At 49.1% G+C, this 122471-nt stretch overlaps 6 protein-coding genes across 11 annotated transcripts; 3 read left to right on the forward strand and 3 right to left on the reverse strand.

The window, feature by feature from the left end:
• Positions 1-1545: 1545 nt before the first annotated feature.
• On the reverse strand, positions 1546-11517 carry DRG2 (developmentally regulated GTP binding protein 2). 2 transcript variants are annotated; one of them, XM_064520091.1, is made up of 13 exons: positions 11360-11517; positions 9837-9997; positions 9293-9382; positions 8026-8086; positions 6991-7081; positions 6465-6537; positions 6222-6312; positions 5874-5971; positions 5154-5230; positions 4603-4691; positions 3554-3612; positions 3061-3114; positions 1546-2973 (listed from the first exon to the last, which is right to left on the reverse strand). In XM_064520091.1, exons 1-13 carry the CDS (start codon positions 11421-11423, stop codon positions 2887-2889), a joined length of 1095 nt encoding a protein of 364 aa, XP_064376161.1. In that variant the 5' UTR covers positions 11424-11517; the 3' UTR covers positions 1546-2886. The 2 variants fall into 2 exon arrangements, with proteins under 2 accessions (XP_064376161.1, XP_064376162.1); XM_064520092.1 differs by having other exon boundaries at positions 4577-4691.
• Positions 11518-12363: 846 nt separating this feature from the next.
• On the reverse strand, positions 12364-22054 carry GID4 (GID complex subunit 4 homolog). Its single transcript, XM_064520095.1, has 6 exons — positions 21670-22054; positions 19329-19388; positions 18210-18317; positions 17331-17432; positions 16488-16618; positions 12364-15242 (listed from the first exon to the last, which is right to left on the reverse strand). Exons 1-6 carry the CDS (start codon positions 21880-21882, stop codon positions 15179-15181), a joined length of 678 nt encoding a protein of 225 aa, XP_064376165.1. The 5' UTR covers positions 21883-22054; the 3' UTR covers positions 12364-15178.
• A 92-nt stretch (positions 22055-22146) lies between these two features.
• ATPAF2 (ATP synthase mitochondrial F1 complex assembly factor 2) lies at positions 22147-30345 on the forward strand. 2 transcript variants are annotated; one of them, XM_064520093.1, is made up of 8 exons: positions 22147-22487; positions 24839-24883; positions 25175-25320; positions 26167-26264; positions 27305-27385; positions 27588-27700; positions 28933-29048; positions 29702-30345. In XM_064520093.1, the coding sequence occupies exons 1-8, from the start codon at positions 22358-22360 to the stop codon at positions 29837-29839; spliced, it is 867 nt and encodes a 288-aa protein (XP_064376163.1). In that variant the 5' UTR covers positions 22147-22357; the 3' UTR covers positions 29840-30345. The 2 variants fall into 2 exon arrangements, with proteins under 2 accessions (XP_064376163.1, XP_064376164.1); XM_064520094.1 differs by lacking the exon at positions 24839-24883 and having other exon boundaries at positions 22148-22487.
• Positions 30346-31252: 907 nt separating this feature from the next.
• DRC3 (dynein regulatory complex subunit 3) lies at positions 31253-47718 on the reverse strand. The gene is made up of 13 exons (XM_026095284.2): positions 47635-47718; positions 46099-46272; positions 44600-44716; positions 42863-43029; positions 42110-42256; positions 40829-40948; positions 39812-39924; positions 38349-38523; positions 35744-35875; positions 34383-34453; positions 33309-33432; positions 31723-31854; positions 31253-31550 (listed from the first exon to the last, which is right to left on the reverse strand). Exons 2-13 carry the CDS (start codon positions 46253-46255, stop codon positions 31437-31439), a joined length of 1569 nt encoding a protein of 522 aa, XP_025951069.1. The 5' UTR covers positions 46256-46272; positions 47635-47718; the 3' UTR covers positions 31253-31436.
• A 364-nt stretch (positions 47719-48082) lies between these two features.
• Positions 48083-106659, forward strand: TOM1L2 (target of myb1 like 2 membrane trafficking protein). Of its 3 annotated transcripts, XM_026095162.2 has the most exons (16): positions 48083-48193; positions 68739-68823; positions 69538-69616; positions 71268-71417; positions 75143-75277; positions 76276-76434; positions 77167-77283; positions 79923-80056; positions 82460-82508; positions 83759-83882; positions 84864-84981; positions 86987-87062; positions 90388-90453; positions 97731-97790; positions 100317-100353; positions 100885-106659. In XM_026095162.2, the coding sequence occupies exons 1-16, from the start codon at positions 48142-48144 to the stop codon at positions 101031-101033; spliced, it is 1590 nt and encodes a 529-aa protein (XP_025950947.2). In that variant the 5' UTR covers positions 48083-48141; the 3' UTR covers positions 101034-106659. The 3 variants fall into 3 exon arrangements, with proteins under 3 accessions (XP_025950947.2, XP_025950949.2, XP_025950950.2); XM_026095164.2 differs by lacking the exon at positions 90388-90453; XM_026095165.2 differs by lacking the exons at positions 90388-90453; positions 97731-97790.
• A 3240-nt stretch (positions 106660-109899) lies between these two features.
• Positions 109900-120887, forward strand: SREBF1 (sterol regulatory element binding transcription factor 1). Of its 2 annotated transcripts, none has more exons than XM_064520096.1 (18): positions 109900-110279; positions 113276-113644; positions 113800-113963; positions 114038-114166; positions 114249-114467; positions 114557-114671; positions 114773-115210; positions 115953-116137; positions 117088-117349; positions 117454-117620; positions 117711-117879; positions 117965-118073; positions 118156-118268; positions 118381-118513; positions 118664-118826; positions 119080-119265; positions 119339-119450; positions 119708-120887. In XM_064520096.1, the coding sequence occupies exons 1-18, from the start codon at positions 110174-110176 to the stop codon at positions 119929-119931; spliced, it is 3363 nt and encodes a 1120-aa protein (XP_064376166.1). In that variant the 5' UTR covers positions 109900-110173; the 3' UTR covers positions 119932-120887. The 2 variants fall into 2 exon arrangements, with proteins under 2 accessions (XP_064376166.1, XP_064376167.1); XM_064520097.1 differs by having other exon boundaries at positions 118159-118268.
• Positions 120888-122471: the final 1584 nt, after the last annotated feature.

The following is a 122471-nucleotide window of genomic DNA, read 5'->3' on the forward strand; positions in this document are numbered from 1 at the left end:
CCACTTCACACCTGGAGTGTCACTCTGCAGCGAGGCGCAGCCGCGCTCCGCAAACAAAGCAGCCCGGGGACAGGGCAGGAATCAGCGCAGCCCTCGGGGAGGTGGGCGCAGGGCTAAGGAAACCAGAGCCGGCTGAAAGAGCACAGAAATGGCAGGGGGCTGCACTGCAGAACAGCAGCCTGCAATCCAGCCAGGCTGCTGAGGGCGGATCTGCCTCCTAGGCAAGTCTGGTCCAGCCAAGCCTTCCCTCCTGTGTTGGGAAAGGCGGCATCCTGCTTCTTGGGGGGACAAAACCACAGCTCCTGCCTGCTAGAATCAGCTTCCCCTCCTTGATGGGAAGCAGCGCCTGCCTTTCCCCAGGAGCGCTCAGCAAAGGGTCTCTGACCACATCCCCTCTCACGGAGCTAGCAAGGGGTCTGACCAGCTCCCATCAGCCTCAGGAGGCAGCTCCAGGAGCTAAATCAGGCTCTGAAGCACAACTACTGCTGAAGCAGATTTTCCCCTGTCAGTACCTCGCTTGCTCAGGATTCGGAGAGATCTTCAGTCGAGCCTGCTCCTGCACTGAACTGCAGTGTTTGCAGCTTTTAATGTTAGTGTGTGCAGCACTTAGGGAAGCCGTCTGGAAGAATGAACACAGTGTGCAATTAAATGCATATATTTCCAGATACAGCTATAAACTTGCCTGCAAAAAAAAAGCTACTCTTGCTTAAAAAAAGAAGTTAGCTTCTTCTAATTTAACTGTTTTTGCTCCTTCCCCACACTAAGTTTAATCATGTATCAGTCCCTTCTGAACAGGATAAGAAAATGTCCAATTTCTCAAATGAACAATAAGGCTAATTAGACGGAGGTTTTAACAATGGCCCACCGGACTATTCAATTTGAAACCTGAGCAAACTGAGAGGTAGGTACTAACTGACCAAGAACATGTATTAGAACATAACACTTTGCATTTCAGATTCACACAGGCATCATCCATTTCCCCAGTTCCTCACACTACCCGGCTTAGGGATGAAGCACAGTTAGCGATTCTGGCCGTCTGTTACACTGGGCCGTTGCAGGCTCCTTGGTTTGGAGTTAAAAGTCAGACTCGGGGACAAACGGAAACCAAAAGACCTCTTTGTGTGGGAAGCTCTGCCTGTGCAACCTTCACAGGAAATTTAAAGGGCAAGTTAATGTGCTGGAACGGCATCCCAACCAATTCACACAGAGAAGCTCCTGCTTTCGAAAGCCAGCTCGGGCATAATGCAGCTAATTTGGAGCTCATTCTCTGCTAGTTTCCACCATGGCCGGGATTTGCTCTTAATTCCAGCTGTGAGCAAAGCCAGGAACAATGAAGGAAAACTACAAAGTCACCTTCTTAGCTTGGGTATTGTGTATATCATCTATTTAGCTCCCATCACATCTCATCTAGGTCCTTTCCAACCTCGGAGCACTCTCTCAGCCACTTCACAACCTATTCCACCCCACAGCCTTTTGCAACAGCATCCAGAAGGAGATTTGGAAAACACACTGAACTGTCTAACAACTGCAAGTAGACATGTACAATTCACATGAAATAGCAACTTTTATTTTCTCAAATAAAATATTCCTTCCATTTCTGCTTGATCAGTTTGGGAAGGGTGGGGAGGAACACAAAAGACAGGGAAGGGGCCCTGCTTGGACAAGTCTGCTATCAGATTTGTCCTCGCAGTTAAGAATCCACATCAGACTGAACCCTTTTTCAATGAAAGAAAATAAACGCTATTGGCAGCTCTTGATCCCAGAAGAAAAGAGCTGTTCTCTATCAGGCACTCCGAATTGGTAAGCATGGATATTCAATGAAAAAGCATGATTAGAAAAATCCCAGAATTCTGATGAAAAATATCCATACGAGCAACATTATTTAACAAGGCTGAGGTGAAACCTGTGGCATGGGATGGTACTTCAAGCTCCAAGAGCTATTACTGGAATTTAGGCGCATGACTGAGAAAGAAGCAGATCCCCAGCAATCCTCTTGGGGACTAATGGGCAGGACAAGAGCAAAGAAAGAAAATCCCAAGATAATTTCTTGGACCAGCGATATGCCAGAAGTAAATTCTCACTGCAGCCTATGGCTCTTTGATCGTACCCTGCTGCAGTTTGGCCAGGTCAATCATTCAACAGCAAGGTTTCATTTCTGATCTCTCTCGGTAGTACCAATTGGACTGGATGTCCTATAAACCTTACTGCAGAGCTAACACGAGGCACAGAGTGCCAGGTTTTAATAAAATTGAGGTGGGACCATTATAAATTAGCTGAGGGTTGTCTCAGATACAGAGACTAAAGTCGCCCATAGTGAAAGCTGTAGAAGCAACATGTCCAGTGAGCAGGGGAGCGAGAACTTTCTTTCCATTTCAGATATTTCCATTTCAAATGCTTAAATTAAATGAATGGACACGCAGCAAAGCATCAGTAACATTCCCCCAGTCCTGGTTTCCCTGTCCCAAAGCACTGGGACAGATTTGCTCACACAAACCCATAAACTTTCCCAGAACCAGTGGTTGAGCAAGCCACTGGTAGGTTAACAGATGGACACGTGCAAACCCTGCTAGGGGCAGGAGGTTGCTGGCTCTAGGAGCTATGTCCTAGAAGAATGGGCTCCTTTTTTATTTAAGAGATTACCTTACTTGAAATGCTGCAAGATGGAAACCCATCTCCCCCATCCCCACCTGCAAGTAGAGTAGCCTCATTCTCTGTCTTTCTCTAAGGGAACGAGCTTCACAGAAGCCTTCTTGCTTTCTTGGCTGTGGAACATCTCCCTTTTTTCTTTCTTTTTTTTCTTTTTTGTTTTGTTTTGCTTTTATGTGGTCAGTTCCAATTCTAGTGATAAAGACAAGGCCAGGCACCAGCGAAGAGCAGCAGAGAGGGTTACTTCTTGACGATCTGAATGACATCTTCATGCTCCATCATATGAGTCAAGCCCACTCTTTGAGGACTGTATTTTGTGCTTGTCCCCTTTAAAGCAAAAGGGGGAGAGGGGTTAGGAGCAGACCTGTCAGAGGGGCATGAGGACAGGCATTTCACTGGCTGTTACGCACTTACCCACACCAAGGCATATTTGAACTGGCTGGCTAATGATCTGTGAATTCGATGGCACTGCAAGACAGACAGACAGATTATTAAGACGGTTTAGTGACGCTACTTTGCAAACAACTTGCTTAATACCCAGGAACTAGAAGCAACTCAGATCCATGCCAGAAATTACAACAGTGACTTTAGGAGCCAGTTAACAACACTTTAAAGAATACAGAACAGAAATACAGGAATTACCAGTCACATAAATCCCCATTTACTACTTCCATGTGCTTTTTCACTGGCCTGCATTAAGTAACTTTTGTTATCTTTCATTTATTACAAACATTAGCAGCTAGGAAAGAAACCTGAGGCAGATGAAACCAGTCAAGATAACAAAAGGAGAAGCCCAGCAAAATATTGACATATCCCAACCTTTACAAAGCACAAACATATCACAGCAGGCTCCAAGAGGAACATGCCTTCTGCTGCCAAGTAAATGTAAAAGATACAGAGAAATTACCACATGCTCCACAGAGGCCCCTTTCCGTAGAATAATGGCATCTGTGAAGTCTGGTCTCTCTATGGAAAAGCAGAAGAGAGCGAAAAAACAGCATTGGCTTTCCATCAAATCTGTTCTAACATGCCAACACCATCTCACATTGCTTTGTGTTTACTGCTCCCAAATTCCTCCTCCTGTTACACTGCCAGCAGCCTCCCAGACAGAACAGCTACCCAGGTACTTGAAAGCATTGAACTGCTTCTGTAGGCACTCTAGTACCCACAAGTACAGTTACCCATGTCACACAGCTGACTGCTTCCTCACAGTTCACCTGCTCCAACTCCATTCCAAATACTTGTCTTAAATAACAAGCAAAAAAGCCAGTCAAAACACACAGGCCTAAATTAAACAGAACCACTCTGGAGTTTTCTGTAAAATCCCCAAGGCTTCACAGCTTAACAAGCTCACAGATAATTCCTTATTCTCCTCACATCCACTCAGTTCAGAGTCACAGCCATTCACAACCAAACAGGAGAAAGGTCTTTGAAAGGGAACAAGTTACAGATGTGCCTTCACTGCTGGGCAAAGCTACAAGTGAGCTGCAAAGCAAAAGGTGGTCAAAGGCACTGCTGAGCCTCAGGCGCCCAGCATGGGAATCACCAGACCTCCCACAGCAGGAACAAGAGACCTTTTCTGGGTAGCAGTCACCTGAACAGTTCATCATAGCGTGTACATAACAGCTATTATAAGAGGGAAACCAAAGAACTTGCAAACTTCATTTCCTTATGTTATTATCATGCAAAACCTTATGAAAATTCAGCTCTTCTACTGTTAAGAGAGCACAAGAGGGCTGTAATGGGATACATGCAAGGCTGGGTCAGATGGAACAAAAGCATTTCCCAAGAGCTAACACTGGAGACTGGTCAGGGAGAGTGTAATTGCAGCATCTCCAAGACAGAAGAGATCTTTGACAGCCAGGCACCCAAACACCTCTGGCAGCCTGCGTGTGGTTGGTGACCAGCAGCCCTTTTCTCCCTTTCAAACCTTCAGTTCAGCTAATGCTCGCTTACGTCCTCGTTTCTTGGTGTAGATGCAGGTAAGTGCAAGATATTCCCAGAGCTTCTCCAGCAAGTAATCCAAATTCAGTTTCATGCCACAGCTGCAAAACACCATGAATATCTCAGTGTTTACTGCTGCTGTGATTTAGCGATCCAGAAGAGCAAGGCGAAACATCTTATTAAAGCACTAGGAACAAGGGGAAAAGTGTCTAATGAGGTCAGTAGAGGAAAAACACAAGGTGAAATAAACAGAGCTTTCAGAGCAGAAAGCAGCTTTGAAGCAGCAAAGCCCCAGTCAGATATATCAGCACTTCTAAGAGAACAAGCTAGACTGGTTTATTCTGGCCTGCAGACAGTGCGAGGCAGCTAGGCAGCCTGCCCCTCCAGGGGAAGGCAGCCCTGAAAACACTGCATAGCAGCCCTCTGCTTCTCACCCCAGCAGTCAGAGGCGGCCCAGGAAGAAGCCCCTCCTTGGAGAAAAGGCTGGAAAAGGGGTGTGAAACGAAACACCAAACTATCCGGGCCAGTGCATAAAAAAGCCTGACAGCCCTAAGTGCTCCTACCTGATTACAACACTGTGGGGTCTCCGAGCAAGACGATCCACCTCCTCCATAGATATCTGGTCAATCTTGTTATAAACCTAAGTCAAAGGAAAAACAACACATCCTTTAGGAAATCAATTCAGCAACACCACAAGGAAGTAAAATCTGTACGTGCAAGTGTAACGAGGCAGTTCTGGCATTCGGTACAGAAACACAGATCATATCAAACAGAGGGCGGGACAAGATTTTTAGCACAATAAACTGCTAAGGTTCAGGAGCCTAAACATAAGCTTGGGCCGTCTAAGGTTCTCCCTTTGCGATGACTTGTGACATTCTCCAGCACCTTGGATTTCACTATAAACCCAGCCACTATCAACCAGCATTGTTAAGTGAGTTCTGGCACATGGGATCATTCATGAAAAATCAAATGCAGCACTTGCAGCAGCACCCATGCCATGCAAGCAAACCCCGTGCCACCAACGCACACAGCTCGCTGCTGCTACACGACAACCAGCCACAAGAGGGCACAGGGAACGCACATACACTACGGCTGCACACATAAAGCTAGTAAAAAGCTCCCTGTTGAGTAGTGTTTTCTACCTCTTTAACCCTCAAATGCTACTGCTTTAGGAACCAGGAAGGCCTAGAGTTTACTTCAGCAAAGAATGGTCTTGCTCAAGATCAGTCAGTGCCAGGAGATGCTTGGTGCTGTAGCAGACAGACTATTTCTGAGATACTCACATAGAGGCACGGCATATAGACCCTGTTGCCTACAATCACGTCGATGAACTCGTCAGGAGAACAATCCTCTCTAAAGAGAACCTCAGCATTGAAGATTTCTGAGGTGAACATTGTCAAGGCCCAAACCCCAGCACTTCTGAACACTGCTATGAGCCAACCAGCTGAGCTTGCTTGGTGCTGCTTGGAGGATGGGGAAATGGAACAAAGAAGGGAAAGGCCCAGTCAGGCTTATTCTTAACCCAGCAAGCACCAAAGAGTCACAGAAAGGTGTAGCCCCACAGCAGGTACCACTTGACTCATGAGCTGCTGATCTGGAGCTCGGGGGTCTCCCCTTTCAGGAAAGGATACTATATTCATGGAGGATGAGCTGCACCAACTTCTCAGAGCACTGAGTCAACGTTACAGTCGAGTTGAAAGAGATGCCTCCACCCTTCTTCGGCTGCAGAAAGGCAATAAACCAACTTAAGAGCGGTCTGCAAAATCCATAGCCCCCCTTCAGTCTGTCCAACACGAGGGACAGCACAAAGTGATCTTGCCTTTGATTAGGCAGCCAGCCATAAGCTGTGGCTGCAGCACCTCAGGAAATCTCACCTTGAAATAGATATTTGGCTTGCTTTTGTTCAGTCGGATTCCTACAGACTCCAGTTCTTTCTCCAGCAGGGCCCTACAGGGACAGTGCACATTAGTACCTGTTATACCGAGCTCAGTCAGATGAGAGCCAGATGTTTCTTTTTTGACTATCATCTTTAGCTGCATATTGACATAGTCTTTCCATAAACTTGCACTGCAACACACAACCACAGCTAATGCAGGATACTCTGTGGTGGAAATCTCGCATGACAGCCTCATCTCTGAACAACCATCCCGCAGGAAGGATCCTTCAGCTGAGAAGCCTGAGCCAAGATTCCTAGAAAGCACTGTAAATGCTGTTCCCAGTTAGCCAGCATCCTTCTAATGGTGCACAATCTCCATCTCACACTCAAGAACTTAAACACCTATTCCCAAACATGCACAGCTCACATCATTTCAGAGAGCTGGTGTGTTCTCTGGGCATATACAAACCTTCGACCCTGGCCCACCAACCCACAGTCCCATGTGCCCAGAAGCATATACTGACCTCTGTACTTCACCCTTTGTGGCATCCAGCATCATAATAACCACGTCTGCTGTCCTGGCCACAGCTATCACCTGCCGACCTCTGCCCTTCCCTGAGAAGAGAGGAGCTGGCTGTATATCAGGGTAGGAAAACAGCTATGAATTCTGCGACAGACAAGGGACTCCTACCCCACACAGCCGCTTGGAAACAAGAAAAAAGATCCTGCAGTCCTGTACTGGCTGTCATCAGCTGTTGGGGGTGTATGAGGGAGTGTATCTGGCCCATTCATGTTCTCTTACATGTAGCACAAGCCCAAAGAGCTGCTGCTGCTCCACCAATCGCCACCCAGACTAGTGAGCGTAAAGCTGTCTGTACGGCTGCACGAGCTGAGATGACACCTCTGCCTGCAGTGCAGACACCCCCAGACACGTGCAGTGGTAGAGTTCCGGGTGGCAGAGACAGGTTACCCAGAAGAGTGATGTGGGCCCAGGGCCCCCACGCAAAGAGGTTACACCTTCTGGTCAAAAAAGGAGAGAGCCCTTATTAACAAGGCCTCCATTAACAATTCCTCCACAACGAGACCATTAGGAGATTTTCCTAAGTTTCATAAGGCTTCTTTTGACAAGACCAGCCATGAGGTGATGAAGCAGAGGCACAAAGCTAACATCTCTTCCCAAAATCAGGAGTCATGGGAGGACTGGCAGGAACTCAGGAAATCAGTCAAGAGAAGTTACTGTTTAGCTGTAATTTCCCCCTCCGCCTCTCTAGCATCTTTCTTTAGATTTCCTCTGTACCAGAAAGCAGATGAGCAAAATAACACTCATATAGGAAGGTGAGAAGTGACTGGCTTGCTTTGGCTCCCACCTCCAGAAAAACATCTTTCTGCTACTTATAGAGCCTTACGTGGGCTCAGGGATAAGAATCGTGCCTCACTTTCAAGATCAAGAACTCTGAAGTTTGGAAAGCCAGTGCAGGAACTACTGGCCCAGCAAACCTGCCAACAGTATGCTATTGAGAGTAAATCCTCAAACTGCACCAACACAGAGATCGGCCAACCTTGTGCTGCTCCTTCGATGATCCCAGGCAGATCTAAGAGCTGAATATTGGCTCCTTTGTACTGAAAAGGAAACAGAAGAATGGAAAGTTGAAAGTCTTGTGCAGGACCTCTAAACTGCCTTGAAAGCTCTAAGCAAGCACGAAGGTCCAAAGCCTGCAGACAGTGGAACTGAATGAACCTGACGGAGCAGGGCAAGTTTGCACAAAACCCATGAATATATTTTGTTGAAACAATCTCCAGAGTATTTCCTATTAAACAGTTTTCAGCGACTCTGGGTCATACTGCAGTATGTTAGGTTCTGGCCTCCTACAGTGTCAAATGATTGGGGTTTGACAAAGCACTAGGGAACCAGCACAGCACAGAAGTAGCATTATCCTGAGCTGGTGATATGGAAAAGAAAGAAAATAAACAAACAAAAAAACATTCTTCTGGTCTAACACATAAAGCACTGTAACAAGCAATGTCACTGTCCCTTACTGGTTGGATCAGAACTATTCAGCTGTGTTGCAGGTCTTACAGCACCAGGAAATAATGGGACACTCTTCTTCATCAGAGTTGCAGGGTCATTTGCATTCAAGCTACTGTTGTGGTGAAGCCCTAAGTATCTGTTTTTGCAGCGACTGCAGTTAAAGACCACATCTGAATCTGTTCAAATATTTGTATTCATTTTAATACCAATAGGGTCACTTTCATTAGTTAATTCTGCTTTCAATTCTGACCAAAAATTTCTCATTACTCTTGGATGTTTTTCAGTTTGATGCCCTTTATCATTTGCTTTACTGATGGATGCTCAGAGCACCACTAATAAAACTCCTCAAGGACAGGAGTAGTTGTATTTTCCTTCCAAATTGATTACAGTACAGATTGCCTCTTTTAAAGCTTCATTAAAAACAAATCTGTCAAGGTTTCCAGCCATCTGGTCAATGGCGCCAATAGTGGTTATAAAAAATTCAGTTGAGAATTGTCTTATTGCTCTGGTCAGTCTAACTGCAGTATCCGAAATCCCAGTCAGGCAGTCAATCTTGAAGAGTTGTGTGGCCTATGGAAGTGCTAAATCAGCACTGCAGGCTGTAGAGGACCTGATACTGCAAACACGCAAGACCTCCTAAAGTTTAAAGCAGAAGGCAGCAGAGATCTTTGGATATCGCTGTGCTTCTTAACTTCTGCTTCCCAGTGGCAGCACAAGTGTAGCTGGTGCAGACACGTTTACAAATCTGGGTTTCTTGCATATTTACCTTCCGCTAAAGGGGGGAGAATCCTACTTACTTCTATGACTCCTGGGATACACGTCAGGGTTGTGAACTCGTAAGACGCAGCTTCACTGGCAGTTGAGGTCATTAAACTCAAAAACGTGGACTGAAATGCAAGATATCGCCATCACTAGAGATACTCAAACAATAGCACTGGTAAACATTCAGCAAAACATAACACAAAAGTGTTTATCAGCGGCACTGAGAAGACACTGGTGGGCTTTTAAAAGCTGTGTTGAGGCTATTCTGGGCACAGGGATAGAAGTGGTAACATGGGACTGCCAGGACTTTCATTGAATGAAAGACTTTTCATCCTTTTCTTAGCAGCGCTGTGGCTGGACAAGACCAAGTTTCAGGCTGTACCACAGTGCTCCACACACAAGACAGAGCCATTTTCCCTAGCTCCAACTTTCAGCTCTCAGCGCACAGTAAGTTCTGCTCACTCGTGGCAAGAAAGTGAAATACAAAAAGACAACCAATGTTCAGAAAAACACATTTGCAGTGATTGGTGACACCTGGAAAACACACGTGCTAGAGGATTAGCTCAGATACTCACTGACCTTACCCACAGAAGGAAAACCAATCAGTGCCACCCTGGCATCTCCAGATTTCATCACATCAAAGCCCTCTCCTTTAGCAGCAGAGGATTTGGAGGGTTCTAGTAACTGAGCTCTGTACTTTGCGAGCTTTGCCTTCAGCAGGCCGAGATGGTACTCAGTAGCTGGAATAACACAAATGCAACAATTGGTTAACAGAAAGTTGCTGCTAATTCACTTCTAGAAATAAGAGACTTCATAAAAAGAAACACTGTGGATCTTCGTCAGCGTTTTAGCTATTGCACACTAGCCTGCCCTCAGATATTCTGTAAACTTTTGAAATATCGGCCATGGAAAGCAAACCTTCCAATAACTTGCACAGAAAGATCAGGCTTGAGGGAAATTAGCAGCTAAAAGGATTGCTGGGTAGAGGAGTGAACGAGAGGGAGAGTTGGCCCAGGAGTGAACAGGAGTGAAAGGAGCCAGTCAGGGAGAAGACGACAACCACAGGGGAAAGGTCACTCTCACGCAAACGCTCCTTACACCAGAGCACTTCTGCAATACCTGTTGCTGCAGAAACGGAAGATTTTTTTTCCCTGCTCTTGTCAGTTTTTAAAGACAGCTTTAACTCAGAGCTGATATACATGAAAGTACATTATTGACTTATTCCTAGCAGAAGACTTGACTTTTGACTCTACACCTAATTCAGAAAAAAGGTAATTCAGGAAAAAAGGTAGCTTTCTTTATAACAGGGAGGCAAAAGAAACCCAGGGGATTATAGGATTCGCTATTTGTCCTGTTCCGTTATTCACGCTTTAAGCCTCCGAAAGCAGCAAAGCGCACGCCAGCAGCGCGTGGGGTCCTCGCCCCAGCTCCGAGGAGAGCGAGGGTGTTGGCAGGGCTCCTGCTCAGCATCTCCCCGTTCCCCACCCCACACCTCAGCCGCTCCCTTGGCACCTCGCACCCCCAGCCACCTCCTCCCCCCGTGCCCCATCCCAGTGCCCCCAAACCACTCCCCCCACCCATACCCCAGCCCTACACCCACCCTTGCAGTGCCTCACCTCCCCACAGCCAGCCCCACGGCCAGCCCTGCATCTCAGCGCCCTGTACCCCATCCCGGGCCCCCAGCCATTCCCCCTGCACCCCCAGGCTTTCCCCTGCGATACCTGCACACCCACCACCTCTTCCCCCCATAACCCCTCCACACGATAGCCCCTGACTGTCCCCTCAGCCCCCCACACCCCAGCCCAGCCCCCCATATCCCACCACATACCCCAGTCCCCAATCTCCCCCATTCGGCCCCCCATATCCCACCCCATACCCCGGCCCCAACCATCCTCCTCAGCCCCCCAAGTGCCTCCCCATACCCCAGCCCCCAACCTCCCCCATTCGGCCCCCCATGACCCAGCCCAGCCCCCCCACTCCCCCCCTCATACCCTCTCCCAACCACCCCCGTCAGCCCCCAGTCACCCCGTGCCCCACACCCCCGAGCCGCCCCCTCCACCCCCGCAGCCCCCGTCCCTCAGGCCGCCCGCGCCGGCCCGGACCTTTGTTCTTCTGCGTGCGGGCGATCTCCTTCTCGATCTCCGAGATCTTCTCCAGGATGCCCATGGCGGGCGGCGCGGCCCGGCCCCGCGCGGCTCCCCGGCCCCGCGCGGCTCCCCACCGGAAGCGCCGCCGGCCGGTCCGCCTGCCTCAAGCGTCCGGGCCGCCTCCCCCACGGGCGGGGCCGGCGCACCCGCCGCGCCGCTCCGGCCGCTCCGCGCCGCACCGCACCCCGCGTTCCGCCCGCTCCACAGGCAGGGGGCACCCGGCCCCGGCCTGCCCTGCCCCACAGCCCCCCTGCCCCACATCCGCCACCCCCCTCCACCCCCTGCCCTGCCCCACAGCCCCCTGCCAGGGTCCCCATTAGCACCCAAAGCAGCAGGGTGGAGCCCAGGCCTCCAGGACCCACCAGCTGCCTTCCCCCAGGAGGGACACAAGGGGCTGAACATGGGGGACGGAGCCCCCAGCCCGGGGATGCCCCACAACGCCGGGGGACTTCACTCCCGGGAGAGGCAGAGGAAGGTGCCTGACGCAAAGGGGGGGCCTGCCTATTTCCTTATTTATAGCCACCCACCACAGCTAGGCAGCCTCTCCCCAGGATGGGAAATGCACTGGGCCCAGCCAGCCCCACGCTGGGGCGGGAGCGGGGGCAGCAGGACCAGCACCCCCTCACACACCCCTTGTGCAGGTGTGGGCGCCATGGGCTCTGCAGACTAACAGGCCACCAGCGCTGCCTTGCTCCCCAGGGCAGAGGGAGTGGGATAACTGGAGATGTTTGCAGGGAAAGCGCTAGAGCTATAGCGGTTTCACAGCAAACCCTCCCCCTGCCGTAACACAACTGCGAGCCCCTTTGCTTCCTGCCCTCCTGCTCCAGTGAAGCCCGTGTAGGTCATTTAAGACCAAGAGTATCTTATTGAATTCCTGGACATATTAAGCAGCAAGAGGAAGCATACTTCTTCCCTCGAACCAAGAGCTTTAGTTTACAAACACACACTGACACAGACCCTGTAAATACATTTCATTTTTAATTTGGACGTTGATAGCTCTGCAAAATACTTCTTCCAGTCCCTTTTCCATATTCCATCCATAAATATACTAATTCTTCAGCCAACATAGTTTAAAAAAAAAAAATCACAACCTTATCAGAAGACTCAAATATCCAGTTTCTTACTTCCTCTCCCCAGAATCTCACCTGGTTAGTTATCTTTCACCACAATGCAACATACTTAACAGCTCTTTGTAGCTTATCAAACGCTTCAAAGAAAAAGAAAATCAAAATCAAGGCTTTAGAGAAGGAAAGTTCTGAACACAGGCATCCCCTTCAAACCTTTCAGCTGTTACAACTGGTGGTTTGGCTTCAAGACCTGCTACGAATCCACAACACATGTCTTACAAAGAGGCATCGATCTGGCAATTTTGGATATCAGCTGAAATACGCTTCAAGCTGGCTGGAATGAGACGGGCAGAGGGAGAGAGAAAGGACTCCTTCCCCACCCCTCTCTCAAAATATCAAGTCTCAGTGGCTCAGAGAAAAACTTCAGAATTTTTGGGACAGGTATATGTTTTAAATAACCCCAGGACCCTTCCTAACCCAGTTTCTACAAGTGACCACAGTAGTATTTCAACTAAACAACGCTAACAATCTGACTGTAACACTGGCATTGTGACAATCCTGGGGAGCAAAGGAGACTGGTGTCACCACCAATATTGCACACAGCTCCAGAGGCATGTAAACAATCCATGGAGTAAGAATATCTACATTTGCAAAGCGGTCTTCTGGAACTGTCTTGGAGAAGACTAGTCCCTTCACTTCTTTAAAGCAGAAGAGCACCATCAGTTTTAGTCTCAAAAACCAGGACATCTCCCAGTACCACTCGGTAAGAAGCACATTCCCTCACCTCCAAAGGGTTTGAGTTTCTCTAAGGGGAACAGACTAAAATGGGAAACTTTGTTTCTAAACTACTCTACTCCCAGCTGTTCTGCCCTCACATCACCCCTAGAGAAGGCCCCTCTTTCCCTCCACCTCCTCTTGAATCGCTCTCCTACTTGCCTTTGAGCTACTCTACAAACCTACCAGCAACAACCAACACAACGGCACACGCTTCCTTCATCACTAACACGGCAGGCGGCTTCCCAGCCTGCAGGAAGGCTGGGTCTCCCGCCTTCACGTTTAAGCAGGTCTCTCTCCATTTGTTCTGGGGAAAGGATTCATCTGCAAAGAACAGCACGCAAAAGGCGGGTGCTTTCAATACTGCATCCTCTGATGAGACCAGCCCGGCCACTTCTCCAACAACACAAGATCCCAATTTGGAATATATGAAACGGGCTCACTGAGACCTGAATACTTTCTTGTTAAGGCTTTAACTAGAAATTCAGCTGCTGCAATATACCAGACAGACACACTGCAAAAAGGAAGAAAGTTAGTTGAAAGAAAAACCAAACAACCTTAGCACTAGGTATGCAGAGGGCTTTGCTTTCCTCTCACAGGCAGCAAACCAATTCTCATAACCTGCCTGGCTGGTGCATGACACAAGCCTGCTTTAAGGGGATTGTTTTTAACAGCCAAAAAAAATGCAAACTAAACTCTCACAAAAGCCCTGCAGGTGTGACTGTCACATTAAATATACAACTGAGGCCAACTTTTAAAATGCCTTTTAAAAAACGCACGCGCATACACACACACACACACTTTGGCACACAAGCCTTAAGTTATATCACTTGAAACATTTCGAAGTCAGAGAGCTACTTTTTTTGTTGTTTTTTCTCTTTTCTGCCTTGTAAAAAGGTATCAAGCAGTGGTGTTGGTGTAGCATGAAGGGTAAGTACAAATGCTGAGCAGTTCTAGAACTGTCTGCAGTGCTGTTCAACACTTGTACTCCGTTTACTTTCCCAAAGCGCTAGCTGATTACATACACATATATAAAAACTAATGCAGACATTCCCTGTTTTCAATGTGAAAACAGGGAAATGTAATCGAGTAATTGTGCATTTGCCATAGGGTCCTTGGGAAAAGGAGCCATAAAAATATTTTTTTTTAATAAAAGTCTTTTTTTTTTCTTTTTTACCCTTAACTTAAGTAAAGAGCAAATATACACCTATAAGCAGAGTTCAGATCCACTTTACTGAGAGCCTGGAAGTCCATATATCAAATTAATTCCCAATGGCATATCAAGACACCGGAACAGCTCCCAGCTCCGAAGGGCCAGTGTTCCTGAAAGATCTGCAGCTCTGGCTAACCTCGTTAGCCAGTGTGAAGCGGAGATTCATTCAAGCCTCACCTGTCTCAGCCAACACTCCCCTGACAGACTCTGCAGCTGAGCAGTTCTCTGCTAAGCAGAGTCTCACCAGCACGGGATCACGCCTGGCTCTGGGAGCACCAGAGCTGGCAATCTGGGCAACAAACCTCAGTCCTGGCAATTTCAACCCATATCAGGCTGTAACAATGAAAATATAAGCACAAAACTTATATTTTCTCATTACTCAGAGGAAAGACCACTGATTCCAGCTACTGAGAAATAGCTTCCAGAGGAGGGCTGGGAAGAATTTCAGTGATAGAGAAACTAGCTGTGCAATAAGAAAGTGCATTTAAAGGTAGCTTAAAACCAGATTAAAGATCAAATCGCCACTCGACGGGAGGGAGAATCAAGCTCCAGCAGCCACGCTCCTTGGGCTGGATGGGTTAACATTCAGGCTCTCTCTTGCGAGTCCGAGGGGCAGGAGAGAAGCGTGCATTCCTGTGCTCCGACAGGGACACAGTTCTCCTGGCAGGCCATGCTCTCCTGCCCAGTTTGCTTCTGTGCGGTATCAGTTCTGGACAGCTGTCATCGGAATTCATAGATAGGAGCACTGTGCTCAGGAACATGAGTTAAATTCAATGACTGATACCTGGGAGAGAGGAAAAAGATGGAGGAGAGGATTACATGCAGCAGGCCATTCTCTGTGCAAGGCCTCCCCTACAACTAACAGCTCCTGTCTGGCAGGTCACAGACATCCAGATGCCTGGCTTTTCTGATACCCTTTAGGGCCAAAGTCTCAAAGGTGTTTAGGCACCTAACACCCACTTACCAGTGTTGCCAAAATGATAAGAGGACTCAGCATTGCTTCACGTTTCCATTCCCATGCCTCTGAGCTACCTGTAGCCAGACTGTATTTGAGGTAGGCTGACTACGGTTTTAGGACGTCTTTTGAAGTTTAACAACTTTCATGTTCAAAAGGTGTTTGGTACAGCTGAAAATTGTGCTCAGGTCTTTCAAAGCTTAGCTCAAGGGGCTTTGTCTGAGAGCCTCCCAGGTATCTTGCCTCCCTCTGAGAGCTTCCAGTCACCCTACAGACTCGCTTGCTGTGTGACAAATCCCATTATTATTTACCCAACACACAAGGAGGAGAGCTCTCCAGAGCCACTTGTCAGGTGGCTGCAAGAAGAAACCCACCAATTACCTGTGACTGTTCCCTGTGCCTTGCAGCAGCACCCTGAGGACCTTGGACTGCAAAGCACTGGCCTAACAAGATTCCTGCCTAAAGGGAGCAGTAGCAGAGCTGTTACATGCGAGACAGCACAGAGCTCCCCCTCGAAGGCCCCTCTGACATCCTGTGAAGGGATGCTGGCCAAGGCACGGAGAAGCTCAAAGCCTGAATCACTGAGCAAAGTGCAAACTGATGGAGTCCAACCCTGCACGTGAGAGCAGACTGCCTCACACTTGGCTGTCCCCATGGGAGAGCAGGAACAGGCAGGCTCTGCGAGTGTTTAGCTCAGAGACCAGGCTTCAGCATGCTTTTAGAGAACCACAGCTGGCATCTGCCTCCCAACGCGCCCCTCAGACACACCAGACCATTACTTTGACAGGCCACAGCACATGTCCAGACCTTGCATCTCCTCCGCACTACACTGCCAGCCTGATCACCACTGGCCGTGCAAACAGGCAGCATTTTATACCATAGAAAGGGGCTGCTCTGGCCGAACATGACACAGGTGTCCTCCCTCCCCACCCAGGCTCAAGCTGCCAGACTGAAACTTCTCCCCAGCCCAAGGAAGTGCTGTGTGGACACTCCGAAGGCTGCAGACCAGCAGAACAGTCATTGCTTGTTTGAGGAGTCACCCTTCAGGCTGCGCAGGGAAGGAAGCTTCCTTACCATTCTGAACTCCTATGGTAGTAATAGCCCTCTATAGACGCTGCTGACTTCTGGAAACAGATGTAATAGAAACCAGCAAAGGAAGCACCACTGATGTCTTTGATAGTGTGATCTGGAACTAGGAACTGTTCCTGCACACAAAACACAGACTGTATGTAAAAATGCTGGTCAAACACTTCCCCCCACCCAACCCCCAGCAATCGGCCCTCCCAGACTGAATATTAGCACACATTAAAATAAAGGAGCTCCTGAATGAGCATTCCCTGCACTCGTAGCAGCCCAAACCACAGACACCAGCATGTTTTTTCACCACCTGGCACTGTAGGCATCTTACAGGAAAGCAGATTACTCAGAACAGAAGCAGTCTGAACGAACACACAGGATCGGTTTCAGTTCAACACCTGCCCCTTCCAAAGCAGAGGCCAACTGCAGAATCAGAAATCAGAGCTGCCTGATTTCTTCCCCCTGCAGCTGCACAAGACTCATGTAAAGAGGGAGGAACTGATCCAGCTGAAGAACAGAGAATCAGACTGGCCAGTCTGCATCAAACGCCCAGGCCCCACACAGGGACTAGAGACATCAATTCTCTCATCCTTTGGAGCACCACCAAGCAAGATTTTCCTGTTGTGCTTTTAGGCATGACTGCAGCCCTTAAGGATGCAATTAGCTGGCTAGACAGGAGTCACATTGGGATTGGTAAGCACAGTAGGTTACAAGGTTTGTAGGGTGAAAGCTTTCAATAAATCAGCAGCAGTAGTTGAAAGAGACAAGCTCGCAGGCACCATAAGCCTCTGTTGATCACTTGTAAGCAGCTCATCAGGGACGGAGACATGCAGAGTTTACCTTCCATCTCATGAAGACATAGTCACCATTTTTCAGATCCTCGTAATCAAAGTCATCAGAGTTAAATGTTTTTGCGTACTGGTAAAAAGCCTGGAACTTTCCCTAAAAGGAGGAGAAAAAAAAAAGAAAGACAAGATGCTTATTCCAGAAGCAGAGATCACTTGTACTAGTTACTGTTTAGGAGGGAAGAACAGCTACAGAACAGGACTTCCGCTCCAAGGAGGCTGCTGTTTCCTTGGAGCACTGCTAACCACGCACTCCAGGACAAGCACTGGGGAACACAGAGCACTGCCAGACATCCACAACCATAGCCAGCCCTGCTGGGGAAGCCCATACTCTTCCAGGGCAAAATATTTTGGTAGAAAAGTAATAAACATCAAAGTCTGGCAAACAACAGCAAAGATCAAGACAATCAGCTGGCTCCTATGGCCCTGATCCAGGACATAGCGGTTGACACGCTTTCCTGAAAAAAGCACTGCAGTACCTTGGCTGGGACACAGGCAGCACCTACCCTGCCCCTGCGTCAGAGGGGCACCTCTTCCCTTCTTTACTCCATTTTGCCATAAGGCTTCAAAACAAGTAGGGCTTTCTCCTGGGGGGAGTAAGAGATGGGAATCGATCCTGTTCCCTTCCCGCCCCAGGCCCATCAATTGGAAAGCAAGACACCCCCTCCCTTCTCAGAGATCACAGCCAGCAGTTTGCCAAAGGTCCCAGTGGGGGGAAGGAGGGAGGAGGAGACTCCCAAAGGAGAGCTTTCCAGGCCCTTCTCATACCGCCTGCATGAGCAAGCTCTGCACATCACCTCTAAACCAGCTGCTCAGCCAGCAATGCACCAGACCTACATCTGTTCCCCTTCCCCTCCCCCTGCAGTCTATTTACCCAGTGTTTACGATCCACGTCTTCGTCAGCATCCCACTTGCGCGTTAGGAAAGGGTGCTTTTTACTGATTATTTCGCCTTCAAAGAAAGTGGTGAGGGTTGGGTACTCCTAGGAGGCAGGAGAGACAGAAGAGAGTTAAGATTTGTCACCTAGAGACAGAAACTCGCATACAGATAAAGGCGCACAGACTTGGCAAAAAGCAGCATCTCGCGGCAAGACCTCGATGCAATCTGAGGCTGGTGCTCCTGTCGCCCCGGTCAGCACACTGACTTGTCCCGTCCCACACCTTTTAAAGTCCGACTTGCACATGCACCCTCTACCCTCTTACTCCAGTCGTCTCTTCACCCTGCTCTATTCACTCCATGAAATGAGAAGGAGCCGTGTTAGGGCTGGACAGCTGGGAAGCTCTCAGCTGGATGGTCAAAGCGACCATTTGGAGGTAGCACTGCTCCTCAGCTGATACACAGCAGTTAGCCATGTTTGCTACAAATACAGAGTATGAAGGCTGGATTAAACCACCACAAAGGGGGAGAGAAGGTGCTCCGAGTAACCTCTTTAGCTTTGCACTTGCGATGAATTAGGGGTTTGCACACAGGAATACCAGGCTCAGTTGAGGGGAGCTAACTTCTCCAGCGCTTAGTAGTAATTGTGCAGACACATAGTGCACTGCAGCTGGAAAAGCCTGGACTTGGAAAGACACAGTCAGAACGAGAACCCCCATAAGACAACGCTCACGCTGTCCAACACCACAAGGAGAGTTTCGTGGATGCATATGGAAGGAAGTACTTTAAGATCTGACTTGTTTGTTTTATTTTCTTTTAGCAACACACCACCCCTGGCAGAGTATCTAAAATGGACTTCAAGGTCAGAATCTGTTCCACTCAGAGCTTAAGGGATGCCAGATAAACTTCCCTCATTCTCTCAGGACTCCCATCAAGGCCCCTCATACTTGCTTTACCCTCCAAGAACAACAGACTGGAGCTATTAGACTACTCTGTGGTCAAATTTACTGTATACTTGATCCCTCCATCCTCTGTTTCTGGTGGTAACTTCTCCCCCTACCAGGAAAAATGAAAGCCTTTAAACATCTTTTCTTATTGTTTTGCAGTAAGCACTCACCTCTGTAAGGCCTTTAATCTTCAAGTATCCACAGAGATAGGAGTTTTCCATATCCACATGCTAGAAGAGAGTGCAAAGTCCTACCATAAGTGTGTGCATGAAGGCACCCAATTGATCCAAAGCAGTTTCTAATCCTGTGGTCCTCCACTGCTCAATTCTGCTTGACCTGGTACAGACTGTCCAGCTTATTCTCCAGTGTTCACAACTGACACCTCCTTTCCCAAGGCTGAAAACAACTTGGAAAGATCCTTTTAAAAGTGCCCAGCTCACTTCTGACAGCCTCCACATCCCAGTCCTGACAACACTCCACCCACTTTCAGCTTCTTCAAATTGAGGCAGCATCTTCTGTCCAGAGCTCTCCAAAGGGAGTAAAACCCCCCTCTCTACCAAGAGGGAACTTGACTCCCAGTTTTCTCAGTGAGAGCGCACCACTGGCAGAATCACTAACACACTCAGCTATCCCAGCCAAACCAGCAACCAAGAGGGGGAAGAGCAAAAAGCATGTATTTACTCAAGACAATTCAGGCTAGAAGAAGAAAGTATCACCCCGAGCTTTCCAGACCACCCATTTAACAGGCCTGAGCCGCCTCCTCTCTCTCTTACACAGTAGTCTGTACATTCTGCCTAGTACTCAGGCCTGGTGTCGCACACCAAAGCCTGTTCAAAACAGATGTCTCATGTTTTGAAAGAGGCCCTTCTCCCAGTTCTAATGCTTTTGCGTCACCCTTCTTCAAGTTACTGGGCTGCATCTTGTCTCTTCTGCTGTGCAGAAACTAGGTAGGGGGCTGCTCCTATTCTGAATGCCTTTAAAGCAAGAGGATTTTTCCAAGCTTTTTCCCCAACATCCCCAGATCAGTTTTCAAAGCAAGAACCGAGTTATTTAGGGAAGTGCAGACATCAACTATGAGAAGATGGATCTTCCCCACCTGCGATCAAAGAAAAGCAACATTTCCCTGCACTCAGCAGAGGAAGAGCAGACAGCCACCTCTTCTGAGCTGACACGCACAGAACAGCGGCAATTTTAGCGCAAAGCTACAGCCAGTCTTTGGGAGACGGCAGTGTGCAGTGAAGCTGATCAGCCATGGGATGTCTCCACCAGAGCAAGCTGCACCAGGGACACTTCTGCTGTTGACAAGTGGAGGACCATATGGGAAAACAGACAGTATGGTTCAAATGCTACCCCATCTGCTGACCTCGGGACTCTCACATTACTCCACCACACTGACCCATGCATCAATCTTCATCACGGCACTTGTTACAAGATGCCAGGCTCCCACAGATCCCATGTCACCGAGCTGGGAACAAAGCTGTGACCCACAGGGCACTTCACGGGAAAGCATGCATCAGATGTCTGGCTTGCCTATTCATTAGCGACCCCGCACCTCGCCAACTCTACCCTAAGCAGTTATACCAATGTCTAGGACTAAAAATAAAGCACAAGAGGAGACGATGACCCTAGAGAGGAATGGGAAAGCCACAGCAGCCAGCGCCCTGATCCCCCAGCACAGCTGGGCCCAAGAGCTGTCCCAGATGCACTCCCGCTGGAGACGAACCACTGTGCTTCGCTTCAGGCTCCCTGCTCAGCCAGGGGAGGCCTGGGGAATCCCTGGGATCCCAGGTCCAGCAGGGCCCTGCTCTGCCAGCCAGGACCTGGATCCCTGCTTCTTTCCAGCCAGGCCTGAAATACAGGCTGTCCTGCCAGTAGGAACGCCTCGGGACACCTCCCACTCTAAGCCGGGCTCCGGCTCTTCCTCCCTGCAGCCCAGAGCAGCAAGGCCAGCCCAGGCCAGGCCTTGAGAGGAATGGAGCAGAGATCCAGGGCCATGGGCCTTGGCAGGGCTGAAGGCAATAGGGCAAGGGAGCAGGGGGAACAGCTGGGGGGGGGGGGGGCAAAAGGGTGGTAGAAGGGAACAGACCCAAGGGCAGTGGGGCAAAGGGGAGGCAGAGGCTACGGCGGGGGGGGGAAGGGGTGGTAGGAGAGAATAGACTTGGGGGGGGGAGCAGGGGGGAAACAGACCCGAGGGCAATGGAGCAAAGGTGGTGGTGGGGGGAAACAGACCCGAGGGCAATGGGGCAAAGGGGAGGGGGGGGGAAACAGACCCGAGGGCAATGGGGCAAAGGAAAGGGGGGGGGGGAACAGACCCGAGGGCAATGGGGCAAAGGGAGGGGCCAGGCCTGAGGGCAGTCGGAGGGGCGCGGGGGGCACGCAGGCCCGAGGGGAAGTGAGCAAGGAGGCGGCCCTGGGCCCCGCCGGGCCGGAGGGGACGGGGCCCCCGGGGGGCCCCTGAGGCCCGGCCAGGCCCGGGCGCAGGGCGTGGGGGAGGCCCGGCGGGCCCCTCACCTGCATGACCACCTCCACCTCGTAGGCGTTGCCCTTGCTGCGCTGCTGCCCGCGGAACTTGGCGCCGCTGTAGAGCAGCGAGGTGGCCACGCCGGGCTGCGCCGTGTTGATGGGGGGCGGCGGCACCAGGCTGCTGGCGGCCGCCCCGGAGGACGGCGACGAGGCCGAGCCCGCCGCCCCGCCCGCGCGGCACCGCTCGCTCCGCACCGGCATCTCGGGCGGGTCCCCGGGCGCCAGCGTGGCCGGGGCTGCGCGCGGCCGGGGGCGCCGGCCCGGTCGCCCCCCCCCTCCCGCCCCTCACGCTGCGCTGCCGCCGCGGCCGCCGCTCCTGCCTGGCTCGGGGCCTCCCGGCAGCGCCTCCGCGCGCTCCCATTGGCCCTCGCGGGCGCTGCGGGAGGGGCGGTGCCGAGCGGCCATTGGCCGCCGGCGCGGGGCACGTGCCCTCTCCCAGCAGGCGCGGCCGCGGGCGCTCCTGGGAAGCGTAGTCTTTGCGCCGCCCCCTCCCGCGAGACGGGGCGGCCGAAGGGGCAAAACGCGTTCGCGGTGCGGATTGGCTCCCGCGGCGGGCAGCATGGCGGCGCCCGCGGAGCCGCGCTGAGGCGGGCGGCGGCGGCTGGGTGGCGGCGGCGGCTTCGCGGTTCCCGGCGGGCGCCGCAGGGCCATCGAGCGCCTCCCGCCTCGCCTCGCGATGTGGCGCGGCTGCCGGCGGCTGTTGCAGGGCCGCTGCCCGCCGGCCCGGCGCCCCAGCCCGCTCCCTGCTGCCGGCGGGGCTGCTGCGGCGGGGCCGGGCGGGGGCCGGGCCTACGCCCCGCCGGCAGGTGAGGGCGGACGGGCCGCTCGGGGGCTTCGGGGCTCCCTCCTGGGGGGTCTGGCGGGTCCCTGTTTTTGGGGAAGGGGGGCCCGTTCCCTCCTCCGCCGGGGCTGGTCCCGGGTGGTCTCCCGGTGGGGCCCCCTGGGGCCGGAAGGTTACATCCGTCAAGGTCACCCTGGGGCCCTCGCTGGCAGGACGGGTCAAACGGATGGAAAGCGATAAAACCCGCCCCGAGGAGGCTAACGAGCATTCGAGCACACCCCTCCCTGGGTTTGGGGCTCATCAAGCCTTTTTAGGTGCTGGTGACAGGGCTGCAGATGCTGGGTCTCCCCCTGCTCCTGTGTCCTGGCATCAGCAGGGTTTTCACCGACAGCAGGGCCTGGCCCGTGGTGCATTGGTTTGTTGTTATTGCTATTGTGGCTTTGGTTGTTTTTAAGGCTTTTTTTTTTTTTTTGGCGGGGGGGAAGCCCCCCAGGTGTGGCTCAGGAATCAGCATCAGAAATGTGTCACCTCTGCAGGTCTTCCTGGAAATGTAGATATGAGGACAGCAAAATTAGTTTTGTTTCTTATGAGATGAGGCTGCACATTTTCAGGACACATGTCCTGGGGCTCTTTGGAGTATCAGCAAAATGACTGCTTTTGGGTACATGTACATGAATCTTTTCAAAACTATGCCCTAACAATTTGGCATTTTCTGAGGCCACAAAACTTGCAGATGGCTTAGCCTGAGCAGATCCTCTTCCATTTCGCTGGTGCTTTGTAGAGGCGTGGGAACATGCTGGTATGGAGTGGCACAGAGCAAAAGACCTGCAGCCCAGCCTGTTTGCGTTACTGTTCAGGAGGTAGACTTAGGGATTCAGGATTTATGATCCTGTGGCTCTTGTCAGGGGAATGGTTTGCAGATTTGTCCTGCTTTGAGTGAGAGATGAACCTGTGCAATATCCATTCCCATGTAATCCAGGCTCTCAGACATCTGCTGGGAGTGTAAGCAACAGTGCTGCTATGAAAGGAGGCTGCTCATAAAACAGAGCTGTAATTCCCTGAGACTCACCTTGCTGGTAGAGCAGAGCAGGCCTCCTCCTGAGTGGAGCAGGAGCTGCCAGGGTGGGATGCACAGGCTGGCAGGAGCTGAGAGTGGTTCCTCCCCTGGTGACTCAGCTGTATGCTGCAGTGTGCGTGATATGTCCCCGGCGTGATCCAGCCGTTATGACACTGCAGGCTACGCTCCTGCAGGACGTCATCCGAGGCGAGGGATGGGGACTGCCGACTGCGCACAGGCTGCCTGGCCTCTTCACTTCTGTGGGTGATCGTGGTAGAGGGAGCTGTGCCCAAAGCCGGTGGGGTGCAGCATCCTGCTCCGCGTGCTCCCAGCGTGCTGGGAGCTGTAGTTCTTGCTGACGCAGGCAGCCGCATCCCTCCAGGAAGCTCATCAGCTGCAGGTGGCAGGTCAAAGCAGAGAATGAGCTAAATTCGCTGAGGGAGATTGTGCGGGCTGGAACTGTGGGGGTTTGGAGTTGGCAGGGGTGGCAAGGGAGACTGCTGTGGCCTACCCTGCCTCCTAATTCAGTTCTGCTGGGTTTCTTGTCATTCTGAAATGGAACAAGCTGTGAGATGGAGTTAGCCAAGGCAGTCCAGGAAATGAATTTGTCAAACATGATTGTAATGGGGGAATTTTGAAAGGTTGAGCCTAGAGTGAAACTCCGTATGGACTGGGGAGGAAGGACAAGATGGATCCGCTTTGGAAACCTCCCCTGCCAGACTCTGTAGAAAGCTGGTGCTGGTGAGTTTGAATGGAGCTGAGATCCCAGTCCTGGGTGCTAGGAGCAAAGAAAAGCTGGGCCCGTTCACTTGCTAGTTGTGCACAGCAGCACCGTGCTCTCCCACCAGTTTCATGACACTTTCTTGGTGGAGAGGAGTTCCCTGAAACGGTGTGGTGCTTGGAAGCTGTCTGCAGAAAATGCTTCAGAGTGCAGTCTATGGCAGTGCCATATCTTTCTCCTTCCCTTCTTCCCCCAGCAAAACTCTTGAGGCCAGGACTGCTCCCCACTGCCACGTATAGAACGAGACTGGGGAGAGGCTCTTTTGCCTGGGACAGGCAGTGGCTGGGGGCTTGCCTGCCAAGACTGGTTGCAAAAGCATTCTTGAGGAGAGCTGTGGCCCTCTTCTGGGGAGAGGCTCCCAGCAGGCCTCCAGGCTCAGTGTGTGGATGAATGAGCAAGACCTTGTGACAAGAGGCCAGGCCATCTGGGCCTCGACACCATCGAGGGCTCCATCTGTTCTGACCTATAGTGGGAATCAGGGGAGGGGGCCGAACCTTGCTCTGACTGCCCTTTGAATGGCTCTTATTTTTGCCCCCAGAAAGGAAGCGGTTTTACCAGAATGTTAGCATCTCGCAAGGAGAAGGTGAGTGTGGCCACTCGGTGTGGACGGAGGGACTGGGACGAGGTGTTGGTCCCTGGGGAGGGGGTTGTTGTCACTGCATGCTTCTTTAGTGAGACAGTGGCACACCTGCAACCCGTGTCATACAAATAGGATATTTGTCCTCAGCCTGCTTTGCCCTTTCCTCAGTTCTAGCTAAACTGTGTGGCTGGATTCCAGCTCTGGCTCTGAGTCTGCTCCCTCTGTGGGGTTGTCTGTTGTTCCTTAGTGCGTGCTCCTCTTTAATTCCCCAGGATTTCTACTCTGATTCTCCAGGAGGCTTTGAAATAAACCTGGACCACCGGAAGCTGAAAACGCCCCAGGCCAAGCTCTTTACTGTCCCCAATGAGGCCTTGGCCATTGCAGTGGCGACAGAGTGGGACTCCCAGAAAGACACCATCAAGTTCTACACTATGCACCTGGTGAGCACGGTAGGCCAGGGTGCCAGGACGGCTGCGCTGCTGCAGCGCTTCGGAGAAGCAGAACGTGATGTGCTTGGAGCAGTCGGATCAAGGAAGCTGGGATTAAAGGGAGAGACTCAGAATGCTAGGGGATGAAAAGGGTTTGCCAGGCTCACTGTGACCTGGTGAGGGTTTTGCCAGCTGGCAGAATGGATTCCAGGGCAAGGTTTAAGAACCAGTTTGGGATGTAAGGCATGCTCTGATGCGAGTAAGATGAGGGCATCTCCTGAAAATGCTTCCTTCTGCATCCTTCCTCCCACAGCTTTCTTGAGTATTTGCAGTAGAATTGGGATGGCTTGGTCTAAAACTGAGGTGACTGTGTAGACATGAGAGCCGTCTCCACATGCAGAACATGGAGGGAACAGATTGTCCTAATGCCAATTGAAATGGGAACAAGACATCAGGACCTCAGTTATACACTGGGGAGAATCTTGCAGCTCTAAGGGCAGTCAGATACCAGCTGGCTTACTGCTAGGGAGGGGAATCTGTGTCACAGAGGAGTTTGAGAAGGGACTGGGCAGCACTATCAGGAATGGCATGGGGAAGTGGTGAAGGAGACTGGAAGAGCTCTGGGGCAGTCCTTGAGTCCTCTCCCCTTGGTTTGGTGGGCCTGCTCCAGCAGCATCTGAGGCCAGTGAGAAGATTCCTATTGCGTGAGCCAAGCTCTGGCTCCACATTCCCCTCTAGCTGAACTCAGTTCCTTCAGCTTGTCCTGAATTCCTCCGCTTCTGCTTAGCCTTGCACTGTGGAAGCTGCTGCTTCTCCAGGCCTTGAATAACAGTGGTTTGTATTGTTTTTATCCCACAGACCACATTGTGCAACACAGCTTTGGACAATCCTACTCAGCGAAACAAAGTACAGCTGATCTGCGCAGCTGTGAAGTTCCTGGAGACTGACACTGTCTGGTAGGAGACCATCAGGGACCCTCTAGTGCAGAGGCTGTCCTATTGCGATGTGGTTTGAGAAAGGTGGCTGGAGGATTCAGATGTGGCAGAAGTGAGGGAAATGTCTACCATAACTGAGTCCTTGCAGGGCTCTCATCTTTCCTGGTTTTAGCCCAAGGGTTTGAATTAGTTGAGGCCAGTGCTACCTTTGCAAACCTGCTGGATCTCCATAAACTTAAAGGGTGCAGGTAGGACGGTGAAAAGGGACCAGGCATTCTGTCAGTCTGTTTTGGGCACCTCCATGCTGGGCAGGGGCAGAAGCAGCAAGAAATGAAGATTTCCATGGGAAAAAGATAACGGCTATGAAAGGCTTGGGAGAATCTGTCGGCTCAGTCCTCCAGTCCTTCTGTACTGTATAAAGGTGAAGGAAAGCGCAGATTACTTGTACCAAGCTGAATGCTCGTTGGTCCTTAAAGTCCCTGTGGGTTGCAGGATCAAGCCTGCTCCTGCCCAAGCTCATCTCTTGCAGTCCCAGCCCCTGAGGTTTGTCCACTGGAAACTGCTCAACTCCTGTGGGGAGAGGGGAACAGGACACCCCCCATCTGTGTCTGTGGCTTTGGTCACATTGGGCTGGGCCAGGTGGCAGCTGGCACCAGAGAGTGCTGAGCTGAGCAGCTGGGTCGTGGCAAGGGAGGAGGAGTGGCACCATGTAAATAGTTCCAGTGGGACATATCTCCTGCTCTAACCACTAAGCCATGCTGCATCCCATGGCTGGCTTGGGGCTATCTGTAATTTTTTGTTGGCTGATTTGCTGGTCTGTTTTCTAGCAAGATAGAATTGTCCCTTCTAGGACAACGAAAGGCTCCAAATTCAGGGAAGGGTTGGAGGGATTGTTCCCAATCAGAGATGCTGCTGCCTGGGTGGAAAGTAGGCCAATGCTCCCCTTCTTTTGTCTGTGTCGGGGATGGCTCCCCTCCCAGACGTGTGCCTCAGCCTGGCAGGGAGCAGTCCGAAAGCTTGCAAGTGAAGATCCAGTGTGGTTTTATTCTGCAATGTCCCAGCTATCGTGTGGAGGAGCCAGCTGCCTTGGCAGAGCTGCAGAAGAATGAATGGGATCCCATCGTTGCCTGGGCTGAGAAAAGGTAAGAGGTCAGAGATATTTCTGTCTCCTTATACCATGCTCTCCTGTGCCTCTAAGGCAGCATGGTGATAACTGGGACCAGTCATGCTGGCCCCAGCACTGTTGTAAGCTGTGCAAGGCCAGTAGCTCCGGTGCTTGTGACTGTCAGAGCCACAATGCGCACAAGCCCTGTGCTTGTCTAAGGGACAGTGTGATCGTTCCAGGTATAACGTGGCAATTGGCTCCTCTACCAGCATCACGGGGCCGAACATCCCAGCCAGCACCAAGGACACCTTCATCAGCCATCTGGCATCTTACAACATGTGGGCTCTGCAAGGTGAGTGAGGCTGGGCCACAGGGAGCCCTCAGCTCAGGCTGTATGAGTCAAGGAGACAGTTCCCCTCAAAGTGAGAGAAGATAGACCGTAATGTTTCTCCTTTCTTGTTGATGTGCTGAATGTCCTTAGCTTGTACTGCTGAAGGAGACCTAAAGGTGAAGAAATGGAGTAATTTGTTTGTTTTGCTCCAGTCTTCAAATGCGGGACTTGCATGAGCAGCAGACAGAAGACCCACAGAAGATACTAGCTTAGCAGCTAAGGAAAGTTAACAATGTTGATTTCTAGTACAGGACTTAAGAAGCCTTTCCTTTTCCCCCGTAAAGATTTTTTTTTGATGAATCATTTCCTTTGTTTGTAACATGGGAAAGCATGGTGGAAGGGAAAGGCATGTGTGTCCCCTGGGGAAGGGGAAGCTCTGGGTGTTAATCAGCTTAAGACCTGAAATCAAGGTCTGGCCTGGACTGGTAGTGCGGGATGAGTCTGACGTCATTTCCTTCCTCAGACTCTGTGCATGTCAGAACACCCCCATTTCCCATCCACGTGAGCTGAGTCACAAGTGCTCAGCAGCTCAGAGGTTCGGGTGCCTTTTTCCTCCTCCTCCTGCTTGTGCACGTTCATGGGATTCGCTCCGGTCCCTCAGCTGTCAACACTAGCTATTCCACCCTGAAGAGGGGTGTCTTGCCAAGCGCGTGCCTGATGGTGTGGCAGGGAAGAGCTCCACTGCTTCGGTAGCCCAGCCCCGCAGCTGTGTCCCATGATGGCGCAGTTCCTCCAGGGCAGAGCACACTGCACAGTTTGCACAGTGTTTTTCCAGGAGCGATTATAGATGTGGACAGCCCTTTTATCACCAAACAACGTACCCCCCTCTCATCCTGAGGGCTTTCAGCTGAGCTCCTTTGCAGTGGATGGAGTACTGGGGCCTGGACGGGTCCTTTGTACAGCAAAGGTTTGTGGCAGAACAAAAGGCGTGGTTTCTGTGGCGTAGCCTTTGTCGCTGCACTGACAATGGCCAGAACAGCATTTTGTGTCTGCAGTTAACTGCAGATCTGACTCCAAAGTACCTAGATGCAACTGGGGGATATCACTGGCCCTGCCAATCTCCCTGAGGATGCACTGTAGCCCAACTGTCCCTTACCACACCCTGACTGTCCCTTTAGAGTATGTGAGATATTGCTATAATGATGCAGAAAACAACCATGAATCTTGTTTGTTTTGGGTTTTTCCCCCTCCAGGTATAGAATATGTAATCACCCAGCTGAAATCTCTGATTCTGTCCATGGGTCTGATTGACAGGCACATTACAGTAGAGAAAGCCGTGCTTCTTTCTCGCCTGGAGGAAGAATATCAGGTAAATTATGTTACAGAACAACCCTGTAATTCAAACAGCAATAATCTCAGCATGACAAATGCTTCTCCCACCACAAATAACTGGCAGTGGAAGTGCCTGCTGTTACAAGAGAGGTTCCACTCCACCAGTCTCCCCGTCTGAGAGAGTTTGGAGTGTGCTGCCGTAGAGCAACATGATGGGTGCAACAGCCCGGAGTGCTCTCAGGGCTGCCAGTTTCTTTTTGCAAAACCCAGATTGCTGCTTTTCCCCCTCTAATCTGAACTGCAAAGTCATGGATGGCTTTTCTTGCTGTGGGTTACGCAGCCCAGATGCCTTGCTAGGCACTAAACTAGTAACTTCCTTGCTGTGAGAGCACAAACCGGAAACTGTCCCGGCATGAAGCTCTCCCCAACACAAAGGCAGCTGAAGTTGATGGGAATCTTTTTATCCTTCCTTTAAGGTGCTTTGCCTTAGATCCCAGTACAGATCAACCATGTTCTTCCACAGCACTCATCTGGAGATGTCCCTGCTCTGGTAATCAGTGTTCAGCAAAGCTCTGCACAGCTCCTAGGGGGTTACCCATGTTTCACAGACGTGAAAAGGGAGGCTGAGTTGCTGAGCAGCCGTATGTATAATCCAGTTCTGAACTGACTTGTGTTCCTCTTCTCCCCCAGATTCAGCGGTGGGGCAGTGTGGAGTGGGCCCATGACTACGATCTGTGCGAGCTGCGTGCTCGCGCAGCAGCTGGGACTCTCTTTGTTCACCTCTGTTCAGAGAGCTCAACTGTAAAACACAAGCTGTTGCAGGACTAAGGCTGTCAGGCTGCTGAGCTGGGCGCAGGAGAGAAAATGGAGAAAATGCCCAGCTGTGAATTGCTGGCACTCCCCAGAGGATGGTAACCACCATCCTGCCACCACATCTTTCCTCGGATCAGTCATGAGGGGCTGGGACTTTGTGGCAATACCCCGCTCGGACTGACTCCTGCAGTGCAACACCAGCAGTTCTGAGCCCACGAGGAGGAAAGGTCAGGGTGAAATCCCTTTGCACACCCAAGACAACTGCCCTGTTTGTTACGAGAGCCTGTAATTCATTAGAGGAGCACCCACCAAAGAAACAGCTTCCTGGACAAGGCAGGGCACGGCACAGACATACCCAGCATATGCCACATGTCTTCATAGCTGCCAGCTCCTGACACACACTTGTTATGGAAATCTGAAAACAGACTCCACTGCATCTGTTCTCCATCCCTCAGTGTGCCTGTATGTAACACAAGGGTCTCCATGTTTGATTAAAGACACATCCCTGCTAGATACTGAAAGCTAATGCATCTGAGTATTTTTGTTTGAATAACCAAACCGTGGTGTAGGTCCTGAGTTGCCAGCCTCTAGGTGGATGCTGGGATGGCTGCAGGCAGAGAAAGACACAGAGCAGAGCTGAGCAGACACTGACTAGCAAACAATTTGCATTTCTGTTTGAGCCCCCCTGCCCCACGCTAGGTGCCCTGTCCTTGCAGCCAAGGAGTAGCAGGGAGCTGACTGCAGCACCGGAGCAAGAGAGGAGTAACCTAGGCTCCAGCCATCCTCAAAAACCTAAACCTGTATACAGTCAGGCAGCACCAGCCACAGTGCTTTCAGAGACCTGTCTCCCCAGAATGCATACACAGCCATGCTTTCATTTAGCCTTCCCACCTTTCTTGTTGCTGCTTGCCTCTAGCAGTGCCGCACTGACCAGCATCATTCCTCAGAAGCTGCCCACAAGTGAGCGTAACAGCTGCTGTCACCAAGCAAGGAGGGGAATTAATGACTCCTCGCTTGGCTGCTGTGAGCAGCAGTGTGTTAGCTCCTGTGGAACCATTGATTTCCCTTCCTGCTAGCTGGGGCTGCTCTGTTCATGCTGCAGAAAGCTGCCTTTGCAAGAGGCGGTGAGAAGACAAGGCTCCCAGGTGCACAGAGCCCCAGCCAGCTTTTGCTTGCTGAGCTGGAAACCTGCCATTATTTTGGGGGCGGTTTGATGGAGAGCACTCTCCTCCCAGGCTGCTGCCACATGCCTGGGGCTCACAGGTTCCTGCCGCTGTTCTTGCAGGTACTAAACCTTTCAGGCATGATGTGCTGCAATGATTTGGTTCAATCAGCTCACAGCTGATCCATAAGCCCTTGTGACCAGGTCTGAGCTCTGTCTAAATGGGCTTCATGCCAGTACAATGGAAGAGACAAGATTTCGGATGCTTTTCCAGAGTCAATAAGCATCTTTTATTTGCAGTTTCTGGTGGGATGGAGGAAGGAGCGTACCTTTGGCCTGAAATGTCCCAGACAGTTTAGGTATAGAGAGGTAACTGCCCCATGGGTATCCTGCTGCTGGGGGCTGTCCTGTGTGCACCCCAGGAAGGCACCCGCCCAGCCCATGGCGTACCTACTCTGGCGGCTCCGGAGTCTCCGTGTTCTCCAGTTCCTCTTGAAGATGGTCAATGTACTGAATGATCTCTTTGACACGGTTGCGGTTTCTGTCAATCTCGTTTTGGAGAGCCTGAACAGATTCAAATCAAGCCCTGAATCCATGGGCTTCTCAAGGTCACTGGCTGTAGCGCAAAAGGGAGGGTGTTCTTTCCTGGCAGTGTCCTCGCCGCTCAGACCAGACCTGGCACCCCCGACCAGAGCTGTCTGTGCCCCATCCCCACAAGAGCAGGAGGGTCTCTTACCTTCTCTGTCACAGAGGCCTGCCAGCGACGTGCATTGCTGAGGATGTCACCCTCTCGGCTATCAATCTTCAACAGATGCATATCGTGGGATGCGTTGACTGCATTGACAACGGTGGTTTCGTCCACAAAAAGCTAGGAGGTAACGTGATCAGGTCAGGGGAGGGGAGGGGGGGCAGGTGTGCAGCAAAGCAGCAGAGCTCAGAATTAGCAGTGCAGTAACTGCTCTGCTTGGGCGGGGAGAAAAGACGACTTCTGTGTTGTACTGACGAGCCCAGTGCTTTACCATTTGCAAGTATGTGATCAGGCCTCACTACAGCTGTAAAGGAGTATTATCCCTTGTACAAAGGGGGAAATTGAGGCGGCACCCTTGCCCTCACCTGCCCGACAAGCTAGAGCAGGGAGCAAATGCCTGCTCCTGAGTGCTCTGCTGCCTCGCAGCACATGGCAGGCCACTGCAGGCAGCTGTTGTTGAAGCAAGGCTGCATATGCTCTAGCATGCCTAGCCCAGCAGGTGCGAGAAGTGGAAAATCACACTTGGAAGGGTCTCTTGAACTGGTAGCACTGGCTGTAAATCTTCATTTTGGAGAGCCCCAGCTTCTAATAGAAGCAGCGACTTCCCCTGTGGTTTTAAATAGAGGGTGGCTTCACTAAACCGTAATGACTCTCCTCCTGCAGCCAAGAGCAGCTGTTGAACAAATGAAGATTGCTTCTCCATGGAAATGGATGGCAGTGAGGCAAAATGGGTGCACAGCAGCAGTGCATAACCACAGCCATCTGCACAGGCCATAAAGCAGGGAGCTCCCCCAGGGGGCTGAGGGGGCTGCTTTGTGTCTGTCAGCTTGTGATTATCCAGAGTAATGGGGGGGCTGGAGTAATCTGGACAGTGCAAAAACACAGCGAATGCAAAACTTAAATCAATTAGCCACTAAATGAAAGAATAATGGAGGAAAAAAGGTCAGCAATGTTGCTGACTGGAGCACTGCAATGATCTTTGTGCTTTCTGAAGAGCTCCTGGGATCTTTAATATCACAGCAAGACTGAGGCCTCGGTGGAAGGCCCCACTTGAAATGTCATGTCCTGTTTCCAGGACAGCTAATGGGCTGGGAGAGCTCTGGGGAGGGGTCCTGAAATCACTGAAGCAAACAAAGTCCAGGGGCAAGCGAGTCAGAGCAGTGTTTGGATTCTCCGGGAGTGGGCAGGGCCTTACAGAACCAGCTGTGAGTGCAGCAAAGAAATGCCTAAATGCCTGCTGGGTTGGGGCTGTCTGGAAATGAGCCAGAGAAGTGAGCTGTGCTGGAGGCAGGAGAGAGACTTGCTCAGCACCTCTCCTGGGCTGCTGCCACCAGCTCTTGCAGAGCCGAGGGAAACCTGCAGTGCAGTCATGCTCTGTACTACTCAGCAAAGATGCCCAGCAGCGCTGTAGTTCAGTCAGGCAGCTGGGGCCTTCTGGAAGGAAGTTAAACTCTGGTTTAGACATAGCTCTAGCTGTACTAAGCCACCCTGAAATCCTGTCCCCTCTGAGAAGAGGCTGTGGCCTCCATTTCTTGATCACTCTTTTGAGGAGCTGAATTTTTTGGTGCCCTCACCATTCGAACATCATCTGGCAAATCCTTATCAAGCTCATTCTTGATGGATTTCTCCAGCGTGTTGATTGAGATCTCTAGCAGCTTTTCATGATGACGGTTCTCCAGGTCTCGGCACTGGGCCATCGTACAGATGATTAAGGAAAAGGTTGACCACATTGTTCACTTTGAGATGAAACTTGACCTCCTGTAATTAAACACTGAGGCTCAGAAAGAGCAACATCCTGCATGAGAGGACTGCTAACCCTAATGCAGGTGTGCAGAAAAGCACTCTGTTGCTTTGTATCCTCACTGCAGGCCTCCAGAGGCAACAGTCTGGCTGCTGCCAGATGCCATTTGATGCCAGGATTTACTCTTTCTGCTCTTAATCTCAGCTCATGTGCATCAGGTCTCATCCTCACTGCCATATATTACTGCAGAACTGAGAGTGGGTCTAGGTTTGCAGTGGAAACCGAGGGAGGCCTTCCAGGATATACGCTAAGTTCCGATTATGCCAATTATTTGCACCAGGCCAACAGACATGTGTTATATGTGTAAAATAAAATTACCTGTCACAGAAGCACTTTCTCATTCTCCATCTCACTTTGTTCCTGAACACATCGGTGATAGAAAAAGGAAGGCCCCTTAAAGAAACTTCAAGAGGAATTGCAGGTATTTCATTGGTTACTATGTCAGGAATGCACACAGAAAATAGTCTAACCGGATTTTCCAAGAGTTGTTATGCCTGCCTGGAGAACAAAGGAAGAGTCTCAAAGGGTAAAACATTGCCCAAGTGCAACAGATGTTCAGCAAGGAAGAACTTAGTCAGAGCCCTCTGTGCCTTCCAGAGTCTCCCCAGAGAAAAGCTGAGCACCTGAAATTGTATCCCCTTGCTACTGCTGATCTAGGAAGCACATGGCACTTCTATAGTTTTGCTAAGAAAAATATAGATGACCTCTGGGAAAAGCTGGGAAAAGGCCACTTCTGTTAATTAAAATAAACAATGCAATTCTATTCTGATGGCTTAGTTCTGGATTTAGATGTGCAGTATACGTACCTCGCTCAGACGTCCAGGCCAACATACTTTCAAAAGGATATATCCCTTGAACGTTTTCAATGAATGTTGATACTAGGACAGCAATATTTCTTTCAAAATCCTTTATTAGTTCCTTAACAGAGGGAAAAAGAGGAAATGTTATAACGAACACTTGCATAAACATGGAAGGGAGTCTTGGAATAATCTAAAATCCATTATAACTTGGATTCATTGTTACTAGCACAGAGTGTGAACTGCCTCAAGCATATATGCTGTTTTGAAAGTGCTGCAAGAGTTTCTTTTCTGCATTGGTATGTGAAGGACAGAAAATCAGAATTGGTTTATTGGAAGGAAGTTGATTGAATGATACTTTCACCTGGCCTCTGGAGGAAGCCAGCTGATCGCTTTTTACCCTCGCATGCACAGAGGATGCTGTATTTCTGCTAACTGCCATGCTGCAGTCTCCTTGCACATACGAAGAGCCTCTTGTCAGAAGCATAACAAATGCCCAGGCTTGTTGCAGCTTCTGTTTTAGTCCTTGGATACTAAACCTGCTGCTACCTATTACTTCTCTCAAAAATGGCTGACAGAGAATCTTTTAGGTTTTGCACTTAATGTCTCAATACAATAGTTAAAATACAGCCACCAGAACCTTGTACATCCAGAAGGGCCTGCAGAAGGAAATGCTTCTGATCTTTCCATCAGTGATTGCAAGTACATTAGGATCAATTCAGATAACATTAAAAGGCACAGTCCTGATGTAGTGAGGAATCCATTTTGAGCTCTTGCTCTCTGTCACGCACATTCACAAAAGTGAACTGCTGCATTTGCTTGCATAAAACTAGCAAGATGAACCTCTTAACGGATTACTTTTTTTTTTTTTTTTTTTTTTTTTTTTAAAGAAAGATGCTCATTAGCAACCCTGCCCTAGTTTTTGAGGGAAAGCCTGGGGAGAGAAAAAACAGCCATTATGCAAGCAAATGCAGTAAGCCGAGCAGGAACATGTGTAATCTTAGCAATTCATAGCAAAGATCAGCTTCAAAGAATTACACCTCTAGAATCCCAAATGAATATCCCACACTATGCAGCAACTTCCGTACATAGACCTATAAAATGACTGAATGACCTCAAGTCCTTCTCTCTGAAGTCTAGGAAATCAGCTAGGACAGATGTGAAGGAAATACTGCACTCAGCTCTGAGAAACAGAAATCTGTTGCAATGTGTCAATGTGCAGGGCCTGATTCTCACACAGACGGACCCTGAGCAGGGAAAGAATAAGGTGGAGAGAAAACATGAGCCTGTCTGGTAGAACTATATACCCTCCTAGTACCATGGGCTACTAAACGGAGGGGCGCAGCAACAGAGAAATGAATCCCGCTGCGTTCTGGACGTGAAGCTTAACAGGTATGTGTTTGAACCTTACCTCCAGCTGGTCAGCTGTCTGCATTTCCAAGGTCATGAGTGTTTCTGACAGCTGAAGTATGTCCTCATTGTACTCAGCTAGTTTAGACTCAGCGATATCGTAACTACTGACGTTCTGAATCTCATCCAGCGTCTAAACACAGAGATACATAAATTACTTATAGTTTGTGTTCAGCACTCCATTGCAATTTAATTAACTTGTTACATTTGTGAGAAAAGTTCCTGCTGCTGATTAGCTGAAATGAAATGTGATGATTCAGTAAGTCTCCAGATTTACATACTGGGTAGTCAACTGTGCTGAGGTATGCTACAATGTTAACGATCCAATAGCAAGGCAGGGAAATCAGTGAAAGCTCTTCCTCATCCTCCAGTCAGCAAATGACTTTTCCCCTCATGCTTCCAACTTTGGCTCCCCTTTTGACACATTTCAAGGGAAAAAAATATTACATTCTTGACATTGCTGGCCATGAAAAAGAGATTAACAATTACTTCTCTGAAAGAAATGCAGGCCTAAATCCTGATCCCCTTGAGTGAAGGAGAATCTTGATTGACTTCCACAGGGTCAGGATTTAGTATTCTGCATATGGAATACCTATCACGTCCTGACTTCCTGTTACAGCAAGGATTTATTGCCCTTCAGAATTAAATATTGACGTCAGTTTTGTATCAGACAAGATTTATTATTTCTTGGATCAAAAAAATCCTTCTATGCTAAGCAATGTATTATTTTTAAGTATGTTTAAAAGAAGGTAATAATCAAATGTTAATAGGAGGAAAAAAATATATGTTTTAAGATGTCTAATCCACTCTTCCTTAGAGGCAATGGAATGGGCTAAAAGAGAATTCTGACCAGAATCATTGCCAAGACTCGTGTCTGAAAACAGACTAGATCACCTAAACTTTGCAGTGTTTACAAGGGCAGGGTGGGGAGAGCAAAGTATTTTCCCTTCTAATTTAAACAAGTTAGGGGGCCTTGAAAAACTCCCAAGCAATTCAAGCCACACCTCTGGGAGCAAAAACTTCAAAGTTCAAGGGCTGTAAGGCTTCTTCGCTCCTTACCGTTAGAGAGCAGAGCTATTTTACAAGTTAACCAAGCTTGCATGAAAGGATTACAGATAGACAAACACTACAAACGGTTTACAAATTTCAGTCTGTTGGGACCTCTGCACTTTTTGAACTCCTCCATCAATTTTAAACGGCCAATTAGGAAACGCTGTTAAAAGATAGTCTTCAGTTTTGACACTAACCCCTCCATATTTATGTGAAAACTGTCACACTGACCAACGTGTCCTATTCTAGCAGCTCAATCTACAGTTGAGCCTGTAAGCCACCGAAGACAAAGTGCCAACATCTGACCTCTGCCATGTTTTTGCTATGTATATATTGGGAATTCAAGTGCAAGATAACAGAATATGCATATCAGTCTTTATACTTTGCCTTCCAGTAAGGCTGGAAACTCATGTCCCAGTTAGAGTTAATACAGTCAGTTTGCCAGCATGAGTCAGCAAGGTTCAAGGACCCAGGGACAGAATGACTCAGCAGGCTGCCAGCTTGTGACAAGGCACCTAAATAAAAGTGACCTGGTTTTCAAAGAGAGTGAGCGCTCGTGACTCTGCCCGCTGTCAGTTGTCAGGGACTTGTTCTGTTCAGCTGACAGTTCTACCAGGCTTTAGCCTCCCTTATTTTTCTGTGGAAACAAAATAATGATCCATCTATTATACACGGTTAGAAAGGGATCCAGCTAGAAGCTATGCCCTTAACAGCCACAATGGATGACTGTAGTTGAGTCACAGCAGAATGAAAAATGATAGTCTCTGCTTAAAAAAAGACTACAAATACATTACAATAAGTTTACCTATTTTTTTTCTGTTAAAATTCTTTGAGCTGTTGCTGTTGATAAAACAGCTTGCAAAAAAACTGAACACTCTGCAATTTCCTTGCTTTTCTTCCCCCTCTTTCAGTGAAGGAAGACTTCTTGGATGCCTCAGACAGAAAGAAAAGGAGCGGCATTAAAACCAAAGGATAGATTTTTTCTCTCTTAAATTAATTTCATTATAAAATTCAAAAGTAAAAGAAAGGGTAAGCATTTTCATTCTCTTGAAGACCAGTAAGTTTTCCAGAGGGCAGAAAAATGTCAATGAAAAGATGTCTGACCGCTTCTTTTCTGCACACCTCAAAGAACTGCCACCTTCGTGGACAATGTGATAATCCTATGACATGTTAATTCTGTCCTATGCCAAAATAGCCATATAGATAAAGGCGATCAGTGTTAGCTGGCTGTGGTTCGACTAAAGGGTTGAAGACTCCATCTGCTGATACAATCTTAAACCCCCAATTCCTTTCCTATGTGAACTACTAAAGTACTTTTAACATTATGTTGGTTAATGAAATTATATTAGCTAATATAACATAATTGCTTAGTATAGGTTTATACTATAAGGAACATGTAAACTAAGATCAGGAATCAAGTACCAACTCCTATTACAGCAGTATAAATCCAGAATCACTATCCTAATTTTAATGAAGCTACGCCAGCGATCAGCGAAATTAAAATCAAGTATACAATGTAGAGAGATCACGTATCAAACTAAGTTTAACAAAATTACCCTTTTGTTCCGATTTTCAAACTCCAGGATTATTTTTCTGCCTTGCTCTTGGTTGGCTGTTAGTGCTTCATGAAGGCTCTCGTAGAAATCTGAGACTTCAGCTTCTCTTTTTTCATGCTGTTTCAGACCATAGTTAAACAGGTTTTCACAAACTGAGACAAACTCTTTCCTGTATGTGTGACACCAGAGTCAAGGTATTTTGTTTGTTCAGTGGAGCAATACGCTACATTCCTTCTAGCTCTGCAAATTGGAGCAACAAGAGTTACAAGCTACTGTTATGTAAACTCTGTGGTTCTTGCCTGGAGCAGGGTGCCAAGTATTCTCTGTCTGGCAGGACTGGGTCACCCATTCGCATTTTATGCATACGATTTTTCTATCTTAAGGGTAGGAGAAAGCTGTGGCAACTTGAGGGGAAAAAGGCCTTGAGAAAAATGGAAATGTGTATACTTCTCCAACTCTTTTCTGATACAGAGGCAGAATGAAGCATACAACCCTATCTGTCTTCACAAGTGTGAATACAGTGTCTGTGTAGTTAATAAATACAGCTCTGGAGCCTACAGCCAGGGCACAGAATAAACTACTGGCTTGGTAACATCACAAAAATAACATCAATTTTTCTTCTGCTATTATCTTGGCAATAGAATTGTTTCTAGAGTCTATTGTAGTTAAGCTGTGATGCATTTTTCCCCAACAGTGTAATGCAATTTTAAGGAAGGTCAAGTTACTGGCCTTGACAATACTCTATTAATCTGAATGAGAAAAGAAAAAACAAAAGTGTCTGCTTTCTGATCCCTCGTGTAGGAGCAATGATCAGAAAAAAGCACTGGCCTGAAAACTTCATGTTGCCAGCTCTGGCAGGTTGTGAGATATGTGACTCGTATCATTCTGATTAGTCTGTTCCTATCTCCTACCACTTCAATTTCAGCATGATTTTAGCAACTGCACTCTTGCAATTTAACCGACCGAGATTTATCTTATAGCTCATTTTAAAGTTTAAGTGGATTCCAGACTTAAAGAAAGTACAAAGCCTTTTTTCTTGAAGGGTCAGAAAAGAAGGCTACTAAAATTACGTCTGCCACAAGTGAAGAAAAAAGAATACGGTAATTACAATGGTGATAATTTAAAACGCTAGTATCTCGTGATTTGTTGGTGATAGAAGTGAGTGGTTATACAAATGGGATGTTTCAAGCTGGGTTGGCCAGCTTGCCAATGGTATAAACCATTTGTTTGTAGCCCTCATATTTCATGAGATATCAGGCCTTAAAACTGCCAGTGGTCTCACAGTCTTGCAGTGTTTTTTGGAACCATTCCAAGACTGAACACAGAAAGTCTCAGATCTTACATCAATGTAGCTTTCAGTCTGGGACAAAAGCAACAGGATGAAGAGCCCCTGTTGATGCATCTCCTTCTTAACTCAAGTCATTAGATTTTAGCTCTAGGTCTTCTAAACCCAGGAAGGATATGCCTGCAGCAGGTCATCTACTCCGGGGAGGTAAGCCAGTTTGGCAGCTTCCGCATCCTCCCCATACATGCTCTCAAACAGGAAGGATCCATTCAGGTACTCAACAAAGGCTGTCTTTGAAGAGAATCAAAAACAATATAGGTAAAATAAAGAGTGCTAACCTGCTGCCAATCCTTAGGATGTGTCTGTACTAGAAGCACTTTACCCGCATAGAAACACTGGTTCACTGTACAAGTAAAGCTCTTCCATTCAGTCACAGTTATACCAACAAAATATTTATCCCAGATCATGAAAGCACCCTGCACTTTCAGTGGAAAACATCTTAGTTCACATGTGGCTTTGCTGCCGTCTAGCCTACGGATATATAACACTGTTTAATCTAATATAAAACATTATCACATACAATCACATACTGCAACACCATAAAGTCTCTTAGATAAGGAGTCAGTGGACTTTGGAGAGGGTTAGAGGGAAGAGCTGCAGGTCTCTTCCCTGTCACTTAACCTCCTCCTGCTCTTCAGCCACTCTGATCTTGTGGAGGCAGGGGACACAGAGCCAGACCATAACTGGTCTTGTTTTCAGTTCACAGGACCACAATGATCTCTGAAAGCCCTGAAGAGGTTACTAATAAGTAATAAAAAGCTTTAACTTAGTGTGAAGGAGAAAAAAAAGTCACCACACTATGAAAACGCCAACAGTTCCCTCAGACCTGTAATTTTCCTAGTCTAATGTCAGGCTGATAAGAACCTCAAGTATGATTTACTATTTAGCTTCTCAGGGTCTATATGGGTAGTTTCACTGTTCAGCCAAAAGAATTATGTTCCCCCATGTCATGTATATTCTACAGCAGTTCTTGTTTTCATTCAAAAGATGAGATTCAGAGATCATGGAGATTAATCCCAGCCTTAGTTTTAGCAGAGTCAATGTTAAGCTCTCATTAAATCTTCAGGCAGGTAAAAGAGAAGTCAGTATCAGCTGCACTTCCTTCCCCTGGGACAACCAGCCAAGGAAAACATACCTTGTGGTACTCCAGTTCATTCTGCTTTGCCTGCTTTTCCTCCAGCTGAGCCAGAGCCTGGGCTTCCACCTGCTTGAGCGGTTCAGTAGAATACTGATACTTTAAAATTGCAGCTTCTCGCTGAGAAATATAAAGAAAGAAAATATTTTGATTAGGTTATCCAGCATTGCCAAATGAATCTGGGCCCAAGCATTCAATCTTTCTGTAACATGCATCTGAACGACAACCACATCTCTACTTCTTTTTGTGCTTTGTATTAAACTGCCTATGAAGTTTCTAATCCATTCCTCATCCCACTTCTTGTTGGCATATTACTCTGCCTCTGCATTCAATGCTTCTGAGCTGATCTGGACGGAGGGAACTTTCATCTTTCAATTTCCCATCTTTATTTATTTATTTATTTATTTTTAAGCAAGAGGCCCTGTTTTGACTTTTAGAATTTGAGCTCTGATTTGATCAGCTAGTGGGTTTAATACATTTACTAGGGAGGAGATGGATCTTTTGAGGAGTGGATGGCAAGGTAGCAGCAGGGGCAAGAACCTAATTAGTTTTAAACTGAAGCTTGACAAATTTAAGTACGTGACTATGACATATTGTCTGCATGAGCAGGGACTGGACTCAATGACCTGAAAAGCCCTTCCAGTCCTCTGTTAAGAGTAATGTATATTCCAAATACAGCTCCTTTTCTGTGCTAAGTAAATTTCAAATTAATCATGTTCTTTGGTGATGAAAAATTTTTTTTGTGTTCCTTTGAGCCTTGGGACCAAAAAGCAGTAATATGGGCTACCATTGCTGATAGACTGTTCTGTTCCCAAGAATCAGGAAAGGGAAGCCAATTTGGGTGGCACCCGTTTGCCTGGATAACCTGTCGGTCAGCTACTGAAACAAGCAGGACCACCAAGCCTGTTTTCCTCTGGATTTGTGTCTCAAGACTGATCTCCTCTGAGATTCTCGGGTCTCTAAGAAGTCTCGCGCTTGCGCTGCAGCCTCTCTATGGCAACATTAACAAGGCCTCTCTCCCACGCTCAGGCGCTGATTTTCACAAAACCTGTGAGAACATAATACCTTTGACACCTCTACCTCTGTCAGATTTGATATAAATTGGCCCATAGGTTCAGAGCTGTTAGGCAGACACAGAATAAACACGGCATGATTCCATAAGCCTAATTTCTTCAGGGAACCAGACTTGAATGCGAGGATATTGCTGGCATACCAACAAAGTAAATGCTCTATAAAATGCTGGTACCCAGTTTCACAGGAAGAGAAAGCAGAATTACTTACCATGGTGTCACTCACAAGCTTGAAGTCCAGGTATACCAGCTCTGGAAGGTGAGCAACAGTAAATGGTGCATACTGCTCATTGTCACAGAGAGGGTTCCCTGCGAGATTCAGTGTGCGTAAGTTCTTAAACCTCCTGAGATAGATCACCTGTACCGAGGGGAAAGAGGTGCTGTACTTTGGCATGTCATGGAAACACACAGCTTTGAAATTTGTTGCACTTATCACAGCTATGCTACAATACATATCCTGTTCAACTACCAAGCATAGGTGACATTAAATGCCGAGTTTCTAATGCTATTGAATCGTTTTATTTGGGGAAGAAAATGCTTATAATCCACATCATGGATATAGAAATGATGGGTCTGGAGAGAAGGCCTTTAGCTGGGTGGTGGACAAGTCAGGGATCACAGACTAGTAAACTGCCCTCAGAGAGCCTCAAATAAATCCTAGCCTGTACTCCCTCCTTTTCTGATAGCTACTTATTCCTTTTCTAGCTCTCACGGAAATTGATAGGAATTTTGCCATGGATGGCAACAGTAACAAAGCCAGGTCCCCCACAAATTAATAATCTAAAAGAGAAATAGCTGAAGTAAGCACTTCATACCTGGATAGCTTACCAAAACCATAACTTGGACTACAGAGGAAGGGAAATCCTAAGGAGAATTTTTCCTCTAAGAAGGGGCTCGGATATAGTGGTAAATGTCAATTTAAGGATATTTGATATGGGACACTTGGAAAGACAGAGGCACTCACATCTTCTAAAATGGCCAGGTTATTCTTCCCTATTGAAAAAATCTGTAGGTCTTGTAATGCGTCCATGTGTTCAATTTTAGATATTCTGTTATTGTAGAGGCTCAGGTCCTGCAGTTTAACAAGGGTATCCAGGCCCTCAATTACTTCAATATTGTTGAAGGACAAATCTGTGGAAGAGTTTAGAAATCAAAAAGTTCAGAAAACAGAAGTTTTACAAGCACAAAGTTAAATTATCTGTAGCAGAACACCTGACCCTGCATTTAGCCTGGCTCTTGATTTTAGAATTTATATGGAGTACTTTCCTCAGGGGTGTTCAGTGTCCCACAGAAAATGCTCAGCATGAAATCATCATTCTTTGCGTCAGGAAGCAATGAGGGAATCTCCTGCTTACAACTGTTCATGCAACTTTTAACTTAGAGGAAATGTTGAAGTCAGTCTATGTGAGGACTACATACACAACCCGAAAGTGATTTCTACCTTACGGGGAAACCCAAAATGCAAGAAAAGAGGTGGGGAAATACCCCCAAAGAAGGTACTTATGTGATAAATTTGACCCTACTTGCCTTGTTTCTTGCAGACTCTTGTCTGCCAGACCAATGTCCCCCAATATAACAATTCCCATGGGACCAGCATATGCCAGTTCCAAGGCTGCAACTGTCCTGTTGTCAATGGAGATACACAAAGGCATATACTCACTATAGCTATTTCACTTGTTAATATTCCCTCATCTTATTCTGCCAGAACATCTATCCTAACACCTCCATTCATCATCACTGAGGGCAGTATTTGCCCTCAGGCCAATACTGAGTGATTTGGGAGCCCAAAGATGGCTGATAAGGTTACCAGCTGTCTGCATCACCCCAGCGTGCAAACGGCTGAGACACACATGCAGCTGATGCTGATCCACTACAACCTTTAGGCAAACTGAAACTCATGAGTGTGCTTCAAAAAGACTCTGCTCCCACTGCAGTGATCAGCTGTTGATTCACAAGTGCATTAGTCATCTGTGCAGCGGGATGGTGCAGACAACTGGGGGCAAAGACATTTCAGGATGTGCTTATGAACCAAAGCCCTACATGCTATTTGCAATGGTGACTTAAGATATATTTACATTGCAACCCAGTAATGTGGCTGCAGTTCACGGTGAATGCTTAAAGCTGTATATCTGTAGCTGCCAGGCCACAGACCTGCTCCGCATCAAAGCCTGCACCACTGTATGACACTGCTATTAGTACCCCAATTTATGAGTTGAAAGAAGCCACATAAGACTGCAAAGATGATCACTTCTTGGAATGGCAACAAAGAGAAGCGCTTAAGTGTGCAGGGGTAAAGGCACCATCGCCTTTCTGTGGGTTCTAGGCTCTGAAGTGCCTGCATTACCTCTGAAAACAGAATACAGGCTTCTAAATCACAGAGCTGTTTTTGTAAATATTTCTGAAAGTTACCTCTGAATATCAGTATAAACCCTGGAAACAACTATGATTTTCTAGCTTGCTGTTCCTGCCACACCAAATACGTTAAAACCAATTTTTTAACATTTGAAGGATTGTTTTGCAGTTCTAATATTCATGCCTTTTGACATTTGACAGTCAAATGAGGAAACACACACAGACAGCTGACAGTCATCCCTGGGAAAGCTCCCACCAGTTGTGTTTGAGAAGGAATATGGCATCCTGGTTTTATTGCAGATTACTTTGCACCTGTAGAGGCATCCAGCCTCATATGCCTATATTTTACCAAGCCACAGAAGGTGAACCAGACTCTCTAGAGCTTCTATCTTCTCAATGATGTTGTTGTCCAGCTGCAGTTTAGTCAGGTTCTCAAACTGCCACAGATTATCAATCTGCAGGATATCTAAAGCCACAGGAAAAACAAAACAAAACAAAACTGCTTTTTATGTGAGGCAGGTTTCAGTTTAGCGCACACACTTTCTTAGCCAGCAAAATATGTCAGTCTTACCTCCAAAGTGATTTTCAGCTGACTACAATAGTGTCTGCTGACTGCCCTTGAGAGAGCTGAGAGGTCTGCTGGCTGGATGAGGATTTCAGCGAAGCAGCCAGGTTAACCTCGGTGTCCTGCACCAGCCCACACTGCTAATCAGTGATGTCAGTGAGTCACTGAGGCGATGCTGACTACAGCACTGCAGTCAAGAGTGGCTTTATGAATCCACTGGCAGGAGGCCTTGACATTCATTTTGCTTTCCAGCTCCAGGAGCGAGGACTCTGCTTTCCTCTGCATTTGCAGGCTCCTAGTGGCCAGCTACTGCTTTTGTAAGTTACTCTGCTGCTTCTGAGATTCTCATCACAGGAGAGCAGGTTGGGGACTACTGTTTCTGTGAAGGCTGCAATTTAGCGCTGATCAATACCACCGCATTTAGCTTTCTCCAGAAACTCAATCACAAGGGCAGGCTGTTAGGCACTACAGGAAAACACTAGAACCAAGGTGACACAAAATACGAAATATTCTCACCTCAATTTTCTTTATGCCGACGAATTCCCTGAAGATTTTGTTAGGTGCTATTGTTTAGTGAGTGCAGTGTAAAGCAAGGAACTGCATGCACTAAATACGCAGTACCATGTTCCATATTTGCACACAGATGCATGCAGAATCAGGCAATAGGAAGTGTGTACTAAGAAACTCGGGATACACGCATTTTACTGGAGCACACAACGAATAACCAAAAGCAGATTTTGTCCATGAAATTACATACCCCTGAAATACTCAAACAGTGAGCCAAATGTTCTTCTTTCCCATTTTTTTGAATGCAAGTTTATGATGGGTTTGATAGTAAGATGCAAGCTGGGCTAACGCTATGGATGGCCAGAGGAGGCCACTGAATTGGACTGTGATCACCAGAAGCTACCAAAGAGCCCTCACGTAGTGGCCAGTGGTGGTCAGCAAGAGCTTGGCCAGCATTTGCTTTGTCCACATATAAAAGGGACCAATAGGCCTGTGGCCTGTAGGTGTCACCACAATATAAATGTTAAATAAGAATAGCAGTGACAATAATAGCACAAAGTTAAGCAGCTTTAAAGTTAGCAATCAGCAAAACCACCCAGCTCTGTCTACTGAAACTACTTCATACAAGTATGGCTAAAAATGTAAGTCCAGTCCCTTACTATTCACGTACGAAATCCAAGCTAACCATAATTACGTAATTGCCAGTTAGCCACTCAATGCTTAATTCTATTACCCTCGAATAAATAAACATATAATATATATATTCTGATACTCACTTCTAAAACTAAGCTGTAGCTCTGTGACGTCTTTAAAATTAATACCTTCCCTTTTGGCAAGCTGCTGTGCCTCATCTTGACTTTGCTCTTCCACAGCTTTCTGAACCATTTCTTCACTGATAACATTTGGCTCAATAATATTGTATAATTGACTCATTTTTAGATGATAAGTGCCTTAAAGGACAGACAAGAAAAAAAAAATTAAACCACTGCCTGGCTACCATTTCCAGCATTTATTGAAATGGCATAACAATTCTAAAGAAGTAAAAAAACCAGTTGAGTATTGAGAGAATCTAATACCTCAGAGCTGATATCAAAGAGGTATTTGACTTTTATCACAAAGTCACTGATGCTATGCTAAGCGCAACTTTACAGGCAGTTAACCTTATCAGGTTACAACATGCAAACTTCACACCATATTTGAGTTTTCCATAAAGAATGTCAGGATTTGGCCAGATAAATAGAACAGCTAAAGGAGGCCCTGTGCCCTATAAACAACAAAGTACAGAAATGTCCCTCACATGGCAGTCACTTGTTGCTGAAATCCATCTTTATAGAAATGGCATATTCAAGGCTCTGTGTACCACATTTGCTAAAGACAACACTGAATACAGATCCAAAGTAAGGGCCATCTGATTGAGGCAGCGTACTTCAGTCAATATATAGCATTGCACACACATATCTTCACTCTGACAACTGATTTGGGAAACACACAATTCCTAACTCTCTGCCCTGGCTTTGTCATTTAAATAACCCTAACGTTTCCCTGGAGGCAATGAGGCAGCTTATCTTTCTGGAACTGGGTACAGACTCAGTAGGAAGGACCTGAATCTTGAAACCTCCTGCTTGCAGGAGGTGCCTGTAATCATGAAAAAAGTTTGACTGATTTCTCTCCATAGGAGCACAGGAAGGAGAAATGCTTGAATTTAGATAATTTTATCCTCATCATGCTTTTAATTAACAACCAAAGCTCTACATGGCTGTGTTCAACACAGCCCAAGGAACAGCACGTCATGGATTTATTCACCCTTTTCACTTTCTTTTCCTTGCATTTGTCTGTCATCTCTTTAGTTAATGCTAGTCCCACGGATCTGAGCACGTCTTCAAGGTCTGGAGCCTGCTGACGCTCTGCAGGAACACTCCGGGCGCCGTGGAGGCGAGAGCAGTGGATGCATCACCCAGACCAGGCACTGCTGCTCACTGCCAGCGTGAACCCGGCCCTGGGAAGCACCTCCACGTCCCCCAACACCCCCGGGCTGTGCAGGGCCCAGGGCGGCACCCCTGCCCCTCCCTGTCCGGGTGACACTCGCCCAGGCGGGCTTCCTCGTTCCCCCGAGAAGGGGGCTGCTGGCCTCTGTGGCTGCTCAGAGAGACCCAGCCAGGCCTCGCCCGGGGCGTCAGGCCCCAAGACCCAGGCCCCAACCCCCCGGCTCCTCGGCCTCCCCAGGCCTCACCCCAAGACCTCCCAGGCCCCCCGGCTCCCCAGGCCCCCAGCTCCACAGGCCCCTCGGCTCCCCTCCGCCATCCCGCTCCCACCTGCACCTCGGCCCCAGGCCTCCGAACCGGCTGCTAAGGAAGCCCAGGCGCGTTGCTAAGCAAGGCCACGTGACAAGCTGAGCCGCCAATGGTCAGGGAGTGGGTGGGAAGGCTGGCTACCAATCATAGCGCGAGAAAAGCGTGTCAGCCAATCAGAGCTGGCACCGTGCCCTTGGGGCGGGAAGAGGCGCTTATGATTGACGTGACGATTGCCCAATAGTCTCGGAGAACGGTTTGGCCGTTGCCCAATGGTGAGTGCCTATAGCAGTGTCCCTGCTGTCGATCAACTGGAGGGTGTGGATTACCGAAGGGGCGGGCCCTTCACTTGACAGTGATGGACACGCTCTTTAACCTGTGAGACCACGGGGAGTCCAGGCGCCGCCCAATCAGATGCAAGGAGGCGGGCCGCGCCTGGCAAAGCACGCTGCGGTTGGTTGGCGCGGGTGCCAGTCAGGACGGGGTGGGGGAGGGGGGGGTCGCCGGGCCGCTGTTTGTTGTCATCCCAAGATGGAGTTTCTGCTGGGGAACCCGTTCAGCACCCCGGTGGGGCAGAGCCTCGGTAAGGCGGGCCGGGGGCCGCTGGGGACCCGGGGGGGTTGTCGGGCGCCCTGGGAGTTACTGGGGACTCTGGGGGTGGGGGGTGGGGCCTGTGGGGATCGCTGCAGGTAGTGGGGGGCTCGGGATAGTGGGGATCCCTGGGGGTTAGTGGGGGTCTCTGGAGGCTTTGGGCCTCTGTGGGGGTTAATGGGGGTCTCTGGAGGCGGCCGGGGGGGGCTGGAGTGGTTAATAGGGGACTCTGGCGGCAGTGGGGGGCTGTGGGGGTTATTGGAGGACTCTGGCAGTGGTGGGGGTCCTCTGGGCGTTAATGGGGGCCTCTGGGGGCAGTGGGACCTCTGTGGGAGTTAACGAGGGTCTCTGGAGGCAGTGGAACATCGGTGGGTCAGCAGGGGACTCTGGAGCTAGGGAGGGGTCTGTAGGGGTTAATGGGGATCTCTGGAGGCATTGAGAGGCCTGTGGGTGTTAATAGAGGACTCTGGAGTTAGTGGGGGGTTCCTGGAGGTAGGGCAGATACCTGGAGGTTGGTGGGGCCTGTGGAGGTAGTGAGGCATTTCTGAAGGCAGGGCAGATCTCTGGGGTTTGGCGGGGTCTGTGGAGGTACTGGGAAGCCCTCAGGATGGGGTGGTGCTCTAGAGCTTCATGAGAGTCCCTGAGGGCTTAGAGTGTATCTCGGGGGGTTAGTGGAAGGCTCAGTGGGTGACAGAGGGTCCTGGGGTTATCAGTTTTGGGGTTAGCTCAGAAGTCTGGGCTTTGGGCAGGTTCCGGTTGCCATGAGGAAGGAGCTACTTCACTTCAAGATGGTTGATAGATGAAGGAGAGTTGTGTGCTTCTTCCAGCTCCTTTCCCTGCATATGAGTGCCTTGTTACAGAGTTAGGTTGTTCAGCCTCCGCCACCTTGTTTCTAAAGTGTTGAAACCTCCAAGGACCCATGCATACACAGCAAAGGTGATGTTGTTTAGAGATATAAGCACATGCTCAGTCTTCAGCCCAGAGCTTGAATTGTTGTTTTGCTAATGATTTGGTGACGTTAGACAGATTATTTTGAGTATATCATCACTGTACAGTTAGCCAAACCCTTACTGGGTTGCTGTGTCTACTCCCTCACTCCTACACATACATTCATTCTCATCTGTGGCAAGTCTGGTTTTGGTCTGGGCTGTCACAGCTGGGGCCATGGGAGAAAGCCCAGACCCTACTTTTGCAGAGGTTGATAAGTTGCCCACAGCTGGGTGAGCTGTCATTCCCTCCCGCTGTCTGCTCTTAGGCCCCAAAGAAGTACGAGATCTCCCACATTTCAAAGGGAAAGAACAATAGTCTGGCTCAGGTTCCTGCAGCACAGGGGCCTTGGCATATGCTCCCAGAAGCCGAAGCGATGTTCAGTTGGATGCAGTTGTACCGGTATCCCTCTCCAATGAGGGATGCTCCATGCTGTTAATTTCTTTGTGCCTTGATTTGTTTCTTAAGGGACAGTAACTCTAATGCCTTATTTAGGGGTTATAGACAGTATAATCTATAGCTATGTGAAATATAGTCTATAGCTATTCTATATGAATTTATGGATTGACGGAAGACTTGCGTCTGTGGAAATTACAGTGGGAAAATTTTGCAGAGTATCTGGTCATGACCTCAAAACCCAAAAGTTTTTTTATAGTAGTTTCCTCACCCACACATGCAGACACACCCCATTGTAGAACTAAAAGGCTCTTAAAGGGGTAAGTCTCACACTGTGCTTTGAAGATGGACTCTCGCTTTGTCAAGCTATATGGAGCATATGTATATCTTGCTGTTTTTCTTTAGCCATCTGGGGTGTTTATGTCTTTTGGTTAGGAAGAGAGGTGCTGAGAGTTTGAGGATAATAACAAGAACTGTGAAAGTTAAACATAATTTTAAAGTGAATTTGCTTTGTTGTGTTTGGCCATCTGATAACATCTGCCAGGACAGCTGTCTGCTTTGCTGCTTGGACAAGGGCTCTACAATAAGCGTTGTTAGGGAAGGCAATAATTTCTAATCTATTTAATGTCAGATTCTTTTAGCATCAGTAAGTAATTTAAGGGGGCCTCTTTAAGACATAATTATTGGTGTTTTTAAAAATAAAATCTGCTTTTCTAGTTTTCTGCCTTTCTAACTGGGGAGTTTAAACATTTGCATAGGTCTTGCATCCCCTTGTTCTCTTTGAATGAGCAATAGCTGCCAACTTAAAGACTTCTAACACAAAGCTCTGAGAGAGCTACCTTCATCAGCTATAGTTAGGTATCTATGAGGGGCTTATAATGCGACTTCCCATAATGGAAAATTCGGTTTAGCTTTAAGAATGTTTTTTATCCAGAGGGGAAGAGATAGCTGCAGATTTTATTTTGGAAGAAAAATTTTGCTTCGTCTTATATCACTGCCAGTTATGCCTTTCTGAGACAACAGTAAAACAAAAGCATGCCTTGTTCTCAGACGGCGCTATTTGCTCAGTGTTTCCACAGTTTTTTTTTTTTTCATTGAACTTGTGGAATATAGTTTTCACTTATGTTTCTCTTCATTCTTTAAAAGGAACTGAATAATTTCATATTTCTGTTGAAACATATTGTGTTGAACACAGTTGTGATGTTTTCAAGCAAGGCCTAACACTCACCATAAGGGAGAAGTGCAGAAAATTATGTAGGTCCATCAGCACACCAAGAATGCATGTTCTCTGCCAGGAAGTAGCAGTGGTTCACATAAAGATTTAATTAGGGCTAGACAACGTCTTCAGATAAATGCCAGGTCTGAAAGAACAAAGATGTCAGAAAAGGTTTTGGGAGAGCTGAGAGTGATAATACAAGAGATTTTCTCTTTTCCTCCTTCTCTTCATCTGGATAATGTCTGAAGCTAGGGAGGGTTTTTATGTTAACTCTTTTGCTTAATGTGGGAAAGTAATGCTAGGATGAGCTCAGAGGATTTGTAATGGAGATGGACAGAGTCTCTTGCCTCTAAAGTGCCGGTTTCAATGGGAGCAAGGTTCCTCATGTGTGAAAGCTACCTGATTTTTGGCAAGTGGCTTGTTCAGTAGCCTCTGTTTAGTTTCCGGTGGTCACATAACAGAAAATATAAAACTTCACCATTGGTACTAATTACAAACCTCCCTTAATTTTTTTTTAATACTTTGACCTGTGGACACTGAACTGTCTTTTATTCTCTAGAAATGTTGTCTCCAGAGTTGAGTGGGTGGTTTTCCACAGGGTTTTATGTGGAAGGTAGTCAGTCAGCTGTTGCAGTGTGCCTAGGAGCTTCCTGAATTTATTTAAAAAATGTTTTGCTCTCTGTACCTGGAGGTTGCAGTGAAGCAAGGTAATAGCACCATTTTGCATATAGGCTAAGAAGCTCATTCAGGGTTATGTAGCAGAATCTATTGCTTCTCACAGACTTAATGGGTAAATGATGCTTTTCAGCATCCCATCAGACTTAGAAGTAGTCTCCATAGTCCCTTTGCCACTCCATAATGTTGCTTTTGTCAGTTGTCAACTCTTTCTAACAGGCCTCCTCGTGAAGATCAGGGGCAGGGGTTTTGTGCGGAGCAGGGCAGCCGGTGCTTCTGGCAAGTGGCATGCTCTTACTCAGTGCCCGGCTTCCCGCGAACCCAGCAGCAGTCTGCGTTGCTAGCTGCGGACCCCAAAAGGGCACGGGAGTTTCCACTTGTATTGCATTCCTCTGGTTGAGCCCAGCTCAGGCAGTTGAGGGAAGGCCTGACCGCCAGCCCCAGCCCCAGGATTTCTGAGAAAGCTGGGAAGAATCCGAGGGGGGGAAGTGGATGCCTCGGGTTTCTGGGACTGCGTTAGGGCTGACATGTCTATTTAGGATTCTTTGTGGTACTGGGAGTCGGGCCAGTTCTTATGACTGAATTATTTAGTTTATTTTTCTCCGTTAATATTGTGAATTTGTATGAGTGCAGGTAGACTCGATTCTTAGAGGAAGACTGTTTTGAAGAACACTCCTGACCTGGGAGTAGGGGGAATACAGGAAGATGTGTAGTAAAACAGTGAAGACAAAGTGCTTGGTATCTGGAGGCAGACTGGCTCGTGGAAAAAGCTACAATTGACAGTAGCAAGAGTTTGCCTTGAGATTCAGTGTCCCACTGTAAATTGCATTTTTATCTTTCTTTGTTCAAGGGAGCCATCTTTAAAGTGTCACCACTCTATTCAAGGTTATTAGAACAAATATCCTTACCACAGGTTAGCAAAAACATCTTAGATGATTCAAACTGATTGAATTTCGAGAACGTGGAGTACTGCTGACTTTTTTCTTCATGCTGCTTATTTGATATATGCCATATGGCTTACACATGAGGAAACAGTAAAACCGGTTAAATTTTGTAGTACTTTTTTACTCTAGTGACTTTGCGAACACTTCAGGAGAATTTTTATTTGTTTGAATCCAAACCAAGACTTGCTCCTTGCCCCCCTCAGCTCCCTCAGGTGTGAAGGGCTGAGTTCAGGCAGCGGTGTGTGAAATGGGCTCCTTGCAGGTAGGCAGACAGAAAACACATGGGTCTGGTTTTGGTAGTGGCTCTGCTAAGGGCTGTGGTGTGAATTTCTGAAGCCAGCCTTTTTCATCACAGTCTTAAGTCTGTTTGAGCCAAAGGTTTCCAGAAAGAGAGATCCAACACCTGAGTTAAATGCACAGGAACCTAAAAATTATTTTTTAACTGTGTAGCAGAAATTAAGTGACTCTTCTCCGTGTCCTGCATAATTGGGGGTGGGGGTGTTGAGCAGAAGATGCTGGTTTACATCCTTGGTTCCTGTTGACGAAGGAAGCTCTGCATATGGGATGCAGGATTGGGCACTTGCCTTGGAATCTGTGTTCAGAGGAGACCCAGTGCTGTGATTTAATAAGGAGTATTGTTTAAGGAGGCTTAGGGTTTCAGCGAAGGACACACAGGCACTTTATTGAAGCAACAGCGAAGCAGACAGCTTTTCAATTGATTTTTATCAAAGCACTTGCAGTTTCCATTCAAGGCTGTTAAATTGATAATAAATATGGTGCAAAGAGTCTGTTTCCAGAGCTGCTGTTTTGTTTTCCACTCTCTTTTTTTGAAATGAGAAACTGGCGTAGCTTGGGGGTGTATAAACACCTTTTCATTTTCCTTTCTTTGTAAGAAACTCTTAAGACCTTTCTTCAGGTTTCTTATATCTTAAGATTTTCATGAGACTTAAAATAAAAGTAGTCTCTAAATAAATGAATAAATCGATAACTATATGCAGGAATAGAGAGGTGTATTATGATGAACAATCCATTGTAATCCTGTAGGAGGAATTAACTCGTGCTTTCTTGTCCACACACACAATTTGCCTAAATTCCTTTCAGAGTAAATCTGCAGCTTTGCTGTGCTTATAAGTAAAGTATTTTTTTAAAGGAAAACCCATTTCCCAAGGGCAGAACTCAGCATTCAAAGAGCACACCGTAGGATCAGGTACCAGTGAGAATTAAATGTTTGCGCCATGCTGTTGGGGTCTGAATCATCTATCTTTTTGTGAATTCCACTGTAATAAAATAGAAAGTCCTAAGAAACATTCTTGCTCTTACACAGAACCACTGAAGTATTGCGCCTCGTTCTTAAGCTAGGTTTTCTCCGTACAGGATATATAACTTGTCTTACTATCAGAGGTCCACAGCATATACTGTATCAAAAAGGTGAACATTGTCTTTGCCCACAGTGAAGAGGGCAGAGGAAGTATTCTCCTGGAAGTTGCTAAAATACATTTATATGCACTCTCCTAGCTGGTCAGTTATTAAAATTCAGGCCTCCAGTGTTCATATAGAATTGTGCTAGTCATGCAAAAGACACTTAGATAAAATGCTTTTAGTTTTATAAGATTATTTGGATCTGCTTTCATTTGATGATAATGGATTATGTTGTAAGGAGAATTTCCATGAAATACAGAAATGGATATCTTTGCGTTTAAAGGAGCAAATAAATACTGAGTCATGAATCTAGCAACTTGGGGGAACTACATACATGTGCGAAGCTGGATAATTAGTATAATACCATTTAATACTGGGTTCCTAAGACTGGATTTATTTTATAGGCACAAAAGCAGATTGTAGTTCATGAAGGTATTAGAGCATGTATTTCTGAGTAATGCAGTTTTATCTCCTCCAGCACAGTATGCTTAAATGTATATTCCATATGCTTTTAATATAAACCTATATGTACCAGGTTGCAATGTGGGGACAGCTGGTTCCCAGTTTGATACTGTTCTGTTCATGTACTCTGCAGATTTTTAAGCCTTGTATTTAAAACATGCTAAATAACTAAAGGAAAAGCCCCATACACCCTTCCAACTGATTTCTTGTTCCATCCAAAACAATTTATTTGCGCAGAAAGGAAACAAGGAGAAGTATTGTATGTTTTCCTTAGCTGAATTAAGAACACATTTCAACTAGTTAAACTTTCCTTTGATTTCTTAAAACTGGATTAGGATTTTAATTAAGCAGTCTTTGAAGGTGATCAGTGCATTTGATAGTATCCTCAGTGGTGAAATATCTGTAAAATGGTCAGCGAAGGAACAAAATAAATGAGCGGTTTTTGCAGAAATTGCTGTGACATGCTCTGTGATGGTGAAGAGCACTGCACAGTGTCTGCGGGCTTGGTGCTTTTTAGAGGTGTCCTGGCGTGCTTGTTTCTTGTCCGGTATTTAATGTCTGACTCTGGGTGAATCGCTTCGCACTCTGTTCCCTGGTTTCACAATCTGTGCAATGTGCAGCTGATAAGAAGCATAAACACTTGGAAAACACACAGGGGAGAGGAACCCTGAATAGATAGGAGATGAACCTAAAGGCCAGTCTGAATAATACTGTTTATTATTATATTACTATTTCTGCTATGATGGGTCTGCACAGATCATCCAGAACTAGTTATCCATTTTCTTATTTGCATCCATCTGGGGGAATGCTAGTTTCTACACAGAAGAAACTTGTTGCTGAATTTGAGGAAGAATAAAAATCCTATCTCTAAAGCCTTATCTCCTGCCTTTGCTTAGTCATTCTGCTGACAGTTCTCCCTGATTGTTTTGCTCATTTGTTATCCTCCCTTGGAAAGGGCTCTTGTGAATTGGTGGTTCTTGGACACAAAAGATGCTGGTCTAAAGGCTTTCCTGCATCCAAATCCCTCTTCCCTTAGGAGCAGGTAGTGTGCTGCAGGTAAACATGTCTTTACATTGCTTATGGAACCGGATCTTCCAATTTATAAGCACTCTTTCAGTTGCTCCAGAAGGGGAGATGCAAATAAATGCAGCCAGTCTGTTATTGAAAGTAGCGTCTTTAAATTTAAATATGCTCTCCGCGATTGTTCTGTGTCAGCCAAAGTGATACGATTGTTCCCATAATGTAGTAACTGATTTGAGAATCAAGGATTAGGGAAGAAAAAAACACACCTACGCACACACCCTGTCTGTGGGTAGCTCAGTGCGTGTCTGTGTACAGGCTGCTTACCAGGGCTTCTGTATCGCTCGGCGTTTGCAGGGTAACCTCAGAGAGCGTCAGAAGACTCGGAAGTGCTAAGACATTCGGGAGAAACCTGCTGTATAGCTTGGTTAATGTGAAAGCCTGGTTATTCCTTGAGAGCAAGTCAGCCCGTTCCCCAGCTGGCTCTCAGCAGCGTTTGGAGTTAGATTACTTTGAGAAGAAATTCTCTGTTCAAATTCAGACCGAAGCAGCAGCACACAAAATGAAGGCACGTGGTGGTGTTACAGACTATGTTTGAACCCCAAGAACTTTGCAGAGCATCAGTGTCTTATTGTCAAGGCGAGAAGGACTTTGTTACATCCCAAGTATGATCAAGAGTATTTAGGATGTTGCTAACTTGGGGGTGTTGCATCCCCTCTGTTTTCGTGGGCTGCATCTGCTGTGAGAAGTGTGACAAGGAAGACAAACGTAACGAAGAATTCACACTCCTTGCGTGCTTGAGTAAATGCAAAAAAAGTCACTTTTTAAAATCTGGTATTTCCTGACTTTTGCTTTTTTGCTTTTAACTATAGTTTTGTCTCAATTCAGCTCAAAATAGCTTGTGCGTTTATTTTCCTTTTGGAAGGAAAAGGACATCCCTTCTTGCCTATACAAACAAAAAGTTACCTTGAGCAGATTAAAGAAACTGCAAGCTTCAGCAGCTTTGCCAGCAAATTTTGGAAGGTCTTTGCACTGTACTAGCCCTACAGACTAGCAGTATTTCATAGCTTCCAATCGCTTTGTCTTTTCAGACTAATAAATACGTCTGTAGCTGAGCATGGAGGCATTTTATTTATGCCGTGACAACCAAATAATTTTTGAAATACAGATTTTTTTCAGACATCTGTAAGTCTTTAATTAGCAATCCTGTCCAAAAAGTCAAGCCTGAAGCTTTCAGCTGCAGTACGTTTTTGACAGAGGTGATCCAAAAATGAGATAATATATTATAACTCATCCTTCCAAAATGTCTTTTGTCCCCCACCTTAATTTTGTGAAAGCTACTAAGTCAGTTCCTTTTGGACTGAAATCAAGCAGGTGAAATCTTAGTCCAAATATTTGTTTTAGGAAATCTTATATAGCAGCAGAAGAGATGAATGGATTTGATACTATGAACATCTGTTGGGCTCAATACAAACTCTTTTCCCTCTTATATATGAAGCTGTCCAGAATCTTTATTCCTTAGTGTTCCTGAAAAACCGCTCACTGAGCAGTTACCTGGGAGTTGAGGAACTTAGTCACTCAGTTGGTTGCTAATTTACGATTAGGGGAGAAAATCACAGTGTAAACGCTACAGGAATATTTTGTTTATAGGGAATCTTGAACTCAGTCTCCACGTTGTGGCTAGTTATTCCCTGAACATTCTCTGATATTTTCCTGAGCAGTTGTTATGTGGTCGAGGTAGGGTAATAAGAGGATCGCTAACGAAAGTTAGGGGTTAAGCAGAATCCAGTATATAATTTGATTTTTGGGTACCCTTATCTCTTGTTCAAGCCGTTGTAATAAATAGCTTGTTTTTTCATTATCTTTGAGCTGCCCTTTCTGTACTGATTTTCGGTTCTTCTAATTAGAAGGGTATTTTAGTGAAAAGAGCGATCTCAGACCTTTGTGAAATTTTCTGCTAGTACAAATAATGGCAAATCTGAAATCATTTATTAGACAAGAAGTTGTTATGGCAACTATAAGATGGCTGGCTAATCAGAGAGTGAGATCAGTTTTTATTTACAAGCGTAATGAGCAATTAAGTTTGAGCAGCTGTCAGACTTGGAAAGTGATTAAAGTTCAGCAAACAACCCAAATGGGTCAGTGTTCAGTTCTGGTGCTTTTCTGACATTGCAGCTTGATCATGTGTGTGTTTTAGCTACTATAATTAAAACTGCCTTCACAATCCTTATCTATGCCAATGACTTGGCATAGCCAGTAAGTAGTGAAAAATCCCTCTTCCAGCCAGGTTCCTTAAAGGGTATTGGCAGCTAATGAGATATTTCATGTGTAGCATCTCTTAAAGTGGTGGCTGCTTGTGCATGAATCCTAGTTTACATGCTGGCTTGCACAGTCATCTCCAGGCCATTGATGATCACTGGGAGAGAGACCTGAAATGGTACAGTCTGGTTCAGGCAGACTTTACGCCTCTAAAGGGCACTCTTTCGTATAAGGCATCATCATATTGTGGTTGGTTGCTTAGGAAGCTGCTTCTCAACTAAAGGGAAGAGTGTGCACAGTGTACCCAAAGAGGCTGAGAAACTCTTGATTCACCCAGAAATGTACGGGGACACCCAAGACAGCTTAACCTTAAAAGGTGGTAAAGCTCAATCGTTCAGCTAATCACCCAGTGAACTAGGCCAGGCTAGTGCCTTTGCTGGTGCTCACTGCTTTCCAGATTCCAGAAGAGTGTATACCTTCATACTTGGAAAGTTATCTTCCCATCCGTAATCTGGCGTTTTCAGGATATACTAGTTTAGCCTTTCCATTTGCTAGGATATACTTCCCTGTTGCAGATAGTAAATAAGCCAAACTGCTTGTATGTCATGCTCAAAATCTGTGTTCTAGTGAGAATTTTCAGCTGTCCAAGGATTAATAGAGCTGTTTTCCAAAAGTACACTGCAATCCTCTGATATGTTTACATTGTTTTTAATTTTACAGTAGTACAGTATTGCATAATATAATACATGCTATTACAGTGGAACATAAAATGTACTGAGACGGTTCCTGACTTAAAGAATTTACTAAGTAGTATGACTAGATTATGCAGGTGGATGAATGGGGACTTACGGAAAAGTAAAATGACAATCTCAGAAACAGGCATTTGCATGCTCGATCTAAACTTCTGGTATTTACATTTTCTATTTATCAGCTTTTCAGGTTTGTCTGCAGCAGTGACACATGAGAACCAGGCTTGTGGAAGTGGAGTTGAATTTTTATGGGGCTGTTAGAGAGCAAGAATCTACATTTCTCAGCCCATACAAGATGGAACTGTGCACACGTGTCTTGTTATTATTGTTGCCTGATTTATACTCAGGTTTTCTGAGAAGATCATTCAGAAATGTTCAGCCCTTAAGCTTTAGCAGGAATAGCTAGCTTGGCCTGTTGAAAGAGGCAGCTGGCAACTGAGCCCTTTCAATGACAGCCGCATTGGCAAAAGTTATTCCTGTTATCTGAGAGCGCTTCATCCAGCTCCCTCCTCTTCCTGCAGTGAAAGACTTGGCATATCCCAGTCACTGGTTTTCAAGCCATGTAGATACAGGAGAATTTGAATGGGATAGGAACTAGTTGCCTCTTTTACAGGTTTACTGTCATCTGTTAGAGCAGTGTGAAGGGAGGCTGCAAAACTGAAAAGCAACCTGAGGCATCTCTCACTGGAAAACATGAATTGTCAGACATGAAAAGCTGCTGACTTCTCACTGTCTTGTTCCCTTCTGCTTGTGGGTTAATTGGAGTTTTCCAGAGGGTACCGAGCTCTCACTTTCATGGTTGTAGACAATTAGGAGTGCTGGGTGAGGGAGCATTAGCGTGAAATAATCCTAGTGCAAGATTTGTTTAGTTCCATTGATAACACATTTTAATTATCTTGTATGAATGTTTACTTAAAAATAGGCTGTAGCGTGCTGCAGTTAAAGAGTAAACGTGTTCTTGTAACTGCTTTCTCTGTAGGAATGACAGATTTTGCCTTTTTTCCCCTTACCAAATGTAATTAGTGTTTTCGGTTTATTTTGAGCATGTGAGAACGCAGACAATTGACTTTAGGAGTAACCTGTGAGGAAAAAAAAAGAATACTAATGTAGGAGCCTGATGGATTATCTTTGCCTTATAGTTTGTTTGCAGCAAACAACGTGTTACAAGTGAGTGGGTGGGAGGGGGAGTTTTAAATATATGGGGATGGATTTTTAGACTTTGCAGCTGATGTGGATTAAAAATTCTTAGAACATTTCATCCATGAAAGGCAATTAGTTTTGTTTTATGAATATGAAAAGCACGTAGCTTGTAAGTACTGGAGTGAAGTCCCAAGTGAGTTATTAGAACTTGCTTTACTCATGTAGTACAAAATTAGCCATCAAGAGCTGATGGATTTCAAATATAGCTCACTGACACACTGATCATCCATGACTTTTCATAAAGACTTTTTTTCCAGTCCCACCTGTAATTGCTCGATGCCATTGGTGTGAAGTCCTGCATGGGGCAGCTAGTCACGGAGCACAAGGCCTTCTTGATCTTGCTTGCGCTTGTAGCATTTCATGCATCTGGAATACCGAAGTGTAATACGGGGCTTCCTGGAGCTCTGCATGGTGAAACTAGGCGTCCGGATGTGTAGAATATTCTTCTTCCTCTCTCTTTCCTCCTGGTGGTATCTCACTGGCCATAGTCATTCTTCTGCTTGTACGTGTGATATCCTTTTGCTACTTTTTTTGTAAAGTTTTAAAGTTATTTGCAAACAGTTTGTTTAAGAAACTGTCACACTGGCGTTCTGTGTAATTCTTATAAAAATAAATCCACTGCAATGGAGCCTTTAGGTGTACTTGCCAGCAAAGAAGTTGAGAAATAAAGCCCTACTTTCAGCTACCTCTTCTCTCAGATTTGTAAGTTAGGGCCGATAAAGATGAATGGATCCTGCAGATTTTTACAGCAGTTTTTTTTTGGCATTAGGACAAATTCATGTCTATAAATTAGATATTTGTTTAAGCAATTTTACTGGAATATTGATGTGGTCTAGAGTGAGTTGTCTTGGTGAGAAAAGCTTCTCAGCTACTAAGAGATATTTTGAAAAAGAATAGACTTTCTAGCTTCTTTGGGTAGTTTTTTGTCTGTTTTTTTGAATAGGGTGAGCCCAAACCCAGCTATTAAGTAATTTCCTATTTCTAGTCTTGGTGAATATGCAGTATTCATCTAGTATGGCAGTGTTTTAATACTTGAGGTGCTCAATTAAGAAACTGTCAGGGTAGTTACCGCAGTGATCCCAAATTCTTGGAGAAATACAAACCATATAAAAACCCTTCGGCAAGTAGTAGGCTGAAATGCAAGTTCTGCCTATGGACATGACTAAATGGTGATGAAATTTGGTATACAACAGTGGCTGCCCTGCTGTGGTCAAAAGGTGGTGTAGATTTGCTGTACTGATAAATTCACCCATATGGAGTCATATGGACAAGTTCTGGTTACTTACAGTCTAATGCAGAAAAGGCAAATCCAAGGCAGAACGTTTTGTCACCCAAAACGTTTTAATTTATGCTCTTGTGCCTCTCATCTAGGGAAGAAAGATGGACACTCAGAGCGTGAGAGTATTAGACTGCTGGAAGTGTTGCCTAATAGATCACAGACGTCTGTGAACTGGCAAGCCGTCGTCTCCCCTGCTGCAGCATTACAGGGGGACAGTTGGCCCTAAGATGTGACACGTCCTAAAAGAACATTAATTTGTTGCTCTCCTTCAGTAAATCACGCAGTAAACATCTCCATTCAAATCCCTTAAAATCCATTCATATACAGCATATATTTTAAAATGCTTTGGCATTTCTGATTGAAGGCTTTAGCGCATTGATTTGTGACGTGAGCAGGTACTTGTCTGTCAACTGTAAAGTAACACAACGCTTTGAATGTTGTGGGTTTGCGGTGGGACAGGAATCCTGCCAAGGTCACTGCTGAAAGCGGGAGAGTCACCCGCCGGTACAGCATGCTCTGCTTCCGAGTTTTAGGGAGAAGAGCCTCTGAATCATGCAACTGGCTTGACGAGCAGAGAGCTGTTTTCGTATGACCTAGTTCTGAAGGACAGCTGTTTGCAGTACGTGGGTCAACATGTTAGCTTTAATGAACGTACAGTACATAGGAGGAAGGGGTTGGGTGGTTTTTTTCAAGCTGTCTAGAATGAGGAAGTCTGAAGTATTTCACTTTTTTTTGTTAAAGAAGCAGTGGTCTCTTTCTGCCATCTGTTTGAAAGGGAGAGACTTACGTACACATGTCATTCAGTGAAGCATGGTGTCAGCAGCAACAGTTTCTGCTGATGGGGGAGCTTCAGTGAGAAGATTCATAACAAAAGTCTTTCTTGTTTAGAAACACACTGCTCAGATTCCAGTTGCCTTTAAGGGCTGTGACTAAATCATTGTTTCTGCCTAGTGTGAACTACATCTGAATACAGAAACTGCCCGGACTAGGTTGTCCTGTTGGGCCATTTCTGTACAGATTCAGTGGTTGTAGTACTGTAACGTCAGTCTGGTTTTACAGCCTGCAAATACATTTGAGACCTGTGAGGTGTGACAAACTAAGCCGGTCAGGCTGATAAGCTCTCCCGCCTACCCTGACGTTATTATAAGGATTTCTGTTTTGTTTTTCTCCGTGTTCAGGTAGAGCTCTGATCTGAGTATAGAAGAAAAATCTTCTTTGTTATACAGTTGTTAATATTTGTTTAATATGTATTAATCCATTCAGCTTGCTTTGCTTCTGAAACTGTTGCTCTGCTATGCTCAGTGAATCAGCTGTGGTTTCCTGCTCCTGAGGGGCTGAATTTCTGGGAGATGTTAAGCAGTATCTGTTCTGCAGCGTACCTAAATCACAGGAATGCTGTAACAGAACTGTAAATACCGTGAGGTCTTTGAAAAGGCACAATAATTGCATACTACATATTTCTGATTGCAGTTAAGGATGATCTGGGAGATAGGCTTAAAGAAGTTTGGCATTTGGTTGGCAGTTTCAGAAAGAATAAAACCTGGAATTTAATTGGAGAAAATGACAGTTCCCAGTCTAGCACTGTGCCTTCAGACTGCATTTGAGCTAAATACTCTTTATGGTTGCACATGTGCATATCTACAGATTCTCTTGCTATTTTCTTTTAGTGTAGACTCCACATTCATTACAGACCTTGATGATTCATTTATTCAACTCCAGCAACTTCTGCAAAGCAATCAGTGCGGACAGATGACTTCATTCCAGGGAGTTTCAATGTGAGCATAGCTAAAATCAATTGGAAAGTCGCAACAGGCAAAGTGGATGACCAGCGTTGCTGCAGTACAACCCGAATCACGTTTTTCCATAATGCCTTGCAGTTCAGATTGAGCCCGTTTGTTCTAGCTGACTGGCTTTTCTTTGGAAGTGTGAAGCTCAGCATTTTCAGAGAAGTGTGAAATAAGGAGTGTAGAAAAAGGACTTGGAGCAGTGAGGTGGCTAATTGAAAAATGCTCTTGGAGCTTTGCTTTCTAACAAAGAAACTGGCAGTTTTTATGAATAAGTCACTTCAGTGTTTAGTTTTGATCTTGAGTTTTGAATGATTCACATTTGTTTTTTAATAGCATTTTGATAAAAAGAAGACAAAAATTCCTGTTGGTTGCCATAATCTCTAAGAGTCTGTGACTGTCTCTTTAAAAGCAAATGTAGAGGAAGCAAGAGGTATCCAAGGGTATTATTTTGGAGTATCTCTGTCTTCCAAGTGAGATGCCTTGAACTCAACAGCCATGGGAATGCCCAAGATTTTTAGTCTTATCTTCATTTTGCTTGCCTAGCTGAGATCTGTTTTTGTGGTGACTGTATGTGGTCTTCCCTCAGGTCTTATTGATGGTACCACATAGGTCACTGATGATTTGTTGAATTCAAGAGAGACAAGGGCACTCACAAAACATAACGTTGCTTGAAAGCAAAACAGTTCTATAAGCTACAGCTCAGAGGAGAGATGTTATCCTCTTATTCAGTAGCTTATCTTCCCTGGTGAGCTATCTTGTATGTTTTGCATTGCTTCTGCAAAACTTTTTTTGTCTGGAAAGACCTTTGTCCATTCTGTAAAGGCGTTTTGCATTTGGCCTCAGCTGATAACCCTTGCTTCCGAGAGAACCCAACCGGCATGTGGGATGGGGACCAGCTAGGATGGAAGTAACAGTAACAGGGAGCTAATATTGTGGCTCCTTCTGTTCACAACCGTATATTATGGAAAATGAAATATAACACTTCTGACAGTTTGATGGGCTAATTTGGGTCTTGGAGCACCACTGGTAGTCAGGTAGGCTATAAAGAGACAAGGCGAGGATTTAAGATCTGCAGTCTTCTGAACTTCCAAAGTTTTTTTTTAAAAAAAAGATGTTTTATGCCACTTGATAACCAAAAGACAGCAGGAAATCTTAGCTTTTGGAGAGTCAGGGAGTAATTTGAAATAAGAACTTTCTTGCTTTTGGATTTCTATAATGTGGTGCATTGGTGTGCATGTTTCTTGCATAAACAGAAGGCAGTGTTTCATGTGTACTTCTTACCATCCCTAAAATATGAATCAAGAGTCTCTGCAGAAACATCTGGAAAAGTCCCAAGAGAGAAAACTGTGATTTGTCTGTGCACAAAGATCTGTTCATTCAAGAGATTCTGGTATTCAGACAGGAAACAAAGCAGTTCCCCTGTTTTTGTTTAATGTGGTTGCTGACTGGTACAAAACTTAACTTTTTGCCTTTTCTTCCAAGTGTGTTGTGCAGCCCCGCAGTCGGTTATTGATGCTTACAGATAGACCTTTCAGAGAGATTTTTACCCTCCTCATGCCTGCTGCCGTCATTCTGCTAGAGTAGCTCTTCACTGTGTTTTCAGCAGCCAGTGTTTCAGGCTCAGATATACAAACATGCATGTGCTATGAGTGTTAAATAACATACAGACTTAAACTTGCGATCTTGGTCCGGTTGCAATCCTAATGGAAATCTTCAGACCGTCTCCATTAGCAGCTGCAGTATAGAGGTCAGAGAAGAGTAATGGAAGGGGAGCAAGAGGGAAGGGCCAGGAGTTCTTCCTTATCTGGTCCGTATGTGGGCAAAGTCAGATTTTAAGACTGTCGACAATCAACACTGAACTGTAACTAAAGCAAAAGTAGTGTGGACTGTGTCTGAAAGGGCTGTGAGATCAGTTATCTCGAGGACAGTCACTGTGAGCATTTCGGTGGTGTTTGGTGACTTCGGAGCTGCGTTCAAGATGGGTGGTGAAAGCTCTGTTCTGTTCTTGTATTTAACATAACCTTCCTGGCCTGGCCTGCACGGTCTGTTTTTCACAGAGCAGTTACGTGGGCATGTCGGACTTGATCTTCTTGCGGTGACGTCTCTCGGGTCGGAGCAGGGTGCTTGGGAAGAGGCTTGGCTGGGCGGCTGCGTGCGCTGGGGCTGCTTACGCTGGAAGCTTTACCCGCCTGCACAGTGCTTTCCGAGTGCTCCAACACGTGCGTGATTTCAGTGTGAGCTTGAAAATACTGATACTGCCATTTGGTAGATTGTGGGAATGGAGGCACCGGAGCTAGATCTCAGATGGAAGGTGCGAATGAAAAAATAGCATTTTTTTCTCCTTTTCCGTAAAGACTGGAGACAAGCTAATATTTGCGTGCGTGGATGCAGTGCTCGAGCTCTGCAGCATGCCAGGCACGAGTGCCAGATTGTCTGTCTTTCTACCAGAACATTTACGCTTTAATTTGGGAAACGTGGCTGGAACTGATAACATCTTGTTTCTGAGAGAGAAGGAGTTTCTGATAATCTTGTTGTTGGTCTCATGCCTCTGTGCGAGACAGTAACTCCTGGCCCCTGCTGCCATCTCCAGCTCCGTAATGACACCAAGCTGGGAGTTACTCTCAGGTCAGGAGCCGCGAAGGCACCTTTGCACTGAGGCTTGGAGTCAGCAGTGCTTTTTTTATGCAGTTAAACTATACCATAAACTCTTCAGTTTAGGGAAGGGAGAGGCAGGAAGGGCTCCTACTCTTCTCTTTTTTCCCCGATTTAACATTTCTCATGTCACCCTGGAATTCCTGCGGTAGTGCTTCAGAGCCCTTGCGTGCCCCAGTGCCATTTAGATTGCCTTTCAGTAAGGCTGAGTCTGAGGAACTGGTGTTTTTTCCGAAGAGTGTTTGCATGAAGAAAGCATGCCATTCCTTCCCAATTCTGGGATAGTTTCCAAAATCTGTTCAATCTTGTCAATGGTATCAAGCTACTGTTTGAGGAGGAGCCTGAGAGCTACTAGATGATCAGCATAGCCGATACTTCTGCTATATCCGATAAATAGTGGACAGGTTATTGAGGATTTTTAATTTACTTCACTGTTTGATATGCTGGACGGGGATTCTCCTGAGAGTGCAGACGGAGCTGTTTTATGTTTTCTGGGATACAGGAATTCATCTTTGTGCAAAGCTACTCGTGACAATCGCTTTCACTAGTAGCATTTAGTTCTTGTATCGTACCTAGAGTTTTATTGCTATAGAAAGTGAACTGCCTTCACAACTGTTACTTATTTATCTCCATAAAGTCTATGTTGCTTTGGAAGACACTTTATTTAACGTTAAAAAAACCCTTAATATTCAGAGATAAAAAAAATTGCTGCATCTGCTCTGCTGGCAGAGGAGGTGATCACCAAAGCGCAAAGGATTTATAAGCACAGTGCTGCAAAATGAGAGATTATGCCTTAAATAGAGGGTATATCTTAATCTGGGCATTTGATTTGTTTTCTTAATCTAAAAATGTATTAACAAAATTCATGTGTTCTCAACAGCATTTGACATCAGGCAGAGACTTAGCAATATTCATACTTTACAGTTCTGCTGTAACCACTTTTTAAAAATGATGGGGGAAAATGCTGATCCTGCACAAAGTTGTGCTAGCAGCCAGTTCACTCATTGGTCTTGTAAAACCCATTTAGTTAAGGTTTATTTTGACAAAATGTGTACGTGGCACTACTCCACAGCAAAAAATTGTGATATTTTTAGAGACTGTAAAGCGAAGAGTTTATGCTGCAGCATTATATGGGAGGTAGCACAGGAATATTCAGGGGGTGCCCCCAATAACCTCATTCGTATTTCCTTTGCGAGGTACCCTAGGGAAAAGGGAATCCCCCTTCCCCCAGAAAGTTCGATTACTGCCATTTTATTTTTGCGTCTCTGTTCTGTAGTTAGTGCAATACGCAGTTGAGACTGTGTGGGTTTAAGACATACAGTTGTCTTTTTTAGAATTCGTTCTTTTCCCCTTGGGTAATTTTAAATTCGAGCAAGAGTTGGAAGCTAATTTTAGTTTCTTCTTCAGCGGCAAAGAGCACACAAGCACTTGTCATCTGTAGTCATTTGTCCTTTGTAGCGTGTGTGACCCAGATTTTCTGCTGCAGTACTCTGTAAGCTGTTACAAAGGGGTTAACTGCCTGCAAAGGAAGACATATGAGTTTGTGGGATTTGTTTCAAAAACAGTATTACATTGCAGTGAATTAAAAGGCTGTAAAACTGTTATGGGACCAAAACATGGTTCTCGATTGCTGGGGAGAGAGAGACTATTTCACATAAGGAGTTTTTGTTGCTAAAGCGAACTCTGCCATGAGGTGGTGATGATGGGAAAAAAAAAAGTTGAAGATGCCACAATTGGGACTTTTGCAGCCTCCCAACCTCCCTTTGCATCCCAGGTCCCAGAACCTGTGTGGTGATCTGCTGTGTGCCTTGTAGCACGGTGTCTCTGAATGGTAAAAGAGGCCTGCAAAGAATGGTCTACTTCTCTGTGATCTCCTTTTCCATGCTCTTCTCCCTGTTCTGGAGATAGATGACTTCTTTCCAGCATTCGCAGCTTGGATTTTGCATGTACTTGCTGTTTTTTTCTCAGACTTCTACAATTACTATGCTTGGTAGAGCTGCTTTAGTTACAGTTCTGGTGTAGACAAGTCATTGAAAATTCAATTATCCAGACACATAGTCTTGCTCCAAATAATGTCCCATAATTATGGCCTGTGGACATCTATATCCTCAGTCATAGTGATAGAAAAGTTATTAGAAAAAACGTTGGTAAACAGAAAAAGAGATGTGTGGAGTCTTTGGAGTTAAAACAAAGCCGGCCTTATTCTGGGGGACAGACTGGGATCTGACATAAAGACTGAAGGATGGTGCAGGGCACCTGGGAGAAGATGATAACCTGTGCTTTTGTTTCTGCTTTAAAATGTTTAAACTTATTTAGAAGTTTTTTCTTGGTTTATTTTACATTAAAAAACTTGGTCTCGTTTACCCTATTGGCCTTCCAAACCTAGACTAATTTGGAAGAGAAGATAATGTTTGCCTTGAAAGTCTCCTTTCTGGGTCTGTTTGGCCAGAGGCCTCGCATTCAGACTGATAGCGTTTCTGAATGTGAGCAGTGTAATGCAGATAGGTTTTGAATGCTGCAAGTGAGAAATGTGAAAAATTCAGGGGCTGTTCTAGGCACCACTAGGCAGAACTATATTGATTTAGGAGGAAATCCCAGGGAGAAAATAGTCCTTGTCAACGGATTATTTGAAGTTATGGTTATGCTACTCTTGCAGTTGTCTATAAATTATACTGCCAACAGCTGGCATCTGCTCGTGTCACCGTGCTATAGGTCATCCTTCGCCTAGCGTTTCGTGTGGTGCCTGGGCAACTAACCTGCCACACAAATAGCGAGGAAGAGTTTGGGAGGGCGAGGAAGGCAAATCGCGCTGAGCACAGGGACATGTAGCCGCTCCAGCGCAGAGAGGAGGATGGGGGACGTAGCGCGGGATGGGAGGAAGCAACGCCCAGGCCCTGGCAAGCAGATGTTGAGGGACCACAGTATTGGAGTAAAAGGGTCCCAGGCAAAAAAGGGGCTCCGTGACTGATACCATGACTTGAACTGTCCTGTGCTGCATGTTCTCATGTGCTCATAGTTCTTTCCACACACTGAAATCCTGGACTTCTGTGAAATTTGTCTCCAAGTTGTTATCTCTCCTCCCTCAGTTCTTTTGGAGGTATTATATAGTAAAACAGTGAGGAGATCATGCTGATTTGAGGGAGTTTTTCCTACCTCTAACTTGCCGACTAACGGTGCAGGAACTGCAAAATTTAAATTGGAATTATCTAACATTGTTCTACCCAGGAGTTGAGGAGTCTGAAGAGCAGCCCATCTATATGGGCTAAAGAGGATGATGGATAATTGATTTTTGTCTGGAAACCTCTATGCTGGTCCCTAAATCAGGAAGAAAGGTTTGACATTGCTTAGAGTCAATAGAGAAAGGCGTGACTTTTTTTTTCCCCCCATCTTCCTTTTACTGGATAGTTTCAGCTCGAAGTAAGCAAAGATGGACTGAAGTATAGTGCCCAATCAGGAAGATGTGCAAGGATTTCTTTTTTTTTCCCTTTACAGAAAAGGCCACAGATGGCTCACTGCAAAGTGAAGACTGGACGCTCAACATGGAGATCTGTGACATCATCAACGAGACAGAAGAAGGGTAGGTGCTATCTCAGCAAGCTTCGAAGGGTTCACGAACACGTTCTTCTGGCCAGCTGCACTCGGCATGTGAGGAGGTGCAGTGAGTTTGGGGGGCAGGTGCTCATAACTTAAATGCAGTTTACATATTGCATTCAAGTTGCTTGGTTTTCCTGCTCCTCACTCATTTCAGAAAAAATAGTGTATGGTGCAGCATTTTCTGTGGTAGGTCTCTGCTTACGGGAGCTGACGTGAAAAACATGTACTAAGCATACTGTTCAAGGGGGTGCCTAAGTCTGTACTTCTAGGGTTCTTGTTTTCGGCAGCTGTATGTCTTCTCAGTGCTGCAATGCCATTCATTTCAGGTGGTAGAGAGCTTCTCTGATGCATCTCCCCCTTCAGCATCAGAAAAGCTATGCTGCTTGCAGTTTGCAGGAGAACTGATCGCTGCTGTTATGCCCTGGGCCTTTTTCTGAGTGGCTGTCAATCTTTCCTGCTTGATCAACATCCTGCCGTTTCAGAGGCCTCAGGCATTGCTCTGGCCTTGACTTCTATGATATCTTGTCTTCTCGCATAATTCTACATGACCCTAGTCTGGTTGTAGTCAAGTTATCTGAAGTTAACACACATGCTTATGTCCAGCTGGAAACAGTAAAGAAGGATTCCTTTTCCCACAGTCTGACATGTGAAAAGAGTGTCTGAACTATCTTTTAAAAATGGTATGTTTCTCCTTCAGTCCAAAGGATGCCATTCGAGCACTGAAGAAGAGGCTGAATGGAAACAAAAATTACAGAGAGGTCATGCTGGCTCTGACGGTGAGTGGGGGCAGGCTGGAATGCCTCAAAAGGACAGATCCCTTTTCTTTTGTCATTGTCCTTTTCCTGGAGCTCTCTTGTACGTACACACTCTTTGCTTTAACAGCCACTGCTCTGTCCTTTTCTTCTCTCCAGTTGCCTCCTCACTTCCTTGGGAAAGTCACTAGAAGCTTTGCATAGCATTGTTATGACCAGATTATTTTTTATTTTTGGGGGGGCTCTTACCCATCCCAAGTACTGACTGAGGAAAGTTAAAGTAGCCCAAATGGGATTGTGTACCCTTTGGGGCTTTCCCTTCTACTCTTATCTCCCTGTGCCCAGATGTTTCTCCACTCCTGGGCAACAGCTGCAGGCATACCTCCAAGTGAGGATGATGAACTTGCCATATTTTCAGCCTCACAGGTAGCTGGAGCACAATTTCCCTTGTGAATGGATCTGTGTAGGAGACTCACATTAATTTATGCTGTTCTAATTTCACTCAGTAAAGCCTCAATTATATTCTGTACACTTACGCAGCTCTGCTAGGGTGTGAGATAATTTGCAAGTGACCTTTCCTACTGATGACTTTAGCGAGGAGTTGCCTGGGTAGTGCAGCGCTCCACAAAGTGTGGTGTTGGGCAGGCTCTACACTGCAGCAGCGTGAGGAATGAGTAGCACTAACTAGATCGAGTTATACTGCTGTGGGTAGGTGATCTGTATGATTCTTGCACAGAGCCCTTGTTGCATCTCCCTGATGAAGCGTGACTGTACTTTCTGTCTTCTTGCCATTTCCTATCCTGGATTGTCATTTTGACAGATTACCAAAGACCAAACCATGAGATTATCCATTGTTCAGGAAAAAGGGAAATTCATCAGGAATGAGTCCGTGTCATCATGGCTGATGAAAGTAGCTGAAGTAGGAGAGTAATTACAAACTCCTCAGATACGGAGTTTCAGTGGTTATTAGGCATGGCTGTAAGGAGAAGTGACGCATTAGATTTATCTCCATGCTAATCATGTTCTTCAGAGAAAAATCAACAGCTGTTCTTCCATGGCAATTGAATGGCAAGTGGAAGGTGCCTCTAGCTAGGTTGCAGGGGGAAAATGTGTCAAAGTATAACCTGTCAGAGCATTCACAAGGGAGTGTTTTGAAGGAATGATGATCATTCACCTGAATTCCCAGCTCTAAAACATGGCTTGTAGCTCAGAGCAACCTGGTCCAGCTGTGTTTTAGGTATATAGAAAATGGTGGAGTGCCACAACTTGGCACTTTCTCACTGTGACAGGATGTCCTCCGTCTTACCTGCTCTTAATGTGATGCTCCGGGTATTTAGCTGTTCAGCTGCACAAGTTGGAAAGTTCTACTTTGAAGAGGAAAAAACTTTATATTTCTTTACCTTGAAAACAAGCACAGTTAGATTACACAAGTGCCCAATATATTAATGGTCAGCGAGGTACATCTAAATATGTGTATAGAGAAGGAATCTACTTGATGATATTGGGGAAGAAGAGAAGAAGAATTGAGAGTGTAAGACTAAATTCTCCTCTGTCTTCTCTCCCTCTCATCCAACAGATTTATAACAAAAACACAAAATCAGAAACCAACCACATAGCTGCTGTGTGTGCGATCAAGCTTTGCTCCAACAATGGATGTTTTTTTGTGTGTGTGTAGGTGTTGGAGACCTGTGTGAAGAACTGTGGCCATCGCTTTCATGTCTTAGTGGCAAACCGTGACTTCATAGATGGTGTTCTGGTGAAAATCATCTCGCCCAAGAATAACCCCCCCACTATTGTACAGGATAAAGTACTAGCGCTGATTCAGGTACACAGCTTGTCTCTGCTTCCATATGTTGTTTCCTGAAATAAGGACTGTCTGCTTCAGTGGTACGCATCGCTAAACATGCTGTCATCGTTGAAAAATGTAGCAGGCTTTTTATATGTAAAAACAAACAGTATATCCAGATTGGTAGGGAAGAGCCGGCATGAACATGCACAGTAATTTTATCCAGGGAGAAATGTCTGGATTCTAGTTAAGATAGGTACCACTCTACTAAAACAGGGGGCTTTTTAAAGGATGAATAGATGGCTTTTGCAATTTGACAATCAAATCTAGAAGCTGGAGACCCGCCATCTTTCCAGCTCTGTGATGGGCTTGTCATTTGAGGCCGGGAAAATTTTAGAGGAGAATCGTGCTTTCACTGTCCATTGAAGAACTCCTACCTTCTCTGTGTCTGTTTCCCTGAGCGTAAAATGGAGCTGTTTGCCTCCTTTACAAAGTATTCTGAGTTCCTCTTAAAGATGGTTATAGAAAGTAAAGGGTCACATAGGAGTTAAAAAGTTTTTGGTGCCCCTTTTCTGGTTATTCTGCAGTAAAAGTGCACTGTCAGATGCTTGTTGTAGTGAGGAAGTTCAGACCTGGGCCTGTCTAGCAGTTTTTCTTCTGTGCAGCATAACAATAAACAGCCATGTTAATTCCACAAACCATTAGCAACACATGAGGAAACATTGGTGCCTGCCTGGAGGAAATTTGACAATTATAGGAAGCTTTATCACTAAGCTCCTACCAGGCTATTGCATACATCAGAGACTAAAAGACACTGCATATTTAAAATTATATAAACCTGCTGCAGTGTTTTGAGTGAGAAGGTATTTGCAAGTGCATGATGTAGCTTTCAAAATATATTTCTTATTTTTGTGGCAAAGCATGCAGTTGAATTCGTGGTTGTTTATTTGTTACGTGAATACACAGGCAGGACATTGTTAAAGCATAACAATGCAAGTAAGTGATTTCTAAACAGGAAATAGGCTGGGTGGGGAACCTAGGTGGGCATTTCATTAGGGCATGTGGGGCCCCTTTATTCCTGGTTTCTGATCTCAAGGCATTTCTAAAAATAGTGCAACATTAATGAAATTATTAAGAGTAATTCTTGTGCATCAGAGTGAGCCCATGGGTGTCTGCCTGCTTTGGTGGCAGAGCTGATAAGTGCGGTGACAGGGTGATGATATTAAATGATGTGCCATAAAGAGAAAGTGTGTGTGTTTCCGTACTGTTTGCTCTGCTGCAGTGTTTTAGAGGATGTTGGGTACGCTGAGACCTGGATTTAGGTGGATTCCCAGGCGTTAATGGAGCTAAAATGGAAGTGTTTGTAACATAACCAAAAAGCCACAGTCATTGCCCCAGTGTATTTAAACAGAGCTTTATCTGAATAGACTTCATGCAGCAGAGCTAAAAGCCTCATTTTGTTTGGGTACTAAATGCCTTTTGGTATAAACAGTCTGGGAATTATGGAAGTTGCCTGTGGGTGGGTTCTGTTGGTGTCTCTTTAGCTGGAGGTGGTAGGGGACTTTGTTTTCCAGATTGCCTGACAAGTTGGGAAAAGTGATTGCAGTCACTCATCTCATCTGCCCTATGGATATGCACACCCAGAATATCCCATATGTCATGACCACTTTGCTCAGCTTAGACTTTGCTTTTAGAGCTCCCTGCAGTTGGAGTTAACTCTCTTCCAGAGGGCTGATCTCTTCTCAGCTCTGCTCCACTAACATTAGCTTACATTTATCCTCTTCTGTAGGCTTTTCACAATTTGATATCAGAGAATTAATAAGTACAGAAATGAGAGGATTAATAGCACAAACTTGGAAGTGTGGAAAAAGGCTGCACAAACAGCATCTGTTTTCAGCCATATAACTCTTGTACTCCTGGGACTTCCCATAGCAAGGGTAGATAAAGCTTCCATGCAGTTTCTTATCTAGAGGCTTGACTGTTTTGAGATGTTGGACATCTCACTTTCTCAACCTATTTCCCAGTATACATGAATTAGCATATCATACATATTGGTTATCCTTGCTTCTTCACCTTGCTAAAAGGCCTTGGAAATATGCTTACTGCTGTGCCTCTGGCAAGAGCTTGCATATATCCTCAGAGTTCATAACACTTTCCTGCCCAGCAGCTGAGCGCTGTCATCAAAGATGGAGCATGGGGAGATTTTTAGTGGCAGGCCAAATTCTTCTGAGGGTACATGTGTTAGAAAGTGTCTGACACTGGAAAAAATGGTCCTGTGATGGTCACTGTTTAGGGGGCAGATTTGCAATGATATTTAGTTAACCTGTTTGCACACTGAAGTGCTGAGTGGGTTTTATACATCAGCATCCTTAACCATCTACCTTTAATAGCCTGGCCTAAGGACTTAGAAGATCTGAATTCACTCTCAGCTGTGTCGTGTGCTTCTTTGGACAACGGGCAAGTCTCCTGAGCTCTCTGTATAGCATCAGAACAGTTGATGCAGATGATTTATTCTAACAAAACTGAGAAGCAAACCCAGAATTCTTAGCTTGCAGCTGATAATGGATTGTCTCCTAGGCACATAGGGTAGGAAAGGCTGTCTCCTAGAACTGAGCAGAATAGGAATGTAAGTTTAAATATTAATTATTTCTTATTTTATTTTGCTATCCTTGATTTCCCTCCTCTCAAATGTGAAAGGTGGTTAAAGATAGCTTTTAAAATAAAACTAATCAAAGAACTAGTCTAAAAGTGATGATTAAAGGAATTAAGTTCAGAGCCCACACACACTTCTCTCAATAGTTCTCTGACACAGTGATACTCTACCTCACATGTGTGGGGGCTTGGGGAGGATATTTTGTTTTTAACTGAGTCATAATATTTCAATTTTTCCTTCCCCTAAAATTTTAATACCTTGGCTAATTTCCAGCAAAAGTGACAGGCAGTAGAGGCTTTCAAGACACTGTGTTCCTAGAAGTTTCGTGAACACAGGAGTCTGGCTAGAGAAGGGAAACACTGAGTACTGCCACTGAAGGAAAAACTGAAGTGTGAACTGAAGTCTTTTTAGACACCAGAGAATTCATGCAGGAGGGATATTATGAGTGTTCTGGCTGTGGGAAATTCTCTCTTTAAACTTGTTCTTTCTGTCACACCAGGGTGTCCAAGTGTTGGATATGCTCTGTAAGAATCCAGGCTTCATTAGTTCTGCTGCTCATGGGACTGCATGTTTCACAATATAAGAATCTCAGAAACTACCCTTTTTATTTAAGTTTGTTCCAAATAAAATACTGAAGAGAACTTGGCATTTATGTTTTTTCTTCAGCAATAAATGAAGATGTTTCATAAAATAAATTAAGATTACCTAAGATTATTGTTTGACCTTATGAATTTTGCTTAGATGAATTTAGTCTTTCATACAAACTTTTTTTTCATTGGTCATTGGCCATAGAATATGCGAGAAAAGATCAGCATGCAATCAGCGCTGAGTAAAAGAGGTAGGAAGAGGCTTTCATTTGCAATTACAGATGCTGATGCTGCCAGGGTTATACAAAGCTGCTATGCACTGGATTCCTGTCTATTTTGTATTCATATAAAGTGTGTATGTGATTGTCTTAATAATATTTGGAGGATCTTTTAGACCAGATCTAGTGGTTACAGCTTCCCTTTGAGGCTGAAATACATGAAAGCATTTGTAGTTAGTATCTGAGGTCAGGATGGAGTAGGAACTTCATTTGGAAGGTTTATGGATAATCCCTCATGTTTTCCAGGCTTGGGCTGATGCCTTTCGAAGTAGCCCTGATTTAACCGGAGTAGTGCATATTTATGAAGAACTCAAGAGGAAAGGCATAGAGTTTCCCATGGCAGATCTTGATGCTTTGTCTCCAATACACACGCCACAGAGGGTAAGCTGCAGCCTTGCAATTCCAGGGGCATTTTCCAGAGACATATAAATAGTTAGGTAAATACTCTTTCTCCTCCTGTTTCTCTGAGTTTGACTTGTTAAACTTACACAGAACTTTCTTAGTCCTGGTGGGACTTTTCAATAGTGAAAGAGAATGGAAGAAAAGCATAATGCAGCTGCATTTGACAAGCTGATAAGCTAATGGAATCTCCTCTCTTGAGTCAAACATCAATTTGAAAAGAGCAGAGTGTTTGGAGGAGGTTTGTACATTTGCCTTGTGTTACAAAACCACCAGACAAATGCAGCTAATTTGCTCAGGAAGAGTCCAGCAGGATATATTATTGAGATTTGCTTCTTTTTCCTGAGAGCGTAGTTGGTCCTGTTAGTGATAATTCTGAACAGGGACCTGCCTGTCTTTTAAAGGTGTGTAGAATCTGAATCTCCCACTGATCCCATGAGTTCAAGAGGTGTTTTACACCTTTGAAAAGACAGGTCTGTAAAGTTGACAAAACTAATGTTAGGAAGTAAGTTATTGATCACAGGTGTTCTGATTATTCACTCTGAGAATTCAAGTTAATGAAGTTTTGAAGTAGTAAATGCAAGTGATCAAAGACTGAAAGACTACAATTCTTGTGTCAAGATTAATTAAATCCAGTGTTTATGTATCACATCATTTTTTGTAAGCATGCAACCTAATTCCCAGTTTAAAATTGTTTATAACTGCTTATCCTTGGCTCCTGTTTTTGTTTTGCTTCTTACTTTTCTTGTAAAGGTAATTTGACTTAAATGTATGTGGGCTGGGTCGGAAGATAAGGGCATGCATTGTTGTTGTAGCTCTCTGTTTATGGGCTGGTCTGCCAGTCTGTTCTTGTAACTACACTGACCTTTTCCGTGAGGTGCAATTACATTCTATATTTGAACATATTTGGCCTGAGGTTGCTGACAAAGCAAGTGCTGTCACCATTCAGGTTTTGAACTTCTGTCTTTCTGATGTGACAGAGTGTTCCTGAAGTTGATCCTGCAGCAAATATGCACAATTCACAGTCCCAGCAGAGGATGAGCACCAGTTCTTACTCTTCGCCTTCTCCGACAGCATATTCTGCTCCTCAGGCCCCAGCTCTGAATGTGACTGGTCCCATCACTGCTAATTCTGAACAGGTATTGGGATGATGATTCTTCTGAGTGAGATTCTTTCAGTAAATCAAATTAGAAACCAGTTTTCAGAGGAACTTCACATTTATCTCTTCTGGCTTTGGGCATCTTAGGTCTGGTTCTACTTAGTAATCTCTCCTCCTATTTTACTGTAAAATCTAGATTTTAGATTTTTAGGTATGGCCTAATGGCACCAGTTTTGAAACCTCACAATCTGATGTACTAATCGACTTGGCAGCTGTGCAACAGGTAAAGAGTTATTCCATTTCTTTCTAATGAGTTAAGCTTGCATCCCCAAGACCCAAGAAAACACTGTAATATAGGATCTTGTTTTCTGTATGCAAAAATATTACCTTCATAGTCAAAGATCCTGCTCAAAAGTTCTTTTATCTTTCCCTATGTTTGAGTGAGGCACACAAGGTGTACTGCAACTGAGGTCATTGCTGTTTTCATTGCTGTTTTCAACTGCCTCCGCTTCCATACGAGCATAGCACATCTGGCTTTGTCATGGTAATGAACAGTCCTGCATAGCTCTTTTCTTTTTCTGTTGCTTTTTCTAAAATTCTCTCCTGGCTAAACCTTTTATCTTTACCTATTTTTTTTTCCACTGGAATATCTGGAGCCTCACACGTCAAGTCAGACAGAACCAGAGGTATCACTAAGCCAGTTCATGAGACTGATCTGCTTAAAGCCAAAAAATTATGCAGTATTTTGGTATCTTTTTTTACACCAATATAGATTGCCCGGCTGCGCAGCGAGCTGGATATTGTTCGTGGGAATACAAAAGTGATGTCTGAAATGCTGACAGAAATGGTTCCTGGACAAGAGGATTCTTCAGATCTTGAGTTACTCCAGGTAATGATTTCCTAGGAAATCTGATTCTGATGCTTTCTGTGCTTGAGTTTGGGGGTTTTTTAGTTTTTGTTGTAGTTCACTTCAGTGCCTTGATTTTTACATAACGCATGTGGACTATGCTTGACCCCATTTAGTCTCATCATTTGATGTTCTTCATGCTTGCTGGATGCTATTGCAGCCAGTTATGTGAAATTCCTGAGATGCTCTTAGTCCTTTTTTGTGGTCTGCTTAAACTGTCACTAAGTGTATGGGATAAAATCTAAAGATCTGCAGTGAGAACTGAGGTAGTCTTTAGCTTAGTGGACACTAGGACCACAGCGGGACAGGACTGTAAATGGAACTCTAGCCTGTTTCACTGAGACAAAATGAGGTTAATCAAATCCATTTTTCATTTAAATGTGATGTTTATTTTCAGTGTTAAAAAAACTTATTAAAGCTTCCAGTGGCAAGGATTCCCTGACTTCCCTTTTAAGCTTTCTCGTCCATGTAGCAGAGTTTTTTCGCAGTGTTGACTCCTTTCCAGAGGGTCAGACTGCATAATCGGAAGAGTTTTCTCTCCTGAAAAGTCTGAATCCAGTAATGCATTTGTTATCTCAAAAGAGGTAACTTCGTCAGTTGAGCTCATATCTCGGACTTTGTAGCTGCTTCCCCAGGCCAGTGATAGCTGGGGGTGCCACTGGTTGGGGAAAGGATCTGTACCAAATGTAAAATAGATGAGGAATACTCTGATCTAGCATGCCAGCTGCTGCCCTTACCTTTTTATTTGCTTTTCCATAGCTTCAGAAATAGGCTGCTGTCTTGATTCTCCAGCAGGGAGTATGGGCTCCCACAGCAGTACATTTGGAGGAAGGCAGGGAATTGCTCTCTGTGATATGTCAGTTTTGAAGTTAATCCAAAAATTGGTCTCTCCCATGCAGCAGTATTGTGTGTTTCAGAGCCATCATGGCAGCTGATGAGAGGCTTTGCAATAAAGAGCCTTTCAGTTACTGCCCATTTGGGTTGGACTGATCAAAACAAAAGAAGCTTCCAGGAAACCAAGCTGGACCAAAACAGTGCAGAAAAATTCACTTAAATTCAGAAATGACCACTAATATCTTGACAGCATAACCTTACAGCATAGCTTTAAGGTGAAAGAACTTGACCGTGAAGTGGAGTGACAGCATTGATTCTTTATTCCAGCTTGTTCCCTTCGTTGACTGATGCATCCTAAATCTGGATCACAGAGCTGGGGAGAACCCATTTTTGATGACAAAGGGTGGTTAGCCTTTTGAAAGCTGTGAGATGCGTGCTTGTATGCAAGAACTCCTTGCTTTGAGGTTTATATAGCCATCCTCTTTAAATAATTCCTGACATTTTCCCCAACAATCAAATGTAAACAGCTTGCTAGAGAGCCAACTCTGAGCAGAATAGATAGGTACTGTCAGCCCTCTCGGAATGGCAGCAAACAAACCTCTGAAATGTCACAATCTGCTTCTAAAGTGATGGGATCAAAACTGACATTGGAGAACACATTCCTCAAGCTGTTAAGGCAGCTGGATTGCACTAGGTGAAATTTATCCAGAGCTTAGGATGTCAGACCAAGCAAGGAAAACAAACACATTTTTGCTTTCATCCCGAAGGTTGTGTACCAACAAGTCATCCTTGTTTAGTGCTGAATTTTTGCTCTGAAGTGGAGCTAGGGGGTGGAAGATGACAGAGGGACATGCTTTAGTTGAAATGTCAGTGCCTATTGAAGTAAAACCGTGGGCCTAATCAGTGGTGCCATGCCATATGTCACATTTCTTCTTGTAGTTCCTCCCCAGCATACCAGTTTTGACCTTTGGTCTTGAGGCCTTTCAGACCAACAGGAATGAAGAATTCTACCAAGTAATTGGTGGTGGAAGAGATGTCCTGGAAGCACAAGAACTTCTCATTCAGACAAATTTAAACCCAGATTTCTTGGCAAAAGAGACTTCTAAAATAAATCCCCTTGCTTTGTATTCTTCAGAATTTTCTTCTGATATGCCCCACCACCCTTATCTGCAGTCCCTTATCTGTGGACTTGTTCCGTTGAAGGGAGCATTGCTGTGTACAGTTCAGTACTGAATGAGAGGGTGCTCATCTTTACCTTTTCATACCCTTGCTCCCTGTTGCATGTTCACCCTCATCTTCTCGGTAGTTGGTAAGATTGCTGTTCCCAATCCTTCTCCTCCTGGTGTCTAGCACATATTTGACTGCCTGTGGAGCCCTGGTGAACTTTACCTTTGCTGCTTTTCCACAACATGCATCTTTAAGTTTTTAACGATGGTAAAAGAGCAGATTGAATTTTCCTTGAAATCTCTCTTCTGGAAAGTTGTTGTATTAACAGGTTTTATTCTTAAAACAGATCACTAAAATGCAGATATTTATTTTTGAAGTGCTCAGAATTAAAGAAGAATCAGGACGTTGAATTGTCAATAGGCTCTCAAGGTTTTAGGCCATCATCTCTTGAAGGGCATGTTTGATTAGATGTGCTTTTGGGTGACATTTAATCATCCAAAGATAGACTTGTCTTAGCGTTTCTCAGTTGGGGGATATGTTTGGCTGTGAACAGAGCTCAACTAAATCTACTTACTGCTAGCTGCTTATCAGAATGTGTGTGCACAATGTATTCTTCTTAGGAACTGAACCGAACCTGTAGAGCTATGCAGCAGAGAATTGTGGAGCTTATCTCACGAGTGTCCAATGAAGAAGTCACAGAGGAACTGCTGCACGTGAATGATGATTTAAATAACGTCTTCCTCAGATACGAAAGGTGGGACACCTTTTCCATCAACTATTTATACTTGTTCTGGGTTTTCACATAAGTGTAAAATAGATCAGTTGACAGAACTGGCCATCTGGGCCAACAGTCCAACCTAACAAAATGCAGAGCAACCAAACCACAGAAAGCATTTACAAAGTCTTCATGTGGTGTCTTATGGTAAGTTTGGAGTTTCAGTTATTTCTTTTAATACTAAGATTTTTTTATCATAGCCATTGAATTTTTTTTTAGGGCGTATCTGTAAAATGCAGGGCATCATTTTACAAAACTCTCTGAACTAGCTGAGACTTGGGTCTGTAAGCCCCTATTGTGCAGTGTTTTACAGACGTAGAGGCTTGGGACTGAAATTAGTGTAGCTGCAGTTGTCTAGCTTCACTTCCTATCTCCAGCTCTGCACAAATGCTTGTGCTGCTTCCTGGCTTGGGGAGGCTCCTCTGAGCTCTTTCTGCCCTCTGATCTCTGGGGTTTTTAGTTCCAGTATTGGTGCAAGGGGAGCCGGCTGAGGTACCTTAGTAAAGGTCATGTCTTAAAATCTTGGAGAAGTCTGGCTTGTGCAGAGCTGAGATTTTGGAGAGTTGGTCTGTGGGGATCGTCCCCAGGGCGGGTCTTGGGTCACAGGACGTTGAACGTGTTAGACAAAGGCACTGTCAGCCACATCTGCTGCGGTAGGTGACACGTGATGCAGCAGTCTTGGGAAAGTTTAATCTTCCCCTTAATGACAGGCCTGGGGGGTGAAGCACTGAAGAGCACCCTTTGTTCCTTGCTGTTGGCACAGGGCTTTGTTTCTATAGCCTTTAAAAATAAATTAGACTTTAGATCTCTGAATCTGTGCTGTCACAGCAAAGGCTGAGAGAAGACTCAGTGGCCTCAATTTCATTTTTGATTTGGTCCTTCAGAGAAGATTGGGGCAAACTTTGTAACAAATGCTGACTTACTATATGAAATGGTATGTTTCATGCATGAGTACGATTCTACAAGCTGCAGAGTGAAACTGTCATGAAGGCTCAGTCGGGTCACCCTTAATATTTTTTTTCCCCTTTCCTTCATCTGCAACTTTGCTGACAGGGGCTAATATATTTCTAAGCATTATACACTTAAAGATGAACTTGAACAATATTAGCAGGCTCTCTGTTGTAGAATAGCTGTACTGGTCTGAGTGTTTCAGTAAGTTCCAATTCCTCCTCCATTATTCCTAAAGTTCCAAGTTCCTCACACTGGTTTCTAGCGTGGCTACCAAACTGGGTCAGTGATTCAAGCAGGAGCTCTGGCCCTCACTGTGGAGCTTTGGACGTAAAAGAACTCATGCTTCATAAGCCTTCTGGTGAGAAATATGAGGTGGGAGGTGTCTAAGGTTTCCAGCTAGGAGAGCTGGATTTCCACTAGACACCCACAGTTTTCTAAATTGAAATTTGGGCCTGAATTTATTTTTGCAGCCTTTTAAATCTGCAGTTTCCTCTGTTACTTTAAGGAAAAAGTTTAATTTGCTTGAGATTCCCAGTTGTATTTTGTCTAGCTGGAGAAAACCCACAGGATTATACGAGTATTTTGTTTTTATATTGAATAGAGAACTTAAATGTGAGACCAATTTTACATGAGGAAAAATTCTAACTTCAGAGAAGTCATGATGCTTCTGGCAGGCCTTTGGAGAAAGTAGCTCCCCATGCTTTTTTGAGTACATAAAGCCTGGGTTTAGGTTTGGGGCCCCAGATGTACAGCTGGTTGGGGAAGAAATAGAGAAGATACCAGATCTTGACTAGCTAGACTTCTTCCCCTAAGAAGTGTGTGGGGGGGTTGTCTAACATCGTTACTTTTGGTACTTGGAAAGTACCAATCTATTTGGACATGGGCTCTGACCATCTCTGAGCTAATGCAGAATGTTTTAAGAATGAATTTGCTAAGTATTGTTTCTCTTGCCGTGTGTTGTCTGGGTAGAGCTGCGTTAGCATGCATATGGCTTCTAATTTACATTTATTGCAGCAAGGGGGAGCTGTTAAGTGGGAGTAAGACTCACTGCGGTGTTCAGCTTATTTAGCTGGCAGTATCATTCTTGCTGCAGTTCCTCCTGTCCCTTGGCTAACGGAATAGTCTATCAAGAAGACCTTAATGGGAAAAAACCCAATGCAAATCCAGCAATGTTTTTTGTGCATCTGTGTGTTGCAAAATCAGATTAATCAGCCCAATACCCACTGTAGCCAAGAAAGCAACTTCTGTAACACTATCCTCCCTTCATACTGCCTTGGAATTAAAGCTTTCAAGGTTCCCTCTTGAACCAAGGAAAGGTAAGTTCAGTGGCAAGCATGGCATGACTTTGCTGTAAACCTGTATCATCCCTTGCTTATTAGTGGCCTTGATTGTCAGTGCTTTTTTTTTTTAAATATCTGTATTTTTTAACAGATTTGAACGCTACAGATCAGGACGTTCAACGCAAAATGCCAGCAATGGAGTAAGTACCTAACTCCATTATTATATCAGCAGTTACACCAACAGCTTCTCAGAAGTATAGCTATACTGGGCCAGATAAAGTCTGTCCAGCACTGTAACCTGCCTCTAGTGACTAATAGTGGATACCAGGGGAAGAATATGGCAAACCTGACGTGACAACTTTTAGCTCAGGAAGATGCTAAGCTAAAAGTGACGTCTTTGTGTTTACAACCCTTGATAGATTTTCTTTCATCTATTAATTTTTCTGGGTGTTTTTTGAATCCATGCAAACTTTTGGCTTTCACAGTGTCCTTAGCCAGTGAGTTCCACAGTTTAACTACACATTTATACACACATATGTATATGTGTGTGTGTGTGTACAAACACACACTATATGTGTGTGTGTGTGTGTATTAAATATTTTCTTTACATTTGAACAAGTCATTTAATGATTTTATTTGATCTTCTTAATTCTTGTTCGCTGTGTCTTACAATACAGTGGTTAAGGTTCATGTTCTCCATGCCATTTGTAATTTTAGGGATTTCTGTCATCTCTTTTTTCAGTAGCCCCTTTCCAGGCTGAAGTGTTATAGTTCTAGTTGTTCCTACTGTGAAGGCTATTCTATCCTTTGATCTTCTGTCATCCCTCATTGAATCTTCTTTTTTTTTTAGTTCCTTTTCCTCTTTGTCAGGGAAAAGAACAGAGACAAGCAGAGTCTTGCATGATGAATTCATACATGGCACTATGATACGTTCTATTCTGCTCCCTTCTAACAATTTTCTCTATTTACTTTGCCTGAGTGCCACTTCTACTGGAGCTGGATGCAAACTTCAGCACAGGCTCTGCATTGTAACTTTAATCACAACAAAAAAGTTTTGTTTCTGGAAACAGTTTATGCCTAATGTGGAAGATGGTAGCAAATTAAGTTTGACTTAAGTCTGATATTGGTCCAATGCTGGAAGAGGTGCAGAACTGGAGACGTATTAGCCACATCCAAAGAGATGTAGATAACATTGAGGAGAGTTCACTGTTGTGCTGAGTGGTTGAACTGAGCCAGCTGTGGAACCCATTAGGATTTTTAGAGGCTGACCCAGAAGGATAATATCTTTTTATTCTGCACTCAGCTCCCTATGATCTAAGTGACTAGGCCATTTGGCATTTTGCAAAGGGGTCTTTTTAGGAAGCACCTATTATCTTTTGGTGTTTAATATTGCACTGCAGGAAGAAATCTCTGGCATATGTAACTTGCTACGTGTTCTGTTTCCCAACAGGTCCTGAATGAAGTGACAGAAGATAACTTAATAGATTTGGGTCCTGGCTCCCCAGCTGTAGTGAGCCCAATGGTCGGAAACTCAGCACCCGCGTCTTCACTTTCTTCACAGCTCGCAGGGCTTGGTGAGTACCTGATCTAAGTAGTGCTGATGAGCAAGAGGCTGTAGTGCATGGACTGGGCAGTTTGTGGGTCTCAAGCTGCATGCAGTTCTCCAGCGGTTTTGTACTGTATCAGTATAGCCCCTCTGGTGGTCGCCGAGGCTGCTAAGTAAGCCAGGTGTGTGAGTGTGGGAGCAAGTCTGAGTGGTTGCTGAGGTCCCCGTTTCCCACCTGAAAACTGCGTGCAGGCTCTTCTCACAGTGGAGTGCTAGGATTCAGGAGGAGATATTTTCCTTTCTCACTTGTGGGTCAGGGAGGCTCTCCGGTGATTAATAGTGCCATGTAGCCTTAGGAAGGTTTGGATTTGTGGCTTGCAGGTTTAGGAAGGCTCTCCCACTCTCCTGCACCTTAACGATCTGTATTAGGAACCAGCCTGGCACAAGGGATGTGCTGTATTAACCAGAGCAAAGAGTGGAGGAAAGGAGGCAGATGTAGGTTCTCATTCATGGGAAACTTGTACTACTCCCTTTGTTTCTGCTTAGGCATAACTCTGCATGAAATCAGCCTGGTGAACGTTCTTGAGGTTTTCACCTCTTTCAGCACTGCACCCGTATCAGATCACTTGATTTGAAACTGTTGCTTTCACAGTCAATAGCTGAGAGACAATGCTATGGAGAAGACTAGAATCCATGCCCAAAATTTTGGACCGTGTTAGGAAATAGTAAATATCTCAGGATGAGATTGGCAGCAGGTGAACACCAATTTCCACGTGTTGACTGCTTGGTCAGAAATAGTTATGGTGTGATGATTAGTAGCCCTCAGCCTTTTCTGGTCAGAGGCAGAGAATTGTTCACACGTGGTGCTCAGTGCAACTTAAGTCTTAACTAGATGCTGCCTATAGTTGTCCTGTATTGTTAATAACTTCTCGTTTAACCTATACAGTCATGAAAGTGGTGCTTGTGTATGGTTTGCTATTTGGTTCACTTCTTTTGCCTCTGGTTTCAGACTTGGGTACAAACAGCGTCAGTGGCACACTCAGCTCTCTACAGCACTGTAATCCTCGTGATGACTTCGACATGTTTGCGCAGACAAGAGGCAGTTCCTTGGCTGAGCAGCGAAAGAAGTATGTTGGAATTTGTTTTTAGTGCTCTTTGAGTCATGGCATTGCTGTTTTATAGGGGCGTAAACCTGAGACTTCTTTACTTCGTTCCAGACTGAAAAAGTTGTTTTGATGTATGTTTTTGTGCTTTGAATCTAGGCCTTATGCTGTTGGGCTTTATTAGCATGAGCAAGTAGGGAAGTTCTTGCTGCGTTAGGGCTGACTGGCTGAGTAATTTCACTTGACTTTCTTGGTTAATGAGCTGACTGGAAACTCAGAAATGAACTTGCTTTAATTTCTGCAGATGCTTCCTTTCAAAAAGGCATGTATTCCCATCTGCCTGGTCAATGCTTGAGATGTAGGAGTAAAATGGGCCTTCACCTGAAGGTCATGGATATAGTTCTTTGAATTACTGTCATCAAGGGCTTGGGAATGGAATAACCATCCAGTCGAACTCTCCCTGCGGCCCAGCAGTGAGGCGCTCTCAGGCTGTGAAGGCAGTGTAGCTTGTCCGACTGCCACGCTCTCCCTAATTTGTTTATACGTGTAGGGCTTGAGTCTCTAGAGCTGCAAATCTGGCACTTTCAAGGGCATTAAATAGGTCCAGTTATTTTAATGGAAAATAAATCCAGGCTCGTATTTAGAAATCCTTTGATCTCCCTCAAGTGAGACTCATTAAAAAGACACTCTCAGGTATTTTTCTTTCATATATTATTTCTTGCCTCCTGGTTTCAAATTCAAGAGGATGTAGTGGCTACTAGCAATCAGAACATTATCAATATCTTGTCTCAAACGAAAAATGTTGATGAGTAGTTTAGCACACACCTTAGCAGATTATCAAAAACTTATCAGCCTTGTGAAGAGATCACCTCTGGAAAACTTCACCCAGCAAGTTGATTAGGATCTTCCATTTGCAGCCATCAGTATAGCTGTTTGTGCTGCCTCAGCTGTAGTATCAGCATTGAGAAGACATGCTATTCTGTAGAGGGGTACGTTACCACTGGAGATTTCCATCTTAGAGCCCTAAGGTATAGTTAGAAAGGAGATGCATTGAGGAGAGATCTAATGGAGGTCCCTCTGTCTCTTGTGCTAAATGAAGCACGAAACTAGTCTTCCCACACTGCACCTCTATCTCCTTCTGCGAGTTAATAGAACAAGGAGCACATGTCAGTCCATGATTTCACAAGGGAGGATTGCTATGTCTTCCTTGGATTGTACACAGTGTAAATGGAGCAACAGCAGAGCGGTAAGGACATGAGCGTGACTTGCTGCGATATGTAGGTGAGAGCCTCTGGGTGCTGTGCTCAGAGCTTGGGAGAAGCACGCTGGAAGGGAAAGCTCTCCTCCTGCTCAGACACGCGGCTCCTCCCAGGGGCTGATTTATGGGCAGGTGTTGGCATCTGCTTCAGCTGATGGCTCACTGCTGTGCTCAGAGGAAAAATGATGCTATTGCTTCTGTCACCTGACTCCTATATGTCCCTTTTCATTAGCAATTTAAGAAGCTTTTTAAAAATCCAGCCTCTGTAAATAGACAGTGATTGACCAACTGAGTGCACTTTTTTGGACCCTTTACTGTAGTTGCTTAGTTACGTTAGCACGTAGTTACTGTTTTCGAGTCTCCCTCTGCCTCTTCCCCGCACACATCAAGTTCAGGCTTCCAGATGTCATCATCAAAGCTTTGCAAAACTTAATCTCTATTCAGGCCTCTTTTCATACTCCCCTGCTAGCTCTTGGACACACTAATGGTATCTCATAACCTATTTGCTTACCTCTCCCATAACGCCAGTCTTACTCCTTTTTTCTGTCTTTTTATAAACATCCTTTTTTTATCATGTCTGAAGCCGATGGACAATCTTTAATACAGAGCACACTCCTCTGTTTGGAATGCACTTAGTGCACTGTAAGGTTTGTTAACGGGAAAAAAAAGTACTTTCTGATTTCAGGGGGAATAAATCAGAGCAGCATGTGTTTTCTGCATGGGTGATGGCTGAACTTCTGTCCAGTTCTGTGGTTTGTTCCTTTGTTTCAGCGTGACATATGAGGATCCTCAAGCTGTCAAAGGACTAGCGTCTGCCCTGGACGTTCGAAAACAGAACACAGGAGGGGTAGGTCATTGCTCTTCATTTTGTTATCTGAAGCTGTGCCTGGAATCCAAGCTGTAGACAGCTGGTTTAACTAAGACTTCTTGTTCTGTATTCCAGTGACATGCTAGTACTGGCTATTTTGAAAATGATATCTAGGAGCAAGTACTTGCTCGGTAATGATTTCTAAAGAGCTGCTGCTTAGCACAGCAGCATAAAAGACTTCAAAATCAGAATGGGTAAATGCTCCTGTGTTCTTGCAGCTTGCCTAGGGGGTCCAGCTCTTTGGCTGGAGTCTCTACTGAAATGAATAAGTAGTGAACAGCCTGCGAGCACTGGTGTGCATTTGTTTGGTTCGTTTTTGCTTATGAAAGTTGATGCAGTTGGTATAAATCTACTAGGCTTTGCTCTAAGTGCATGGATGCATGAGCAAGTTACAGCAAGAGAGATTACGTAGACTCCTAATGCTTCCCATGCCTTGCCATAACTGCCCTTGCGTGCAGTCTGTTCTTTCCCAGGGAAGGCTCCCTGCTACTTTGTGTGGCCAAGAGAGGCACGTGAGCAGTCACCTCGGAGCAGCTGACGCTAGAAACTTGTCTAAGAGGGAGAGCTTGGCCAGCTTTGTCTGGATACCTGGGTGATGGTAGAAGTGAAAAGAATTTGCAGATCATCCCCCAACCCCTTTTTACCACCTAGCTTTTTAAAACTCTCCTGTTCTTTTGTACTCAGCTGTGGTAATCCATGTGCATTTTTAGATGACTGAGCAAGTTCAGACCCTCTTCCTAGTCTCGGTTTGCTCTGTACTGACCACTAGGGAGCATGGGAGAGCCAGTGTGGTACGCACGCTCCTCCCTCCGTGGAGAATTGCCTCCCCATCCCTTGGCAGATCCTGCCCTGGTTCTTTCATAAGTTGAAATGGGAGTGCTCTGGGCAGCTGGCATGCCTGGCAGCCTGTGCTCTGAGCCAGGGAGAATTTGTGTTCAGAGCCAGCTGGGGTCAGATCACAGCTGCCTGCCTGCTTTGGCCGCAGTTCAGTGATAACAGGGCGTCAGCAATGATTTCTTGTGGAGCATCCCCCCACCCTGCTACTCTATCTGCTTGTTCCTGTCCCTGGCATCCTGCAAAAAAAAAAAAAAAAAAAAAAAAAAAAAAGGCAATTTGTAGCCCAGGTCAGCCCTGTGAGCGGTTTCCAAGATGGCCCCACAAACACTCCTGCCAGCACTACTGAGGGAAGCGGGGCAGGCATGCGAGGCGGGGGCAGAAATGCATCAGGGTGGCGAGACGGGAATTCCTGAAGCCAGCGTTGCAGCCCGAGCGCCCTGCATCGCGGAGCTGCCATGCTGTGTTATTGGGAGGACCTTGGAAAGGATTTGAGATGCTGTTCTTTGTTCCTAGCTAACCAAAAGCAAGCACTACAGGGGCTCGCATTTAGCTACTGGTCAAGGGGGCTGTATTCCCTCAGTGGCCTTGGGGTCATGTCCTTATTTATTAACACTTTTGTTCTCAGCCAATTCTGCTTGGGGCACCAGTGTGACGTGTCATTCACACCAGTGTAGCTGCTACTCTGCCCGAAGTGTTGTCAGTTCAAAGGGCTATGTCTAAGCTAATCCGATGGGTCAAAGTATTTTGGAGCAGACACTATGGGTTGTGAAACTTTGGGCTCTGAGATGTTGTAGCTCAGACTTTCAGCCTCTTTTTGAAGGTCCTGATGACTGTATCATGTAATCAGAATAGCTTATTTTGAAATGTAATCTTTCAGTAATTGGTAAACAATACTTTTTATCAAGGGTCGTGAGGCTTGTGGGTGTCTTTTCTTAAAGGAAATAAAAATTAAACTCTCCTAAAGTTACCAGCCCCAGCATGTGTGGGAAAAAATCTGGCAGTGCTCAGTAAATGAAAGACATGCATTAATTTGGGTAGAGAGCTAATTTAAGAACAGCCCTAGGGAGGAGCCAAAAGCTTTGCAACACATTCTTCACACACTTCTTGTTCCAGCACAGTTGTCCAGTGGTAAAATTCAGCACATCCAACGTTTCTAATGTAGTCATTCTCAGAATGGTCTGCAGAGAGATGGCTGGTCACGTGGCATTAGCTGTCTTTTAATATGATTTAGCAGCTGGAAACAAGGCAAGCTAAAAATACATCGTTTTCTTAATATTGCTTTTCCATGTGGGGAATTGCTTTTGTTGCCACAGAGAAGTTGCGTGATCACAACTGGGAGGGGAGGTGTCCAAGAAGCAATTCTCTAACATTATACAGATAGCGGATAAAGTTGGAGTGATTTCTCCTTTTTTTCCTCAGCACAAGTAGTGAAATGAGACACGAGGTATTACAGCTGATTCTCCGTTATCTGCTATAATGGGGACAGGAGAGGCATCCCACGTCAGACGGGTATTTGGAGTGAGGTACCTAAAGACACAAGTGGCTCTGTAGAGCCAGCCCAGTTGTGGCCAGTGAGCTGGAACTGCCAAGCTCTGCCGATCCTGAGCAAGCCCCTCCGGAGCTGGAGGTGACTCTGCATCTCGGCCCTGGTTCAGGGATGTGGCGTGAAGAACAAGAAACCATCTTGAGAGTCTTTGTGTCGCTGTGCCGCGCAGTCTGCAGCCTGCGCGAGCCGCTGTGGGGAACTGGCGTTGTCAGCAGTCCTTTTAACCTGCGTGGCTCTTAGAGACGGGCAGCTTGAAAGACTGCCAGAACGCTTCAGCAGCCTGTGATAACTTACCCTCCTGCTCGACACCATCATTAAAGCTGTCATATTACAGAATCACAGAGCGGTTGAGGTTGGAAGGGAGCTCTGGAGATCAGTTAGTCCAACCCCCGCTCAGACAGGGTCACCTAGAGCACGTTGCCCAGGACCCTCTCCAGGTTACTTTTAGAGTTTGAGGCAGAGTTTGGGAGTTTAGCTGTTAAGATGGAGCGGGTAAGTAAGGTATGCTGTGAATTACAGCGTTATAAACAGGGGAAGTTCCACTGTGCCTTACAGCAGGGTTTCCAGTGAAGTCTGGCCGATTTTAGTAAGTTGTGGAGCTTACACTTTCTCTCCTTCTAAGAAGATGACAAACATTAGCCTCACTTCTTATCAGGGTTGTTTTATTTTTTTAATAACAGTATGGAGGAAGTGCTAAAAATCTGTAAACTGTCTATATGAAGTGCAGTGGTCAGGGTGAAGCCTATTCCTCCACGGACAGAGTTGAGAGGCAGAAAGGGGAATGTGGCTGTTGCCAGAAGCTTGTGTGCGTGCGTGCGTGTCTATGTGTATGTGCACTTTTTAACTTGCTGCTGTTGTATTACTTTATCATGGGTGTTGCTGTGGTTTCTCTCTTTATGGACCTTTCTGTTCTCAACACAGAGGAGAGGTAAAGGTGGGAACTCAGACATGGAGCCCATAGACAAGTGGCTAATTACACAAGGAATGGTGAGGACTTCACCAGCGAAGCGATTCCTACTGCCCACCCCAGTCCTACTGCCCACCCCAGTCCTTTTTTACCTAGAATAACCATCCTCCATTCACCTCTCATCCCACCCTACTGAACCACCTCAAATCAGACAGTACAAGGAGTTTGTTTCTCACCTACATCATTACCTGGGACAAAGAGAAAGATTTGCACCAATTACTGGTTTATCCTGAACAAAGGCCTGTGACCAAATGAATCGTTTGCAGGAGCCCAGATTACCTTCAGAACAGGCCCGGGGATCCTACTGGTTCCTTATACTGTCTCGATTTACTTATGCAGTATCCACTTTTCGAGGGATAAACACAAGTCTCATGTATGTTATTCATAATGAGGATACTTTCTAGAGGCCTTTAAAGCAGCCCCTTCTGGCAATGCGTAACTTCATAGTCTGGAAGAAACACGTGGAAGTTGTGGGATCATAGTTAGTTGGATTGAGTAGTGTGAGGTTGCTTCTATATGAAAAGAAAATGATGGGAGAACTCCCAGCTAGACTGACATCTTCCACCTCAAGTAGGGAATTATGCTAGCATTAGAATTCAGGCTCCAAAAGGTATAATAGTGTTTCTGACTCTAAGGATTTAATTCCTATGCTGAGTGATGCCAGTGTTTAGGTAAAACTCAGGCTTCTGGAGATGACTGAATTTGTGCCCATTCTGACCTTGTTTGAAATTGTTGTTCAACAACATGCCTGCAGAGAAAAATTTGAAAGCATGTCTCAAGTGCAGAAGTCAGAAAGGAGGTAACAAATAGCCGTAAAACCAAGTTTTAAGACTGGTTTTGAATTCTTGGGCTATATAATCCATCGTTTTAGGTGTTTGAAAATAGTACCAATAATGTGACCTACCTGTACAAAGTCCTAAAAGTCCTTCTGAGATGGTCTTTGTGACTGTAGCTGAATTAAAAAATGTGCAGTCCACAATTCCCTTATGGGCTGGGCACATTTGTAGTGTGGGGACTGGGCTCAGGGGCCTGTGAAATGGGAACACTGCTAGGGAGCACCTTGAAATTCCCAAACTAAATCTCCCAATCCTTAGAAAGAGAAACCTATCCCAAAGTTAAGATTGAGAAAATCCAGGGCTTATAATATCAGAGTACACCAGCTCTATCAAACACTTTTCATTTATTCTTCTAGATTTAGGTCTAATCCAGATTATTTCTGAGTCTCATCTTGTGAATCTCTCTGAAGAATATGCCTGGTGCATGCACAGTGACTGGATACGTGCATATATATAGTCGTATCTGCCTGCCTATTCAAGCACCCAAAAGCGGCTCCGTGCCTGTTAGCACACGTAGGTAAACCCAGCTGCAGGTACCTTTCCTTGGGAGCCAGAGTTTCAGTTCAGTGTCTGTCAGAGACCCGCAGCTCGTAACATGAGAGTGAAAGAGCTCTAAAATGAGCGGTGCCTGTTTCTCCTCTGATACCGTTGACTGTGGTTCACAGAGGCTCTTGCTGTTCGGTGGCTCTGTTGCAGCCAGAGATGCGCTGTTAGATGCTCATCCATAATGAATAATCCAGTGATTGAGTTAGTTCCTCTTCTTTGCCTTTGCACTGTTTACAAGAGCAGTGAAGCACGAAATTGGCACCCCTGCCGTTCACACCACTCACGCCACTGCTTTATTAAAAAACCAAACACAATATTCGTTCATTGGCTTGTGGTTATTCAGTCTGGAAAAAGGATACTGCAGCATTCATGGAGGCATACGGATTTGGGGAGGGAAGGGGGTCTGGCTGTCTGGCCAGTCACTGCTCTTACAAGCCTGTTACCCTTGTTTGTACGCTAAATAGGAGGGAGAAATATCTAAAATAAAACCAAACTAATCATTAACTGTGTTTCTCTCTTAACTGGCTGTAGTTCTTAACCGTATTTATTAATACAGCTTTATAGCATTTGCAATATAAGTGGAATAACTATCATCCCACGTATGAACTTAATGTTGAAATTCTTTGGTAACTTTTTGTGCTTTTGAGATGAGGGGGGAAAGAGGGGTGAGCTGACACTGTGCCCGTACAACAGTAAGACCGCTGAAATGATGTTCTCCAACTTTCTTCCTCTCGAAAAAGCTTACCAAAGTGTTGTTGACATCCCTCGTGACCTGATATTCTTCCAAACAGTGGTACTTTTAAGCTTAGGGTTTTCTTCCCACTCCTTTGCCATGCGTCTCAGTTCACCAACATGCCTTTGCAGAGCGAGGCTCATTCAGGGCTCAGTGCATACTCTCCTGGTGAATTTGGCAGCAGTGTTTCTGTTTCAGTTTAATTACAGCTCAGTTTTGCTAGCAGTGTGATGCCATGGCTGTGAAGAAACAAACTACACCTGTGTCCACTCCAGCAATGCCTACAAAACTGATGTAGACATAATTATAGCTATGGAAAACACTCCTGGTTCAAGTGTGAGTCACTCCACTTAGGGGTGTTATGTAAGCTATTTCAGTAAAAGATCTGTTTGCATTGTAAGGTCTGGGTCCTCGCTAGTAACCTAAGTCATGCAGGTGTCATATAAGGGTCTGTATCAGCAGCTCTTAGTCACAGACTTTAACATCAGGTGACCACATTTTAGAGCAGGTAATTCCAATACCCCTTGTCATGAATTTGGGCAGCTATTGAGGTTTGTGTGAATATATTGCTTGGCTAAAATAATCTGTTGCTCTGCTCACATGCCAATTGGATATTTGTTATGAAAGCGAGAAGCAGATGTTGCTTAGCTCACCATGTCAGGAGAGACACTATTTGAGACAGTGGCAGAAAAAGTGAACCAGAATTCACAGAAGATGATACAAACAGTTTTTTTGCCTTGCATCCTGACTGCCACCAGGCTGTCTGACCAGAGAGCAGATTCTTCTCCACAGTAAAGATACGTGAATAAAGATTAAATGAAGCCTTTGTTGAGATGTTGTTAATTAGTAACAGAGTGGGATGCCACCATGTCTGCCTTCAATAAAGAGAGATAGGATCTAAGATGTGCTTGGGTAACATGAGACTATTGAAATACATCATCTTCTTGGAGACTAAATGACTTGAATTGTGGATGAACTGAGAAATAAACGTTTGAAGATCTTGTTTCTTCTATGTGATAGGACCTCTCTCCCTTTTGAAGGCAAGCAGGCACATTCCCTTGTTCTGAAGACCACATGGGTTTCGTTATCCATCAGGTCATTGCATTTTATGGAGCACTCTACAGGGATAAGTCTGATACCCCGTGTGAATGAAGGCTTTCGCTGTCTGGACTTGCCTGTCAGATCCAGATTGGCTGGTTGTTGTGCAGGCACATCAGGCAGTGTTGGGGAACATGCTGCACCTGAGCTCTTGCCCTCCCCATCTATGTGATGTGTAAACACAGTTGCAAGTAATCAAGTAGCTAATTAAATGCTTGCATGTGAAGTCAGATGTGTTCTAATATTGAGGCCAGGCAGCTATTTCAAGATCACAACAGCCTTAAATAGATTATAGGACTGTAGTAGTAAGCTGGAGTAGACAGTGTGTGTCTTAGAGCTCTAATTCTGCTAGCACAGGAATGACAGACGTTTTTTTCCTATCGCTAACTAAGGGGGAAAGTGGATAGCAGCCAACCAAGTATTGGTGTCAGCTTCGTTAAACATCTTGAAAGAAGTGAATTAACTAAGCTACTACAAGGCAGTATTCTAGCAACAATTAGCATGAACCTTGTTAAACATTTTAAGAACATTAATGAGCTCACCTAGAGACCTGAATTGTCATTTCATACCTGCTTCTTTTCCAGTGGGATCATTTTTAATAGAAATAAAATGTGATAATAATAACCTCAAACTGTCTTTTTAAGGGTAGAATATTGGATTTTATGAGGAAATATATTGGCAATACTCTTTGGCTTTTGACTGCTAGTGAAAACACCAATACAATCTAACTTAGATAAGTATGAACTTGAGTTCCAGGCTCCTGTGGGTTTTGTGGGACTGAAAGCTCGCCTTTGTTCTCCTAGCCGTCCTTTTCCATTTCCCTTTCAGGACGGTTTAGAGGACCCCATTGGTAGGATTTTCCAAAGAATTAAAAAAAATGGAATTTGAACGACGAGTATTTCATCTTTTAATTAAAACTAGTTATTTAAAGTACCCTGAAATATTTTATGACTTAATTTCCACATACTAAATGTATAGACTTTTAAAAAAGAAATCACAATATCTTTATAAAAACAGCTCTTTCTGCCAACACTGACTATCTAGTCAGCTGCCGTGCCAAGACTGGGAGCTTCACTAGACCGTGTATGCTTGCATAATCAAAGTATTAACAAGACACTATCCCATTTTGAAGCCATTTCCATTTAGTCTGTGGCTGCCACTGCTGTTTGTTCTCAGAAGTTGTTGTCTTTTTTAATGTGTAAGCTAGCTAATTTATTTTTACACTGCTTCTGTTGTGCTTTAGGGAATTAATCTTGACAAACCTCCCCTCCGCATTCTTGAAAGTAGGACTTCTGGAAAGGGGAAGACTTGCCAAGCATACAACTGACTGGCAAAAAATAAAATTCTGTGTGTGGTCAGTTTCAAGATAAATGTAAATAGTACAATGTTATATTCAAAACATTTTAAAACATCTAGTTACTCTCGAGAGCACTTTTTCCCCTCTTTATTCTTGAACAAATCAAACCTGATACATTCAGCGCATGTTTTATAGGAAGAATGGGGCGCAGAGTCTGAGGAAAGTAATTTGGCAGTTTGACCGTGGAAGAAGCGATGGATGCAAATCCTCGGCTCTTCTATAAGCGCGTTGAAAGTGCTGGAAGATGGGAGGAAGTGTTTTTAAAGGTCAACTCTGGATAACAAATAGCCAACATGCTCAAATGTGTATCTTACAACTCTTAGTACTTCTTATATATGACCTGCAAGAAGTGTTCTTGCACTTCTAAGGTTTTTATTTGTTTGTTATATAAAGCAGGTCTGTCTGAAAATAAAATGTCTTTGTTTTGTTTTGGGGTTTTTTTAGCCTTACAAAACAAAGCAGCTTAGACTCCTAAACTGCTGCAATGTCTTCGAGGCCTCCTTGCAGAGTCGGAGTGCTGCGATTCTCGGGACTCGGTTACTGCCAGGGCATCTGTGGAGTTTTCAGGATAACCGAGATTTGAATTCCTCTTCCTCCTGACGGGGACTGCAGTACCCCTGCACTTTTTAGAACAGCTGCACTTATTCACAGGAAAGCAAAAGAAGATACTATTTCCCTCCTCTCCCCATGCAGACTTTCTCAGATCATCTCTAAAGAAGCCTAGGTACCTTTCTGAGCTGCATACTAGCCAACAGCTCTGAAGGCTACACTTTCCAATGCATTAATTATTGTGTGCAGTGTTAAGTAATATAAGAGAGAGAGAGTAGTTGAAACTTCAGCAGTAGTTTTTAGGTTGCTGTAGGCGGAATAAATCCATTGTTTTGTATCTCTGAAGCCAGCGTTTTTCAAAGCTGTTAAACTAACAAGTCAGTTCTACAAGACGCAGCTTGTCCTCAGGAGCAAACCCGTTGGGAGATGTGCACAGAGCCCTCCTCCTGCTCATGGCCATCCTGGCTAGCTCGCAGCAGCTTCAGCGCACTGCGTTAGCACTGTGTGTGTGCAATTCAGCTCTTCATTGCACATTAAAAAGGCACAGTTATCCTAAATCTAGCCCACTGTAGGCTAACGGAGCTGAGCGGTCCGTGTGGCACCTCCCTTGGAGCAGGGTGCTGCAGTTCTCCCACCTTTGGATGAGCCCTGTTTTTTTAGCCCCTTGACGGGACTAACTTACCTCAGCAGCTCTCACCTCAAGCAAAGGCTTAAAATCACCTCCTTAGAGCCAAGGGCCGCTGGATGAGAAAAAAACAGTTTTGGGGAGGCCTGTCCATCAGCAGCAGCCTGCACCGCTGCCTCTATAGTTCAGCATCCATCTGTCTTGCTGCATTGCAAGTCCCTGGGAAAACTACGTCCCCCAGTAAATTCATCTACAAAGCCTCTGTCAGCTCTTCTTCCCGTGAGAGCTTGCAGGCAAAACTCTGGACAACCCCTGACACCTTTTCTTCCCAGGAAAGCTTTTCTGTAGCTTTTCTAGCGCTGTCAAGCTCTCTCTGCTCCCAGTCCGGCCGCTCGGCTGCCGCGTGCTGGCCTGGAACCTGGATGCCTGACATTGTTTTTCAAGATTTTTTCAGGCTGTTCTTACTGGATGCATTGTGGTGTTTTCCTGTTTACTTCTCCCATAGCCCTCTGTTATGTTTAAGCAGCGTAGTTTGTCAGGAAATTCTACATCTAATATGTAGTAATTTCCCTTTGCGGGCCTGGAGTGGTCTGTGAAATAGTTACACTCGAGCGCTCAACGTACCGTGTCCGCTCTGCCTGTCACAGCTGCGCAGCCTAACGCTTGCGGTTTTACCGCAGGAAGAGAGGCAAACCGTTCATGCCTTTTTGTTAAACTGTTTGCAGAGGTCTGCCCGGCACGCTCCGGTGAGCCTCGCTGCAGCGCTCGCAGGCTTTGCCGCGCCGGAGCGGGAGCCGGGAGGAGCGCGCTGGGCTAACTCCCTCCGCTCGCCCGGGAGCCGCTGCCCCGGCCTCCTGCGGACCTTTGAGATGCTGCGCTTGGCACTGGCACCCGTTCAGCTCTGCCGCCTCCGCTGCAAGAGGGTCACCTTCGGCAGAGGCATGGGGCTGGCAAGCTGAGATGGTTTTTCTTTAAACTGCCATGGCAAGGTTCGCCAAGCCCTCGGTGCCATGCCAGGGGGAGGATCCGGAAGGAAACACGACAGTATCTTGGGCTCTGAACACCTTCAGAGAAAATGCAATTTGCCTTTATAAACTCTGAAGACTTTGAGCCCCTCTTTTTGCTAACCCCTCATTGTGGCTAATACCCATTTAAAAAAAAAGTGTGTAAATTTAACATTTCAAAACCTAACTGATATCCAGTATTCTACCCTTAAAAGCTTCTCCCGATCAAGATTAGAATCATCAGTCTATCTTGATGGTTTTAATATGTGGTCGGAAAGTTACCCATCTTACGCTGGCATCCAGTTACATCATTCCCCATAATCTTTCTCTTGGTTTTGTTAGCCTTGTTGTTCATAATTTCCTTTCCACGTGTTTCTTTATTTGAAATGCCATTTATATTTTGTTGCCTTTTTTTTCCAGCACATCTTACATCTTTGTTTTTGTTTTGTTTTTAATCTTATTTCTGGCGTTTTCCATCGCTCTGTGGCCATGATTGTGGATGTGTTTTGGTTTTTGCCTGCCTTGCTGTTCTCTCGCTGCACTCCCTAGATCCCTGTTGCACAGTCCTCTGTCATGGATGACATTGAGGAGTGGCTCAGTACCGACTTGGTGAGACTCTTTATATTTTCATTTTTCCCATGGGCACTTTGTACGGATGACTTTCAATACACTGCTAAGTTATTGGTGCTTCTCTGTGGTTAACAGGGAGGCAGTGAAACTTCCAAATCATGTACTTTATGTCCCTTTGAGCGAAACGTAGAAGCAGGTGAAGATAGGGTTGTGTCCAGCAATACAATGAAAACATTTTCTCAGCTGTTTTATTTTCACTCTTCCATTTTAACATCACAAAATTGCGTGCATTCCAGAAATGGCACATTTCTGATTCTGATATAGCACAATTCTGATTCCCATATAGGAAAGCATTTAAACGTGTGCTGAAGTTTGCCTGTGTTCTCCACAGGACTTTAAGCATATGCTTTAAGTTGCATTAGCTTTGACAGGATCTAAGTACATGCTTAATTTTAGACATGCTTTTAAGAGCATGCTGTATCAGAACTTAGATTCCTTTCAAACTGAGATGTGTCTGTTCAAAACATCACTCAGGAAATTTTGACATGTTTAATAATAATAATATTAAAAAAATTTATAACAACATCCCTTCGACGTTTGTAACTTTTAGTTTCTCCTAAAAGATTATTGTCTGGCAATGATTAAACAAGCAAACAAACCGAAGACTTTTAACTAAAAGTAGCTTTTTGATTCAATGTGGAGTTTATTTTGCTGTATCTATACACACTTGTTTAAGCAGTGGTACAGCTAGTATGCATTTATTTAGGTCTGTTTTTAATGTAAATACCTGGCTCAAATTACCTGGGTGTATTTTGAGGAGGGGTGGTGGGTTACATTTGAAACTGTTCTTTTAAACACAGAGTTAGTGAATTGAAGTATTTCTTTGTGGTCACCATATCTGTAAAGCCCATCCCCTTCCATTACTTCTTACAACTTCAGAGATTGCCCCCAGGTAGCTCCCTGCTCCTCAAAGTCTCCTCCAGCCCTTTGCTCTTGCCTGTTCTACCTCCTGCCAGGGCAGCAGCACCGCAGGAGCTGCGGGGTTCAGGCCCAGCTCCCCAGCTCCTGGCAGAGCTGCAGACACGCTCCGACATGTCAGTCCTCTGTTCGAGCACCAACTGAGCTGACTGTATGTAAAGGAAGAAGAGGCTCCCGCTCTCAAAAGCCATTTAAAGTATTTCAACAAATCCTGCATTTCAGTGTTTAAGTTTGGTAGATTGACTGTTTTTAAAGCATCATTGATTTTCAGCAGCAGGTAGTATTTTCAGGCCGCGGTACAGGCAGTCATTTTCAAATTTAATTGCAAACTAGCCTCATTTTTTAAAATAAGTACAGTAAATGTAACCTATCCTCTCTGCTTAAACAATAAACTTTTGCCTTTGCCATTTAAATTAATTTAGCGGGAGAGAAAATCTTATGGAGGGATGCCGAGGTAGTTTTGTACATCTGTCATGCCCTAGATAGCACTGTTCAAAATGAACAAAGCACAGCAGTGCAGTGTAGATACCTGAACGAGCCTGGGTATCGCCTGCACTCTGGCCACGGCTGTACTAAGTTTCCTTCTCCCTGGTACCCGGGTGCCCCATCGTAACCACACGTGAATAAATGTACTCTCTGAGAAAGTTTGGATTGGATTTTTAGTCTTCTATCTGGGTTCCCCCCATCTTGTTTTTGTTAAAGGTTCATTTCAGCCCCCTGCTTCCCAGCTGAACAAGTTACAGATTAGGTTAGCTAAACTTTATTTTTTTCCTTATCCTTTTTGGAGTATATTGGAACAAACAGTACATTTGCTTGTGAAGCAGTGGCTGCTGTGTGTACCTTTGGAAACTTCTGTACAGTGGAAAGCTATTAGATGCTAGGTGATATTTAATTCTCAGGCATTAAACACCTTTGTGAGGCCAATCACTGTGTTCCCATTCTCCTAGTAGGGAAGCCAAGGCATGTCAAAATAGGTTCAGCTTGAGACTTTTAAGTAGTTTTGTAGTCCATTTTTAACATCCTGATAGGATGACAATTATGCCACCTCCTTGGACTAAATTTAATCTCCGTGTTAAGGAACTGTTGTGAATTGACGTGTTGCAATGCACGCAGCTGGGAGAAAGGCAGGGACCCCATGGCATCCCAGCCCTTGCATCCCATGGAGGTATGCTAACTGCCCAACAGTTTCTTGCCTCCAGCCACAGTCCTGACTTTTTAAAGGACTGCATGACAGAAAAGATGGCATCTCGTACAGTGTTTGTATGGCTCATACGGCTCAGTTTTTGACCAGGCCTATTGTCTGAAGTGGAGACAGAGTTGGATTGTCACTTAGGTCCAACAGGGAAAGCACCAGCAATCTTCAGAGGCATCTCTAGCACTCTCCCCCTTGCTCTGCAGTACAGTGAAATGTCAGTCACCACTGGCATCCTGACATGGGAGCCATGTGATTTCTCTAGGTCACCCTGCTCAAATAGTTACTGTGTAAAAATGGGTGATGGAAACTGTCCAGTTGCTTTATATCTGTGTAGAGGATAATAGCGAAGTGCTGCCTGTGTGTTCATATATGCCTTTTTGTTCCAATTGCAGAAAGGAGAAGAACCGGAAGAAGGAGTGACCAGCGAAGGTAAGCAGAGGTACCCGTGGCTATGAGCTGTTCCCAGGTTAGCGTGCAGGCTGTGTTACCTGCTTTGATCCCTGCTGAGATGCTGACTTCTTCCAGGCTGATGTTCCACAGCAAATGTTTCTGCACTTGGAAAGGGAGGAGAGTATTTCAGAACAAAGTGTTAGTATTTATTGTGTTAGGAACCCTCCCAGCTTTACGTGCTTTCCCGCCATCTTCCCCGGGCTGTGTACCCTGTTTGTGCCAAGAGGAGCGCATACCTGAGCTGCTCAGCCCTTTGGAATGATGTTTCCCTGCTTCTGTCCCAGCCAATGGAGTAGTGGGGGTTTTGATTGCCTCTGCTGACTGAACTAGGGTATCTCAAAGGACATCTGTACCCTTTTCTGAGGAAGTCAGATTGTACAAGTGTGTGTGCCTGAGAACATGGCCCAGCGTGACACCAGGGGCTAGATTTTTAGACCCTGCTAACCTCTGTCCTTGGGGCTCAATGTACAGCCCCAGTTCTTACTTGTCTTCCTTGTTTTTATCTTGCAGAGTTTGACAAATTTTTAGAAGAACGAGCCAAAGCGGCAGAGATGGTCCCCAATCTACCATCCCCTCCCCTGGAAGCCCCCACTCCTCCAACAAATTCTTCCAGCAGGAAAAAGCAAGAGCGCTCGGAAGATGCCCTCTTTGCACTGTGAAGATTGCCCTGCGCTCCCCCTCACGCTCTGCAGAAGAATGTTGCTGTACGGCCACTTCGTCCTCTCACAGTACTTGGCTAACAACGACCCTTTTCCCCTCCTGGTTTCATAGATTGCTCCTCCTTCTCTCTCTCTCTCTCTCTTTCTCTCTCTCTCTTTCAAACAGTCCATCCCCACAAGCTGACTCTTTCTATTTAAGTCCAACACTATTCCTGCCAGACCACGCTTAATCCCCTCCTTCCTATCCCAGCTGCACAAAACCAGCTCTTGATGCTGAAAACCCCTTTAGAATGCATGAGTACGTCATACTGTGTTGAAACAAAAGCCTAGAGGGGAGAGAGCAGCCTTGCCCTTCAATTTATGTAGGGATCATCCTCTTCTGTAGGCAGGTCCTGCCAAGTAGACTGCTCTGTCGATCAGCATGTAATTGACTGAGCTGGAATGTTCAGGAGGAGTGTGTCTTTATTTTTAGATAAAATGTTAATGTATTGGCTTTCGTGTCGGTTTCGACAGCAAGGAACAACTGTTCCCCTTTCAACATGTGCTTCACAAGTCAAAATCCTTTCCTCTCCCACTCATACATCTCCCAGTACCATATGGTGGTCGTTTTCCCCCACTTTGTGCAGCGCTTCATATTCTTAATCTCACAGGGTATTTTTTCCTTGTGTTTTATCTGGGCTTGCTCTAATTCGAAAGCAGTCTGTTGGCCATGTCCAGTAGCTCTGGCAGTTGACAAGAATGAAAACCACTGGGCTAAATGGATGCTGTAACACTAGTGCATGAAGCATTTTGCTCTTTGGGAGAGCATACTCACATGAGGATTTTTTCTAGTGTGTTTGCCTTTTAAAATAGCTAGATTATTTTGTCCTTAGATTCCTCCTTCAGTCACTGTACAGCTCAGCATTTGTCTCAACTGTTGTAAATAACATCCATGCAAATGCGTGGGACTTGCTCATGGACTGGGTGTGAACTGAGGTTCCTGGGCTCCCTGCCATGCCTGGTAGGATTGACATGCTCATTCTTGGTCGTAGGTATGAGGAAAAGGAGCAAACCTTACCCAGGCTTGTATGAGAATCCTGAGGGAAAGGTTACCCATGGAGGGATTAGCCAGTATAGTGGCTGTTTGTGCTAGAGGTGAAACTCTTTGTTTCCTTCTAGGTTTGGGCCTGAGGGAAAGCATTGGATGATCATGGCCATGTTATATGTAATCCCAAGCAGTTCTGGAGTGTCCTTTGGTAGCTCTGCCTGTTTATAACGCCCAGCTCCTAAGGGGCTATTGTCTGCCTTCCACTTCAAGAACATTTCCTTTGCTTGCCAGAGGCACAGCTGATAGCGCTGCTCCTCCTGGAGCTGCCAAAAGGAATTTCCACCATGTGCGCCTGCCTTGCTGGGCTGACACACGGAGCTGGAGCAGACAGCCCACACTGCACTCGAGCCCTCCTTGCATCCCCCAGCATGTTCCTTGGTAGGAAGCCAGTGGCACAGGATGGCAGGATCAAAGTGCAAGATGAACGCTGTGCGGCAGAGTGTATCTCCTGTCCTGACAAAGAGGCGCTTCATCAGATGAACGCCCACGCAGGCAGCGCTCTGCTCAGCGGCACTTCAGCCCCTGCTCCTCGGGGCACGAGTTGTCTTAGGCAGCCAGCCACTTTGTTCTGACTTGGCATGTCTGAGCTTCCTGGGATGCTGATGTGTGTCAGGCTCTCTCAGAAGTTGTTCTAGACGAAGAAGCCGCAGTTTTAACTGCGTTTACAGGGAATTGTGTTTAGATTCAACTAAAGCTGCTTTTTCCTGCACCAGTTCCCTGAATGTTAGTTTTAAACAGCTGATGTGAAAGTGATAGATGCTTTTATCTGAATGTGGTTATTTCAGCTCATAACATACTCTCTAGGGTACTCTGTGCTTTGGTAGGTTGTGACACATACAACCTCTTCCCAAATGGCCTGTTTGCAGCGTGATGGTCTTTGAGAGCTGCTCATTCATCTTTGGAGGGAAGCATTGCTACAGGATTTCCAGGCAATCACAGGTTAGATGTCATCTGTCCCTGCTCATCCTCTCCTCTGTGCTGCCCTACTTGCATTTTCTCCCTGGATCTCTCTGTAGGTAGCTGGGCCCAGGCAGGACTGCACTGGCACCCACCAGCGCTGGCCTAGCACCTCTTAGCTCCTCTGTAGCTCGCTGCTCCCTGTCAGCTCTGCACTGTGCAGAGGGTAGCATGGCTTGCAAGTGGGCTAAAAAAAATTAGTGTAAAAACGGCGATGGCTTGAGGATGAAGCTGCCTGTTCTCCCCACCTGCTAACCTTCCCCCTCAGTTGAAGTCCTGCTGCATGAATCTGCAGGGGGTTTCTCTGTTTCATCTTTGTGGCTCGTGTAAGTGCCAGGACAGTCTGCCTTGGAAGACTAGCTGCTTGCATGTGTGCAGTGCTCTCTCCCTGGTTAGCAAGAGGTGAGCCCATGGCTCAGGAATTGGTTGCCAGACCCCCCACTGCCAGCTCCTGCCAGGCCCTGCTTTCTGCAACGCGTCAAATGTGGCCACAAGCTCCCAGGAAACTGGGGAAACTTCCACTGTGATGCTGATTTGATTTCAGATGGTGTCTGGTGATCGCCTGAGCAGTTGTGCCAGCCCAAGATGAATTGTTGGTATTCCTGTCAATGCAAAAAGCTCTGTGGGCGTCTTAACTGTGTATTTTCTTTTCTAAATCCTTGACCCTGTAAATGGCCACATCAGGTGATTCTAAGCATGTTAATCCAGCTTCCCTGCCAAGTCCCAAGAGATAATCGCATTGCTCAGGCATGGGGATACTGTCAAATGCTGAGTGGCAAGGATATCGCTGGTGCTGTCACCGAAGCCCCCCTGCAGAGCCCCGCTGCCAGCAGATTTACTGCAATTCTTCCCCCACCCTTAAGCAAAGGAAAAGGGAGGTGGGGGTGGCTAACCTTCCCTCTTTCTGTCATGCCAAGCCTGGCTTGTGTCTTCAAGTTGTTGCTTTAGAAAGAGTCTGGGCCTTTCTGGAAGCCTTTGCAGAGCTGTTCCTGATGGACTGCTGCCTCCGGCTGGGGAAGGAAATTCAGATGCGCCGAGATGGCTGGGGCTGAGTGGAGATGGCAGCGTGTGCAGGGATAAGTCAAGGGACTCTCTCCTGTGCTCATAACCTCGGGCGCTGCGCGGTCCCCACTGACGTCCTGTGTCACCGCCGGGAAGCGAGGGCAGCGTTTTCGGGGGGCGGCAGGTGCTGTCGGCACAAGCGGCTGCTTTGGCAGAAGTAGGGCAGCACCCAGGAGATTCCTTCCTTAGGAGATGTGCGCTCAGCCTGGAGGAGATGGTTAAACATACTCCTGGTGTGACCTTTGATGGGTCTGGTGTAAGCACGGCCTCTCCCGCAAGCCACCTGGGAGCTCTGAAGCCCGTGGTAGGTGGTGGTGGTGTTGGGGCGAGTTGGGTTTGGAGCCCGAGCCCGTGAGGCCTGGCTCTTGCAGTGCTGAGCATGTAGCGGGGCAGGAGACACCGAAGGGAGCTGAGTGTGCAGCTTAACTGGCGGTTTAGCCCAAGCCTTCTTTAATAAACGTAAGAGCTACGCTAGAGCTTCCCTAATATCCTGTATCAGGATCTCTCATCTTCCCTATCCTGTTGTGGTCTGCAAAAACCTGAGCAGTGGAAGCTGTTTGGGGGAAAGGGAAGGGCTTTTCTCGCTGCAGAGTACTGACCTCTCGATTTGCTCTTCCTTAGCTCTCACTGTAAATGCTTCCTCTGTGCACGTGGACAGAGAACCTGTGTGGCTCCGATGCTTGTGAGAAGAGGGATGGAGCTGCAGTTTGAACTACTTTCCATAAGAAATAACATCCCAAAGCTTTCTAGGCCTATTAGGAATCACAGCTTGACACTCAATGACACTAAATTATTATTGGGATCCGTTGTAAGTTCTAATAATACCATATTCTAGGTTAAAATATTTATTTTGTCAATATATTTTCTTTCCATTATGTTTTTTTAACCTCTTCTGTTAACCCTTTGTGTGCTGAGATGTAAGAAATGAATGGTTTCTATTTAAATATGTCCTTTGGGGTTTTGTAATTGTTGCGTGTAGATTTGAGCTGCATCTCTGGCAGGTGTAATAGATAACAGTGTGCTGTACAGACATTTAGGGTGTTTAGCATGTAGGCAAGGCTCATAGGAGAAGAGCTCATAAAAACGTAGCATGGTTTTTCTTAAAGGGAACAGCATAGGTACAGGGAACGGTCCGTACAGCGACCCTCACGTTGCTTCCAGCACACCTTTCCCCTTCTGATTGCCCCAGGCTCTGTCTCTGAAACGTACTGATCAAATCAGCTCAGGCTCTTCATTTTCAGGGTTGTTTTTACCCTTCCAAGCTGAAGAAGGATTTTGGTCGGGGGGTTTGTTTTGTTTGGGTTTGTTCAGGTTTTTTCTGGAATAAATTGACTGTTTCCACTTTTAAATGGAGGACTCTGCAGAGCTGGCTGCGGTGGCGAGATGTTTCCCTCCAGTGGCGGAAGAACGGATGCAGGCGGTGGTTTCAGGCCCAGGGCAGAGGTGATGGCCCCCCTCCCTTACGCCGTACCAGGAGCTGGGCCCACACTCCTCCGGCAGCCCCAGCCAGCGCAATCTGTTCCTGCTTCCCCCTACTCAGTGCTCTTCTACTTTCAGCCATAAGAACAGGACATGCAGACCGGGAGAGCAAACACAGCAGCATTTTCAGCAGCCTTTTTGGTCCTACGAGTTGTCGGGTCTTAGGGCTGCTGGGATGAGCTGTGGAGTGAGACCTGCTCACGCTATCTCCGTCCCCAGCTCAGCCTGCTCCAGCCCAGTCGGTGTTTACCTCCTAAATGCTAACCGCAAGACTCGCAGAGCCTACCCTGGAAAAAAACAGCTCAGGACAGTTATTTTTATGGAAATAATGAAGCAGGCAATCGGTGAGTGGGTTTGTAGCCTCCGGGGAGGTAACCCTTCAGCTGCTGGGGGCACCCACTGCCGCTGGAGCAGGCTGCGTGCTCTGTCCCCAGCCTCCTGGCCCCAGCGTCACCGCCGTTCCCACCTCTGCCTCCCCCAGGCCATGGCAACAGTTTGCTCCTCCACCCTGGAGAAAGGCGAGGTGGCATTTCGCTGAGAGCTGGCTGGGTTTAGCGCCGCGCCACGCTCTTGTGCTGGTCCTCTGTAGCCCACGGCAAGCATACGCCAAGCATCCCACCCTGCTCTGTGTTTTTATGAGTACAAGCTTCTCATTCTGTACATGTTATTATGAGCTATTGTTAACCCTACAAATGTAACCTGTGTAATAGCTTTTCTGTATATTACAGCTGTAGGCTTTCCAGATAAAAGTGGATAATATTTATTTACTGAAGATATTGGATATTTTTTTGTTTGGGAATGGGGTAGGGGGAGAAGGGGGATGTAACTGTTTAAAGAGATTGACTATGTAAAGAGAAACAAAATACACAAAAAGCAAAGAAACCCAACACTAAAACATTGCTGTATTCATGTAGAAAGTGTTTACGTAAGGATGATACAACTGTATTAATCTACCATTGTTTAACTTGTTCCAGAAATCATCTCTACTTTGGTTCCTGCATGTGAGATACTCCAATAAATGCACTACTAGTGTGAACTGTAGGATGGTTTCGATCTGTCTCTCAGGTGTTGTCTCGCTCTGCTCCACTGCCCAGCCAAAACACACCGTCCCGAGGGTGAGCCCTAAAGATGTGCTTGGGCTGCAGCTGCCCTTGGGGCCCGTCAGATCTATAAACACGGTGATGCCGGTGCCTGCACGATGCCGTCTTTTGGGAATCCTCTCTGCCTCCATATGAGAGCCCCAGGTGTTCTCACCTGGAGAAGGGCTCTCCCCCGGTGGAAGATGTTCTTCATGTCTTTACATAGATCTTGTTACTGTGCACGGTGTTGTGCTACCGCTGGTGGTGAATTCATTCCCCGTTAAATCTTTGGCACATCTTTGGAGGCTGAATCAGGCAGGCAGATAGGTGGCAGCTCTTGGGCTTGGTGCGGCACTGTCCACTCTGCAGGGATTGCCAGGTGGTCCTGTTCCCGTTGAGGATGGTGGCTGTGAGGGGCAGAGGGAAAGGGAGAGCGGCCAGCTAACGCTGGAGAAGTGAAGGAGCAGCATTTCAGCCAAAGACAAACCAACCAGTTTGTCAGGGTGGTATCCTCCATCTCACATGTGAAGGTCAAAACCAAGGGTCTGTGTTTTAAAAGGCAGCTCTTTCGGGAGAGGTGTGTGGAATGGTTTGGGAGATGTTTTCCATCTCCTGCTCGCTGCATATTAGCATGTGCTAAATCCAGCTCTGCCCTGGCTTGTTCGCTGCTGCGCGGATCACGTGCCTGACTGTGTCAGGAGCGTTCTGGTAGGTGCGTGTGCTGCTCTGAAAGGTGCCGAGCTACTGCCGCCCTGACAGAGCAGAAATCACACGGAAAGCGCTGGGTCATCCATCTCCCGAGCAGCACGCGCCGTGCGCTGGGAAGGACGCCAGAGCGGGGCCTGCTGCCTCGCACGGCGGGGGACCGTGCTGCGCTGCGTGCTGCAAAGCCCATCACAGACTGTGCCTGGGGGGGGGGGGGGTCCCGGGGGGGGTCCCTGAGTCCCCGAGTTTGAATCCCGGTGCAGGTGGGAGGTGACCACACATGCAGTTGTCTTCTCCTTCTACCCCAGGGCTAAGCTCCGGGCCGGCACAGCCCAGGGTGCCCGACGTGGTTCCTGGCTGTGTTTACTAACGCCGTAGCTCAGGAAGGGAGAGTTGGCCAAGCGGATGGCGTTACAGGTAGTGAAGGAGAGAAGAGGATTTGAATCTGTTTGCAGCACGTTAATGATTAACACCGCACTCAGCCGTAGCAAAACAAACACCGAAGCACGAGGGATGCCAAAGGCCAGGCCTGGGGAGCGTTGGCCCTCCCAGCAGCGCTGTTCTCAGCACGGGGTTAAGGTGTGCTGGCAGGCAACGAGTGTGCCGGGGCTCAGAGCCGGCTGGGCACCGCATCCGCGGCAGCCGGTGCCGTCGGAGCGAGGGGGAGCCGCATAGGACGGGGATGCTCCGCGCAGGCATCTCGGGGCTGCACCGGGCACAGCGCGGCTGGCTCTGCATCCAGCGCCGGCCGTCTCCGGGCTGGTTTATTTTCCGCCTCTTCCCTGCGGTTTCCTCCCACCCTACGCTCAGGAAAAATGTCTCAGCGACTCCGAAGCAACCACGTGGCCCCGGCGGCCGAGCCCCGGAGGAGCGACATGATGTAATCGCGGGCCCCGAGCCGTGATGCAGGATCACTCCACTCCGGGCCGCGGCGCTTATTGGCTGCGGCGCGCTGGTTCTACAGGCGGGGTTTTCCCTGCCCGCAACCCCGCGTCCCGGGCGCCCCACCCCGCGTGGCCTCCATTGGCCACCAAACCCATCCCGACCCACGGACGGCCAAGCCGCTTAACCCTTCCCCATCGTCCGGAGGATGCTAGTTGTTTGCATTGGTGCCCCGGAGCGCAGCAAAGCGCAGTGCGTGGGGCCCGGGGCACGTGTCCCCCCGGCTCAGGGGGAGGGATGGGGACAGGGAAGGGACCCGCACGGTGCTGCTCCGGCCGCCCCTTGCTCTCTGCCCGGTGTGAAAATAAAGCCGTGTCTGTGTGTGTGTGTGTTTTTTCCCCTCATGTCTCACGGGGGCAGGCCGTGCTGTGAGTCTTGCGCGTGGGTTGCTAGAGGTGGGTGACCCTTGCGTTCCCACGCGGCTGCTCTAACGCTCCCGGCAGGGACGCGACGCCGTCCATCGCCCCGGCTGCGGCCCTCGAAAGCCGGCTGCAAGCCCAGCCCGTCCCGTGGCACGCGGCCCCCCGCGAGCGCCTTTCTGCAGGGGCCGGGAGCCCCACTGCCGTGGCGGAGCCGGACTCTTCCCCGGGACCTCGTGGGATGGGGAGAGGGCAGAGCCCCCAGGCATGAAGCCTGGGGGGGGGGGACTTTTTATGTTGCACCCAGTTTTAATTAATTCACAGATAGCTTTAGATTGCGCTTGGTGGTGCGCAAGAGGAGCAGGCAAACTTTTTGGGGCAGGGGAAAGTTGCAGCGCGTTTTCTTTTCCGAAATTGTTCCTGGTGGCGATGCAAGATGCCCAGCTCTGCGGTCGGGCGGCTCCAGTTTACCCCGACGCGAGCCCCCGGCTGAGCCCTGGGACCTGCCGAGTGCCAGGAGGTCGCGTGGGCTCGGCCAGGGCTCAGGGGACAGCAGTGGCCCTTCAGCGCCAGCTGCTTGTCCCTCCCGGGGCCCAGGGGTGCCCCCGCCACCTGGCCGGGCTGCAAGCAAGGGCCGTGGTCAGGGGCCGGTGCAGGACGTGCGCTGGAGCCGGGGCGCGGGGACGATCCCTCTGCACGGGGAAGGGGGACAGACCGCGTGTCCGCCTTTCCAGGGAAGCCAGATGCTCCCGGCCCCTCTCCTGCCCCAGGGAATCGCAGGACCCTGGAGATGGGACATGCTGGGCCCACCTCACCCTGGCACGCGGCCGCTGCCGGGTGCTGGGGGGCTTCTGCAGGCTCTTCCCACCCTCTGCCCCCAACGCTGGCCCTCCAGCGCGCCTCCGCCTGCCCCTCTCCCCCCAGCCAGGGCGAGGGGGCATTTCGGGCCCAGCCCAGGTGTTTGGTGGCTGCCCCGGGGTCGGTGGCTGCCCCGGGGGTCGGTGGCTGCCCCGGGGGGTGATGCCCAGCCCGGGGCTCGGAGCCGCCTCGCTCCCTGCCGGGCTCCGGTGCCGGCTCCGGTGCTGCGGGCCGGGACAGCCGGAGCCGGCGCGGTGCCCGGGGCCGCGGGAGCCGCAGCCGGAGCGGCGGCCGGGGCCGGAGCGGCGGCCGGGGCGGGGTGTGCACGGCGGGGCGGGCCGAGGCGCCGGGCCCGCCTCTCCCCTCCCCTCGCCTCCGCTGCCCGGTAGCAGGTTCGGGCACGGTTCGCGGGAGCAACTTCGCGGTTAATTCCCCCCCCCCTTTTTTTTCCCTCCCTCTCGCCCGTGCCAGAGCCGGCCATGGCGCAGGGGGTCGCGGACGGGCGGCCCGGGCGGCCCCGCCGCTCCTAGAGCCGCAGCCGGAGGCAGCCGCAGCCCCGGCGGGAGCCGCCGACCGCTGCCGGGGCCGCCGGGGCCCGTGAGCGCCGCCGGGATGAGCGCCCTCGCCTTCGACGACGCGGCCCTGGACGGGCTGGCGCCGTCCCTCGGCCTCGCCGGCACCAGCGACATCGACGCGGCGCTGCTCAGCGACATCGACGGTGCGTCCAGCCCCGCGGCGCCGCCGGCACCGGGAGCGGGCACCGGGCTCGGGGGACCGGGGGCCGGGCCACGGCGGGGGCCCGGCTCGGTGCAGAGCCAGGGCTGGGCGCATGGCCGGGGACCGGGCGAGGGGCGCGGACGGGGGCACCGGGCGAGGGGCATCGCCGGGTGCCGGAGCGTGCCCGGACCGGGCGCGGTGCATGGCCGGGGACCGGGCGCGGTGCGTGGTCGGGGACCGGGGCATGGCCGGAGGGGCCGGGCTCGGTGCACAACCGGGAGGCGGCTCGGTGCCTGGCCGCGCTTGGGGGGGGCCGAGCTTGGGGGCCCCGGAGTCGGTGCAAAGCCGGGTGGATCGGGCTCGGTGTGTAACCGGGGGCTCTGTGCACGGCCAGGGCTGCGGGTCACCGGGCTCGGTGCCCGGCCGGAGTCGGGGGTCTCGGTGCACGGCCGGGGGGCTCGGTGCACGGCTGGGGGGGGCTCGGTGCACGGCTGGGGGGGGGGGGCTCGGTGCACTGCCGGGGGCGGCTCGGTGCAAGACCGGGGAGCGGCATCCACGGCGGGTGCGTGCACCGAGCGGGGGGGGGCAGCACACAGTCCCCCCCCGGGACTGGGGTCCCCGCGTCCCCCCAGTGCAGGGGCAGCCCCGGCGGGGCCCCCCCGGCCGCAGCGCTGTGTCGCCGCTAGCCCCGCCCCGCGTGACGTCAGCCGCGGGGTTACTCCCGGTCGTTCCCTCCAGGACGCCTGGGCTCCCCGGGCCGCCTACCCGGGCGGGGGGGGGGGAGGCTGTGGGGAGGAGGGGGGGTCTGGGCCTGGGGTGTGCGGGGAATCCCCCCGGGGGCCAAGGAGGGCTCGGGGGCCGCAGCCTCCTGCCCTGCTCCAAACGGGCTCCCCCGAGGCCGGGGGTGGCGGGTCCCCACGGCCGAGGGTGGACGGGTGATGCCAGCCCGGCCGCCGGGCAGAGCCACCCGCTCCCGCCACCAAGGCCCCGGCGGCCCCACCGGTGGCTTCAGCGCCGGCTCGGAGTTAGCGCGACTTGGGCAGGAGGCGAGGTCCCCGCGGGCAGCGAGGCCCCCGCCGGGAGCCCGGCCTGCTCCGGCACCCGGGGCTGCAGCGACGTCCCGGGCGGGAGGCTAAAAAAAACCTCGAATTCAGGCGGGAGCCAAGGGGTGAACTTTGACTTGGCGGGTCGCTGCCCGGCGCAGCATCTTCCGGAGGGAAGCGGTGCCTCCGGCCTGCGCGTGTCCACGCGTGACCCCGGCGCCCAGGCTTGGCTCGGGCAGGGCAGGACTTTGCCTGCCGGCTGCAGGCAGGTCACGCTGCCGGCGGCACGCGCCAGCCCTCTCTGCCCTCGCTGCGCCCAAACCGGGGGCGACCCCGGCGCGGTTTGCAGGGAGGCCTTTCCCGAGGCGTTGGACTTTCCCACGGGGGTCCTTGCTGGGCCCCGTGCGAGCACCCGCAGCAGCTGCGCCGGGCAGGGAGCCGCCGCCACGGGATATAAATATCCCGGTGGATGCCTGGCGCTTTGGAGAGCCGCTGTGGGCAGGAGGAAGAGGAGGGCTGGGACGGAGCGGGACGGGGTCCCACCAGCCGCAGAGCATGGGGTGGCCCCCCGCTTTGCTCGCCGCCCTGCGCGGCACCGAGATGTGCTGCCCCGGCCCGGGGCTGCTCGGGGCTCGGTTAAACCGGGGAGCTGGGGCGCTGCGCCGGGTCCCTCCGGAGGGGAACTGTGAGGGACCGGGGGTCTCGGTGGGGCAGGATGCTGGTCCCCACGTGGGACATCACGGCGGGTGGGGAGGGCGGTGGGCTCGGACCCCCCACGAGGCCACCAGGCTCCAGCCGCGCTCGGCTCCGGGGGGATGCAGGGATGCTCCAGGTCGCCTCCGGCCGGCTGCATCCCACTCCGGTGGCCGTGGGGCCGGGCCGGGGGCGCACAGGGGGGTCTAGCCGGCCGCCCGCAGCGGAGCTGGCAGCAGTGCGGAGCGGCACGTAGGTCGGCGCGCCGAGACCGCTGCCCGCTCCCCCCTGCCCCCCGGCACGGCTCCTGGACGGGCTCCAGCGCGGGGGCCCCTCCGGCACGGCCGCGGCGCCCTTGGCGTTGCTCGTTCGCCGGCGAAGGGGTTAAGGGAGCCTGCCCTCGAGTAACCGCGGGCCGGGGTTACGGCGGGCTGCCCGCGAGTAACCCGGCGGGTGCAGCTTGGCGCTGCCGCGGGGCTGTCTGGGGGCGGCGGGCGGGCGGGCGGCGATTGGCGGAGGAGCATCACCCCACGGCCGGCCCCGCTCCAGCCCTGGCGCGGCCGCCCCGGGGAGGGCCCTGTGCCCGGCGAGCCGCGGCCTGCCTCGCTGCTAACCCGGCGCCGCGGCCCGGCCTCGGGGCCCTGCTCTCTCCTTCCTCTTCCTCGCCCGGCGCCGCGGGACCCCTCGGTGCGTGCGTCCCGGGCAGCCCCCCGGGGGAGAGCCGGGCATGGGGGGGGGTCTGGCACGTCCTGAACGTGCCACCGCTCTGCCCCAGCCCTTGGGCCCCCCAGGCCCCTGCCCAGCTGTAGGGGACGTTTGGGGGCTTCCAGGGGGTGATGAAGGCTCCAGCTGCTGCAGCCCCATCTCCCCCCGCCTTATCCTCAAAACGGGGCTGAGATCGGCCCTGCTGCCCCCGGCCGGGTTTGAGCCCCCGGAGCAGCCACGGCCGGACCCCTGCGCCCCCGCGGCCGGCTCCGTGCCTCAGTTTCCCCGCTGGGGAGTGCCGGGGAGCACCAGGACACGGCAGCTTCCCGGGCTTTCGGGGATGGGTGATTTGCTCCGGAGGGAGCCCCGGGTCCAGGGGGGGCACGGGATGCTTGGCGCTGCTGGGGGCCACTCTCCCCTGCCCCAGGCTGTTGTCCCCCCCCAGGGGGGCAAAGGACCCTCTGCCGGGGGGGGGGAATTGTGCCCGGCAGCCAGGGGTGCGGCTGCTCAGCAGGGCCGGACCCTGACGGCGCTGGGGGGGGGGTCTCTTTTGCAGAGATGCTCCAGCTGATCAACGTGCCCGACCACGACTTCCCGGGGCTGTTCGACTCGCCGTTCGGTGCCCCCGACGGCGCCGCGCCCCCCGCCCTGCCGCCCGCCCTGGGCACCTACGCGGGGGCCGGCACGCCGCCCGCCGCGGCCCCCGCCGCCTTCCCGGGGCCGCTGGCCCCCTTCGCCCCGCCGCCCCCGGCCCCGCTGCTGCCGGCGCCCGGCCCCCCGCCGACGCCGGGCGTCAAGGAGGAGCCGGCGGCGGTGCCCGTGGGGCAGCCCCCGGCCGGCGTCACGCTGGCGCCCGGCTTCGTGCCCGCGTCGCCCGGCCAGTTCAGCCCCCAGCCCTTGGTGGGCTACCAGCACGGCTTCCCCGGTGAGCACGGCGCGCGGGGGGGTCTCGCCCGGGATGGGGGGGGGGGATGCTCGTCCTCGCCGCCGGCCGCGGCGGGTGCAAAGAGCTGGGGGAGGAAAAGCAAATCGTTGTGGTGCTGGGGGGGGTCCCTAACGCCTGCTCTGCCCCGCGCCCAGCCGTGCAGCCCGGGGCCGCGGGGCAAGCGCTGCCCGGCCCCCTGCCCGCCCCGCCGCCCGTGCAGCCCGTCACCCTGGCCGGCGCCGTGCAGAGCGTGGCGGCCCCCCCGCTGCTGGCCCCCGCCGCCGCCCAGCCCGTCTCGCCCCAGATCCAGCCGGTGCCGGTAAGCCGAGGGGCAGGGGGGGGACGTGGGCGCTGGGGGAGCCCCCCGACCCGCTCACCCCCCCGGTGCCGCAGGTGCTGCTGCAGCCCCACTTCATCAAGGCCGACTCGCTGCTGCTGACGGCCGTCAAGGCGGACGCCGGCGGCACCAAGACCTCCGTCGCCGGCAGCACCGGCGGGCAGGCGGCCCCGCTGCAGGTGCCGGTAGGTCCCGCGGCGGCACCGGGAGCCACGCGCCCGGCCGGGCCCCCCCGCCGACGCGGCGTGCCCCTTCCCGTCCCCGCAGGCGCTGGTGAGCGGCGGGACCATCCTGGCCACGGTGCCGCTGGTGGTGGACGCCGACAAGCTGCCCATCAACCGGCTGGCGCCCAGCGGGAAGCCGGCGCTGGTGCCGAGCAAGGGGGAGAAGCGCACGGCGCACAACGCCATCGAGAAGCGCTACCGCTCCTCCATCAACGACAAGATCGTGGAGCTCAAGGACCTGGTGGTGGGCACGGAGGCCAAGGTGGGCGCCGGCGCCGGGGGGGTCCGGGCAGCGCGCGTGCCACGGGGGAGACGGGGCCGGGCTGAGCCGTCTCTCCCCTCCGGCGGCAGCTGAACAAGTCGGCGATCCTGAGGAAGGCCATCGAGTACATCCGCTTCCTGCAGCAGAGCAACCAGAAGCTCAAGCAGGAGAACCTGGCCCTCAAGGTGGCCGTGCAGAAGAACAGTGAGTGCCGGGGCACAAGCGACACGAGCCGGGCAGGTCTCAGCCCGGCGGCGCCGGCTGCCGCGGCTGCGCCCCCCCCTCAACCCGCTCTGCCCCCCCAGAGTCCCTCAAGGACCTGGTGGCCTCCTGCGGCGGCGGGGCCAAGGCGGAGGCGCCCATGGAGGTGGTGAAGGCGGAGGTGATGGAGATGCTGACGCCGCCGCCCTCGGACGTGGGCTCGCCGTCGCACAGCAGCCCGCTCTCGCTCAGCGGCGGCAGCAGCACCAGCAGCAGCGACTCGGAGCCCGACAGCCCCCTCTTCGAGGAGGCCAAGGTCGGCGGCGCGGGGCCGCAGGTCAAGCAGGAGCGCCCGCCGCCCTCGCCCGGCACCCAGGGCATGCTGGACCGCTCCCGCATGGCCCTCTGCGCCTTCGTCTTCCTCTGCCTCTCCTTCAACCCGCTGGCCTCCCTGCTGCGGGGCGCCGGGAGCCCGGCCCCCGCCGAGAGCCCCAGTGCCGCCGGACCCGGCAGGAGCATCATGGCAGAGCCGGCCCCCAGGGGTGAGCGCCGGCACGGGGCGGAGGCCGTTGGGGTGGAGGGTGTCACGGTGGAGGCTATTGGGGGTGGAGGCTATTGGGATGGAGGGTGTCAGGATGGGCTCAAGGTGGAGGCCGTTGGGGGTGGAGGCTATTGGGATGGAGGGTGTCAGGATGGGCACGAGGTGGAGGCCGCTGGGGTGGAGGGTGTCAGGCTGGGTGCAAGGTGGAGGCTGCTGAGGTGGGCGCACGGGGAGGTTGTCGGGGTAGAGGCAGGTGGTACGGGCAGGGGCTGGAGGCTGGTGGGTGGGTGCAGGGTGGAGGCTATGGGCAGGGAGACCATCAGGGTGGGCATGGGGTGGAGGCTGTCAGGGCAGAGACCATTGGGATGGAGGCTGTTGGGGTTGGGCATGGGATGGAGGCCATGGTCGTGGAGGCTGTTGGGGTGGAGGCCATGGTGGTGGAAGCTGTCGGGGTGGAGGCTGTCAGGGTGGAGACCATCAGGGTAGGCATGAGGTGGAGGCCATGGAGGTGGAGGCTGTTGAGGGTGGAGGCCGTTGGAATGGTGGTCATGGCCATTGGGATGGGGGCCATGGTGTTGAAGACCATGGTGGTGGAGGTCATGGGGGCAGAGGCCATGGGGAGAGAGGATGTTGGGGATGGAAGCCATGGGGGTGGAAGCCATGGGGGTGGAGGCCATCGGGGCGGGAGCCGGGCGGCCATGGTGCCGTGCCGAGGCTGAGCCCCCGCTGGCCCCCGCGCCCAGAGGAGCCCTGGGGGTGGTCGCAGTGGCTCTGGCCCACCCTCGTCTTCTGGCTGCTGAACGTGGCGGTGGTGCTGGGCGCCGTGGTCCGGCTCTTCGTCTACGGCGAGCCCGTCACCCGCCCCCACTCGGAGCCCTCCGTGCTCTTCTGGAGGCACCGCCGCCAGGCCGACCTCGACCTTGCCCGGGTAAGCCCCGCCCCTGACCAGCATGGCCCCGCCCCTCCACCCAGCATGGCCCCGCCCACACCCACCTTCCACCTGGGGTGGCCCTGCCCCTCCACCCAGCATGGCCCTGCCCCCTCCATCTGGCCTGGCCCCACCCCCCACTTGGCCCTGCCCCTTTAATTGTTCTTAGTCCCACCCATGTGTCCCGGCCCTGCCCCACCCCCTGCTACCCAGACTGGCCACACCCACCTGACCTAGCCACACCCCTCAAATGAAATTAGCCCCACCCACCTGACCTAGACCCACCTGCCTGACCTAGCCCCACCCCAACTGAGACTTGCCACACCCACTTGTCCTGACCCCACCCCTTCCACCTGGATTAGCCCCACCCACTTTACCTGGCCCCACCCCTTATCTGACTAGCCCCACCCACTTTACCTGGCCCCACCCCTTCCACCTGGATTAGCCCCACCCATTTTACCTGGCCCCACCCCTTATCTGACTAGCCCCACCCACTTTACCTGGCCCCACCCCTTCCACCTGGATTAGCCCCACCCACTTTACCTGGCCCCACCCCTTATCTGACTAGCCCCACCCACTTGTCCTGGCCCCACCCCTTCCACCTGGATTAGCCCCACCCACTTTACCTGGCCCCACCCCTTATCTGACTAGCCCCACCCACTTGTCCTGGCCCCACCCCTTCCACCTGGATTAGCCCCACCCACCTGCCCCCCAGTTTAGCCCTGCCCATTTTACTTCACCCCGCCCCCTTCACCCTGGCCCCACCCACCCTGGCCCCGCCCCCTGGAAGACCAGCCCCGCCCATCCACCTTGGCCCCCCCCCCTCAGGGATCAGCCCCGCCCAGCCCACCTGCTGCTGCCTCCCGGCCCCGCCCCCTCGCGCAGCCCCGCCCCCTCGCGCGGCCCCGCCCCGCCCCCGGGCAGCCGCCGGGAGTGACGGCGGGGCGCAGGGGGACTTTGCGCAGGCGGCGCAGCACCTGTGGACGGCGCTGCGGGCGCTGGGGCGGCCTCTGCCGGCCTCGCACGGCGACCTGGCCTGCAGCCTGCTCTGGAGCCTGCTGCGGCACCTGCTGCAGCGCCTCTGGGTGGGCCGCTGGCTGGCCGCCCGCGCCGGGGGGCTGCGCCGCGACCCGCCGCCCCCCGCCCACGTCCGCCAGAGCGCCCGCGACGCCGCCATGGCCTACCACCGCCTCCACCAGCTCCACCTCACCGGTAGGCACCGCCATGGCGGCGGGAGGCGGGGGGGGGGGGTCCGGCCCGGCCCGGCCCGGCCCGGCCCCCCCGCGCGCCCCGCCCTCAGCCGCCCCCGCCCGCAGGCCGCCACGCCGGGGGGCACCTGCTGGCCGTCAACCTGGCGCTGAGCGCCGTCAACCTGGCCGAGTGCGCCGGCGACGCCGTCTCGGTGGCCGCGCTGGCCGAGATCTACGTGGCGGCCGCCCTGCGCGTCAAGGCCAGCCTGCACCGCTGCTTCCACTTCCTGGCGGTGAGCCTGCGCCCGGTCCCCCCCCCTCTCCCCGTCGTCCCCGTCCCCCCCCCGCCCCGGCCGCGCCGCTGAGCCCCGCTCTGCCCGCAGCGCCCCTTCCTCTGCAGCGCCCGGCGCGTGGCCCTCTCGCACAGCGGCGCCGTGCCCCCCGCCATGCAGTGGCTCTGCCACCCCCTGGGCCACCGCTTCTTCGTGGACGGCGACTGGGTGGTCAAGGGGGCCCCCAGCGAGAGCATCTACAGCTCCGCCGGCAACCCAGGTAACCCCCCCCGCCACCGCCATGGGGGTCCCCCCCCGCCCTGTGGTGGTCGCCCCCCCCGTCACCGCCTCCCCCCCCCCCGCAGTGGACCCGCTGGCGCAGGTGACGCAGCTCTTCCGCGAGCACCTCCTGGAGAAGGCGCTGTGCTGCGTGGCCCTGCCCGAGCCCCGCCGGCCCGCGGCCCACGGAGAGGGGTGAGTGCCCGCCGCGGGCTCCCGGCGCCCTCCGGGGGGGCCGGCGCCGCTCACGGCCCCCGCGCCCCCGCCCCGCTCTCAGCAGGCAGTTCTCCGACGCGCTGGAGTACCTGCAGCTGCTCAACGGCTGCTCCGACGCCAGCGGGGCGCCCGGCCCCGCGCCCTCCATCGCCTCCGGCCTGGCGGCCGTCGCAGGTGAGACCCGCACGGGGACACCGCCTTCCCCAGGGCGGGTGGCCGGGCGACGCAGTGGGGCGTGCCGTGGGGCCTGTGGGCGCCGCGCTCCCGTGTCCCTCCCGCCCGGCAGGCACCGACCCCGTGTCCAAGTGGTGGGCGGCCGTCCTCGGCACCGTTATTCACTGGCTGCAGGGAGACGAAGAGGGGGCCGAACGCCTCTACCCGCTGGTGGAGGCCATGCCGCGGGCGCTGCAGAGCTCCGAGTGAGTCCCGGGCACCTCCGCGCACACCTCCCTCCTTTCCGGGGTTGGCACAGCCCCCGCTAACGTGCTCCGGGCACCGGGAGCTGGCTGTGACTCGGGACGTGCTGGGGAGGGGCCCGCCGTCACCGTCCCCCCCCCTGCCCCGCGCAGGAAGCCCCTGCCCCGCGCAGCGCTGCACTCCTTCAAGGCCGTCCGGGCCATGCTGAGCAAGCAGGACGGGAGCCAGGCCAGCCTGAGCCAGTGCGAGAAGGCCAGCGGCTACCTGCGGGAGAGCCTGGACTTCGGCAGCCCCGCCAAGGCCACCATCGACAAGGTGAGGCGGCGGGGGGCCGTGGGGCGGCGGGGGGCCCTCGCGGCGGGCGGCCCCCGGCCCTCGCGGGGGTGCATTGTAGTTGCATTGCATGTGTCACACTCGGAGTGCAATGCCCCTGCCATGCAGCCCCGCGGGGGCCCAGTCCAGCTCCGCCTGCCCGCGGGGGGCCTCGCCGCCGAGCCGGAGCTGCCGCGGCTCCCGGGCGCCTCTGCGGCCGTGCCCGCTCACCGGAGCCCCCCTCTCGCCCTGCCAGGCGGCCCAGCTCCTCTTCTGTGACCTGCTCCTCGTCACCCGCACCAACCTGTGGCAGCAGCAGATGAGCGTCAGCCAGCAGCTCAGCTGCGTCTACCAGGCGTCCGCCCTGGAGCTCCGCGGCTTCCAGCAGGACCTCAGCAGCCTGCGGCGCCTGGCGCAGACCTTCCGGCCCGCCATGCGCAGGGTGAGCCACCCTCGCGGGTCCCCTCCGCGCCCTGCCCCGGCCGCCGCGGCCCTCACGCTCCCGCCCCTCCCAGGTGTTCCTGCACGAAGCCACCGCCAGGCTCATGGCCCGGGCCAGCCCCACGCGGACCCACCAGCTGCTGGATCGCAGCCTGCGGAGGAGAGGGGTGCAGGGCAGCAAAACGGGTGAGCGAAGGGGTCTCCGGGGGCATCCTTGGTGGTGCATCCCTGGGGGACACCCCGGTCCCCACTGACGCCGCCCCGGCAGGACGGGGCTGCCTGCCCATCCCCTGCCCACGCTTTGCTGGTGGCAGCTGGCATCTGCTCCAGGCAGACGCAGCCTCACGGTGGCTCCGGCGCGCCTGGCCCTGCCCGAGGGACGCGCGGTGGCTGCCGCGTGCCCGTGGGGCAGCGCTGACGCCCGCTCTCTGCCCCCCCCGCAGCCGGCGAGCCGGAGAGCCACCCCACGCCGCGGGAGCACGCCGAGGCCCTGCTGCTGGCCTGCTGCTACCTGCCGCCGAGCTTCCTGGCGGCGCCGGGCCAGCGCGTGGGCATGCTGGCCGAGGCCGCCCGCACCCTGGAGAAGCTGGGCGACAAACGGACACTGCACGATTGCCAGCAGATGATCATCAAGCTGGGCAGCGGCACCACCGTCACGTCCGGCTAGCCGGGGAGGCAGGCGCGTGCTGGCCCCCCCCTTCCCACCCCAGCCCCGCGCGCGGCTGCCGGCCAGGCTGGGGCACATGGGGGGGGGGGCTGCGCTTGCTGGCCCCGTCGTGCTGCAGGGGGGTGGCAGGCAGCGGGGAGGCTCGTGCCTCAGTTTCCCCGGGGGAGGAGACCCTCTGCGGGGTGGGGTGAGGGAGCAGGCGGGTTTTAGGGTGACGGGGGAGCTGCGTGGGGTGGGCTGAGGGTGATGGCAAAGGGGCTCCCGGCACCCGCAGCACCCAGCCGTGGGGCAGCCAAGTGCAGGAGCCCCCCCCACCTGCCCCAGGCAGGCTCAGCCCCCCCACGGCTCTGTCCCCACGCCTGGCCCTGTCCCCAGCCCTGGTGGGCGCCGGGACATGGGGACCTCTAGTGACACCGTCACAGTATTGCATGGCACCAGGCTGCTTCTCCGGCCTTGTCCGGCTGTCCGACATCCCCATCCCTCGCCCCCTGCTCCCGCTCGCCCCACGCCCCCCCCCCCCCCACGGGCTCCTCAGGACAAGGCACCGGGGCCCCCTCGCCATTGCCCCTTCCTGGGGTGTGGGAGGAGGTTTGGCCCCACCATGGCAGCTCAGGGCCCTCCCGAGACGGTGCCCGCGGCGGGTAAGGGGGGGCCCCGCAGCCCCTCCCTGCCCAGCACTGACCAGTCCCCCCAGCGCGGAGCTGCCACCAGCCTCCGGGGCCGAGTGCTGGCCCCAGGCAGGGGCGCAGAGGAGCCGGGCTGGGGGGGTACGCAGGACCCTGGGGCTGCACCGGGGGGGGGGCATGGAGGGCCCGGGGGTGTCCCGTCCCCTGCAGCCGCCCGCCCACCTTGTACATAGCCCCGCGCGCCCCTGCCCCCCCGCCTGCCTCGCCTTTTTAAACGGTATTTTCATAGTTGGAGAGTTTTGTACAGACAATTAAAGCCAATTATTTATACTGGTGTGTGCTGGATTGCAGGGCTGGGGGGGGGGACGGACCTGGGGACATGCACGGAGCCCCCCTGGGGCATGGGGCCCCCCCCGACCGGCCGGGCATCCCCGGCTGGAGGTGCTGCCGTGCCCGCGCGGCGGTGTCCGGGGAGCGATACCCACGGGAGAGGGATGCTGCCGGGCTCAGCCCCCTCGGACGCACCCGCCCGGCCCCAGGACGCCGGCGGGGCCGAGGTGCCCCCTCCCCCGGGGTGCAGGGGGGGGGTCCCCAGACGGCCGCAGGAACACAGGCCACGAGCAGGGCGCCACGTACTTCCAAAACAATCGTTGTATCTTTATTGACGCTCTGAATGCAATGACCTGTTTTTTACTCTTAAGGAAAATAAACATCTTTTAGAAACAGCTTGTTACACACAATCTTCAGTGTGAAGCAATATACTAATAAGAACACTAGTCTTAACATTTACAGTCTTCATATATATTATATATATGTATATGTATACATATATATACACTATATAATGAGGCAATATATAATACACACGGTTTACCATTTTACAGTCATATGTACAAGATGTCACTAAAAATAGCCAGATTTCAGGCAACACTGCCAGGGACACCAGGAGCTGCTTTTATTTTTTTAATTAATTATTTTTATTATTCTTTCCTTCCTTTTTTTTTTTTCTGTGTGTTTTTTTTCGCTCCCGTGTCCAAAGCAAGCTGCTGAAACAACAGACATTTCTTGGCCAGCAAACCTGGAGGGGGAGGGTGGGGTGGGATGGAGGGGTGCGAGGGGTGGCGGGGCGCAGGCTGGGCTGGGCAGGGGCGAGTGGGTGCTGGGGAGGGAGATGCTGGGGCAGCGGGAGCAGGAGCTGCTCGGGCAACGGGAGCAGAAGATGCTCGGGCAGCGGGAGCAGAAGATGCTCAGGCAGCAGGAGCAGGAGCTGCTCGGGCAACGGGAGCAGGAGATGCTCGGGCAGCGGGAGCAGAAGATGCTCAGGCAGCGGGAGCAGGAGCTGCTCGGGCAACGGGAGCAGGAGATGCTCGGGCAGCGGGAGCAGAAGATGCTCAGGCAGCGGGAGCAGGAGCCACTTGGGCAGCGGGAGCAGGAGCTGCTCGGGCAGCGGGAGCAGGAGCCACTCGGGCAACGGGAGCAGGAGCCACTCGGGCAGCGGGAGCAGGAGCCGCTCGGGCACCCAGGGCTCAGGTGAGCCGGAGCCGCGCAGCAGCAGCGCGGGATGCAGCGGTGGGGCAGGGTGGGAGCCAGGGATGCGACAGGATGGGGGAAAGGAGGGAGGAATCAGCGCTGGGAAAGCCCAAGACAGCCACGAGCACTGGCCAGCCAAGCCGACTGCCCTTCGCCTGGCGGGGACACAGCACATCCATCGGGACACACGAGGCCAGTGCAAAGCGCGGTCCCTCCTCTCCCTGCCACGCGTGGCCCGGCCCTGGCCCGGCAGGGAGGCCGTGGCTTTGCGGCGAGGGCCTGGAGAGGGGGAGCGGGGGGAGAGGCAGGGTGGGCATGGTGGAGAGAGACAGGAGATGGAAGAACAAAACCAAAAAAGCAAAGTTGTGTTTTGAACAGCAGGCC

This window comes from Dromaius novaehollandiae, chromosome 14 (assembly GCF_036370855.1).
Source record: "Dromaius novaehollandiae isolate bDroNov1 chromosome 14, bDroNov1.hap1, whole genome shotgun sequence".
NCBI lineage: Eukaryota > Metazoa > Chordata > Aves > Casuariiformes > Dromaiidae > Dromaius > Dromaius novaehollandiae.

Bases quoted from the DNA above. Each gene is read 5' to 3' on its own strand.
- ATPAF2 (XM_064520093.1), top strand. From the start codon at position 22,358: ATGTGGCGCGGCTGCCGGCGGCTGTTGCAGGGCCGCTGCCCGCCGGCC. The intron at 24,884-25,174 runs GTGAGTGTGGCC...CTGATTCTCCAG, and splicing joins TAGCATCTCGCAAGGAGAAG to GAGGCTTTGAAATAAACCTG. The intron at 26,265-27,304 runs GTAGGAGACCAT...GCAATGTCCCAG, and splicing joins CTGGAGACTGACACTGTCTG to CTATCGTGTGGAGGAGCCAG.
- GID4 (XM_064520095.1), bottom strand. From the start codon at position 21,882: ATGCCGGTGCGGAGCGAGCGGTGCCGCGCGGGCGGGGCGGCGGGCTCG. The intron at 17,433-18,209 runs GTAAATAGACTG...TCCTCCTTTTAG, and splicing joins ACGTGGATCGTAAACACTGG to GGAAAGTTCCAGGCTTTTTA. The intron at 15,243-16,487 runs GTAAGGAAGCTT...CCTCTCTCCCAG, and splicing joins TACCATAGGAGTTCAGAATG to GTATCAGTCATTGAATTTAA.
- DRC3 (XM_026095284.2), bottom strand. From the start codon at position 46,255: ATGAGTCAATTATACAATATTATTGAGCCAAATGTTATCAGTGAAGAA. The intron at 42,257-42,862 runs GTGAGTGCCTCT...CCCTCGGTACAG, and splicing joins ACCTGGCCATTTTAGAAGAT to GTGATCTATCTCAGGAGGTT. The intron at 39,925-40,828 runs GTATGTTTTCCT...TTCTCTTCAAAG, and splicing joins ATGAACTGGAGTACCACAAG to ACAGCCTTTGTTGAGTACCT.
- TOM1L2 (XM_026095162.2), top strand. From the start codon at position 48,142: ATGGAGTTTCTGCTGGGGAACCCGTTCAGCACCCCGGTGGGGCAGAGC. The intron at 48,194-68,738 runs GTAAGGCGGGCC...TTCCCTTTACAG, and splicing joins CCCGGTGGGGCAGAGCCTCG to AAAAGGCCACAGATGGCTCA. The intron at 77,284-79,922 runs GTAATGATTTCC...TATTCTTCTTAG, and splicing joins CAGATCTTGAGTTACTCCAG to GAACTGAACCGAACCTGTAG.
- SREBF1 (XM_064520096.1), top strand. From the start codon at position 110,174: ATGAGCGCCCTCGCCTTCGACGACGCGGCCCTGGACGGGCTGGCGCCG. The intron at 117,621-117,710 runs GTGAGCCTGCGC...CTCTGCCCGCAG, and splicing joins GCTGCTTCCACTTCCTGGCG to CGCCCCTTCCTCTGCAGCGC. The intron at 118,269-118,380 runs GTGAGACCCGCA...CCCGCCCGGCAG, and splicing joins CGGCCTGGCGGCCGTCGCAG to GCACCGACCCCGTGTCCAAG.
- DRG2 (XM_064520091.1), bottom strand. From the start codon at position 11,423: ATGGGCATCCTGGAGAAGATCTCGGAGATCGAGAAGGAGATCGCCCGC. The intron at 8,087-9,292 runs GTAAGTAGGATT...TTTCCTTTTCAG, and splicing joins GTATCCCAGGAGTCATAGAA to TACAAAGGAGCCAATATTCA. The intron at 6,313-6,464 runs GTGAGATTTCCT...GCCTTTCTGCAG, and splicing joins AGCCAAATATCTATTTCAAG to CCGAAGAAGGGTGGAGGCAT.